This window comes from Mustela putorius, unplaced genomic scaffold (assembly GCF_011764305.1).
Source record: "Mustela putorius furo isolate JIRA1106 unplaced genomic scaffold, ASM1176430v1.1 tig00000831_pilon_pilon_pilon, whole genome shotgun sequence".
Taxonomy (NCBI): domain Eukaryota; kingdom Metazoa; phylum Chordata; class Mammalia; order Carnivora; family Mustelidae; genus Mustela; species Mustela putorius.
Window position 1 is genome coordinate 1,998,979 of NW_025421490.1, and position 102,145 is coordinate 2,101,123.

The 102,145-nt window shown below is 41.1% G+C and overlaps 2 protein-coding genes, 2 long non-coding RNA genes and 1 pseudogene across 7 annotated transcripts; 3 read left to right on the forward strand and 2 right to left on the reverse strand.

Annotated features, from left to right (window-relative positions):
* Positions 1–1,143: 1,143 nt before the first annotated feature.
* On the forward strand, positions 1,144–10,844 carry FAM8A1 (family with sequence similarity 8 member A1). Its single transcript, XM_045085065.1, has 5 exons — positions 1,144–1,999; positions 3,182–3,302; positions 4,883–5,006; positions 5,744–5,883; positions 7,375–10,844. The coding sequence occupies exons 1-5, from the start codon at positions 1,282–1,284 to the stop codon at positions 7,517–7,519; spliced, it is 1,248 nt and encodes a 415-aa protein (XP_044941000.1). The 5' UTR covers positions 1,144–1,281; the 3' UTR covers positions 7,520–10,844.
* Positions 10,845–13,036: 2,192 nt separating this feature from the next.
* Positions 13,037–88,423, reverse strand: NUP153 (nucleoporin 153). 4 transcript variants are annotated; one of them, XM_045085062.1, is made up of 23 exons: positions 88,352–88,423; positions 87,517–87,561; positions 71,375–71,600; positions 60,759–61,007; positions 60,502–60,641; positions 60,290–60,418; positions 54,277–54,393; positions 54,138–54,182; positions 53,973–54,029; positions 51,922–52,065; positions 48,462–48,514; positions 48,082–48,208; positions 40,713–40,850; positions 39,665–39,763; positions 38,555–38,645; positions 33,164–33,289; positions 30,451–31,074; positions 27,249–27,443; positions 23,391–24,275; positions 20,639–20,995; positions 19,712–19,984; positions 14,576–14,753; positions 13,037–14,380 (listed from the first exon to the last, which is right to left on the reverse strand). In XM_045085062.1, the coding sequence occupies exons 1-23, from the start codon at positions 88,406–88,408 to the stop codon at positions 14,296–14,298; spliced, it is 4,440 nt and encodes a 1,479-aa protein (XP_044940997.1). In that variant the 5' UTR covers positions 88,409–88,423; the 3' UTR covers positions 13,037–14,295. The 4 variants fall into 4 exon arrangements, with proteins under 4 accessions (XP_044940997.1, XP_044940996.1, XP_044940999.1 ...); XM_045085061.1 differs by lacking the exons at positions 87,517–87,561; positions 88,352–88,423 and adding an exon at positions 86,601–87,106; XM_045085064.1 differs by lacking the exons at positions 87,517–87,561; positions 88,352–88,423 and adding an exon at positions 86,208–86,349.
* LOC106006665 lies at positions 72,011–72,393 on the forward strand (annotated as a pseudogene).
* On the forward strand, positions 87,363–96,815 carry LOC123393362. Its single transcript, XR_006608121.1, has 3 exons — positions 87,363–87,934; positions 93,074–93,278; positions 96,046–96,815. It is a non-coding gene; the product is annotated as an uncharacterized LOC123393362 (long non-coding RNA).
* LOC106006666 lies at positions 93,249–101,735 on the reverse strand. Its single transcript, XR_006608122.1, has 3 exons — positions 101,482–101,735; positions 96,022–96,094; positions 93,249–94,236 (listed from the first exon to the last, which is right to left on the reverse strand). It is a non-coding gene; the product is annotated as an uncharacterized LOC106006666 (long non-coding RNA).
* Positions 101,736–102,145: the final 410 nt, after the last annotated feature.

The window sequence follows — 102,145 nt, forward strand, 5'->3', positions numbered from 1 at the left end:
AGTAGGAATGCTTATTTGCGTAAATGCTCCAACTTCCTCACAATTCTTAAAACCAAACATGTTAAGAGTAACCTTGCTAGCCATAGACCACCATGATCCCTCCCTTACTTTGGATTCTTATACTTATACTGTCTTAAATAGGTCTTCGAGTGTTTCATGAAAGGTCCTTCCCTTTAATCATATGAGCTACTGAACCTTTTAAGGGCAAAAGTCAACCCTTTTACTATTCTAGTTCCCGGGGCAGTCAAGAATGTTTCTGGACATCACTAGCAACAAGTGTGACCACAGTACTTAGCCCCTAAAGGTCTTCGGAATGGTACCGCGATACAAACACATACTCTTATCACTTAATCAACTTCATGACATTTGGAAGTATATTAAAATATAAAAATATAAGGTGCTATATACAGTTCAGAGGAAGGGGAAATCATGCCTGGGCCCCAGTATTCAGAGAAGGCTCCAAAGCCCTGGGATACGAACGGGTCTCGCCGTAACAGAGTATAAAGGAATAGATACACTAAAGGCCGAGACGAAGGCTTGAGGAAAGGCAGTGTTGCTAGTGTACAGCCGTGGAAAGTAAGATTTTAGCGACACAGGTTAGCTCCGGCATAAGGACGAGTTTCGATCTTAAATCAACATAATCCCTATAATCCCACTTCCCGTCCTTTGCACTGAAAATCCCTGCAGCCGAGCCATCCTGTAGTTTGGGGATTCATTTCTTAACCCTTAACCCCGGGGACAGGTCTTGCGTCACCGTCTTGCGTCCACACGGCCAGGGCTGATTACTAGAAAGAACGCAGGCGGAGTAAGCAACAAGCCCCGTGCCTGGAGACCCGCGGTCGCGGCTCGTCACCGAAACCGGGACCCCGGACCTCCCTCGGAAATCCTCCTCCTCCCTCCGCAGTTTCTCCTGGGACAGCCTGAGCCCACCTCCCAGGGGATGATGTGGGGAAGCCACGGGCCTTAGACTTCGTGAAGACCGTGAGAGTTGGCGAGGGAGCGGGCAACCTGGTCCGAACACCCGAGGAGCCACCAGCTCGGGTCAGCTGAGACGCCCGACGCCGGACGCCCGCGCCGCTGCACGCTGCCCCTCCTCCACGCCCTCCCTCCCCGGCTCCGCCCAGCGGCCTGCGACGCCGAGGAGAGGCGGGGTTTCCGCTTCCGGTGGCGGATTGTTGACGCCTGCGGCTGCTGCGGTGGCGACCCGGCCGTTGGGGAGGGGCTAGTGGGGGAGGGAGACGGCGCAGTGACAGGACCGCCGAGGGTGCTGCTGAGGCGACGATGGCAGAGGGGCCGGAGGAAGCCCGAGGCCGCCCTCCTGGGCAGGACGACGGCGGAGGAGACGCCGAGCCCGTCCCTTCCCTGAGAGGCTCTCCTGCCGCCGCCGCCCCACGGCCCCGGGACGGGCCGCAGGCCGAACCCCAGGCCCCGGGCAGGCCCCCCGTCCCGGGCCTCGCGCCCGCCGCGGGCACCACCGAGGAGTCGGAGCCGCTGCGCGAGCCCGGGAAGTGCGGAGAGGCGGCCCCGGGCCCTCGCGCGGGGCTGCAGGAGCCGGCAGGCCGCGAGGCGCCCGAGGCCGCCGCGCCGCGAGAGAGGCCGGCGCGGCTGAGCGCCCGCGAGTATTCCCGGCAGGTGCACGAGTGGCTGTGGCAGTCCTACTGCGGCTACCTCACCTGGCACAGCGGCCTGGCCGCCTTCCCCGCCTACTGCAGCCCCCAGCCGCCCCCGCCGAGCTACCCCTCGGGCGGTGGCGCCGCCGCCCCCCAGGCCGCGGCGCTGCCGCCCCTCCAGCTGGGCTATTACAACCCCTTCTACTTCCTGAGCGCCGCGGCCGCCGGGCCCGACCCGAGAGCGGCTACCGGCATCACCGCCGCTGCTCCGGTCGCGGGCCTGGGAGCCCGGGCTCCGCACGGGCAGGGGCCCGTCCGGACAGCCCCAGTGACCAGAGTGGGACCCGGCGCCCCTTCGCGAAGCCCGAGCGAGACCGGGCGGCAGGCAGGTGAGCAGCGCGACGGAGAGGCGGGGCGGGGCGGAGCGGGAGGGTCTTAGGGGCGCTCTGCGGGGGGTAGAGCGGCCGCGCTTGCGACTTCCGGAGCCGCTGCCGCCGCGCGGGTTGTGTTTCTCGGCGTTCCGCGGCGGTCGTTCGCCCAGGCTGGAAGTTCCTGAAGTGTGCGGCGAGGCTGTACGGGTTCCTTTTCCTTTAGACCCGGTCCTCCGACCTGATTCCCTTATTCCTGGGACTAGTCGTCTCCACGTGAAAGGAGATGTTTGCTCAGGAGACTGGCCGCTTGATCTCTGTGCTGTGGAGACCGAGCTCAGAGCTTCGTTCTCGGGTGGCAAACCCACTCTGAGGGCAGGGTCGGGGTCGGGGTCGGGGTCGGGGGTGCGGGTCGTGCTGGGAATAATCCAGACGTGGGCTTATTATGTATGATGCGGTCTATGATGATAAATGGTAGTATCGGTATCCTTGATGGGGGAATTGGTGAAGCTGACGGATATGAACGGAGATTGACATGAATGCAGACGTTGTTACGAACCTTGGAGCCCTGCCTGATGTTCTTTGTAATATTGTCTGTTTACTTCTGTATGGGAATTGGAACACTAGTTACACTTTTTAGTTTATTAGTTAGATTTTCTGTTTACTTTGTTCAGCCATATAGGAGACAAGATCTAGTTTTCCTGAATTTGATCCCACTCAGAACTTGCGGTGTCAGATTGATAATCATTGGATTTATTACACAGAGAAGCAAGACAATCTTAATGAAGAGGGGGTAGTATGAGGAACGCAGGCGTTTACTTTGTAATTATCTATACTTGACCTGGGTTCTTACTAAAAAATGTTTTATTTTGTGTCACAGGCTTGGTGATCACCAGGGTATGCTTTGGAGTCCCTAGTGAAATGTATTGAGTGCCTTAAATAACTTAGTATCTGTGAAATCGTTTTTAAACCGTAAGGTGGTGAAAGCAAACTTTAAGCTGTTCAGTAAATAGTGGAATAAATAGCATGTGGTACTGATAGAGATAGTCAATACCATGAACTGTTGTGAGGTTTTAACTTGTTTTTTTATTAGCTGGTTATACCTTGACTTTGTGTTCTCCATTTATTACCTAGCTTGGGTTCTAAGGCCTTTGTGAAATAATTAGTTTTCCTTTTCTTTTTTTTTTTTTTTTTAATTTACAGGCAGAGAGTATGTTATTCCATCCTTGGCCCACAGATTTATGGCAGAGATGGTGGATTTCTTTATTCTCTTCTTTATAAAAGCAACCATTGTCTTAAGCATTATGCACCTCAGTGGAATAAAGTAAGTTAAGGTTATTTGCAGAAAGGTTTTAATGTCTACTGCATAGAAGTCTTGTTTTCTGTAGTTCTGGTCATGGCCGCAGGTGACTGTGTGGACAGTCAGTGTGCCAGTGTCATGATTTCTCCTACAGGGAGCTCCTCCAAGGAGCTTGGTCATATTTGTTTTCTTGCTTTTAAGAAATAAGTACAAAAAAGAAAGAACAATGAGTTCTGAAAGATCTGTGGGAATCTCACTTATCAAAAGAGGGTAAACATTTGATTTTTATTCAACCATTTTATTAGACTAGGCATTAATTTCCCTCTTACTATCCCATTCAGAGTAAAAACATAAAGAGCTTTGGGTAGCTGAAGTGTTGGTAATCAGTTAGACGGCTTTTCCAAATGGGATAGCTGATAGCTTATATATCGGGGGAAGTCCCAAGAGAACTGCAAAGTGAGCCGTGTGTCTGAATGATCCTCCTTTCACATTAGTAATCACAGAACAGTGACCGCTTGCTCAGCCCTTTCTATATATGCTAAGCGCTGAGCTCATTTCATACGAAGTCTTCAGTTGTATCACCAACATGAGATGCAGAGCTTCATACTTCCTTTTTGTAGACTGAAGTTTGGGTTTACTTCAAGAAGTGAAGCCCGGAACTTACAAATCCAAAGGTAGTAAGTGTGTCAAGATACAAACCCTTTGGTGAAATTTCAGGGTCCTTGCCAGGAACCTGAGTGTTACTTGGATTCCGCTGACTCTGCTCTCCCACCTCCCACACAGCCAACCAGGTACCAGCTCCTTTCTTTTCAGGCTCCCATTCCGCAGCCTCTGGCTCAGACCATTGTCCCTGTACTGTTTCATTGTCACTGCTTCTCCCCAGTCCAGTGGTTGTCATCTCTTATCTGGATCATAGCAAAAACCTCCTGACTGGTATCTCGGTCTGCCATCTCCTGCTCTATCTCAGTCCAGTCTCTGATAGTAAAACCAAGGAGATCATAAATTCGGATTCTGCCCCTCTCCCACCTTAAAACTCTTCAGCGATTTCTTACTGCCATTAGGATAAAGGCTTGTCTTCCTATCACTTAACAGATGCTCTTATTTCTGACCTGCTGTACTTAATATTTGAGCCACACCGTCCTGCTTACAGCCTCCATCACAGCCTAGTCTCTCTCTCCTGAAACTCCCCCCGCCCCCTTCTTCTGTCTGGCTAACTTCTCTTCCTACGCAAGATCTCAGCTCAAACTCAAACGTCCTTTCTGGGAAGCCTTCACTCCCTAAGTGAAATGTACCTGGAACATGTCTCCCTACTACCCTGGGGTTCTCCGTCATCACCCCCATCCCACTTCATTGGTACTTTGTTGTGCTTTGTCTGGTAGGTAAGAGTCTCTGTGAGAGCAGAGATCAGGTTGAGTCCCTGAGGCTAGTTCGATGCTGCTTGTTTGTTGAACAAGCTAATGAATGTTCTGTGAAGCTAAAATGTGTGGAAACCTAAAGATTAATTTAGAATTTCAGTTTTAGTTTGTGACACTGCTGGAAAAAATACCAATGCAAATTGCTCTGGTAAATAATTCTTTATAACCCCAAACTATTGTTTTGTATAGGGATATCTCTAAGTTTGCTATGCATTATATAATAGAAGAAATAGATGAAGACACATCAATGGAAGACTTGCAGAAAATGATGATTGTGGCTCTTATATACAGATTGTTAGTTTGTTTCTATGAGGTAAGCTACTGACTCAGCAAATATTCACATTGAACAAGTTATTTTATTTATTTTTTAACAATCTAATTTTAGATGATCAGCCCAACATAAAAAGTAATGGAAATTTATAATTATGCATGTTTCTGTCAAATATCTCTTTAACTTTTTCCACATGTTCTTTAACGTAGTATTCTTCAAGTCAAAAAGCAGAACTTTTGAGTGGAGACAATTTCTTTATAACATATTTGAGCCTTGTGGTCCAAAAATATACTTGTAAGTTGGTTGTGGAACTTGAAATGTATTTTCCATAGAAACAAATTGCTAAACAAAAAAAGAAAATGGGTCACAGAGAAATCTTACAGTAGACCTCTTGTGGTACTGAGGGTATAAAAGACTTGCAGAGAAGCCTTACAGCGTTGACCTCCCAATATTCTGAGATTCTTTCAACTTAAAATTTTAAAACATGAATAACATGGCAAAAAAACTTATCTTTAAAATTGGTAGAGTTGAGCTAGTAAATTATTTTTAAACTCTCCTTCTCTCGGGGTACTTGGGGGTCTCAGCGGGTTAAGCCTCTGCCATAGGCTCAGGTCATCATCCCAGGGTCCTGGGATCAAGCCCCGCATCTGCATTGGGCTCTCTGCTCATCGGGGAGCCTGCTTCCCCCCCCGCAACCGCCCGTCTGCCTCCCTGCCTACTTCTGACTTCTCCCTCTGTCAAATAAATAAATAATCTTTAAACTCTCCTTCTTTCCTTAGATAATTTGCATTTGGGGAGCAGGTGGAGCTACCCCAGGGAAGTTCCTGCTCGGCCTTCGCGTGGTGACATGTGACACATCAGTGCTTATTGCACCGAGTCGGGTTTTAGTGATTCCTTCCTCAAATGTTAGCATTACAACGTAAGTTCTTTTCTTGGCTTAATTTCCTACATACATACGAAAATAATTAAGTGTAGAATTCAATGTTAGTCCTAAGTTATACCATTTGTTAAGTATTTTTAGGATGTTGGTATTTTTTTCCCATGGCATGTAATGGTATTAACCTGTGTTAAGTTTAAAACGGAAAAGGTGGAGGTTTTCAACTGTTGTGGAATTGTAGACCCCTCTTCAGTGTACAATTTCAAGATAATCATTTTATGGAATAAAAGTTGCGAGGGGGTTTGGGTGGTGGCGGTGTCTGATCAGTGCTCCGTACCTAGTTCGGTTTTTCTCTAAATCAGTGGCTGTTGGGCCAGTTACTAATCTGCCTCGCGCCTCCAGTTTCCACGTGGTAGTAATCCGTGTCATCCCATCGTGAATGGGCAGCAAGGGTTCGGGCGGAAACGCCTGCACTCACCCAGCTCCGGCTCTCAAACCACACGAGCGCGCTTGTCCCGCTGGCAGGACACAGGGCTGGCTGGCGGCGTCTGGCTCTGTGGGGAGAGGTACACATTGTGCTCATGGGAGTTGTAGAGACTTAAGTAGGTGGCAGTCAGCTGAGCAAAAAACAAGATACAGGCTGGAATTGCTGCCAGAATGATTCAGAGCTGGGGTGTTATGTAAAGGAACAGGAGAGACTCTGGAAGCCTCCATTTTGCAGATATCCTCAAGTTTCCTTACAGTTTTGTGATTATTATAATCCTGGTTGCTACTTTTAATGAGAATCAGTAATGGCTGTTTATTGAGCACCTCTTACGTAACGGGCCTTGTTTAAAACAATACGCATTAATAAGCCAGGTACCATCCGTAGCGTTATCCCCTTTTTACAGATGTGGAGCGCGAGTGAGTGGTTGAAAATGGATCTGACAGCAGCCAGTCTGCGTTCAGAGCCGCACTCAGCCACGCACTTTCTCTATAGCCTTGCCGTGCACGGAGAGGCAGAAATCTAACACGGATAGGAGAATTCTCCACTCTGAGCCACACTTGGAAGCTTTGTAAAGCTTTCTTTAATCACAGCATCCCCCAAAGAAAGAATACACAGTAATTTAAGCTGTCAGAGCCTCACAGAAGGTAGAAGAGGGGACTGCAGGAGGCATGAGTGTAGAAGGTACTAAACCCACACGAGTGAATATTCAAAAGGTAAGTAAAGGGAACAGCTATTCTTCTAGCCAAATATCCAAGAAAATACTCTAAACCTTTAGTTCGCATTCTGAGAGTACTCCTCAGTGCTCTTCATGTGGAAGTTCTGAAGTCTTAGTCTTACTCTTCTGTTGATGTTGTCTTTAGAGCCCAGGTGGTTTGATCAGAATATAATGCAATTATTTCAAAGTAACTCCGATATCTAAGGTAAAAACGCTCAATACTTTGAATGTATATTTTAAATATATATATTTTAAACTTGGTGTAGGATAGTATTAACCTCTAAGTGGTTGGTATGTAATTTATCTGGTATTTTTTACCTTAATTTTTTAGGTCTACTATACGAGCTTTGATCAAGAATTTTTCTATTGCTTCTTTTTTTCCTGCTTTCATCACACTGCTGTTTTTTCAGCATAATCGAACAGCCTATGACATTGTGGCAGGAACCATTGTGGTAAAAAGAAATGGGGTCAGATGATGCCTCCAAAAGCTCTGAATTCCATACTCTCTGGAGTAACAAGACTAAATTATGTGTCAAGGCCATCGGTATCCCTGAGTTACACTAATTGATGATTTAGAAATTAAAGCAGTCGCTCCAGTGTGATGCAGGTGACTATTCTGAAAGTATTGATTTTACTTGAATGCCAAAGAACTTTTCCAGAAGAAAAACCTGTTAAATTCAAGTGTTAAAAATTTTCAGATCGAAAAGACGGCAAGTGGTTTTATAATCGACAATGGACAACATATACTTTCTTAAGATCTAAGGCTTAGAATTTGCTGAAAGCATTTTCAGCTGTGAAATCGCCAGATGAAACTTTCAAAAATTTATTTTGGTTTATCCCAAAATGATGGAAAAAGTCCAGTTGTGTTTTGTAAACACATTAACTCATCTTTAGTTAACACTTCTTGGGGTAATTGTGTTTGCTTTTGGGGAGACGGAGTGGAGACACAAATCTGGTAATGCACTTGGCCCCCGGCCTAGGAGGAAGTGAGTTAGCTGCAAGACAAAGGGGCGGACGGGGCAGGCCTAGCAGTTCCCGCACCTGAAGTTTGCAGATCTGGACTACAGTGTATTGTGGGAATGATGTCACTGTACAAGTACTGTTCCTGTTCAACACGTGTTTGGGGCAAGTTTTGCATGACGATGAAAAGTATTCAGCCCTACTGCTCTATTATCATTGATTATTTTTAAAGAAAAGGTAAGTTAGTGATTGCTTTTAAAGGGGGAGGGGAGGGTCACCTAAATTTTCACCGTAAATTTAAGTTGAAATTCATGTGCAAGTGTTTTTAGTGCCCTAAATCAAACGAGAAGTATGTGGGGGGAAGGACTTCATCAAATTGTTGCATATTTACTGTAAAACAATATTCCCAGTATGTGAGTGGCATGAAGCATGAAGTGTTAGTGCTGTTCAGTGTCCTGAATGTACCTTCTATTTCTACACCAGGTAGTCACATACTAGCTAGTTTCTTTTTATTATATTTTATATAGTTCCATGACTTTTGAAACATCAAGGAGTTAAATATTAATCTTAGTATTTCATGATAAAATACTAGTAGCCTGTGAAATATTAGCAGTTTTCCCATTATGAACTGTTCTTTCTACAACAAAGACACTTACCATTTCCATACATTTTTCTAAGTTTTGGGGGCCTGCCAGGGATGATGTTTTGAGGGAATTGTTAAGTAACACTTTGTGTATTACATTTTAATTTATTCTTCTACTGAAGCAAAGCTTAGTGTTTTAAATGTGTGTGCATGCTTTTGTTAAATGGCCCAGTTAACAGTGTTGAGATTTATCGGAGAAATTTCTTTGGCATTTTTTCCAATCCTGACATTGTTTTCCCCAAAAACACTAGCCTGTCTTGGATACTTCATAATTAGATTGCTTAAAAGATCAATCTGGACTTTATTTTTGGTCTCAAATAGCAAACACATGACATGTGGGTTTTTTCTTTGACTTTAAAACTGAAAATATTCACATTTGATGTCTATAGAAACCTGAACAGCACCCTTATTAATCTTTATTGTAAAATTTCATAAACCATGTTTTTCAAAATTTTTTATTAAATCAACATCACAGAAAGCCTATTAAGTGTGTCAAAGTACTCAACAGATCACTCACTTGTAGCCCCTGAGAAGATGTTTAAAGTGTTTGGCCCTTCACAGTAGAAAGACACAGTAGGAAAAGTTACGTAAACTCACTCAGTAGTGTATACGTTAGCATCAGTGGATACTGCTCTCTTGGCCACTGATGGAGAATTCAACTTGAAGTGTCCTTCAGCCATGTAGCTCTGGAATAGATCTTTAATGTAGAATTTCCTCTCAGATAATTAGAAGGTTCACCATCTAGGCTATTTTTATTTCTATTGCCAAACAAAAGCAAGTAGCCCAGTTTAATTCTTACAATATTGCACATTTGCTATATATGAGTTATTTAGAATCCTAGCTGGATGTAGATTCATTTAGATCCATCTTGGGATCCAAGTTATATACCCTGATAAAATAAATACAAGTTCTGTTACTGCTGTTCTACCTTTCTAACAAAATGAAGTGTGTTTGTATTTTGAATTCGGCACACAGGAAAAGAGATTTTGATTTCCAAATCATTGGGGGGAAAATGACAAAATAGTGGGGAAGAAGGGGGAGTCACTTCTTTTCTCTTAGGGTTGTGAGGGGTTGAGCCTCCGTCTTTTCAAAAACACTTTATTTTTTTCATTTCTAGAAATGCTGATTTTCTGTGTCCAAGTATAATTCTCATGCTGAAACTCTAGCCTAAAAAGGCAAAAAGAGTTGTTTTCATAGTACAAACATTATTCATCACTTTTACAAGATAAGTCATAAGGGAACAAATATTAGAAGTCAAGCCAAGTAAGACCACTTGCAGTGAATATGGCCTGAATAAAACCGCAGAACAGGCAGTTAACGTGGGCATCTAGAAAATCTCCATACCCAGGCCTCCGGACGGCTGGTGCACCTTGAGAAAAGTCTGACGCACTAAGTCCATGCTGGGTTTAGGGAAGTAAATGGGAGGATAGTAAGCCTTGATTTTTAGACCAAGCTACAACTATAAAAATAAAGCCAACAACTTTTTGGACAGTAACGCGTTATAAAGTATTACCCAGCTGCTGCTTGTATCGCACTGGTGCAGAAGTCACTTGTTTCCACCTAAACACTTACTTTCCAGTTTTCCCCCACTATTTAGGACTGGGAAAAAAATACATATTTGAGGGCCCTCTTATTTAAATAACACTACTAGGTCTTTAGTGATTATTGCTTTACATGACAAGTATAAGTTGTTTTAACTCTGCTTTAAAAGGACTTGTTCCCTTAAGTGACTTGTGTGGGGGTTTTACTCATGCATCAGTATTTCCAGCAACAGGAAGGGAGAAAGGAGTTGAAAATACTTGCGAGCACTGGGCTTTGTGAGAGAGACAGGGATATTAAATATTTTCAGTCCACACTTAGCCCTATTAAAACAGCCTATTAAAACAGGCTGTTGTTTCTTTTGAAAAGTATGCCCAAATAATACCAGTATTCCTAAAATCTGACAAGTACCGTTTCAGGTACTTGCCATTCCCGTCCCCTGTACCAAAGGCCAAAATCTTCACACTATGTGCTTGCCTGGGTGAAGTTCCTCATTCCAAACTATGTTATTATATGTATATCCTCACAGTTCATTAGAGTAGGGCTTGACCCACAAACAGTATCTGATGGCCTGCCTATAAAAAAAATTCAGCATTCTATTTTTAATACTTTGTATGCCACCTTTGTATTCTTTATCTCAATAAATACTTGATCACCAATGCTTTTGTTTTCTGACTGTTAATTGAAGTTTGCTCTAGAATCTCCTGCTTAAGGGAACCCTTGCTTCCAAATACAAATTTCTAGCATTCTCGGCCTTTAGGAGAATGGCAGTCAGCTAGAGTGCTTTCAGAAATAAGAGGTCTACCCCCCCCCCCAAAAAAAAGAGTGTACCTTTTGGGGTATATTCTTTAGGCAAGTCACTCAGAAGTTACCCACAGATGACTATGCTTAATGTTCAACTAATTCTGTCCTTAAAATGGTTAACCCCCCCCAACTACTAAGCAAGATACTAAGGACCCATGTTACACATGGGGAACCGGAAGTTCAAAGGCTCATAGCTGGTAAATGACTGAGCTGGACAGTTTAAACCTCATTCTGATCTTACAAGCACTTCCTATTCTAACACATCTAGAGGAGGAGGACAGGATACAAAACAGGTTCCTCAAGAAGAACGCAGATCAACTCAATGTAGCTAAACAATGGCCGGGTCTGAGTTCTACAGACAATGTGCTGTTCGGAGCTGAGGCACAACCTACATTTCTGGAACTACGAACGACAGTGGACGTCGAGGTAAGCTTGTAAGAGTTGCCCCACAGCGCTAGTCCATTCAGTTGCCATGTGTCACTAGACCCAATACACGTATTTTCCCAGTTTTACCACATCAAGTGTCAGTTTCCATTCAACACGCAGGCTAACCTTTGTAAACCTTTTCATTGAGTTTCAAACTTTAAATAGACCCAGGAAACAAATGAAGTCATGGAGACGAAAGGAAGCACAGGAAGGAGTCACTAACCCTATAATCACGTGTGGTGACCACACTTACGGTGGTGAGCACTGAGGAACGTACAGAACTGCCGAATCCCGCTGTACGCCTGAAACGACTGTAACAGGAGTTACATGAATAATGAGTACTTGAATAATAAAAATTTTAAAATTTGGATTTTATTATTTGAAATTAAAGTGGTGGACTAATTTATAGCCTGGTTACAAACTTAAAATTAGTCTACCACTTTAATTTCAAATAAAATCCCAAATACACGAACAATTTCGGGAGAGAATTTGTTAACTATTAATAAGCAGCTAGCTTGAAGACATTTTTCAATGGTCTAAATTACACTTCTTCTTAATGCCCCAAATCATAAATTACTTGAAACAACCTGGTACCTGAAGTGCCATCCTCAGGCCTGGACCTCAGGCATTCGAAGTCTTCCAGCACTAGAAGTAGCTTCTTTCCATGGTATTTCCCCCCTTCTTCTATGAACTGCCCTCAGTTTTCACTTGTGTAGGGAAGGTAGGACCGAGGCCTGTCCAAGACCGCTGTTAGAGTCACAGAGAGTGGCTGCGAAGTACGTCTGCCGGCGGAGCCAGTCCAGGAAGGAGATTCCCTCTGCTGGACCGAGTCGAGTCGGGAGGGGCAGGGTTGCCGCTGGAGCTGCGTTCACGAATGTCGTCTGGAGCCACAGGCGCAGCCTGGGAATAACGACAATGGAGACAGAAAATCCAAGTCCCAAGCCCTGATTACAGCTCTGTAGACTACAGCTTTGGTGCCAGATTTCATTTTTAAGCCACCTTGATTTTCAGTCAACTTGTTTTAAAGAATACTAAATAACTATTTCTAGCACATTTCTTATGAAAATTTTTCCCAGAGCAGAAAGCCTAATACTCCCACTCATTATGGGCCCAGAGGATGACAGATAATGAACAAACCTGCCACTTAGTTAGGCATTAACATCTCCACATTAAAACCAGGTTTCCGGTATTCACCATCATTTGCCCCCAAACAGGCCTGTGTCAAATGTATATTATTAATAAAGTGAGAATTATAAAATGTCTCTCCCCAAACCAGCACCAGATAATGACCTAAGATGTTTTCAAAACAAAAAATATCTTTGCAAAATTGGAAAAACACATAAACATTTTAAAGTTCTGAATTTGGATTTCAACCAGAAGTTAAGCAAAATAAAAGTCCATACAAAATCACCATGTGCTCAAATTAACTCTAAAACCAAGCAAATGCTGTCCCAACAGGTCTTTTATGGACCATGGACGAGATCCAGTTGGGGGGGAAAATTAGTAAAAGAATCTGTAAGAAGGACCACGTAATTTCTTAGGCTGCTTTCGGCATGTGTCTCCAAGGCCTGATCAGTAAACACTGTCTAGTCGCCTCTCAAGGAAGATACAGATACAAGCAAATGGTTACGTGTGTTTATTTTCAACTTTTAAAAAGATATGTCATTTTATATGCAAAGTAGGCGTGATTCCTAGCACCAGAAGAAAAGCAGGGTACCTTCTCTATGTTTCACCTCCAGACACTTCCCCTTCACGTAGGAGTTGTCCAAATCACTTAAATGTATTTTTTGGAATTTCTCTGACCATGGCGAACCTTTACAAAAAAAGGTTCCCTTCCATTAACACTGGTACCTTCATTATAAGTTAACACTAGAACAAAACATATTTCATAATTTTTTATTGATGGCATTTATCCCATGGTTTAACATGTTAATTATACTGTAATAAACATGGCTTTAATATTAAACTTTTCCTTATTATCCAAAGTCACCACAGTCCATTTCAGTAAATATAAAAATATATGCTTAATACTTTGTACAATACTGGTTTTTGGTCCAAACAAAACTGGATCAGAAAAGCCAATAAATTCACTTTAAGAATCCCCAATTTTTTTTTTTAAAGATTTCTAAATGGATTTAGGCAACTTTGAATAATGGGATTTACATAATAAAATCTGAGACAAGACTAAACAAAGAACAAACAAATTTTCTAACACAAAATTAAAATTTCAAGTTCACAGATTTATGTTATGCCAAAAAAGTACAGAAACAAAATTGTATTTACACCAGTTTCATAATAAAATAATGAAAAAGGCAAGACAGGTGATAGGAGAATGAAAATATAGAAATAGCATATAATTATTAAATGGAGAACGCACTAGATCTAATAAGTCCTTAGCATGGACCATTCTTTAATCAGGCTTCCTCTATCAGAAAATTTTAGTGCACAATACACCCAACTCACTCACTTCACACATACACCAGCACAAACTCAGCATAGAAATCATTCACTTCCACATTCTCTAATCTATACAGAATTCCTCCCATATAATTACAACGTCGACGCGTCCCCCGGCGAGCGCAGCACGGCGCGCACGGAGGCTCCCTACAAAGCCACCCGCCCCGGCGGCGCGGCGCGCGCGGCCGCGGGGCCCAATCAGGGGTCATGTGCTGGATCCTATTTCTGGGGCAGAAGCAGCCGCCGATCTAGCGATTATTGTTTCTCGAACGGGGGAGGAGGAGGGGAGGGCGGGGCTGGGGGGGCGAACTCAGGAACTCGTCAGGCAGGTCTGGCCACAGCCAGCCCCACGCACAGTACGGCCGGGATCTGAGAAGCAGGGCACCAGCAGTTGCCAACGTGGTGTGGGACACACCGCGACCTTTATTTCCTGCGCCTGACAGCAGTCTTTATCTTGCGACCAGGAACCGAAGTTCCGGAAGAAGAGAACATATTTTTCCCGTTTGACCTGTGAAAAAGAGGGACTGCGTTACGTCACCCGGTGCTCCGGGGCACTTCAGCATCCAAACAAGGCGACAGCGCCCCCCCCCGGGGGGCCGCGCCGAGCACCCCAGCCCCGCTCCGCGCAGGCGCGCGCCCGCCCCGCCGCAGCCCCGCCCCGCCCCCGCCGCAGCCCCGCCCCGCCCCCGCCGCGCGGCCTTACCCCACAGTGAACGCGGCCGAAGACTGGCCGAAGGCGAAGGCCGCGGAGCCGGAGGGCTGCGCCGAGGCGGCGGGGGTGCCGGGGGTCGCCCCGAACGTGAACACGCCCGACGGGTTGTTGTTCGCGAAGTTGAAATTGGTGGTGGTGCTGCTGCTGCCGAACTGGAAAACTGAAGAACCTGCGGCGGTTAAAGCAGAAACACTTCACTAAGGTCAAAATGCTGGTTTTCTGGTAAGGACTCGGGGAAGGACTAAGCGGTCTTACCGTCACCCAACAGAAAGTTAAAGTGAGCCGTTCGCTCCACCGACACACCGAACACACTCCGACACCCTCGGACGAGGGACCCAACTTAGCCGTGACCAAGGAGAACAGGGTAGAAGAGACTTCGGGTGAAGGACAGCCGAATCCACACCCACATTTAGCCCTAACTTCTTCAAAAATTATGTTAAAATAAGAGTAAAGGTTGTTTTACGAAGATGGGGGACAGAGAGGAGACAACAGCGACAAAATGGAGACGCCGGAGGGCTGACTGGAGCCAAGTACTAAGCTGGCAGCCGGGAAAGCACAGGCGTAGACAAACCCAAAGGCTTGGGTGCCAGGGGCCTCTGCAAGGGAGAATGAGGTGTGACTATAAAACAAGAAAAAGGAGGAGGAGGAGGAGGATGGGAGAGTATCTGTGTGAGAAGCAGGAACCCAGGTCACTCCTCCCCAATACCAAACGAGACTTTTCTCCTCTACCCCAACAGGACAGAACTTCAGTCTCTGGACTAGGTGGCCACACACAAAGGCCCGAACATCCTACTGAACACAGAAGATCAAAAGTAAGCTGACGTTAGGACTACGGAGAGCTGCAGCCTTCCTCCCTGACTCGGCTCCCAGAGCACAGGCCATAGGGAGTTTGCACACTGGCAGGACACTGGGAGTAACCTCCGGGGAGTCTGACCTTCTGAAGGAAAGACCTACTGATACCAAGATCCAGGTCTTCCTAAGGAAGCAGGCCCATCAGATGAACCTACAGTGAGATTCAAGATATATGAGCTTCTCCATGCATGAAGAATTATCAAGTGGTACTGAGGTATCCCACACTCCTAAAATTAAGAGTTGGACAGGAAAAGATGTTTGCAAACCATGTATCTGATGAAGAGCTGATATCCAAAATACATAACTTCTACAACTTGGTAGTCAAAAAGCCCAAATAACCGGATTTAAAAAATGGACCAAGGACATGAGCAGACATTTCTCCAAAGAGGACACAAACAGCCAAGAGACACGTGCAAAGACGCTCAACATCACTCATCGTCAGGGACGTGCGCATCAGAACCACAGCGAAGTGCCACCTCACACCTGTCAGAAGGGCTAAAATCAGCAACACAAGAAACAACAGGTGCTTGGTGAGCGCGTGAAGGAAAACAACCCCTGGTGGGGATGCAAACTGGGGCAGCCACCGTGGAGAACAGTGCGGAGGCGCCTCAGAAAATAACTAAAAACAGAAATTACCCTATGATCCAGCAACCCTGTTCTGGGTATTTCTCCCAAACATTTAAAATCAGGGCCTCAAGGAGACATCCAAACTCCCGAGTTCACCGCACCATTATTTACTAGAGCCAAGATGTGGACGCAACCTAAATGTCCGGCGACCGAGGAGATGAAACAGGCGGTTCGTACGCAGGAACACTGTTCAGCCTTTAAACAATATGCAAGCGCCTGGCTGAAGCGGGAGGACGTCCTGCTAAGTGGAATAAGCCGGACCCACGACGGGTACTGCATGACTTCTCTTACATGAGGAATCCAAACTGCCAAACCACAGAAGCAGAGAGAAGGGTGGTTGCGGGGTGGGGGGTGGGGGGGTGGGTTTGGGGTGTGTGTGAGAGAGAGAAGAGAGAGAGGAACTGAAGGAATGGAGAGGGGCTCGCCAACAGGTACGGAGCGCAGTTACACCAGAGGCGGGGTGCAGCCGTTAGCAGTACAACAGGGGCCTGTAGTCAACAACACTGCATCGTGCACTTAATTTGCTGAAACGATGGATCTCATGTTAATTATTCCTACTACCATTTAAAAAAACAACTGTTGAGTGGATAGCCAAGAAGCCCCAGACAGTTGAGGAAAGTATTTCCTAAGAAACACCAAGAGCCAAAGAATAAGAGAAAAACAATTTGTAGAAAATGGATTGAACCACAATGTAAAGGGGAGAAAAGAAAACCCCACATCTCATCATCCATATCCTAAAGATATAACAGGTAACAATTCTGAAATAAGAACATTAAGAATATAAAAAGGACACCCCCACGGAACAAAAAAGAGCATCTGAAATTAGCAAAAGTAAAAAAGTAAAATCCTGACCAAAGGGGAAATAAAAGATAAATGGAAGAAATCTTTCCAGAAAGGACAAAAAGGAAAAAAGAGCAGAAGTAAAAGAATGAGGCACAAAAATCTTCAAAGAAGTAATTCCAGAAAGTTCCCAACAATGGACATTCACAAAAAGACAAACTAAATTCTTCACACAGTCAATGGATAAAAATGGATCCAGATTAAGGAACATCCTCCTAGTTAAGTCAGAACACCGGAGCCAAAGAAAAGATCCAGTGAGATTCAGAAAGAAGAAATGGGTCCAAAAGCAAAGATCAAGTGCTTACTTCAGCAGCACACATACAAAAGCAAACATCAAGAAAGACTTCCAGAGCAACTCTGAGATCCAGAAAGTCCAGCATGGAGAAATCCTTTCACGGCTATGAAAATTATCTCCAAATGAAACCTTCATTCAACCAAAATCTTACCAAACACAGGCACAGAATAAAGATACTTCCAGAAATGTAAGGTCTCAAAATTCTCTTCCCTGAGGACTTAAGAAATCACTGGAAGATCTGCTCTCTCAAAACAGAGGAATAAGAAAGAACAAGACACTGGCATCCTCCAGCAAAGAGAGGAAGTGAAGGGCCATCTCCAGAATGGTGAAGAGAGACACCAAGACCACAGTTCAACAGCAAGCCTAGAAAGCCTGGTAGAAGGAACGGGTGAAAAGATTCTGTGAAAAATTTCCTTCCAATACTTTAGTATTGTTATTTATAACAAGCAGCCAACGTATAAGGAAAGATTGAGAAGCAATCTGTATGACTGGGAGAAGAGCTAAAGTTATAACTAATGACAGGTACAAAGAAATTCCTAACACAGACCGGCATCACTGGTGCTGGAAAAAACAAAATTCTGTATAGAAAAGCAAAGCGCACTGTACCATACGGCACCTGCATACTCAGAACTGATCTAAGCACACAGCGGTCCCTGGCGGAGGAGGACTGCGGGGAGGGGCGCCCCTTCCGAAGGGAGTCCGAAGGGAGGCTGCACTGCGCCACCCCATGTGCTGAGAAGAACCCATACGTCCTGATTAAAATGGCTAACACAGGTCCCAGTGGAAATTCTGCTACCTGTACTAACTGGCCAAGTACTAATATCCAAGATACATAAAAAAGTCCTGCAAATCACTAAGCAAAAGTAAAACCTCCCACCCTCCAAAAAAAAAAAGGCCAAAAAAATCCTTAAAAAACAATTCACAGAGGCACATGGGTGGCTCAGAGGGTTAAGCCTCTGCCTTCGGCTCGGGTCACGGTCTCAGGGTCCTGGGATCGAGCCCCGCATGGGGATCTCTGCTCAGCAGGGAGCCTGCTTCCCCCTTTCTCTCTGCCTACTTGCGGTTTTTCTGTCAAATAAATAAACAAAATCTTAAAAAAAATAAATTCACAGAAAATGAAATCCAGTAGACTCAAAATATGAGAATCTTCATACAATGTAGTAGGATGCGAACAGGCACACTCCGTCAGGATATGCCTGCATTATTTTCTGAAGTCTAAGATATGCCCTTTTAGTTTGGCAATCCCTCTCCCAGGTATGTACCCTCGAAAAGTATGCACGTGTGCCTCCAGGCACATATACATTTGAGCAGAGGTGCATTTCCCGACTGGTAATAGAAACAACTCGGACACAGTCAGCAGCAGCGTATGGATGAACTGACGGACAGTGTGGCAGTGACTGAGCACAGCACATGCGCCAGCACGGGTGAGCTCTGCCAGAGTGAAAGCCACGCGAATCCAGAGACTGAACACAGTGTGGATTCCATTTACACAGAGTTAAAAATAAGGCAAAATGATGTTCTGTAGAGCTTCACAGGTCAGCAGTTAGCTTTAAATAAAACCCCAGGAAAGGGATCGCCACGAAAGCCCAGACACGTCAGAGCAAAGGAAAGAGGCGCGTGAAGGAGCAGGGAGCCGGGGGCGGGGGCGGGGGCTGCTGGTGGAGGGCGAGCTACTCGTTTCTGCTCATTTCTGTCCCAGGCTTTTCTGTATGAAGTCGTATTCCACGGTCAGAAAACCACACATCCTACAGTTTTGAGGAAATATATCCTCAGAGTACAATGTGATTAGCCGTATTAAGTAGATGTGTGCATGCACGTGCGCGCGCACACACACACACGCACACACACGGGAGTGTTCGTTTAAATATGCAAGTCAAGGATCATCAAGCAGTGTCCTGGGCACCTGGGGGGGTTCTGTTCCAGGAGACCACTGCAGCGGCGGGGAGGACCTCCCGAAGGAAATCCAATCACAACGAGGACTAGAAAATGCGGCTGAAATCTAGGCTGGGGTGCCCCTAAGCTCAGATGGGAGAAATGGGACAGAACCGATACCGCACCTCAAAGAATAAGAAATAACTACATTATAACTGCATGGTTAATGCCTTAAAGTGCTTCACTGTATGAAAGTTGGGAATGTTGTTTCTAGGGAAGTCCCAACACATACTTTTCTATTCTGCCAAGTACAAGAGACATTTAAAGAAATACGACAGGGGTGCCTGGTAGCTCAGTCGCTGAAGTGTCTGCCCTCAGCCTGGGCCACGATCCGAGTCCTGAGATGGAGCCGTGTACTGGGCTCCCTCTGCTCCCCGCTCTCCCTGCCCCTCCCCCCGCTTATGCACATTATCTCGCTCTCAACTAAAATCCTTAAAAAAGAAAAAGACATAAAAATAAAAATAAAAAAAGAAAGAAAGAAGACACAGGCACAGTTTCAGAATTGAGAAACCATTCTGTCTGAAGACACGCAGAGCCCAGGGGCAGAGCAGACACAGGCCCCATGAGCGGGGCGCACTCACCGGAACTTGGAGCTGCTGCGGAGCCAAAGGCGGACTGACCCGGCTGCTGTCCGAACACCGGAGGCTGGCTGCTGCTGGACACGGTCCCGAAAGTAGGCGGTGTGGGCTGAGGGGCAGCAGAAAACAACGCCGCCGACGAGGACAGAGCTCCAAAGCCTGGGGGAGTGGGCTGGCTGGCACCTTGACTCTGTCCGAACGTCGGGGTTTGGTTAACACCAAATGCTGGACTGGCAGATGGCGCCGAAGGCCCCGTGCCAAATACAAAGGAGGATCCTAGAAGCCCAGAGAAACACCAATGTCACCTGAGAGCCACCACGAGATAATCCTCAAGAAACTGCTAGCAAGTCAGCAGCAAACCTGAAGCTTCCTTTCAGACACTTGTCTTGGAGCCAACCCCAGCAAGGCCAGTTTCGATAATCACGAGGAGCACAGTCCTCGCCCATTACTCAGTGAGACCATACAGAATTCGCCATCAGCAAAGTGGCTGACGAGCCAGTGTCCCCACCTACGCAGCCACATTTTTTGTCAGGCAGAGAGAGCGATCGAGGACAAGCGATCTCTCGCCCGACTACCTAACCCGCAGCAGAGGCCACCAGCGCTGTCCCACGTACGTGCTACCAACCGCGGGCTCACGCCGAATGAGAGAGTCCCCAGTTTCTGGTTACTCAACCACCCAACGTTTCAAAAAGAACACCTGGAAAATCTAAAGCGGACACTCACACTAGAAAGCTCCCCGCCACGAGTTCATGATATTAAACCGAACCACCAAATGGACGTGATTCCAGGCAGCGAACGTGTGACAGCACGCTGGGGGCAGCCGGCCTAGCGGCACCTGTCACTTCTCAGGTCCCCGCTAGTTACCTGCCGGGAGAGGACAGTCCCAGCCCGTCCGGCTGCAACACATCCACTTTCCTCGCGTCACCGTACCTGCAGAGCTGGATGTGGTCGTGGCTCCGAAACTGAAGCCGGAGCTGGCGGTGCTGTGGCTGCTGGCTCCCGGCCCAAAGACGAACGGGGTGACGGCCGCGGCCGCGCTCGACGTGGTTGCTGGTTTGCTCTCTTGAGAAAACAGCAGCGACTGAGATGCGCCCGACTCGGCCGAGCTCCCGAAGGCAGGGCCGCTCCCAGGGTTGCCGGCCTGTCCGAATACAAAGGCAGTCCCGGGCGCGCTGGAGGCGGCGGCGGAGCTCCCGAACATGCCCCCCGCGGCGGCCGGGGCCGGCGCGCTGGACGTGGGGGCGCTGCTGTTCAAGAAGGTGAACGCCGGCTTCGCGGCCCCCGGATCTGCAGACACGGGTGACGGGACACACAAAACTCTGAGGACACGGAACCACAGAAAGGCACTTCTTCCTACCGTGCAGTCTAGCCAGTCATTGGAACACAGAACCACTAAAGTTTTTTTTATATAAATTCATCAAATGGACGTGTTATATTGAATTTTGATGTAAGCAAGTATGTCCATCTTTTCTTTTATGGCTTTTGGACTGAGTCTCAGATCAGATAACTTTCAGCATTCAGATTAGTAAGAATAAAAAATATCCCTTCAATCCCACACCCCAAACTGGAGGCTACATCTGGACACCTGTTCAGACGGCGGGAGACGGCTCTCCTCTTGATTTTGCAAGAAATGTTAGCAAGACCCTCATCTGTCCCACTGCCTCACTTACTGACCAGGCCGTCCTCACTCCCACTGCGTCACTTACTGACCAGGCCGTCCTCACTCCCTCGTTTATAACTCCCCCCTTAGGACACACTGAATTTCCAAGTACGTGTGCATTTATTCCCTCTGCAGTTACCTCTCCTAGACTGTTTTAATTCCTGTGGCTTCACGGTATGGTCTGATACGAGCGGAGCAAACCTGTCTGCATGCCTGCCCTTTTCTCCAAAATCTCTCGTGCATTCTCCGTTCCAGGTGAATTTTAAAATGAGCTTAGCTTGTCACTCTCCATCGAAATTCCTCTCAGAACTGAAACGAAGGCTTCCAGCTCTGGAAGGAATCCGTCACAGCTGACACGGCCCAGCACCAGAAGACAGTCTACAGTGCTGTCCCGGCACTGTGTGGGGACAGATGGCACGGCGCTGGGCACGGACTACCACACGCAGCCGCCCGATCGCTATGCTGCACACCTGAAACTCAGGTGACAGGTGTGTCAACCACAGTCAATTACACACAGAGCGAGAAGACACGGAGGACACTGGGAGGGACAGTGCTCTCACTCGGGAACAGGTCTGAAATAGGTCATTTGTGCAGCTATTTCTTGCTGATTTAGAGGAAAGCTACTGGTTGTATATGAGCCTGAAATCACCCACCTTCCTGAAGATTTTTTTTTTTTTTTTTAACTCTCCCAATGAGGTCTCAGTTCCAATACTGTCTCTGTACAGGCCAGCCGCGATATGGTATGGGTGTTAGTATAATTTACAGAAAGTGGAGCATGCTGGCTCACTTTCAAGTTCATTAATGGGAGACTGAGAGTCTGTTTCAGTGGAAAAAGTACAGTGATACCACGATTACATCTAATTAGACCTAATCGTGTTTTTACTCCTTTCCAAATTGTATATAATGGAGTATTTACTTTCTTTTTCTTTTTTGGAGGGTGTTTTGAATGTCCAGACAATGGACTTAAAAAAAAAAAAAATCCACTAATTTCCTTTTTTTTTTCCAAAGTAAATTTTTCATTCGTGTTTCCAGTGTATGTTCAGAAGTGTTCACAGGCATTCTATTTTTTTGCCTGTCTGAAAACATCTCTATTTTGCCCTTCAGCTAGATATAAAATTGTAAGATCAAGACCATTTTCACTTTTAGGACGCTGCTCTACTGTTTCAAGCACATGGTCTTACAAATTCAAAGTCTGATGGCAAAGAGCTTTCCTCTCTCTGAAAGCATTCAAAATTTTGGCTTTAGTGTCCTACAACCTCACTGGTCCTGGCTAATGAGTGGGCCGTTTTCATTTTTAAGGAGAGGTTTTCTCTGCACAAAGGAAATGTTCTTCTGTCACTGCTTTCATACTTCTTCCGTCCTGTTCTCATCTGCTAAGCACCCCTTCTGCAACGGCACTTGTGGGCTGGCTGGACCCAGTCTCTCTGCACATCTGTGAAACTGAGTTCTGTGAAATCCTAGTTCACTAATCCATCATCTAAGGTTTTTCTGCTGCTCAGCCCACAGAAGGATTTCATTTCACCAAGCACGTTTTCTGAAAGTTTTTAAAATACTCTTTCATTTTTCCTTCAGGATACTAGTTTTCATAATCCCCTGTTTAGAGACAAATTATATTTGTTGTCTATGCTCCTTAAATGCCTGATGACAACTCGTTAACTGTATTTGTGAATGAAGGCCTGTACATAAAGAGTGAGTTAGAAATATTTCATGAGCTTACGAAGGCAGGCCTAGGCTCCTGAATAGGAAGCCAGTCCCAACTGTCAAAGCTCAAACAGAAGGGAGGAGCGTGGACAGACGTGCAACCCTGCGGGCTTACCATCACAGCTGTAGATAACCTCTTCACCTCTTGGGGTATGGAGCAGTGAAAACTGAAAATCCTATGCTCCTTTCCAGAGAGCTGTTCCTGGTCTCGCTCAGCTCTGTTCAGTGTAAACCACTCCCTGACCTGCTGCATTTGTCCAGAGATCAGAGACGCCTTGTTATTTAAAAAAAAAAAAAAAAAAAAACAAGTTTAATACTTACCAGCCGTAGTATTGGTTGGCGTTCCAAATGTGAAAGCGGCCTTTGTTGGCTGTTCCGATTCCTTCTCAGCTGGTTTCGCCACGCTGAAACTAAAGGTGGACTTTGAAGAACTCTCCTCTTTGGTCTGCTCTGAATTTCCAAAGGAAAACACTGATGGACACTTTGGCTCTTCACTGTCAGCTTTCTTCCCAAACACCAGAGAAGTGGAAGTGACCTGTTCCTGCTGCTTCTCTTCTGTCCTTCCCGGCGCGAACAACGAGGCAGACGGCGGAGGGGCGGGCTCTATGCTGCCAAACGTGAACCCTCCTTTGGCGGCAGGCGTTTCTTCTTTTTTGGCTTCTGACGTCTTACACGTGAAAGGAGCCACGGAAACACTCTTGGTTTCTAGGGTTCCAAAGCTGAAGCTGCTCTTGCTCTCAGCGGCCACTGCGGTGTTGGCAGCAGCAGGGGTGGGGTTAATAACACCGGGACCAAAGCTGAAGCCCGCAGACGAAGACTTAGGTAGTTCCTCTTTCTTCTCCTGCGGCCCGAGATTAGACGCGCCGAACTGAAATGGAGCTAACGAAGCCGTGGTACTTGCGCCCGAAGGAAGTCCAAACTTAAAATCGTTCTCACTCTTACTGTCTTTTTTAGCTTCCTCAGGTTTAGTTTCAGACGAAACTCCAAATTTAAAATCTCCTAATGGCTTAGGAAATTTAAAGCCTTCACTCACGGAGTTTGGAGACTCAGAATCTGAGGACACTCCGATTTTGAAGCCTCCCTGATCTCCAAACTTAAAATTTCCAGTGCTTGTTAAGGTCTGAGAAGGTCCAGAAGAGGATGATGGGATACCAAATTTGAAGGATGAGGCTGCTGGGTTTGAAGATGAGGAAGATGTGCCAAAGCCTTCAAAATATAAAACACAAGTCACTGAGTTAACGCTATCCTCGCAAACAAAATGTCCCCCTGAAAAACAAACGAATACCTCCGGAGGAGCACCGGGGTGGCTTCAGTTGGTTAAGCGTCTGCCTTCAGCTCAGGTCATGATCCCAGGGTCCTGAGATCGAGCCCTGCATTGGGCTCCCTCCTCAGAGGGGGTTTGTCTCTCCTTCTCCCTCTGCTCGTGCGTGCCCACTATCTAATACAGAAATAAAATCTTTAAAAAAAAAAAAAGGACTAACTCTGGAAAGGCCTCCTTTGAAGAGTGAAAGGCAGTGAACACGACGCAGCAGCCCCATGTTCGGCAAGAGAATTCCATCTCGCTCCTCCCAAGTACACGGACACGCCACCTTTCATCCGTGACACCGGCAGGGATCCAACAAACCTGGTAAGGCAGTGTTGGTGAGGAGTCGAGGAGGAACAGACACTTTCTACAGGACAGGTGGATGGGTAAATTAGCACACAATCCATGGAAGGCAACTGTATTTACTAGAAATTACAAACACATGTATCCTTTGACCCAACGATTCTACAGCTAAGTATTTATTTATTCTGTAAAGAAAGGCAGATTGATGCATGCAGCACGTCACTTGGATACATCTGGAGTCTTGAAGCTTCACTACCCTACACGCTCCTAAGAATGGACCTTGAGAGCTTGCCTGGAGGTTCTAGCAGGGGAGCGCAGCTGCTCTACATACACGCTTGAGTTGAGAAGGGCCCTCCTCTATCTGGGAAGGTCGTCCTCTGACCAGAGCACGCAACTTTGGGACGGAGGTACGTGGAGCCGTAGGGAGGAAGGGAGCCCCAGCCAGCCAGATCAGGGGAAGCCACCCCGGTGATCAATGGGGTGACAGCACAGCCAGATCACCTTCACATCCTAGCTCTTTATTTTATTCCCCCTAAGTCTTTATTTTTAAAGATAAACTCACAGACATGCAAAATATCATATGCAATCCCAGGCAGTTGTGAACGAAGAGCAAAGATGTGTCCAAGCTAATCCAGGATAAAATCAAGGGGGCAGAAAGACAGTATGGTACACAACATTTTCTAACAAAATAGAGGAAATAAGAACACACAGAATAAGAGTATATTTGCTTATCATGTGTTATGAAGAAACTCTGGAAGAATTCTGAGGACCTAACCACCAGTTATTCCCTCTGGTGGGTGAGAAGGATGGAAAATGAACCAACGGGGACAAAAGACAGACTTTTCACTAGGAATCCTGTTATAGCCAGAGTTTGACATCTTGTGAATAAATTCGTTATCAATCAAACATTAAAAAGAAGTTCAACCTCAGAACACCAGAAGACCTGCATAAGCAGAAGCAAACTATTTGTTTGCTTACCATGTTGACAAGACCAAAGTCTTGGTTTCATAATGCTTTTCTGTAGCTTAGAAACTAGAAATGAACAGGAATCACTGGCGTGCCAAGATATTTATCCATCAACCCGGCTTACCCACGTATAGAGACAAAGCCCTCTTATCTTCAAATCTCCCTTTAATGATGACCCATTTCTTTCTTTCGCTAAGAAACTTACCTTAAAAATTATCAAAATCTGAGAAGCAAGCAGCATTCCACATGGTCTGTAAATACCTCAAGTGATATTAGACGGAAAGCTAAAACTTGAGGTGCTAAAGACAATAATTAACTCGTTCTCACTTCTGCCTCAAAGGCACAGACTTGAAGGTTTGATGATTATAGCACAACAGGGAGAGGGCACGGAAAGAGGACCACGAGGTTCACAGCTATACAACAACCTCAAGTGGACTGGAAAATAGTGACCTAAAACACCCAAATGCAGAGTCTGGGGTTTTATTTATTTGATCTATTTGAGAGATAGCGAGTAGGGGTGGGGCAGACAAAGAGAAAGAAAGAAAGAGGGAGAGACACTCAGTTTCAAGCAAACTCCACACTGACTGTGGAGCCCAACACTGGGCTCGATCTCACGACCCTGAGCGAAACCAAGAGTCAGATCAACTGAGCCACCCAGGCGCCCCCCAAAGGCAGTGTTTTTCAAACCAGCTGCGTCGCTTTAGCCATGTAATTAATTTGGTGGGTTGCAACCAGCATTTTTCTTCTAAAATGAAAAAGAATGGAAATAGGGTAACTTAAACAAACTAAAGAGTAAGTATTGGTTTGTGACACTTTTCAATCAATCATACAAATATGCTATACATGTGGTGGGTCACAATGTAAAAGCGTCCTGCTTGGTTTCCAGTCAAGAGTCTGGAAGTCATTAGTCCAAGATACGGGTACAAGCTGATTAAACTTGGCATTCTTTCTTTAATGCCCTCATGTTCTCGCCTTTGAGGCCCTCTCCCTTACTGGTAACAATCTTTCTCAACTCTTCCTGACTGCTATTTCAGATCTAAAATTTCTGCTCTTTCCCAGCTTTATCAACCTTTTTACTGAAATGTATCTCATATGAAATATTAAGTCACAAAGGATAATAAAGACTTGAAAATGTGGCCTTCGGCGGCAGTTCAGCATAAATTGTTTTTAGAGGCTCTTCCTTTGTATTTACAAAACAAAATTATTAAGAGACTCCTTTCTCTGGAACATTCTCTGGGAAACCAAAGCCCAAGTCCAGATTACTTGGTTCTCAGGGTGTAAATCCCCAGAATCAGTAAACTCATCTAAATCCCAAAGGGCTGTTAACAGTTAGAAACAAGTATCTGCAATTCTCAGTTAGAAACAAGTATCTGCAATTCTCTCAGACTCAACACAAGATAGAATAGTCAGTCCCTTAACAGTTGCAGGGAATAAATAAATAAATAAATAAAGCAAAACAAACAAACAAACAAACAAACCAAAACAAACCCTCACTGCTGACCAGGCAGTCACCCAGCTTTACAGTAACTCAGATGTGAGACTGAAGTTATCTGCAAATATTTCACTTTAAAATGGCAGTACAAGGAGGCACTGCACCGATGCCTTACCTTTAAACTCAGATTTTGTGCCTGGCTTTGCACTTTCGCACGCCACACATTTAGTAGCATCTGCTTTATTCTGTACCAGGCACACTTCACAGTCCCAGCTGCCCTCGGGTTTCTTGAACTTGTCTAACCCCAAGCAGCTTCCAGAAGACAGAGAGGTGGGGACAGTGCTGCTACTTGAAGCAGGTACCGAACTTCCTAAAAAACAGTAAGGAAACAAATTCTAATTCACATTATGTCAATATCTTAAGATACCACTAAGTCTAAATGTTCAATTAGTGTAAAGTGCCAGAAATATAGACTTTACACTGTTAAAAACAATATAGACATATCAGAATTCTTTTAATCTTACAAACAAGCAGCTCACACTCACCTTGCCCAGTGATGAGCTCTCTTAACCCGAGTTTTGAATAATCATGGTTTAAAAAAAAAAAAAAATAACACGTGCTCAGTAATCAGAGACTGAAAGACTAAAATGTCCTTAAGAATCTTTATCAAATCTCTTCGAACAGCATAGCATTTTGAAATCTTAGATATAAATTCTAGGCAATAGTCTAACACATAAAATACATAGCCACAGACCGCATCAACTGCACGATTTCAAAACCCAGGTCTCTGCCTTTGAAATTTTTACACAGAAGTTCATGCATTGGTTAGAACCTAGCTATTTAACATTTATTAAGTACCATAATATACCACAGTTCTAAGGACATGGGGATGAATGAAATGCCGCTTAACTTCTCAAAGTGCTAACGGTCTACAAGGGGAAAAGTACAACATAATGCGTAGTAGCACCATCACCAAGATGGAAAGTGATGAGTGAAGAAAGAGCTGACTAAGGAGCAGGAGAAGAACGGATTCGCAGAGGGGTCATTTAAATCTTCAGCAGAACTGGCAAGTCCGTGGGGAGCAGAGGGGGCACGGGAAGGATGGCCCCGCGAAGCCGTCGTGAAGCAAGTGTGTGATGAGGGGAGTCACTGACTCCTGCGTCTCCACCTGCTGTCCTGTCACCTCTCCCAGGCACCTGGCGTCTGTTCTACCATTAGGTTCTCCTCCATCTTGCCACGAAAACTGCTCCCCGAGGTTGCATCGTCGGTCCACCGTCCTCAAAAGTCTCATGAGCAACGAAGCAGTACCTGCAGTCGCAGCTCTGTGGTCTCCTTCCCGGGGGCAGTGCCCCCGGCCAGCTGGGCAGCACGGCTAGAAGCGTCTTCCTGTTTCTCCTGTTTCCTTCACCTTTTCTGAGCCTCCTACTGCTCCCCCGAGTCAAGCAGCCCTCAGCTCTTGCTTGAGTAACGGTCTTCTTACTGCAACCTCTGCTCTTGTTCCCCAAGGTTCATTCTTCTAAGAAGCAACCAGTGCCATGTAGTTTTGGGATTTCCTCCTCTCTGGTTCCTCCTCTAGAAGATTAACTGTTCCAGGGGCACCTGAGTAGCTCAGTGGGTTAAGCCTCTGCCTTCAGCTCAGGTCATGATCCCAGGGTCCTGGGATCGAGCCCCGCATCGGGCTCTCTGCTTGGCAGGGAGCCAGAACCCCCACCCCCTGCCCCGCCTGCCTCTCTGCCTACTTCTGCTCTCTGTGTCAAATAAATAAAATCTTAATAAATAAATAAAGATTAACTGTTCCAAAATTTCGTTCCTGCCACCCCCTTAAGTTAAGAGTTCCGTTTCGAGCCATCTTCTCTATTCCCACCAACCCCTCAGTTTATGTAGCCTCTACTCCCATGCCTTCTTGGAAAACTATAACCTAATGACTCCCAAATCTGTATTTCCAGCCTGGAGCGCCCATTCTAGGATATCCAAAGTCCTCACATTATTTGTCAACTTCACAGCTTCAACTTCACAACTTCAAAACCCACAGGGCTTCAACTGTACATTATCTGACATCCTGGTTTGACTCCATTAGTATCCGTCGCCGTTACCTTTGCCCACACGTACTACTGATACAACAATCTCATCTGTCCTCCGGTATCCCTCCAACTTTTGTTGTCTTCAGATCTACCCTCCAAAAAGCCACCAAGAAATCTGTCAAACACACAACTTTAACTGTATCACTCCTCTGCTTAAAATGATGGCTCATCATTTACAGGATGAAGCTGGGATTTCTTTAATAAATGTACGAGCTTCCTTTATCCATAGCTGACATTACTTTTACTTCCTAACATTACTTTTACTTCCTAACTCAGTTTTATTCTCCTAATCAACTCAGAATTAATTCTGGTTTCTTGTTTGATCAAAGACTTGCCCTTTTTCTCTTTTTCCCCTTTAGGGGAGGAGGAGGAATGACAGATGGAAAAGAAAAGTTATTTCAGAATGAAGACTCTGAAATCTTATTCTTGTGGAGATGTGCAGTGAGAATGAGAATTATGGCTCACTCCTTATGTTCAGACATAGGGTAGAGGCTAACAAATAAAGAACTTCCCGTTGCAGACCTAAAACTTCATATCCATGAATAATGCAATAAAAAGGAAAGCATAATTCCCAGGGCATCCATAAAAGGTTTTACTTAGTATCCAGGTTGCCATATACCTAGACCAAACAATTCTATAACATTATTACAAAAACAGCAAGAAGTCATTTCCAGTTGTGAATCTCAGTAACTTCTTCAAATTTGAACAGAGACACGGGAAAAACTCAGACCTGACTCCTTTTTTCTCACTGCCAGGTTAGAATTTTTTTCATTCATGATTCAGTAATTTGCTCTCACTGCAATCTCTCTGGCAGAGAACAGAGGTACAGGTATCACCATTAACAGCCAGCCTCTCATAAAGTGATACTGACTACCTTCTGTGAAAACTTCTCTGGAAATGACCAATTGCCATCCTCACTTCTAAGAGGGAAAGAGATGAAGTGCTATTTCGTTCTGGAGAACAGTCTGAGAAAGGCTGAAGGCTGCCCCTTCTAAGATCTTTCAGCATCTGTACTAGTCAACTTCGAAAATGACCGTGACGAGCAGGAAGGTTCTGATACAAACGGATGCAAAGAAAGCGTCTAAGCACGTACTGGGCTGGTTAACACACCGCCCCGGAAAGACGCAGATCCAGCCCCAGGCAAGTCACTGTACCTCAGGACGGCTCAGAGAAATGAAGGTGGACGAGGAAAGGCTCAACCAGCCGCATTACACGGAGGTGGCTGTTAGCACACAATGAATTTAAATGTCCTACTCAAACAATGAATAAAATTTTCCCAAAGAGCCACACACGTACCTGGTTTCTCAGACACACAGGACACACATTTACTGTCTTCGCCATTATTAAAAACACAGCATACTGGACACTCCCAAGAGCCCACGGGCCTTTTAAACTGCTCAGCAAACCCTAGGGGGGCAGTGGTCACAGTGCACGTGGCAGAGGCGGCAGCCGTAGTCGCAGTCACCGCGCTCTCCGGAGCCGTGGGCAGCGTAAGGACTCGCTTCACACCGGTCCCGGGCTTCGGGGTTTCACAGGCCACGCATTTTATCGCCTCAGGTTTATTCTGCACTAGGCAGGTATCACAATCCCAAGTGCCTGCTGCCGGTTTAAATTTGTCTCCGAACCCCGTCCCTGAGGAGGGAAGAGCTGATCTGTCACTTTTATTCGGTGTTCCAATTCCAGTTTGTTTCGCAGTCTCTTTGGGCGGCAGCTTTGCAGCCTGACAGGCGATGCACTTGCTGTCTGTAAGTTTGTTCTGGAGTAGACAAGTATCGCACTGCCACGACGGTCCAGCTTTTAAATTTTCCCCAAACCCGATGCCACTAGAAGAAAAGCTACTTATTGCTGGTCTTGTATAAACAACTGGGCTTGTGGTAGGAGGCTGAGCAGCAAGAGAATCTGTCTTCGGTGATGCGAAACCTATAATGAGGGAAAGAGGAAAGTGTAAGCAAAAAAAAAAACCAAAACAAAACCAATGAACAAAAAACCAAACCATCTGGTAAGGTCTAGAACTACAGAAAGGAAGACCCAGTCTACCCTCGTGGAGGATGAGCTCATGCTACTCAAAGACGCCCGTGGAACGTTACCAAATCCTAATTCAAATAAATTGCCTCACATAGTTCTCCAATATAATCACAGAACCTTTCCCATTGTAAGTATACCTTTTCCGTAACCAATGAATGAACTCAGACAATTAAGTTATTCACACAGAACCATGGAGTAACAGGAGTTGAGAAAGTCTTGGTACTACCAAAACTGCTGTCATCGAATTGAATCGATTCATTCCAGCTTTACTCATGGGAATGACCTTCCAATCCTTTACTTTGGACCCATTACCCTTTGTTGTACATGTACCAACAAACCCAGTGACCTGTTTTTCCAGCTTTTAACACAAAAGGAAAATAAAATTGGAGGGTAAGAGGATACAGAAGACTGTTTAGAGATTTTCTAAGGCTACGATTAATCCAACCTCGAGCTAGTTTTAGCAAAAAGGCAAACATACTTTAGTTACTCCCAGTGGTCTAAAATGTACCATCTTGTTAATGATTAATCTGAGTCACTAAGTTTGGTGCGATTTTAACAGTAACCATCTTAAGGTGTTATAGATTTCCTTTCCTTCCTCTTTCTCAGGTTTTCCTAATTTCCCTCACAGAACATAGGACTCCTCCAAATCTTGCTAAAGAAAACTGAAAGGGAGGAGGGCTGGGCACCCTGAATGCAGAGCAGAAGCTACATGAGGACGGACTGTAGGAATGCGCCGCCGCTCTACCACCCCTCAGCTGCTGCTAGCCCAGGCGCTCTGCAGCTCTCCCCAACTGTGCCACATCGTCTAAGTCACCAGGACTCCTGAAGGCAGTACCCTCATCTCTAAAAATGACAAAGCCAGACCAAAAAAACCTAATCCTCCTAAATCTTGCTGTGGAAGCCAACCTTATCTGCAAATTCTTATTCAATTAGACATGTTTATCTGCTCAGTAAATCCAAATTCTCTCTGAGCAACCACATCATGTTATAAACATGTTTACATCTCTATAGCAGACATCATAATCGCAGTCGTAGCTGTCCTGATTCCCAAACTGAAAACTTACTGAGGATTTCTAGTCACTGCCTTCAAGTTATTTCTATGAGCTCTCGAATTTCTTTTCAAGTGAGCACAGTCCCTTACATATACCTATGTTGGGATCAGCAAATGTTTTCTTTCTTTCATTGCCCAGAAAGAACTAGGCAATGATCTGAGAACGAGGCAATTCAACATTACCATCAGAGAAAGATATGCCCAGGTGTATAATCAGGTTTATTTACTTTTTCCCCTCATATTGATCTATCGCTACTAAAAGGCAATTCATTTTCTCCTTCTACACTTCCCTCTTCTTCTCCTGCTATACTTGCCTCCTAAGAGATCTGAATTCTAGGGCGCCTGGGTATCTCAGTGGGTTAAAGCCTCTGCCTTCGGCTCAGGTCATGATCCCAGGTCCCTGGGATCGAGCTCCGAATCAGGTTCTCTGCTCAGCAGAGAGCCTGCTTCCTCCTCTCTCTCTGCCTGCCTCTCTGCCTACTTGTGATCTCTCTCTCTGTCAAATAAATAAATAAAATTAAAAAAAAAAAAAAGAGAGAGAGATCTGAATTCTAAAGGAGAGTTTCTAAGATACTTACTTTAAAAGACTTACATCTGGGGCGCCTGGGTGGCTCAGTTGGTTAAGCAACTGCCTTCAGCTCAGGTCATGATCCCAAAGTACCGGGATCAAGTCCTGCATTGGGTTCCCAGCTTCTCCCTCTGACTTCTCCCCTCTCATGCTCTGTCTCCCTCTCTCAAATAAATAAATAAATCTTTTAAAAAAATAAATAAATAAAAGACTTACATCTGACTATGACTACTTTCAAGTCAATCTCCTATCAAACTAGCCATAATTTTTTAAACACCTAAAGCATACCCTAGACGGCATTAAAATAAGACCACAAATTTGTACTTAAGATTTTAGAGTATTTTCAAAGGCAGCTGTTAACTTACCGGGGCTTTTGAGAACATCTAGGACACTTCCCTCTTTCAGGGTTTTTGCAGGTCTAAAAGGGCCCTCACAATCTTCATCTGGCTTCTTCTTACAGCTTGTACTATTCACTGCACCGATATCTTGAGCTGCAATTTTTTTAAATGTAAAAGACATTATGCTAAGAAAAAGCACTGGATTGAGTTAAATGTATTAAAAAGATCCTTCAAAGCCAATTTGGACCAACTGCTAAAGTATCATGAAAAAGTCACTGCAATGAATAAATTTACTTAAAATTTAAGGGTTAACCATTATAAGACAGTAGAGACAGTATATCCCATTCTATACTCTGGGTATTTTTCTCCCCCAAAAGGGCAGAAAGTATAAACTGTACATAAGATCATCCCTCACCCAGGGAACTAAAAGGTAATCAAGAAAACCGCACTGACACGCTGAAAAAGAGACGGCAGCGGGAGCAAGCTCAGAAACTGCATGAAATGTGTTTCTGATTACACAACAATTTACAAGATTAATCAAAAAACCTTAACAATAAATTCCCAAACTGAGCCAGTTCTTTCATCTCTAGAAATTCATCCTATGATTCAAAGTATCCTTCAGTTTTCCGGCGCCCGGGGGGCTCAGTCAGTTAAGCATCTGCCTTCAGCTCAGGTCATGATCTCAGGGTCCCAGGATCCAGTCCTATACTGGCCTCCCCATTCAACAGGGAGTCTGCTTCTCCCTCTGCTCCTGCTCACTCTCGCAAATAAATAAATAAATAAAATCTTTAAAAAGAAAAAAAGAAAGGATCCTTCAGTTTTCATATTGAAAACCTGGATAACAGATGCTAACTGTCTGAGAACATCAATCACAGAACAGTGATCACAGAGCAGCAGGGTGCCATGCTGTGTGGCCACAAAAATCATTCTTAAATGCAGTTATAGGTAAAGACTATAAAGTCCAAAAGACTTTGAATGATACATCAAAAGACTAATAGTGGCTGATAGTGATGACTGACTTTTATTGCTGATTCTTTTTAGGTTTCCTAAACTTTCCAAAATAAACATATTCTTATACTTAAAATAAGAAATCTGTGACGATACTGGCTTTGTGGTTCTATTTCTAAGGAAGAAAGTTTTACAAATGAAGTATGTGTGGGATTGTTTCAGTACAACTAATAGGTGTGTTTCCAGGCAGGACAGGGAGGAATGAGAGAAAAGAGAAACAAGACGGTTATAAAATGCTAGGTGCCAAAGCTGGGTAAAGAGTACATGGGAATTCAGTCTACTACTTCTGAAAATGTTTGAAATTTTTCATAAAAAAATATAAATAACCAGGTTTCTCATAAGCATTTGCCAATTTAAAAGGAGTGGATCAAGTAGTTTCAAAAAATCCTACCACATGTCATAAAACAAAAATTAACCCAAAATGGAATCAATGATCTAAATGTGAGAACTAAAACAATAAAACTCTTAAGATGAAAACCAAGAAGGTATTTTCAGGACAATGGATTTGGCAATGAATTCTTAGATGCGCCATAAAAAGCATAAGCAAAGAAAAAAACTGACCACCACCACATTAAAACCTTTGTGGAGGACATTATCAAAAAAGTGAAAAGACAATCTACTTAATGGGATAAGTTATTTGCAAATCATGTATCTGATAAGGATCCAATATCCAGACTATATAAAAATGGTTACATCTTAGCAACAGAAAGGTAAACCAACTTAGAAATGGGGAAAGGACTTGAATAGACATTTCTCCCAAGAGGATAAAGGACCAAGAAAAGCACATGAAAATATGCTTGACACCATTAGTCATTAGAGAAATGCAAATCAAAACCACAACGGAAGTATCACTTCAAATTGGCTAAGGATGGGTATGAACAAATGAAAAAGCAGCACAGTGAGAATGTGGAGAAATCCGAAGCCTCATACACTGCTAGGAGGAGTGTAAAAGGAGTCAGAGGCTGAGAAAAACAGCATCGTGGTTCCTCAAAAAATTACACATAGAACTACCATTTGGGTATATATCCCAGAGCACGAAAACCAGCATTCAAACATACAAGTGCGTACGAATATTCACACTAGCGCTATGTACAACAGCCAAAAGCTGCAAATAGCCCAAATATCCATCAATGGATGAAGAGAAAACTATAGTATATCCAGACAACGAATATAGTTCAGCCACAAAAGGAGTGAAGTACTGGGGCGCCTGGCTGGCTCAGTCAGGAGAGCATGTGACTCAAACTCAGTATCATGAGTTTAAGCCCCACACTGGGTATGGAACCCACTTAAAGAAGCAAATAAATAAATAATAAATTCTAAAAACACATAAAAAAGGAAAAAAAAAGGAGCGAAGTCCTGATACATACTGTCATACACATAAACCCTGAAAACAGTAAGTAAAAGAAGCTAGACACAAAAAGTCGTATTATAGGACTCCAGAATGGGCACATACAACGAAACAAAACAGCGACTGGCAGTGGAGAGATCGGAAGGGCTGTTTAGCAGGTACAGGTCTCTTCTGTGGGAGCAGGGATAAAACTATTTGGAACGAGACAGACTGCAGTGACTCGCTGCACACAGCCAGTGTACTAAACACAACTGAGTCTGTTCCCTTTAAAAGGATTCATTTTACCTTATCTCAATTTCACCTCAGGAACAAAAAAAATATACAACAAAACATTGTGCCTACCTCATAACTGTGTCAAAACAAAACATATGCAGGCACCTGAGTGAAAGCAGTAAGCCGCTGCCTTCAGCTCAAGTTATGATCCCAGGGTCCTGGGATTGAGCCCCGCATTGGGCTCCCTGCTCAGCGGGAAGCCTGCTTCTCCCTCTCCACCCTGCTTGTAGTCTCTGCTGCTCTCTCTCTAATAAATAAAATATTAAAAAAAAAAAAAAAAAAAGGCAGGGGAGGGTTAAACAAAACATATGCTTGTAGCACTTAGTCACAGTCTATCCTCCTTTAGAATCAAAACTGACATGCTGGGGCGCCTGGGTGGCTCAGTGGGTTAAGCCACTGCCTTTGGCTCAGGTCATGATCTCAGGGTCCTGGGATCGAGTCCCGAATCAGGCTCTCTGCTCGGCAGGGAGCCTGCTTCCCTCTCTCTCTCTCTCTCTCTGCCTGCCTCTCCATCTACTTGTGATTTCTCTCTGTCAATAAATAAATCCTTAAAAAAAAAAAAAAAACTGACATGCTTTTAGTAACTTAAGGCAATTTTAAAGATACCCTGCAGTGTACTCAAATTGATTGGAAAAATCAGCTCCTGCCACAAAGTAATTAATCATGACTTACACATTTTCAATCAGCTTCTTAATGAGAGAAGTGGTGAGAATCACTCTCAATTCTAGGATGCCACTCCTAAAAAATGCCCTAAAAATCTGGATAACTCCCCCAAATGTAATGACACGAAAGTTGTTTTAACAAATTCCTGCTCATCCAGTTACCATTAGTATCGCATTAATAAAAACTGGCATAAAAAATTAACCAGGCAGGATAATGGTAATTTGCAAAAGTTTATTCCTCAATGAATTCTTAGTAACATTAAAGAAAAAAATCTTGTGGTAGAAAGTACACCTGAAATGTGCTTGTTACTTCTTTCTCTTACACAAGGCTGTTTTAATCAATAAAACACAGGACTGCAACATACAAATCCCTATGCTGTGCCACTCTCACTATCTTTACTCTTATCTTCCAGCTCCACCAAAGCTAGAACATCCAGCTTCTATGTCCTAGCTCTTTCGCTTTGTTGATTTTTTTACTCTATCCTTTGAGGGAGGATCTAGTTTGTTTTAATTCTAAAACTATGAGATTAAAAAAAAAACAAAAACAAAAAACAAAAAACAACTGAGAGAGTCAAATAAACACTTCTGGATAGGGCAAAAGAACTTAACTGGTATTTCAGCCTATAAAACCCCACTCCCAACCATGCCCCCCCTGCAATGGGCACTGCTGTCAGTCCATGACACCCAGCTCACCCCATTCATTTATTTATTTATTTTTTAAAAGATTTTATTTATTTACTTGACAGAGATCATAAGTAGGCACAGAGCTGAAACAGAGAGGAAGAAGCAGGCTCCCCGCCGAGCAGAGAGCCCGATGCAGGACTCGATCCCAGGACCTTGGGATCATGACCTGAGCTGAAGGCAGAGGCCCAACCCACTGAGCCACCCAGGTGCCCTGAGCTCACCCCATTTAAAATCACTCAATGTCTTCCTACTACATTCAGATTAAATTCCAATTCCTTAGTGTAAATTCAAGAATTTTTATAGTTTAAAGCTATTTTTTAACTGCATGACAAATTACCTACAGATTTCAAAGACCATCATGCTTTTTTCTCTAATTCCTACACCCACGCATTTGCTGTCATCTCTTGAGTAAAATGCCCTTGCTTAAAAATTCTTGACCTGAGTATCTTTAGCCCAGATGATTCCCCACTTCCTAAACAGCAAACACTTGCAAGGAAAACCACCACTACCGCAACAAAAGGCTAGGATTTAATTTTCTGATGACTCATTTCTTTCCCTCAATTACACCCATTCCTTGAAATTATGAATCACTATCGGCACAGGCCGGCATAACCCTTAACACATTAAAAATGTTTGTGAACTGAACACTAAACCTAGAGATAGAATCTACTGCCAATTATACTTCACCTCAATAACAATGCAGACAACTCTTCAATTTCTTAATACTTCATTTATACTAAACTATCACCTTATTTTAATTAAACAAAGACAATGAATATATGTGCTGACATAAAAATCCCTGTAACATTTCCATTTAGTGAGCTAAGTATTTCTGAAAATAGAGACTAAAAATATTGTCAAGGTTTGGTATTAGCTCCTGTTTGCTTTTTACAGCTAACTTCATTCAAATTAAACCATTTATAAGAATTGCTAAAGATTGGGGCGCCTGGGTGGCTCAGTGGGTTAAGCCGCTGCCTTCGGCTCAGGTCATGATCTCAGGGTCCTGAGATTGAGTCCCGCATCGGGCTCTGCTCAGCGGGGAGCCTGCTTCCTTCTCTCTCTCTCTGCCTGCCTCTCAGTGTACTTGTAATTTCTCTCTGTCAAATAAATAAATAAAATCTTAAAAAAAAAAAAAAAAAAAAAAAAGAATTGCTAAAGATGAAGCGCCTGGGTGGCTCAGTGGTTAAGGCCTCTGCCTTCAGCTCAGGTCATGATCCCAGGGTCCAGGGATCGAGCCTCACATCGGGCTCTCTGCTCAGCAGGGAGCCTGCCTCCTCCTCTCTCTCTGCCTGCCTCTCTGCCTACCTCTCTGCCTACTTGTGATCTGTCAAATAAATAAAAATCTAAAAAAAAAAAAAAATTGCTAAAGATTAAAGAATTTAAAATACTAATGTAATGTAATGCAACTATTTTTACATAAAAACTTAAGAAATTCTTACTTACCTGAACTACTACTTGTAATTGATTCTGAAATACTACTAGAGCCAGAAAGTTCTGTTGTTTTTGCAACAGGCACACTGAATATAAATCCAAACTGTAAAGAAGAAAACATATCCTTTAAGAGTCTATTTAGTTTTAAATGAATATCAAGTAGCTTCTTCTTATCCCAAGTCAAAACAACAACAACAACACTGAATTTCATGTATTCCAGGTTTTCATATTTTACAATCTCTAAAATTGAGATGCTTCTTAGGATGAATGGTATGTTCTATCAAACAGCATTTTTCATTTCTTAGGCATTTTTTTTTCCTTCAAAGCAGTACATAAAATAATTATGTGCTCCTAAAGCTCATTTCTGGATTTCTAAATACCATTTTCTAATAAAAAGCAGGAGACTTTATGGACAATGGAACAGGTCACAGGCATGCGACAGGCAAATTTACACAATGATCTGGAACATCCAGCTGTGACAGAAAATGAGAGCATAGTGAAAAAGAGAAGGCAACATGTAAAAATGATATGCATGCCAAAGATGTATGAGGCAACTCAAACATTAAACTTATTATCTCCCCAAAATATTTAACTACAAAGAAACAAACAAATATATACTCTGAGGCACAAAAACCCAAAACTTCTCCAGATTAAAGGCAATTCAAGAAACAGGTTTACCAAATGCAATCGCAATTTAGTTGATTAGGTCCTGATCTTAATTGGATGTAGGCCCAAGAGAAACAAAATAGTAATTAAAGGACAGTATAGGACAATGGGGGAAAATCTGAATATGGCCTACGTTGTTGTTATTCTATCATCTTAACTGTAATGGATATGATAACTGTACTGCAGGTATGCAGAGGAATGTCCTTTTTCTTAGGGGACATATGGAAGAGCTGTAAGGGTGTCAAGAGGTTTGTATCTTAACCTTCAAATGGTCATGAGAAAACATATATGCTGATGTGTATATATAGGTAGTGGAAAATAAATAGGTGTTCATTCAAGTTCTCTGTACCCTGATTTTTTTTTTAAGTTTAAAGAAAAACGGTGTTATTTCTTACCCCAATGGCATCTCGGTTTTGATAAAAAATAAATATGAAACATTCCTTGCTTGCTACTTACAGATGATGGAGGTAGTAGATCTGCCTCAGTAGATTTTACAATTGGAGATGAAAATCGAAACAAGGGGCTGCCAGTGCTGTTTGGAGAGGTCATTTGTACCTGGTTTTCCAAATTATTAAAATACAAAAAGCTTTTTATTTTTTAGAGAAATTGACAACAAAATAACTGTAAATTAATTATTTTAAAGAACCCCAAAACAACTTCCTTTTAGATTTAAAAATCACTTGTTAAGGGGTGCCTGGCTGGCTCAGTCAGTAGAGCAAGCAAATCTTGATCTTGGGGTTCTGAGTTCTAGCCCTATGTTGGCCATAGAGATTACTTTAAAATAAAATCTTCTAAAAAAATGAATAAAAATAAAAATTAATTGTTGGGGCGCCTGGGTGGCTCAGTGGGTTAAGCTGCTGCCTTCGGCTCAGGTCATGATCTCAGGGTCCTGGGATCGAGTCCCACATCGGGCTCTCTGCTTAGCAGGGAGCCTGCTTCCCTCTCTTTCTCTCTGCCTGCCTCTCCATCTACTTGCGATTTCTGTCAAATAAATAAATAAAATCTTAAAAAAAAAAAATCAATTGTTAAAATTTCTGAAAAATAAACTGTAACTGCTAGAAAATCTGGCTTCTCCTTGGGAAAGGAATATACTCTATCTCAGAAATGAGTACCTGCCTAAGGAAAAAAAAACATCTATAAGAATACTTTCAGAAAAAAAAGCCAAGGCAAAAGCATGAAACATTTCAGGAGCAGTTAATCCTACCAGAGAAATAAAAACAATAACCTCATTCTTACCCCCCAAAATAGCATCTTAATTGAAAACAGTGTTTGGAAACAAACTTAAAATCATCAGTCTCTAAGGCATGAAATCAGAATTAAAAAACACTCCATTATAATGTATCCTTTTATAACATACATTTAAAAAAGCAAAGCATCGTTTCCATTTTTCTCTTCTTAGTCTGAGTTATTAATTTCCAGAGTGGGAACTTAACATTGCTTTTAACAGAATATTAAATTTTTTTAAAGAACAAAAATCACCTCTACTTGTATAATGGTTCTGTACCTTGTTTGTTAATGATTGTGAAGGACTAATGGGTGATGGAGAGGACGTTGTGATCACAGAGGAACTAAAATTGAAGGTAGGCAGTGAAGAACTGGTGATGGGTAGAGAGATTTTCGGCAATACTGGTACTTCCATTTCCTAAAATACAACAGATTTCATAATGATAGATTTCAACTTTCATGTCAGTGTTCTATCCCTACTTATTTTCAGGAAGAACTGCTATAGTTACAGGTAAACTGGGAATGGGGTGAAGGTAGAACCATATATGGTTACCAGTGTGGGCTCCTGAATCAAAAGAATTGAAAAGATCTGAATCCCAGCTGTGCTACCAGATATGGTGGCTTTGTAAACCTAACTGCCCTCAGTACCAATTTCCTGATGGCTCAAACTGAGAAAAAAAGCAAAACAAAAACCACACACATACACAAAAAACCACATAGTTGTAGTATTAATTTAAAACATAAAGTTATATATGGGCTCAGGAGAGAGAATAAACATTTAATAAACATCAGTACTGGTGAGTTTGGTGAAATGCCTTGGGTTTTTTACTCCAATACAATAAAGACCACCCCAAATCTCAAACAACCCAGGTTAAGGGCAAACAAAGAGAGCTCTGCTTTTGCTAATGGTGGAATAGTTTGTTATCTGACCAATGACCTGACATTTTAAATGACCTGACAATTTTTGAATCTGAACAGAATAAAAAGAAACAACCATGTGGAAACACTGGAGGGCAACCAGAAGCAGCAGGAACTATAGAGATAAAAAAAACACTTGGAAGAAGAGGGGGGCACTGAGTGAGTTTCCTGCACTGTGAATTGGTGCCACTGCATAGTTGAAATTCTGAGAGAAAAGCAAATCTGTTCATGGAGGAATTAGAGGACGGAGTAAGTGACCATAGATAGAGAAAATGAGGGAGAAATGCAGCAATGAGGAGCAGATAAATCTGCATGTAAATTGTCCAAATTTCTAGCAGACGTGTAAGTTGCTCGCATGTAAGGCACACACCAAGCAGCCAACTGAGACTGAAGAGTTCCAGCTGCCACCCATCACAACTGGGAGAGAGTGTGACTTGAAGAAAGTTCCTGCTGGCTAAAACTATCTGAATATTTCAAATGGATGTCTTTTACAGTACATCAATCACACCTCTGTAAAGTCAAGCCCTCCTCTCCCCAAAGGAATAATAAAGATGCCTTCAGATAAAAGAAAACTAAGATAATCTATTGCCATAAAACCTGTTCTACAAGTTCTCCAGGGTGAAGGGATAGGATACCAAATAGATCTCAAGTTTCTGGAAGAAATGAACGGTATGTGAGCAAACACAAAAAACTTGTATTCCTCTTAATCTCTTGAAAATACATATAACCAAAGAAAGTGAAAATTAGATGCTGTGAGTTTATAGCCTATCTAATTTTAATACAGATGACAACAAGTATAATCTAAAATACCAAAGAAGAGGGGAGGCAAATCAAACTATGTAAAGTTGCAAGATTCCTAAATATGAAAGGAAGTGGTACAGTATGAACACAAAGCAGAATGTGAAAGTTAAGGACATAATATAATCTCAAAAGGAACCACTACGTAACATGAAGAGGTAAAGATCAAAGTAACTAAAATATAATTCTAACAAATAGTCAACTAACCAAAAGGACAGCTTTCAAAAGGAACAAAAGACAAATGGGAAAACCAGAGAAAAATGGGAGACATAATCCAACCATATAAATAATGACATTATAAATATTCCAAGGTGCCTGGGTGGCTCAGTGGGTTGGGGCCTCTGCTTTCGGCTCGGGTTGTGATCCCGGGCTCCTGGGATCAAGCCCCACATCGGGCTCTCTGCTCAGCAGGGAGCCTGCTCCCCGCACCCCCCGCCCCCTCTCTCCCTCTGCCTCTCTGCCTACTTATGATCTCTGTTTAAAACAAAAAAAAAGGCAAAAAAAATACATAAAAGGCAAGATACCCATATATCATTTTCAAGAAACTCACTTAAAAAGATATAGGTTAAAAGCAAATGGATGGAAAAAGATAACAACCTACAATTCATAAGCTTAAGAAGTCTTATTCTACTAACAGAGTGGCTGGCTATAGTAATACCAGATATAGGAGATTTTCTAGACAAAGAATACTTGCACAGTCTTTTCTTTCTTTTTTTAAGAACATTTAGTAATATTAAGAGGAAACTGAGGAACCACAACACGTAAGGCACACACTTTAACGAGGGCTTCAAAACATGTAAAGTAAAAATGGACATAACAGGAAAAGACAAGTTCACCAAATGGAAGTGGACAATTTTAACTCCTATCTCAACAACTTGATAGACTAAAACAACACACCCCACACGCTGAAAAAACCTTCAGCAAAGACAAAGAAGATCTAAGAAATACCATCAGTCATCGGACACCTTATAAAACACTGTACCCGAAAACCTAAAATACAGGCTTCAAGGTTCATCAAGCAGACCATATGCTGGGCTACAAAACAAGTGTCAATACATTTGAAAACATTAATATCACAGCTAAACCCAGTTCTAAATAACCCACAGATCATATAATAAATCAAAAAGGAAATCAGAAAGATGCATAAAAACACTACTATAAGTCCTTTAGAAGAAAACATAGAATTACTTTGCGGCCTGGAGATAGACAAAGGTTTCTTAGGACAGAAAGAACAGTAAAAATAAGGCGGCACGTGGCTGGCTCAGCGGGAGAACATGGAACTCTTAATCTCAGGGTTGTGAGTTTGAGCCCCACATTGGAGGTAGAGATAACTTAAAAATAAAATCTTTAAAAAATGATTTTTTTTAAAAAGGATAAATTCAGAACACCTGCTAATCAAAAGATACTGTTAAAAAAGTGAATATGCAAGCCAGACTGAGAGAAAATATAAGACATGTATCTGACAAAGTATTTGGATCCAAATTTATAAAGAACTCCCACAACTCAGTAAGAAAACCCAATTTTTAAAAGGGCAAAAGACCTGAAGACACCTAATAAAGGAATGGTAATAAGCATACAGCCCATAAGCACATAAACTAGAATACAACATTATTGCATCAGGGAAATGCAAATTAAAATTACAACGAAACAGCACCATATACAAAGCAAAATGGATAATATTAAAAAGATGACAACTTAATAAGGATGACAAGTGAAAGAAATGTTCACACATTGTTGGGGAGAGTGTAAAATATTATTCATCTTGGAAAATAGTCGGGCAGTTTCAAGTTAAACACATATTGGGGGGAGCTGGCTGGCTCAGCTGAAAAAGGATGCAACTCTTGATCTTGGGGTTCTGAGTTCAAGCTCCACGTTGGGCTTGGGGATTACTTAAACAAATAAACCTTTTTATAAAAAAGTGAAACACGTATCATACAACCTAGCACCTCCACTTTTAGGTTATTTACCCCAAGAAAAATACACACAGGTCTAAAAAACCCTATAAGAATGTTCACAGCAGCTTTATTCATAACAGCCAGGCACAAAAGCACACACACACTGGACAACTGTATTGATACGAAGTTCCAGAACAAGCAACACCAACACAGGACAGAAAAAATGAGAGGAGTGATTGCCTCTGGAGTAGGAGATGAGTACTGACTGGGAAGGAGCACGAGTCAAGTGTGACACTTTGAAAAGGGTTAGGGTTAATGAATTGTAAAAATTCATTAAATGGTATACCTACGAATTTAACATTTTACTACATAGAAATTTTTGCTAAATTACAAAACAACAGATATTTGACTGTAGTCTGTGCTGAAGTATTTGGGGTATATATCAAAATCGGGAGAGGGGAGCAGAAGCAAACAAAGACACATTTGGCTCTTTCCATAGGGAAGTTTCATCTGATCTTCCTTTTAGAGCCATACAACACCTGGGCACATCAACTGAATAGCCTGTGTCTTACTTATGCCAACTCATCACGTCACAGACTTGGCTATACTGGTTCTTGATATCATCGACCTAGAACAAATTCTAAATTTGATTCCTATTCACCAACATTTTGACTCAGTTGATCAGAAGTGGGGCCCCCAAGTCTACAAGACAGTTAAAAATTATAATTAGATGCTTCCAGGTACTTCAAGTTGAACACAACAATCACCAAATATGTGACTTACTATGTATTACCTTTGTAGTATCTTTACACGGGTTATCTCCCATAAGGAAGTTTCTACTGGGAGATGTATGGTCTAAGCTCATATAGCATTAAATGGCACACATCCCATAGACACAAACTCAATCTACTTATTTTTCTTATCCCCATTTTACAGATAAGCTGATGTACAAAAGAATTAATCTGACCAACATCATTCACAGTCAGTCAGTAGCAGGCCTGTACCTGACATGACGATATTAAGCAATTAAATCTCCGCAGCTCAGCAGTATTACATACTCATTGCTCTGTATCAATAAGCTTTTTCATTATAAAAATCAAACCGGTATCACAGTAGAGGCAAAATGCCAAAATGTTCAGTGACTAACACACAACCCTTACACATTTTGAGATCTAACAAGAAATGAGAGCAAAACCGTACTTCTACTATCTCATAATGCAAAATGGGTTATTTACAATATAAAGTTCTGTTTAACCTGGTTGTTGAAGTGAATCAAAATGTACCAGCACTCTGTTACATACCAAACTAAAATTAGCATAGTTTGTTTACACTCCACTAAAAATAAAATTTCTTTCATTTGACCTATCCCAAAAGCCCATTAAAATAGTCATAAAAAATGAGTGTTCCATCCTTAATCAAAAGTTCCTATTAACTCTGAATTAAGAACAACTAGTGGTCTAAACATATTCGTTATCTGAAACAAAACCAGCACTGAAAACAAAGTAAAAAGCATCCACCCCAAACCCCTTCTACCTAGATTAAAAAAACACAGGGTGGGCAGAAATTTGGGGCAGCCACCCATTGGTACCTCTTTCCTCAGAAACGTGGAGACTAACTCCAATGTAGAACAGATCCAGAACTAGGGACAGGAGTTGGGTGAGGCATCCTGGGATGCAAAGTTGGCAGTTGGCAGTTGGCCGGAATGGAGAGGGGGCAGAGAAGGGGGAGGTGATAAAGGTCTGCAGGGTTAGACTTTCATAAAGCTCCTCACAGTATACCAAGTAACAAGAGTAAAAGTAAATCAATAAATTTTCATCCCCCTCCCAACATCTTGATATAGCAAAGTCACATAAACACACACCTGTAAGACAGCCAAAACCGAACTACAGATAGCTACCTGAACTTCAGCTAAAGATCGTGGGAATATATTCTTAAAAAGTTGAAACTGAACAGAAATAAGCAAAATTCACAAATCTGTTATCTGGCAAACACCAAACCAAGATGTTTTCCTCATCAAGGATAAACTTTAGAAAGCTAGAAACACAAATTCTACTGAGAAATATAAAAGCTCATGTAAAGAACAGGATATATAATGAGCTATATTATCCTCGGATACTAATTTCCTTATGTACATAAAGCAAGACAACCCATTTCTTAAAGGTAAGTTTACATAAAGAGCTTCAATTAAAAGAAAATCAGTTAAGAAAGCTACAAATTTTGTTATACTGTGTCATTAATGGCCTTCAATACTTTTGCTCTCAAAATAAGAGAATACATTAATACATTCCTTCCCTTCACAACACTCCAGCAGGAGAGCAACACGTAGAACCCCTAGACCAGTCCAGGAGCCGAGCCCCCAGCATAATGCCATATACCGTGAGACAGCCCGGGGGCAGAAAGTCCAAGTGACCAAAGCAGTCACGGTTCTGGTACCTTCAGAGAGGCACAACTACCAAACTGCCCACTGGGAAAAGGGATGATGAAGGAAATGAAAACAAAATAGACTGCCTACTCTAAATAACCTTGGAAAACACACCAAGAGACAAGAAGGAAAGCAATACTTTAGAAAGCTAGAAACACAAATTCTACTGTACAGCTTCAACCAAAACATGACTTTAGAGTCAACAGAAACTGTTATAGAAGATCTCCTGTTTAAAAATTCCTTAAAAACTCATGAGTCAATGAAGAGGTTACAAATGAAATTTTAATTAGAAACAAACAAAAAATAAAGCATTATGTATCAAAACTTAAATGATCCAGTTAGGCTGAAATTCACTTGTAAAAAGATTGAAAGAAGGCCTGCATTCAACTCCAAGTAGTTAGAAAATATAGCCTGTAGAAAGATTAATTTACCCAATCTTCAACTAGTCCTTATCTTTTTCTAACTTTCTTTTTTTTTTTTTTAAAGATTTTTTATTTATTTATTTGAGAGAGAGTGGGTGACAGAGAGCATGAGCAGTAGGGAGGGGAGCAGCAGAGGCAGAGGAGGAAGCAGGCTCCCTGCCGAGCAAGGAGCCCAATGTGGGACTCGATTCCGGAACCCTGGGATCATGACCTGAGCCGAAGACAGCTGCTTAACCAACTGAGCCACCCAGGCGTCCCTCTTTTTCTAACTTTCATTTGCAGAATATATACAGAAATCTTTCCCAAAAAATCTTCCCAATAAATAATAAATAAATAAATAATCCAATAAAAAGTGAATAAAGAGAAACCCCAAATGACCAAGAGACTCACAAGAGGGTTCCCTCCCTTGTAAACAGGAAATGCAAAATGAAAGTCCAATGGCATAACACTTCAAACCCATCACCTTGGCAAAGACTTTGGAAAAAAAAAAAAAAAGTACCCATAAGATAGAAGAAAAAGCATATCCACCAACTGTCATGTGCAAGAAGTATTTAAACTACCTTCAGGAGCAACAGGGCAACATCTAACACGTGTGAAGATGTGTATCATCTCCTAGAACCCAACGAGGCCAATCTAGAAAAAGCCTAGAGAATACACTACACGCGCTGAAGCAGAAGTGCATACACATTCACCTCAGCACATATCAGGAATCAACCCACAGGCACCCTGGGGAACAGGGTGGGGTAAATTTTCAGATTGGATAAACCTGTAACAATGAAATTACACAACTTGAATTACCTTTCACAACACTTATCTGATAAGCTTCACAAATAATATGAAGAAAATGCCAAGGGAGCAGAGCACAGTTAATCCATTTATGAAACAGGCAAAACCTACCTAATGATACAATAATATTCCCAAGGTCAAATAATTTCAATTGTAATTCTCTTATATGGCTTTTTAGCGGCATCCATGGAGTTTAAGGTCCTAGGTTAGGTTTTCTGTGTCGTCACAGTAAAAGGGGTACTGAACACACGTACGTGCATGCACACTCACACTGGCAAGGGACTGCTCCAATGGCAGAGTAGTCGTTCTTGTGCTGGGTCTCCCCCAAGCCCCACCCCTTAGGGTCTCCCCACACCACCACACCAGAGTTTCCCATATACTTCAAGAATATGAAGGACAGAACCTTACCTCCTCCTCCGGAGGCTTAGATGCAACAAAGCGCGTTCTCTCTCGTCTCATCTTGCCGCCTCCACTACCTACTCCAGAAGATAAACCATTGGCTGCAGACATACTGAAATTTGGATAAGAAAAGCCACTAGGCAAAGAAAAAGAAAATTAAAACAAATGATATATTACTCTGGTTCATAACTTATTAACTAATTGTATACCTAAAAATTAGAACTGCTAACAAGAAAAGAAATATACAGCTGAATGTGATTTTAGAAGGTGACAGATTTCTGTGCATGAAGTTTGTTTTTTAACCTTCTTAAATGTCAAAAAAGAAAAACACATAAAAACAGGCCTTACAAGTGAAATATAAAGAAGCTTTAGCTAAAAGACGACATTACCTTTCTCGCTGTTCTCTAGTTTGTCGTGGCGTCACAGGTCTTTCACACCCGGTCTAGAACAAAATGAGCACACCAAATTTATATGCCTGCTTCTTCATTTTAATTTTATGAATACTTCCCTTTTGTCCGTCCATTTTAATATTTGCAATCAGGAATTTGATGGGTTTTTAGTTAGTGAATCCTAAAACTTGTGACCTATACTCTGCTTTCTGAATGGTAACTGAATTACAACAGGATTACACACATAAAAGGTCACTGCCCTTTCACCAAAAAGGTAGTAAGTGTACAAAGTAAATATACTTAGAAATCACAGAAATACTTTTGCCCCCCATCTCTCATGATGGCCTATTAAAGGTATAAGCAAGTTTATAAGGATATTCTCTATGAAATGATTCTCTACAATTTAAGTTCCTCCACTGAAAGGATATCATGGCTCTTTGGAGAAACAGCAAAATACAAGGCAGGGACCTGAAACTTGTAAGATGAATTTGAATTTTTTCTTCAACATTTTTTATTTGAGAGCAAGAGAGAGAGAGAGAGGAGGGGGAGGGGTAGAGGAAAAGAACCTCAGGCAGACCCCCTGCTGATTGCAGAGCCCCACTATTGGCTCAATCCCACAAGGCCGAGGATCACGACTTGAGCCAAAACCAAGAGTTGGATACTTAATTGACGGAACCACTCAGATACCTGGAGCCTTGATTCTTTTATATCAAAAGCAACTAAGTGTTCAAAAACTTAAGGGAAATACAAAAAGGACAGAGGAGCCAGTTCAAAGGCCAAATGGCACAATATGAACATCATAATAATACCAATAAAGAACTATAATCTATAGAATGTGAGAAATAAAGCTGACTTAAACACATACACAGATAGGCACATAAATGAGAAAAAAGAAAAACTTCTCCTCCAGGAGGATGTCAACTAATAAATGTAGAAAGAATGGGGGAGTTAGAAAACCACCCTTCGGCAATCTATAAACAATAGATTTAGGCAAAAATCACCAATAATATTAACTACTTAAAGGATATTTATCCTTTCAAAGTTATCTACCCACAATATACCTATTAATTACAAAAGATAAAAAAAAAAGAGTAACTCTACACTGGAGAAATCCTACTACCACCACCTTAATAACACTACTGCTGGTACTGAGATCAACTGGTAGCATGTGCTTTTTGAGAGGACAGGCTGAGAAGAGCTCAGCATCTGTTCTTTGATATTATTACCAAAGTACATAACTGGGGGACCGCTGGGCGGCTCAACTTGTTAAGCACCTGACTCTTGGTTTCAGCTCATGTCATGATCTCAGGGTCATTGAGATCAATCCCCACGTCAAGCTCCGCACTCCGTGCGTAGTCTGCTTGAGATTCTCTCCCTCTCCCTCGGCCCCTCCCCATGCTTGCACACCCTCTAAAATAAAAAATAAAATAAAAAGGATGTAACTGGAATCTAATTATGAGGAAACATTACACATTTTGCAGGACATTCTACACAGTAACTTATTTGTACTTTAGAAATACCAACGTTACAAAATACAAAAAACAAACTAAAAACCCTAAGGAACTATTTTAGACTAAAGGAGATGAAGAGATATGAAAACTAAATGCAGGGGTACCTCGGGGGCTCAGTGGGTTATGCATCTGCCTTTATCTCAGGTCATGATCCCAGAGTCCTGGGATCAAGCCCCACGACAGGCTCCCTGCTCATCTCCGAGTCTGCTTGTCCCTCTCCCTCTGCCCTGCTCGTGCTCTCTCTCTCACTCTGTCTCTCAAATTAGAAAAAAAAAAAAGTTTATTTTCTAAGAAATGAAAGACGGAAGGAAAGAAAAAGAAAAAAGAAAGGAAGAAAGAAAACTAAATGCATACATAATCTTGAATTTTTTTCCTCTGGGACACTAGCAACATCTAAATAAAATCTGTACATTAGATAATAGTATCGTAAAATATTAAGTTCCTGGTTTTGATAATTATTCTGTATTTATTACATTAAGGGAATTTCCTATCTATAAGAAATACACAGTAAAGGAAGAACAAATATAGTAAACCGTGAAGCCTTATAATTGTTCTTACAGAGTCTGTAAGTTCAAAATTATATTCAAAACATTTTTAAAATTTTAATACAGCAAATATGACAAAGTGTTAATGACTGGTGAATGCAGGAGTAATCGGTAAACACTGTACTATTCTCTCAACTTCAGTTTGAAAATTTTTAATAAATTAGGTTATGAAGACCCAATGAAACTAAAGTAAAGGCATAAACATAAGATACCATATAAATACAATAAATATAAAAAATACACTCTAGCTAAACAGCCCAAGAAAACAAACCCAAACACAGGACATTTTAGGTAACTGTCCTGGTCTCTTCAAAAACCAATTTTGCCTAGCAATTCCACTCTTAGGTATGAACCCCAGAAAAATGACAACATAGAACTACAGAATACCTGTAGACAAACATTCACAGCAGTATTATTCATTACAATCAAAAAATAAAAAGAACCCAAGGTCCCTCAACTGAAGTAAGGATAAACAAAATCTAGTCTATCCAAACAAGGAAGTATTATTCAGCCACATAAAAAGGAATAAAGTTCTGATGACATGGATGAACCTTTGAAACATTATGCTGAGTGCAATCCGTCAGTCACAAAGGACCACATATTTTAAAACTCCACTTATACGAAATGTCCGGAAGAAGCAAATCCAGAGAGACACATCACTGGTTGCGTGGGGCTGGCGAGGAGGGGGTGGGGAGTGACTACAAACAGGGGTGGATCTGGAGGGGGGAGGGGGAGCAGGGAGGACAAGGGACTAAAATCGACTGTGCTGATGACAGAACAACTCTGAATATGCTAAAAACCACTGCACCACAGTACTCTTCCAACAGGTGAAGGGTACAGTATGTGAATCGCATCTAAATAAAGCAGTTATTTTAAAACAAAAACAATGTGGTGAAGGGTCGAGGCCTGAGATCTAGAAAGACAAAACCAGAGCAATGTGTGAAATCTGCTTAGCTTCTGATTCAAAAAACTACAAACAACACTGGAGTGTGGTCTACATATTATATAATATTAGGAAGGAACAGACATCAATTTCTTCAGATATGATAAATACAGAAAAAAGTACTTGGGAAATGCACATCAAAGTACTTTTAGGGATGAACAGATATATGACATTTTATTTTCAAACAGTTCAACAATAATCCAAACAAAACACACAGATAAAGCAATTCTGAGCAAAATTATTTAATCTAAATCATAAGTACATAAAATGGTGTTACTAGTAAATATGAACTTCGGATTTGATCAAGGTGCTAGCCATCTGAAAGGCATACCAATTTGTAATCACTAACACAGACTTTATGCATTATCTAGTTGTTACACTGCAATGGTAGAGTACTTGTATCTTATTCTTACTCATTTTAATCAATATTCAAAGACGAGTGAAAATAAACACATACTCACACTGTGCTTTTTATCTATTCTTTGATTAGTCTTCCTTAATTCACCAGACGGAGTCAGAGATGGTTTAAAATAAACAGTTCGATTTGCTATGGAAACTGGCTTTGGGGTCAAGAGTCTTTGAACAGGAGGATACGGAGAGTCCACCTAATAGGTAATCAGAAATCAAAGACAAACCTTTACTTTCAAATATGTATCCGCACATATCTAAAACTTATCTGGCAATAGCTTATGTCACCTAGAGACTACGAGCACTTCTTAGAGAAATACCCAGAGAATGCAAACAAACACTAAAAGGAAAAACTGACAGTAACAGAACCAAAGGTATATATATTTATAAACCTATATAAAAAATTCCAAATGGGTTTCACAGACCATTTTTTTCTAGACTGAATGACTTTTCATATGTATGTGCACATTCACAAAATGGAAACTATATTCAAAACTATTCTACAAATCTAAGCTTTTACAAGTTGAATTTTGAATACAGAAACTAAAACTGATTTTGCCATGTTTTCCCCAAATTACTTTTTAGATATCCTTCAACTGGAAATAAGATTATTTTTAAACTAGCTATGAAAATAGTTGCCCAAAAAATGAGAAACCTCTCTCCAAGTTTATTTTCCTCTATTATTATCAAAAAACTAAAGCAAACAGAGTATAAAACTTTGTTAAGAATTTCAAGTCCTAAAATAAACTGGCATTATTATCTAAGCACACAAGTGTTTTGTCAACAGTCCTTTGCAAAAAGGAAACACAGTAAAAGTCCTATTGGTGTAAGATGACTATAAAGCCAAGAACTTCTACTCTGTCCAAACACTGTGATGCTATGAATACAGTCCTTTCACTCTGAAGCAGCTGTGAGCAACATTGGTTTCCAAGGCAAAGCCTCTGTATTCTAGCTCTTCCCTAAATCCTCATCACAACTGTGATCTTACAACTCAATGAGAGAGTCTATTCTGCAGACTGCTCTGATCACATCTGTGAAACATGAACTACGATATTATATTCTGGCCTTTATATATCCTAACACCCATTAATAAAATTCTATTGCTACTATACTCAACCTTTAATATAACTTTAATCAATGAGAACTTGTATTACAGCACAGTTTTTTGACATTTACTTATTTTTAGACAATCTGATATAAACCAGGAGTTTGAGAAAAGCAGCTAATACCATAAATTAATCCTATCACAACGGCTAATAATGGATTCCCTCTTGCTTGATTACAGACATCTAAAACCTGTAAAGCAACACTATTCGCCCAATACCCCTCAATTTTACCCCTTCTCTGCAAAGTTTCAGTGAAAATAATTATAATTTACCAATATCTTATACACAGTTCCCACAGTTAAGTCAGAAAACTATGATTCTTGCTATCAGTTACTTCTGGGGGAAACTGGTGTTGCAATATATGCTTTCACAAATAAGATCTGGGAATCTGCTTTCTTGAAGGATACTTAACTAGCCACAAGTATAACTAACAAAAAATACACCTCTTTAACTCTATTAAGCATTTCATTTTCCCCCAGAGTAACCTCCAAAGCTAATTTTTACCAAATAGAACACAAGAAGTGTTATCAAGATACTAACTTACAGTTTGTAGTAGTTCCCATACCTTGAAACAGTATTTTGGGCTGACTAATGAAAGATCTAGCAGTCTGAAATTCTATTACACACCACAAATTTGATTTGTTTGTTAATGAGGAAAGTTTACAACACTAACTATGCTCAATGTGGGTTTTAGTTCACTGAACTTCTATGATTACTAAACACTTCATGCACTGTTTACTCCTACTTTTATTTATCGGAAGGTAGACTACCAAGATGCTGAAAAGGGAAATGCCAATTAACCAAAAAGTTATGACTGAGCATTTACTGCACTTACAGATCTGTACTAAGGCAGGCCCTCATAAGAAGCTACAAGGTCCAAGCAAAACAGTCTTATCTTTCAAACATGTTCCCTAATGACTATCAAATTCAATTTGGATATTTCTAACTTAAATATAACAAAACTGCTGAAACTTTAATAAATGCAGAAGAAGGTTTACCCTTTCCCTTTTGGCCTGAAAGTCTGCAGTGGTATCTATTCCACTCCTATCCAGAGGCTGAAAAAATAAAAATACTATTAGAATAAATTGGAAATTTGAAAAGTATGACTTTCATCACCAATATATAAAAATGTATCTCTAAAAGAGGTTTAAAAGTCAACTTACAGAATTCAGGGGAGAAGAAACAACAGATGGAATTCTTTTTGCATCCTGTTAATATTGAAACAGTAACAAAATTTAAGATTTTTCACGAAACTATCCAATTGTCACACACCCGCGTTTAATTGTGATTCTAAAAATTTACCGCTAGAGGGCTTGACATCTTCTCTAAAGACTGCAATATTCGCCGAGCTGTTGAACTGGTCACACCATAGGATTGTGCATTGAGCTGCTTAGCTTTCATCTGTCTTCTGACTGGTGCCTATAAAGTGAACACTGTATTATTTTTCTGGACCCTTAACTCTAAAGCCCATATTTCAGGAGATGAAAATATTTACAAAACAGAATAGATATTCAAAGAGAAACCGAATTAATGTGGTAAAAACAATTTATCTCTGGGTGGTGTCATCAAGCATGAAGTTCAACTTTTTTTCTTTATACCTTTACTGAAAAGCCAATTACTTTTACAATCAGAAACAAATAAGCACGCACCACACCTACAGATCTGCAGCTATGTTAATTTAAGTAGGAAAAGTGAGATCATTGTTATAAAGTTTTACCGTTACCTTGAGCCATTTATCCCTGATATTTACATCAAAGAACACTTCCTGTTCAATCACTATGCCATCACTATGCTGTACACCTAAAACTAACATAACATTGTGGCAACTGTAATTCAATAAAAAATACATAAATAAGTGAAAGAGAGAACTAAATTAATGAGAACTATATTGAAATATTACTCTAGGTATTAGTTAATTAAATTCCAAGATAACTAAACGAGGCTACGGTAGCTATTGTAAAGGAAATTTAAATTTTTTAAACTAACTTTTTCAAATTTTGACATAAGAAAAATTTTAAACACTCGGGCTATTTCTTCATGATCTTTAACCTTCTTAAAATTGGAGTTAAAGGGAAGCCTGGGTGGCTCAGTGGGTTAAGCCTCTGCTTTTGCTCAGGTCATGATCTCAGCTCTCTGCTCAGCGGGGAGCCTGCTTCCCTCTCTCTCTCTCTGCTTGCCTGTCTGCCTGCTTGTGATCTCTCTCTCTATCAAATAAATAATTAAAATCTTGAAAAAAAAATTGGAGTTAAGGAAAACCCCTTATAAAGAATAGATAAGTATCCTTTAATGTACAAGCAATGTTTTCAAATTCCAATTAAAACAGTTTCTTTGCTCAAGAATCCATTACAACAATCCAATAACCAAGTGATTGCCACAAAACAATTTGGCAATGCTTGATATAAAGATATTATCACAATCGAAACATAACGCAGTTTCTACAAATAGCTATTATAACATCCGAAAAATTGAGTCATAATAATTATTTATAAATAAGGTTTCTCTGATACCAAACATTTAATGACATTTTCAGAGTAGCCTCAAGAATTCTTTAACAGTTTTATTAAGAACTGGATGCCCATTAAAGACTGCTGTTCAGGGGCGCCTGGGTGGCTCAGTGGGTTAAAGCCTCTGCCTTCGGCTCAGGTCATGATCTCAGGGTCCTGGGATCGAGTCCCACATCGGGCTCTCTGCTCGGCGGGGAGCCTGCTTCCTCCTCTCTCTCTGCCTGCCTCTCTGCCTACTTCTGATCTCTCTCTGTCAAATAAATAAATAAAATCTTTAAAAAAAAAAAAAAAAAAAAAAAAAAAAAAAAAAAAAAAAAACTGCTGTTCAGGCCAAAATCTTTGGCAAACACGAGGTCAACATTAAAATCCTCTAGGAAATTATGATAGTCTGTCCTGTCACTGGATTCTACTTGCCACAGGTCACTCAAGGCCTCGATTCGCTAAACAACAGAACAGAACTGAGTTAGAGAATCTTTAATGTATCTCCCAGCTCTAACACTCTAGGGAAAGGAGTAATAGACTCATCCCAAATATCAATGATAGAACATTTGGAAGCCTGTGCTGAGAAGGATTTTAAAGGTACATCACAACTTAGCATTAGAAAGTGTTAAGATTCAATGTAAGAAAGGAAGAAATAGCAAGAGGACACTCTCACTTGGACTATTCTATGAATCATAGGCTTGCATCATCCTATCTTCTAAGATGCTTAATTATTCTTTTAACTTAAAAAAAAAATGTTTAAAGGAATACTATCTATGATCCAGTTAAGCTCTAGAAAAAGCTCCCCATGTAACTCTAACATTCAGTTAACACTTCCTAAAATAACAAAATATTGCCCTTCATGAACACTTCCAGATATAAAACTCCTAATTACTGTTAACTATATACATGAAATCATCCTCCAATTAGGAAAGCAAGAAACTAAAGACAAAAAAAAATCTTGAAGGGCATGTTATTGCGTGGAGCACTGCGTGTTGTGCATAAACAATGAATCTTGGAACACTGAAAAAATTAAATTAAATTTAAAAAATATATTTATATATGTATATATATACTTGTTTCTACCCCATTGCAGTATTTGTTATGGACTTTCATCTTCACATAGACTCCCTTCTCGAAAAGCCTACACACTGCAAGTATAATTATTTCTCCATCTTTAAAATGTCAAAATCTGTAAAAGCAAGCACAGTAATATACACAACAAAACCATTTTTATGAGCTTCAAAAAACTCTTAAGGGCAACACAGAATCATGGAATTCACCTTGAATTTATTTTTTTTAAAGTTATCAATTTCCACTTGTTCTTTGTTAATACTTATGTAAATACAAGTGATTTTGTATATTGACCTTGTCTTCTGTGATCTTGCTAAACTCAATTATAAGTTCTGATAATTGTTTTTTTATCTCTTGGGCTTGTCTATGTAGATAAGCACAATGTCTATGCCTTGCATTTCTTCTTCCTGCGTTGGCTAGACCTGCAGCGTGGCATTAAATATCCTCGTTCTCTTCCTGACCTGATGAGAAGAGTACTCAGTCTTTCACCACTAGTATGATGCGAACTGAAGATTTTCTATAGATAACACCCTTTAACAGGTTGAGGAGATCTCCATTTACTCCCCAGGCTACAGAAAATTTTTATCATGTCTGGACACTGAATTTTGTGGAGATGTTTATGGTTTTTATTCTTCAGTTTGTTTCAGTATCAGAGTAATGCTGCTCTCACAAATACGATGGGAAGGGTGCCCTATCATATGAAAAAGTTTGTGTAGAATTGGTATTCTTTCTTTTTTTTTTTTAAGATTTTATTTATTTATTTGACAGAGAGAAATCACAAGTAGTCGGAGAGGCAGGCAGAGAGAGAGAGAGGAGGAAGCAGGCTCCCTGCTGAGCAGAGAGCCCCACGCGGGACTCGATCCCAGGACCCTGAGATCATGACCTGAGCCGAAGGCAGCGGCTTAACCCACTGAGCCACCCAGGCGCCCAGTATTCTTTCTTTCTTGAAATATTTGGTAGAATTCACCAAGGTAGTTATCTGAGCCTGAAGTTTTCTTTGCTGGAAGATATCTTTACATATTCAATTTACTAAATAGACTATTTGGGCTATTATATCTCAACTAGTATCAAACAACATGAAAACTTAAGTATTAATCTAACAAAATATGTGCAAGTTCTGTATGATGAATACTATAAAACACTGATCAAAGAAATTTCAAAAAGACAAGTAAATAGAGAGCCATGTTATGTTCAAGGATTGGGAGATTCAAGTTTATTAAGATGTATATTCTCCCCTAAATTCACCTTTAGATTCAATAAAATCCTAATCAATATTCCAGTAGATTGCAGAAACTAGTAATGTGATTCTAAAATTACGAAAAAGCAAAAGATCTAGGAAACCCCAAAAAACTTGTAAAAGAATAAAGCTGGAGGACTCACATTAGTGATTTCAAGATTACTGTAAGGCTACAGTAGTCAAGAGAATTTCGAGTTGGCCAAAGGATACATGAAATGAAAATAATAGAAAGTCAAGAAACAGAGCCACATATATGGTTAACTGATTTTCAAATAAAGAGGCAAGCCAAGGGAAGCCTGGGTGGCGCAGTTGTTAAGCGTCTGCCTTCGGCTCAGGTTGTGATCCTGGGATCGAGTCCCACATCAGGTTCCCTGCTTATTGGGAAGCCTGCTTCTCCCTCTCCCACTCCCACTCCCCCTGCTTCTGTCTCTCTTCTTCCCTCTCTCGCTGTGTCTCTCTCTGCCAAATAAATTAAAAATTAAAAAAAAAAAAAAAAAAAGAGGCCAAGGCAAAGCAATGTAGACTGTATAAACTGTATAAACTTTTTAGCAAAAGTGAAACTGGACAGCCCTTATGTCAAAAAAAAAAATCTTGATCCCTGACATGATACATACCACAGAAAAAAATTAACTCAAAACAGATCAGAAGTCTAAATTAAAACCTCAAACTATAGGGACGCCTGGGTGGCTCAGTTGGTTGGGCAGCTGCCTTCAGCTCGGGTCACGATCCCAGTGTCCTGGAATCGAGTCCCGCATCGGGCTCCTTGCTCGGCAGGGAGCCTGCTTCTCCCTCTGCCTGCCATTCTGTCCACCTGTACTCGCTTTCTTTCCCTCTCTCTCTGACAAATAAATAAATAAAATCTTTAAAAAAAAAAAAAAACCTCAAACTATAAAGCCTATGTCTTACATACTACACCAAAAGCATGAACCATATAAGAAAATTAAAAAAAAAAAACAATATACTAAATGCCATCAAAAGTAAAAACCTTCTCTTCAAAAGACTTAAGCCAGGTTTCCACAACATATATCTTTTTTTTTTTAAATATTTTATTTATTTATTTGAGAGAGAGACAGTGAGAGAGAGCATGAGCGAGGAGAAGGTCAGAGCTGGGAGCCCTATGCGGGACTCGATCCCAGGAATCCAGGATCATGACCTGAGCCGAAGGCAGTCGTCCAACCAACTGAGCCACCCAGGCGTCCCCCACAACATATATCTAACAAAGGACTTAATAAAGGAACAACATACTCTCAAAACTCATTAATAAGAAAACAACCCTATTAAATAACAGGCAAGGGGAGCATGGGTTATTCAGCTGGTTGAATGTCTGACTCTTGATGTTGGCTCAGGACATGATCTCCGGGTCATGAGATGGAAGCCCACTTGGGCTCCCAGCTCAGCTGGCAGTCTGCTTGAGAATCCCTCTCCCTGCCCCTCCCCCATTTCACATGTGTGCACACACACTCTAAAAATAAATAAATAAATCTTTAAAACAAAAAACGGGCAAAAGATCTGAACAGATGTTTCACCAAAGATGATACATTTATGGCAATTAAACACACAAAACAATGCTCAGTTTCATAAATAAAAACCAGAGCAATGTGGAGTTACCACCACATGCCTATCAGAATGACTAAAATTAAAAAAAAAAAAAGAAAAGGAAAGAAAAGAAAAACCAAAGAAACTAGATGAACTGAATGCAAAGTGGTGCCAGTCATTCTGGAAAACAGTCTGGCAATTTATTATAAAGTTTAATGTATACTTAACATAAGACCCAGCAGCCAACTTCTAGGTATTTACTCAAGAGAAATGAAAATTAATGTTCACACAAAATGTTCATAACCACTTTAATCAGAAATGCCCCAAATCAGAAGCAACCCAAGTGTCCTTTCACTAGGGAACAGATAAACAAATTACACCTCAGCAATAAAAGAACTACTGATACAGGCAAAAATATATATTAATCTCAGATGCATTACACTGAGTAGAATGAGCCATATTCAAAAGGCTAGAAATTATACTGATCAAATTTAAATGACATTCTGGAAATATCAAAACTACAGGGAAAGAAAACAGATCAGTGGTTGCCAAAGGGTGGAAAGCAGAAAGAGGGGTCAACTATAGACAGGCATAAGGTAACATTTGGGGTGATGGAAGTATTTATTCAATACTTTGCAGAGTGGGCACACGACTGTAAATATTCTGTTAAAATTCAATTACTCTAATAAGGGTAAGTTTCACTAAACATAATTTACACCTCAATTTTTTTTAAGAGGAATATGAACTCCCAAATTAATTTCTAAAGCACAGATGCATAGAACACACTCACAAATGTAATGAATAAATATTCACTTGGGTCAAAATAATGTTCAGATAGTCCCTAAATAAAAAGAATGTTTCTAACCCACAGCTCTATTACTTTACCAAAACAAATGGCCAAACCACAACTCCACTTGAGGTCCATGAGTTACTTGTCAATTATTATTACTATTTTTAAGTTCTCAGTCCTTCTATTCAAACCAACCTGATACGCTGTGTTTCGTAGTTTAGGCTGTCTTACAGCAGCTGCTGCCCCACCATACACTGTTTTTCCAGGATAAAACGGAGAATCTCCAAGTTGACTTGTTTTAAGGACTGAAGAATTCCCAAGTGACTGCACAGAAACACAACAATAAATTATGAGCAATGAACACTCAAAACTAATGTGATTAAATCAAATCCTATTAGTACACTCACAGGGGAAAGTGTTCCAAAGGCAGCCAAGTTGAATGCTGGTTTTTTCGAGCTGGTGGCAGTGTGCTGTGAGAGAGAAGGAGTACGTTCAGCCTCTGGGGACCACAGAGGTGGCACTGAAGTGTTCTTCGTAACAGCTATATCTGAAACAAAAATATGCACTGCATAGTAAGAGCACTAATTACAAGAAAATGGAAATTACAAGTCAGAAGAAAACCTATCCCACGAAATTTAACTTTACTACCAAATGCCAAGAATACCTTTATCAGAAGCTCTTGAAGAAAAACCACTGGTAGTAGAGATGTTATCATCATCATGCTGAGAGGTAGAATCTTTAATTTCCTTTACAAGGGAAAATCCAGAACTGCCAATTGGGAATGCCGAGGATGTGGAGGGCTGACAGTGTAACGTAGGAGATTCCAACATGGAGAAATTCATATGGCTCCGATGAAGAGAAGGCCTTGTTAATACATCTGGGTAATTTGAAGAAGTACTAGTTGTTGAGGGTTCTTTAAAAAAATATATAATATATTATGAATACACAGCTTAGAAAAAGCAATACAGTATCACAACAAATAGAGCCTAAAAAGAAAAAAAAATACTATATAATAAATATATGTTCAATGCAAGTCACTGAAGCCTCCCATGATAAGCCCAATTTAGGCAATTCTTTAGCTAAACAAGATTTCATCTCACTGCAATGAATTTACTTAACTGAGTATCAAACCACGTTTAAGGGTTCACATACAACTTCTAAAAGTGCATGGTCCTTTTCTTTTCCTAGAATTGCTATTGTAAAACTTGCTTGTAAAAAACAAAATCAAAGAAGCTATTAAGAAAGCCATGAAACAAGTTTATAGCAGCAATGTCCACAATAGCCAAACTATGGAAAGAACCTAGATGTCCATCAACAGATGAATGGATCAAGAAGATGTGGTATATATACACAATGGAATACTATGCAGCCATCAAAAGAAACGAAATCTTGCCATTTGCGACAACATGGATAGAACTAGAGCGTATCATGCTTAGCGAAATAAGTCAAGCAGAGAAAGACAACTATCATATGATCTCCCTGATATGAGGAAGTGGTGATGCAACATGGGGGCTTAAGTGGGTAGAAGAAGAATCAATGAAACAAGATGGAATTGGGAAAGAGACAAACTATAAGTGACTCTTAATCTCACAACAAACTGAGGGTTGCTGGGGGGAGGGGGGTTGGGAGAAGGGGGTAGGATTATGGACATTGGGGAGGGTATGTGCTTTGGTGAGTGCTGTGAAGTGTGTAAACCTGGTGATTCACAGACCTGTACCCCTGAGGATAAAAATATATGTTTATAAAAAATTAAAAAATTTAAAAAAACAACAACAAAAAAGAAAGCCATGAAACAAAAAGAATGTCTTCCTCCGGGCACAACCACTATTAAATTTGTGTATCCCTCCCAGATATTTTATATGCACACATAAATGCTGTCCCTAATTACATGATCACACGATGCATCCAGTTCTAGGACTTGTTTTTCTGTTTACCAATATAACTATCTCTATATACAAAGCATTCGCTTTAAAGACCACGTTGTATTTTATCACAGGCATTGATTATATTTATGTGATTATTTCCCCAATGCTCCATCAAACATATGCACTGATACCTGCGTACTTTTCAGAATATTCTTTTGGATTAATCCACAGTTCTCTAAAACTATAACAAAAACATGAAATTATTAAACAAATACTCTTAAGCTACTCAAAAGAAATATCTGATTCTGTAAGCCTGGGTTGAGCCCCTAGAGCTGCCTGAGGAACCAAGGTATGACATTCCATGGGATAAACAGTTACATTGGTACTGCTCTGGGGACTGATCAGAGTGTGAGCTCGTTTCTGCTTATGAGACATACTGTGATCTTGTCAAGCTAAACTCCCACAAAGAGCAAATGACAAAGTACATTTCCGCCATCCTAACCCTGGGTATTAACCTTTTTTGATTTCTGTCAATCTACTATGTCAAATGGCATCATTATCTTACTTACATTTACTTAAATGAGAAGGCTACTGAGCATCCTTCTCTATATTCATTGGTCATTTACATTTCTTCTATTAATTGCTTACTGATATAGTCCCTCTTACTAATAAAATAAGCTAAAATCTAATTTTTGATCAGTAAGATCCTGTGATACGATCTGAAATAATTTTTCACCATTGGTTGAACCTATTCATTTTGTTGATGGGTGTCTTTTACAGTACAGAAAATAACCTGCACCTTATTTACAAAGACTTTTACCATTCCAAAACTGTAAGAAATTAAAATTTTTACTCATTTTTTTGGGGGGGTACTGCACTGTCACTTTTATTTCAATATAATCTTTAATCTTGAGTCCATCTGGAATCAGTTATGATGCAGTAGTGAAAGAATGATTCAGGCTTCATTGTTTTCCAAACGGTTAGCCTGTTCATATTCTAAAATAACCTTCTTAAACAAGCTATCTCTTAATCACTGATTGAAAAGCCACCACTACCACAATACTAAGTTCCAAAAGGCTTTTCACTCCTTTCCCCAGTGATGTATCTGTACTAGCAGGATAATGTTTTACTTACTCTAACTTTAGAACACATTTAGTAACTGTAGAAGTTACTCCAACCTACCCCCCACATTCCCCTTATTCTTTTTCAGAATCTCTCTATTCATCTTCAGGTATATTTTCAAGAACTTTAAAATCACTTTTCAAGGGGCGCCTGGGTGGCTCAGTGGGTTAAAGCCTCTGCCTTCGGCTCAGGTCATGATCCCGGATCGAGCCCCACATCAGGCTCTCTGCTCAGCGGGGAGCCTGCTTTCTCCTCTCTCTGCCTGCCTCTCTGCCTACTTGTGATCTCTGTCAAATAAATAAATAAAATCTTTTAAAAAATTTTTTAAAAAAATCGTTTTTCAAGTTTACAAAAAGACAGGCTAGAATAACTAGGCCTCCAGACTAGCTCTTCTATGTATTTTAAATAATAATTAAACTAGACAAAATGGACGTCTTTCGGACAATAAAAAACATCACTCATAAATAGAAAAACTCAAAATAAATAGAAAACTCAAAAAGTGAGCCCTATCGCTATCCCGCTCTCTACCTAGGCACATTTCTGGACCTGGAAGAGAAAACTGGAGTCCAAGCAGAACATGCAGGCAGAAACCAGAATTAAGGGCACTTGACAGTAAGTAAGTAAGTAAGTAAGAGTTATTGGGGTTTTTTCCTGTATTAATTTTGTGATTAATTTCTCTTCTACAATTCTCTTAGTCTAACAAGTTTTGTTTTGTTTTGTTTTGTTTTGTTTAATCAACTGGCTTAGGTTTTCTGGCTATTACTGGCAGGCAAGGATCATTTTGCCTCCTTCTTCCCAATACTTACACATGTACCCTCTATAATTATAGCTTTAATATCTAGAAGTAGTAACAATGGGCTTCCATTTTATATCTGATTTTAATGGGAATGTTTCTAATGTTTAACATTACATCTGATTGTGGCCTTTGGACGACTGACTAACATGTTTTAGAAGTGGTGGAATCCAACTTCTAAATGAAATAAAGAAGAATGGATTTTAAGTTTTAGTAAATGCCTATTAAATATCTACCAGAAAGAAAAAAATTGTAAGATCACTTCACCTATAAATATGCTGATTATAGGGGCACCTGGGTGGCTCAGTGGGTTAAGCCGCTGCCTTCGGCTCGGGTCATGATCTCAGGGTCCTGGGATCGAGTCCCGCATCGGGCTCTCTGCTCAGCGGGGAGCCTGCTTCCTCCTCTCTCTCTGCCTGCCTCTCTGCCTACTTGTGATCTGTCTGTCAAATAAATAAATAAAATCTTAAAAAAAAAAAATTAAATATGCTGATTATATTAAAACCCTCACGATGAATGATTCCTAACATCCCAAGATTAATTCTTCCCAGTAAGAAGATTCTACTATTCTTTAATGTACTGCTGAACCGTATTTGCTATGCTGTAATTTTCTTCCCAAAGTAGGTCTTCAAATAACTTAACAGCATAGGCAATACAAAACAATTCTGGATTAGTTTCAGAATACTATTATGCAAAAAATAAGATGCAGATAAAAACACTTAACTAGGACTAGAAAGAAACATCAACTTAATAAAAGCCATATATGAAAAACTCACAGCTAATATCAAACCCAGTGGTAAAAGAGATTTTCCTCTAAAATCAGGAACAAGACAAGGACACCTGCTCTACCGACTTCTATTGAACCAGTACTTGAAGCTCTGGACAGAGTTGTAAGGCAAGCAGAAGAAAGATATCCAAATTGGAAAAGAAGTAGTAAAATATCTCTATTCACAAATGATACAGCTTATATGCAGAAACTCCTAAATATTGCACACATACATAAACACACACACACACACCCCCTGCTGGAATAAACAAATTCAGCAAAATAGCAGATTACACAAAAGTGACCTGTTTCTACACAGTAACAATGCACATTCTGAAAAGAAAATAAGAAAACAATTCCAGAGGTGCCTGGGTGGCCCAGTAGGTTAAGCGTCTGCCCTTGGCTCAGGTCATGATCCCGGAGACCCAGAATCAAGCCCTGCATTAAACTCCCTGCTCAGTGGGGAGGGAGTCTGCTTCTCCCTCACCCCGACTCTCCTGCTCTCTCTCAAATAAATAACTAAAATAAAAAAAAAAAAAAAGGAAAAAGAAAGAAGAAAAGTAAAGAAAACAAAAAACTCCATTAACAATGGCATCAGAAAGAATAAAACACTTAGAATTTAACCAAAAGAGGGACGTCTGGGTGGCTCAGTCAGTTAAGCATTTGCCTTCGGCTCTGGTCATGATCCCAGGGTCCTAGGATCGAAACCCATGTTGGGCTCCTTGCTCAAAGGAAAGCCTGCTTTTCCCTCTCCCTCCACTGCTCCCCCTGCTTGTGCTGTCTCACTCGCTCTCTTTCTCTGTCAAATAAATAAATAAAATCTTTTTTAAAAATCACTATTCACAAAAAGCCATATTTTAAAAATCCAATAGAACATTTAAATTGTTTTATGTAATAATTTCTTATCAAGTTCACTCAAGATAGATACTGGCTCAAGTCTGAAAATCTACTGGTACTGACAGTTAAACCTTTTGGCATTTACACATTATTTCAATTTTTCTGCAGTCAGGATGCACATACATAAAGGCTGAAATGTTTCTTGGGGTATTTAGTATTCTCATTTTGTAGTATACTATACCATGAAACTGTTTTTTTACTTATCTCATTCTCTCATCCTTGCAGCAGTTTATCCTATAGGAGAAAAGCAAGGGGACGATTTTCTAGCTATGGGCAGACATCTGCTAAATCTAGTCTACACAGACATTATAAAGAAAAAAGAAATCTACTATGACCTGTGTCTCCTTGAAGGCATGATGCTAAAAGCAGTGTTACTTTTTAATACCTACAGGACTACTTTACCCCCAAAACCAAGCCCAAAGACAGTTTGGGATAATGTGAGTAAAGAAGGCAATGTCATCTATAGATTTCTATCAGCCACAAATGCTCAGTTTCTAAGAATATACCTATAATCACATGGTATCAATTAGACAAAGCAGTCCACAACTTCAATCTACTGCTGACTAGTGTACTAGATATGCCATTGTGGAGTCTTTCGGAGGCCTGAACTCATAACTAACTCAATGAAACCTGTACATTATTTCAGATTCCACTAACCTAGCAGAAGAAATCCAGACACCCAAAGGCTCACCATCATTAAGATAGTCAACACAACAGAGTACACAGGCAGAAAGCTGCAGAGAACAGATTTTAAATGGGCCACAGATTCTATAACTGTTCGTACTGCCCTGTACTATTTGAAGAATGCACAATCCCCTCCAGCTCCAGTTACTATTAATACAAAAGTTACACTGGCAAAATTAATATTGAGTAAACAACATTCAGGACTGCTTTAAGCTTTCCATTATTTTAAGCTTCGAATAATCTGACACCACTTTAAGAGCAGAGAGGTCTAAGTTGTTTGTTGAGAATGCACTGTCAAATTTAAATGTAGTGTTTCAGAGTAAACAGTTCTTTCTCTAGTAAGAGCTATATTCATCACACTGGGGAGTTATCAATGGTATTTTAAATTACATATTATGTGATTACAACTACTGAATAATCCAATACCCAGAAAAGAACTATCTGGGACTAAAAGTTTTTTTTTCTTTAAAGATTTTATTCATTTATTTGACAGACAGAAATCACAAGTAGGCAGAGAGGCAGGCTGAAAGAGTGAGAAGAAGAAGCAGGCTCCCTGCGAGCAAAGAGCTCGATGGGGGACTCGATCCCAGGACCCTGGGATCATGACCTGAGCGGAAGGCAGAGGCTTAACCCACTGAGCCACCCAGGCGTCCCTGGGACTAAAAGTTTAAGATAAGAGCAGGATTGGGGCAGATGGGTGGCTCCGTTGGTTAAGCGTCTGCGTTTGGCTCAGGTCATGATCCAACAACCTCTCATTGGGCTCCCTGCTCAGTGGGGAGACTGCTTTCCCCTCACCCTCTGCCCCTCCCAACACTCATGCTCACTCTCAAATAAATACATAAAATCTTAAAAAAAAAAAAAGAAAGAAAAGAAAAGAAAGAAAAAGATAGGAGCAGGATTCAGATTTAAGGTAATAATGAGGTGGGAAATGCTATCAAGTTCCTGAAATTACTATAAAGCAGCAGCTCACAATTTGCTTCTACATAATTAGCGAAGTGAGGGTGAGGAAACAAGATCAGCCGTCAGTGGGTTGTGTCTGAAGCCGGGTAACGGGTACGTGGGAGCCTCACTGCGCTATCCTCCTTAGCTGCGCAGTGTGAAACCTTCCATGGTAATTTCAGACACTAAATCACAAAGGTATGCATACTATACATGTAACAGAAAAGCTATGATATAACCTTAGTGACATAATGCATAAAATCCAAGTTGGAAATGACCTCGGCAAACCACCGAATTAATTCCATTATTTTACTGAAAATACAAACAAAAAACACACACAAAAAAGAACTTTACAGATGTGAAATAAGAAACATTCCATTTATGTCACCCCTGAACTAAATTAAATCTTCAAGATAGTTAATCCTCAAAAGCATGCTCATTAAGATGGAAAATAGTGTCAGTCACTGTGGATATTGGCCGGGGAACACTGGAAGTCTCTCACGGAAAGGAGAAGCCAGGGTCCCCCTTAAGTGCCCAGGAAAAAAAATGACATGAAGTCAGTCAGCATAGACCTACTAGATAAAGCCTCAAGGCGGTTGTTGGTAATGTATCTGAAAGAAATCTGTCCAAAGTATAGATAATAGAACTTCCCAAGTTATTCTAACAAAAAATAAGCAAACATTTAAAGACTAAGCCAAACTGAGAATTACTAAGAACACTTAGGGAAGCCATTTGTCCACACTGGGAATCACTTTTTCAGGCCCACTTCATTCTCACTGGGTTTCATGACAAGCAAATCAGGCAAGAAAAGATGTTACTATAGCCAACAAAATTAACAGGCCATACACCCACCTCAATTATTTAGGCAAGACAAGACTTCAACACATAGTCAGAAAACTTTTATAAGCTAAAACATAGTGAAAGAAAATAAATATAAGGAAACATATGGAGAGATAAACAGGACTTCATCAAAATTAAAAACTTTTAGGGCATGTGCATGGCTTGGTGGGTTAAGCCTTTGCCTTTGGCTCAGGTCATGGTCTTAGCGTCCTGGGACTGAGTCCTGCATTGCATCCGGCTCTCTGCTCAGCGGGGGGCCTGCTCCCCTCCCTACCTGCTTCTCTGCCTACTTGCGGATCTCTCTCTCTGTCAAATAAATAAATAAAATCTTTTAAAAAAATTTAAGAACTTTTGTGCTTCAAAGAACACTATCAAGAAAGTAAAAAAGACAATCCATAGAAGAGGGAAAATATTTGTAAATCCTACACTGATAAGGGACTTACATCCAGAATATACAAAGACCTCATCCAATTCAACAACAGAAAGACAAATAATCCAATTAAAAATGGAAAAAGGAGATGCGAATAGTTATTTCTCCAAAGATATACAAACAGCCAATAAGCATATGGTAAGATGCTCAGTATTACTCGTCATCATGGAAATGCAAATCAAAACCACAAGATGCCACTTCGACCCACTAAAAGAGCTATAAAAAAAAAATTAAAGGGATGCCTGGCTGGGTCAGCCCGGGCTCTTGATCTCACGGTCATGAGTTCAAGCTCCATGCTGGGTGTAGAGATTACAAAAAAAAAAAAAAAAAAACACACAAAAAATTAACTTTAAAAAAAACATTTAGAGATGGAAAAGGCTAGTGAGGATTAAAGAAATTGTAATCTTCATACATTGTGGGTGAGAAGGCAAGATGATATATCCACTTTGGAAAACATCTATTTCTCAAAATGTCAGAATTACTATGTGCTCTAGCAATTCTACTCCTAGGTATACACACAAGAAAAAACATAGCCACACAAAACTTTGCACACATGAATATTCAGGGCAGCAGTATTCATAATGTTCAAGAGGTGGAAAAACCCAAATGTCTAGTAACTAATGAATGGATAAACAGAATGGGAGTTTTATCCCTACCATGGAATATTGCCTGGCAATAAAAAGAAGTTCTGATGCATGCCACGACCTGGATGAACCTTGAAAACATGCTAAGTGAAGTAAGCCAGTCAACAAAGGACCATATATTCTGTGACTCCATTTATATGAAATGTCCAGTCTAGGAAAATCTACAGAGAGACAAAGACAAATCAGTGGTTGCCTGGGATGGGGAATGACTACTAATGGGTCTAGGGTTTGGGGGTGGTGACAGGGATGGTAATGAAAATGCTCTAAAACGAACTGTGGTGACAGTTTAACAACGCTGTGAATATATTTAAAACCACTGAATTGGACACTTTATCTTTTTAAATTTGGGAGTACAGGTTCACACACAACATGACATTAGTTTCAGGTGTACAACATATGATTCAACAAGTTTATACATAAAGGGATGCTCTCAAGTGCGGCTTCCATCTGTTGCCACACGACACTACGACAACCAACACTGTCTCTATGCTGTGCCTTTCACGCCTGTGACTTCTTTTCTCCCTAAATTAGAAGCCTGTATCTCCGGCCCACCTCCACCTATTTGCCCACCTCCATACACCCTCCCCTCTGGCAACCATCAGTTTGTTCACTCTAGTTATCATTCTGACTCTGCTTTCTGTTTATTTATTCATCTGGTTTTTTTAGATTCCACATGACTGAAATCATATGGCTTTGTCTTCACTTCTCTGACTTATTTAGCTTAGCACAACACCCTCTAGGTCCATGCATGTTGTCGCAAATGGCACGATCTCATCTTTTCTTATGGTCACATACTATTCCTGTGTGTGTGTGTGTGTGTGTGTGTGTGTTCGTTCCACATCTTCCGCACCCATTCTCTATCAATGGACAATTGTATTGCTTCCGTAACCTGGCTGTTATAAACAGTGCTATAATAAACACAGCAGTGCATTTATCTTTTTAGATTAGTGTTTTCTTTTTCTTTAAATACCCAGTAGTGGACCTGCTGGATCCTGTGGTAATTCTACTTTTAATTTTCTAAGGAACTTCCACCCCCACAATGTTTTCCACAGTGGCTGTACCAATTTACACTCCCACCAACAGTATACAAGAATTCCTTTATCTCCAAATTCTTGCCAACACTTATTATTTGTCTTTTTGATTTTAGTCATTCTGACAGGTGTGAGGTGATACCTCATAGTGGTTTTGATTTTCATTTTTCTGGTGATGATTGATAATGAGAATCTTTTCATATGTCTGTTGGCTACCTTTACATCTTCTTTGGAAAAGTGTCTACTCAGGTCCTACGTCCATATTTTAGGCGGAATGTTTGTGGAGTTTTTTGGTGTTGAGTTGCTAAAGTTTTTTACATATTTTGGACATTAACCCCTTATTGGATATATCATTTGCAAATACCTTCTCCCATTCAAGTAGGTTACCTTTTTTTTTTGTTAAGCTTTCCTTGGCTGTGCAAAGGCTTTTTATTTTGATGTAGCCCTAACAGCTTATTTTTGCTTTTGTTTCCCCTGCCTAAGGGGACATAGCTAGAAAAATGTAGCTATGGCCAATGTCAGAGAAATTATTGCCTATGCTCTCTTCTATGATTTTTATGGTTGTAAATCTCACATCTCAATCTTTAATCGACTTTGAGTTTATTTTTGTGTATGGTGTAAGTGGTCTGGTTTCATTCTTTTGCGTTGAACTGTACACTTTAAATGGGTATGTGAAACAGTATATATCTCAATAAAGCTGTAAAAACTATATACAGTGAAATAACAGAAAAATATTTCCAAATATGCCATGTTCATGGATTATCTGAAGCTACTGAACGTTTCCAAAAACGTTCAAGCCATTAAAATGCAGGCTCACTTAATTCTAAGACTAATGAAATGACCCAGCTGAGCGTGCTGCGGAAAGGACAGGCGCCAACTGCGGTTATACTACACCTAAATTCTAGTATTGGGGGAGGCATTATCACAGTTTCACTCTAAGAGTTCACACTTATATAGTGTTGCTTTAGTGCCACGGCCTATACAAAACAATTATGAGGATACTGAGGGTGAAACACAATCTCCTGTCAAAAAAGCCACATGACAGTTGATGGTCTAAAAATTCAAAACCCAAGTCTAATCCCAGAGCTTGCATTCCTAACTGATATATCAACTTACTAAACAAAAAGCTGATAAAGAACTCATTTGAACCTGATCACCCTCCTCCTATACAGCTTATGTACTACCCAATGAGATTTAACTACAGCAAGGGAATGTGAAAAGATTTATGAAAACCTATCACACCTAACAAAATATTCACATTCTACATACCTTCTGTATTACTGACTGTTGGCTCAGGAGTGATTCTCCCATCATGAATATTAGAGTTCTCCTCATCAGCATAGACCAGATGATCATCTTCTCTATTTTCTGGCCATTGTGGAACCTCTCTTGTGTCTGATGAGCAGCCACATACATCTTCATTCTTGTTAAAGTATCTTTGTAACCATCCTGGCACAATATTCTTAACAGATTCTGTAACTCTGCTAAGAATGCCCTATTGGAGGAAGAAACACATAAGACAGTTTTAGAAATTTATCTCTTTAAATATGTACCTAATTACAGAAATCGTATCAAGCAAATCATGACTACTTGCAACAAAGTTTCCTAAAGTTCAATTATTTGAGTTAATGCTGACATGCTGGTATTTTACAAATTCTGTAGACATTATGAAATAACTACTTTCTTTCTTCCATATGCATACATCCATGAGTCAGTAATTGCCCCAAATGGCCTATGTTCTAACCCTTAAAAACTCCAACAGACCATCCAATAAGCCATATACTTTTTTGATTGAATAATAAAATAATGCACTAAAATACTATAGTATCAAAGAAAAGGAGTCTCTATTTTGATTCTAGAATATTAAAAGAAGCAACATTTTCTTTCCAACCAGGACCCAGCAGAATGGCTCCTACAAAGAAGGGTGGCAAGAAGAAGGGCCTTTCTGCCATCAACGAGACAGTGACTGGAGAATACGTTACCCACATTCACAAGCCCAACCATGGAGTGGGTTTCAGGAAGCATGTGTGCCCCTCAGGCACTCCAAGAGATCCAGAAATTTCCCATAAAGGAGATGGGAACTCCAGATGTACACACTGACACCAGGCTCAAAAAAGCTGTCTGGACCAAAGGAATAAGGAATGTTCCGTTCCATACCCATGCACCATTGCCCAGAAAGCTGTAATGGGGATGAAGATTCACCAGACGTGCTCTACACTTGGGTTCCCTATGTACCCGTCGCCACTTTCAAAAAAATCTACTTAATATGGATGAGAACCAATCGCTGATTGTCAAATAAAGGCATAGAACTGCCAAAAAAAAAAAAAAATGCAATATAAATAATACCTTCAACAGCTTCCTTAAACAATTATTTTACTGCACACTAATAAAGAAAAAACCTGGACAATTAAAAATGAGGTTTTTAAAGACAGATAACAATCCAACATAATAAACTCAATAAATAACCTAAGTTTTTTTGATGGGAAAATTTTGTTACATCACATGTTGTCTGAAAATCCAAGGAATTAATTTTATTATGACAACTGTTAAGGGGAGGAAAAAAAATGTGTTACAACTATCAGTGCTCTTAACATTTATTGTAGCTTTGCTATGTGCCAGGCACTGTTCTAAGTAGTTTATACATATTAAATTGAATCCTCACAATAATTTTAATGAAATTGATATTAATAATGTCACTTTATGGATGAAGAGAGACAGTGAAGTTTTAAGTAATTTGTCTAAGGTACAAACACAACTACTGTGGTTTACCTAGGGACAGAGTTAAGGGAAGGGCTTTGGGATTGGTAGGATCTAGGAAAAGTTTGAGTACCTCCCTGTACTTTGATTTACTCCAGGTAAAACAGTAACATCCACTCCAACCTGAGAGAACCATAATGAAGACCAAATGAAATAAGGTGAAAGCACCTCACAATTTCCAAAATATAACAGAACCATACCGATAATTGTATTACTAATGAGGAGAAAAAAAATTAGCAGAAACAAGCTGGGGTGAGATAACCAAGTTTAGGGAATGATTTCCTTCATAAAATAGCATTAGTAATATTTCAAAGAAAGAATCACAGGAGGAAAAACATGAATTGACAGGTACAAAAAACAACAGATAAAAATCAAGACACTGGGGCGCCTGGGTGGCTCAGTCGGTTAAGCGTCTGCCTTCGCATCAGGTCATGATCCCAGGGTCCTGGGATGGAGCCCCACATCGGGCTCCCTGCTCAGCAAGAAGCCTGCTTTCCCCTCTCCCACGCCCCCTGCTTGTGTTCCCCTCTTTCAATATCTCTCTTTGTCAAATAAACAGACAGAATATTAAAAAAAAAAAAATCAAGGCAGAATATATAAATCTACTCCAAAAGCTAACCCAAGACAAAGAGGCCCTTGAAATACCCTGTCAACAGAAAAGATAGAACACACTTCTGATACTGGCACTTGAATAGTATTTTTCTCCACTATTTGAAAGGTGTAGGTATCAATTGGGAAATATGTAGTTATTTTTCCACCTATTCTCCAAACAGAAACTTTGAACCAAACTATAACAATGTGCGCTCTCCAGCAACACAGGAAGCCAGCAGGCCTATAAAAAAGACTCCCTACTGAAAAGCACAAATTCACTGTTCCCCTCCTCAATGCTAATGTTACACAGTATTAGTTCCTCTGGAAAGAAAGATTATATAACTATATCCATAATTTGGTATTTATAAAATATAATATTCATTACTTTTACTTATTATTTATACTTAAAGATTTATTTACCCCTTCCTATATATTTCAAAAAAGATTGGAAAGTGCTTATAAGATATAACATTATTTAAATAAGACTTGAAAAAAAGTAACTTGCTAGGAAGCAATAAGTTAGCTAAAGCACGACAGCAAGAATTTAAGGTAAAATAAATTCTTTGGTGAAGTTCTAAGGTGTTAGGCTATGAAAAGTATCAGAGATTCCCTGTGATCCCTACTCACTTAAGGGGGGAAGTCCAGGGCACCTGGGTGGCTCAGATCATGATCCCAGGGTTCTGGGATTGAGCCCCACAGGGGGTAGGGGGGCTGCTCAGCAGAGAGTCTGCTTCTCCCTCTCTGTTTGCCTCTTCCCCTTGCTTTCACTTGCTTGCTCTCTCTCAAACAAATAAATAAAAAATCTCTAGGGACGCCTAGGTAGCTCAGTCAGTTAAGCGTCTGCCTTTGGCTCAAGTCATGATCCCAGGACCCTGGAATTGAACCCTGCACCGGGCTCCCTGCTCAGAGGGGAGCCAGCTTCTCCCTCGGCTCCCCTCATGGCTTATACTTTCTCTCTCTAATAAATAAATCTTAAAAAAAAAAAAAAAAAAAAAAACTTAAAAAAAAAAAAAAAGGAGAGGTCTGGGGGAAATTGGAGGGGGAGACGAACCATGAAAGAGTATGGACTCTGAAAAACAATCTGAGGGTTTTGGAGAAGCGGGGGTGGTGGGGGAGGTTGGGTGAGCCTGGTGGTGGGTATTAGGGAGGGCACATATTGCATGGAGCACTGGGTGTGGTACATAAACAATGAATTCTGGAATACTGAAAGAAATTTAAAAAATAAATAAAAATTATTAAAAAAAAAAAAGGAGGAGGCAAGTACAGAACAACTTAAAAGTAATACCATACTTCACCAAAAGTCACTTATGGGGAAGCATTAGGAATTATGGAGAATAATCAGTGAACAAAACTGAAGAGTCGGGGCGCCTGGGTGGCTCAGCAGGTTAGGCCCCTGCCCTCAGCTCGGGTCATAATCCCAGGGTCCTGGGATCGAGTCCTGCATCGGGCTCTCTGCTCAGCAGGGGGCCTGCATTTCTCCCCCCCACCCCGGGTCTGCCTGCCTCTCTGCCTACTTGTGATCTCTCTCTGTCAAATAAATAAATAAAATCTTAAAAACAAAAACAAAAACAAAAAAACCTGAAGAGTCAAAATGGGTAAAATAAAGCTCACTCTAGTTCTAAAGTTCATGAACTTTGCTTGGATCCTTCTCTTTTCTCCACTAAAATTTAACCAATGTACCTGATCATGGCCCACAGCTGCTCTAGCACAAGAAAAGGACAGCGAGAGAGGAGTTGCTGGGGGCACTGGAAGGGCAGCATGAAGATCTTGACAGTAAAAAGAAACACGGGGGTTTAAACTGACCTGTAACCATTATAAAAAACCAACATCCCTAACGTCAGGATACCTCTGGAGAGTAAATGATCCTACGGCAACCACGAAAATTAAGCTCAGTGGACTCTCATGTAATAGTTCCCAAAGTGTGATCCCTTTACTGGTAATGTCAGCTTCCCCTCAAGCCCTCTCGCAGCCCTACTAGACTCAGAAAAACAGGGCTCACCTGTTTTAACAAACCTCATGTGAGTCCTATGTAAGCTAAAGTTTGAGAACGACCATTCTAGTAAAAGATATTAGGAAATTAGATACATTTCAGGAAATTACAATACATTTCAGGGAAAAGGTCCCTCTGAAACAGGCAAATACAAATTATACTTAAGTTCTAAGAGTTTTCTGGAAAACATATGTATGTGGAACATTAGTCAGACAGTAATTAAAATATATGTAAGATACTCTACAATTAATCAGAAAAACAAATCTTACAGTGGACTGTGCTGAATATAATACAGCTTACAGAAATATCTTCCCATGATCCCACACTTTAGCCATGGTTTTTACCTGTACTATTATTAATGGTTTTCTTTTATTCATTTCTCTCAATGAATTTAGCTCTTCCTACAGAATGAAATCTACGAAATCACAGATTTGATGCCGTCTTGGTCTTCACTTGCTCTTCCCTCATTCCATCCTTGACAGGCCATCCCACCAAACTGGATTCTTACCAGAAGGTAGGACTGGCCCATAAGATACCAGGGGATACTAGAGATCATGGAAGGGAGGAAAGAGAAGTTGTTCTTGGGCTTCCTCTCTGATCAAGGATCCCACCTCTAAAACCCTGCTCCAGCCAGGCGGCCATTCCTCCACTCCAGCTAGACCATTTCTTCCTTATCCTTCCAGTCCTAGAAGAATAGCAGCTTCCCACTACTACTAATTTCTGGGCATCCAGTATTTACTATCCAGTATTTACTCCTTTAACCACCAGCATATTTCTATGTAGACTCTTTCTTATAGATAATTTCAGATGAACCATCTCAAGTGAACGCGTATCTTGCAGGGTCCCTAGCTGATAAAGCAGTGCTGCATGTTAGTTTTTTTTTCTAATGAACATGAAAATTAAAGAGCCAGTCCGTAGCTTTATCAACAAAGGAAAACACATACAACAGGTGGGGAAGCACTCATGTTACTCAGAAGCTACATTCAATCTTTATCTCTGTAAAATATTTTAGAATCTTGTCTAACTTATAAAGGTAAACACAGACAGGACACCTGGGTGGCTCAGTGGGTTAAGCCGCTGCCTTCGGCTCGGGTCACCATCTCAGGGTCCTGGGATCGAGTCCCGCATCAGGCTCTCTGCTCAGCGGGGGGCCTGCTTCCTCCTCTCTCTCTGCCTGCCTTTCTGCCTACTTGTAATCTCTGTCAAATAAATAAATAAAATCTTTAAAAAAAAAAATGGTAAACACAGACATTATTTTGTCCATTCAAGTCATTCAATCAACACTTACTGATCACACACATGTCAGGCAAGGAACAGTAGGAGACAGCAGAAACAAGTTCCTGCTCTCTGGGAGCAAACACACCAGTAAATATAATAGGAACACATAATATGGTGATTCAATGCTATGAACAAAAATAAAGCAGCAGAGCAAAATGGGATAGTTATTTTATATAAGCAAAGACCTAGCCATGCAAATTTCTACTGAACTATTATAGACTGAAGGAACAAAAAGTGCAAAGTCTTAAATATAGGACTGTCCTTGGCACATGCTGTCTAAGGTTCTGTAACCTAATTAATAAATACAAAATCTAATAAGCTTTAAATAACTACTTATAGCTTTCAAAATTCCTCTTTAATCATGTGATCATGTGTGTGCATGTGTGTGAATCTGTGTGTAATCTTTTGTTTTATACCTATCTCATCACTATTATGGGACTAAACCGGTGATCTCAAAATTAAAGTCTTCAAATCAGCAGCATTGATGTCACCTTTGAGCAAGTGAGAAATGCAAATTTGTTTTAACAAGAGCTCATGAGGTGATTCTCATGCAAATTAAAGTTTGAGAACCAGTGCACTAAAATCATCTAAAACTCAAGAGACCCATTTCCCAATTAAGGCCATGGTAAACGTTAACTGTCGTACAAGTTTAACTACAATATAAACTTTTGCCTAAAAAACTACCCTATTTCCATGATTATCTTATTATCGAATACATCATACCATTTTATCAATTTCGTAAATACCTACTTTATAATATCAACTCTGAAAATGAAACCAGCAGTAAACATAAAAGCCTACTTTTGAACCTATTTCCAGTGTAAAAAGACTTAGTTAACACACTTCATTACAGTAAATAACTACCAGATGTTAGAGGTTTTTTTTTTTTTTAACTTATTTATTAGACAGAGATCACAAGTAGGCAGAGAGGCAGGCAGAGAGAGGAAGGGAAGCAGGCTTCTTGCTGAGCAGAGAGCCCGATAACAGGGCTCAATCCCAGGACCCTGGGATCATGACCCGAGCCGAAGGCCCAGGCGCCCCAGATGTTAGAATTTTTAAAAATTGCTAGGGAAAATAGAAATCTGATCATGCACAGAACTGGGCAGACTATAACCAGGGAAGGGACTCTATCTATCTAGAATACTTGGGAGAGTTACTTGTTACCAAAGGATACTTCAGCCACTAAATGGAAAAGTGAGAGTGAGGAAACTAAACTAGAAAAGGGGAAAAGCAGTTTTCTTACGAAAGAGAAAGCTCTTCTGACGCTAATACTAAAGAAGGTCTACGTTTTCAGTTCTTTAGAGACAATGTTTCAGGTCTTTATGGGAATGAGACAAACCAGCCTCCTATATGGACCTGAAGGAAAACCACTTTATGATATTAAGTGAGGGTGGGGGGGAATACCTCTAACAGGGAAAGAGAGGTACATGGAGTAAAGGTCTACTACTTTACACAAGATTAACTTCTCTACTTTCAGAGGCTTCTGTGGTAAGCCAAACTGCCACCACTGTAACTTGATGTCAGTTTTCCACAGAAGACATTCTCATCCTCCAGTCTGGAACAGGCACCCCCTGTACTTCCCACACGATGGCACACTGTCAAGCAGGATGACAGGCAACCTGTCCATCAGCTCCACTAGGGCATCACCTCTGTGAGGACAGGCACCGAACTGCACTGTGCACAGATAAGTAGACGCACTCTTTTAATTTATCTACAACTGCAATAAAAGAAAAAAAATGTATCCACAACAGCACTGCTCAACCAATCTCTTATGTCCACATAAAAATATTCTTTGACTAACTGCTAAAAAGGACTTCGGCAAATCTAGAATTCGAAAATAAACCATGTATTTTCTTGATGTAATACTTTCACCTTAAGAAAAAATAATTTTTGTTGTCACACTAATACCCCTTCCTCCAAAAAAACAACTTGTGAAAGCAGTCCAAGAATATGGGAAAACAGAACCATCCTCTGGAATGACAAATATAGCCAAGTAAATGAAGAAAGGTGGCCAAAGAAAGCAAATTAATGAAGGGCTTAGAAAAATCAACAAAACAAATTCGGCATTAAAATTTTTTAACCCTAAAGCAAAATCTACACTAGGTAATCATAAACAACGATGTTGATTTTAAGGATTAAGAGTGAATCTTTAAATGTGGATGAGTTAAACTGTGTCTTTTCTTTCTTTCCAAGAACTCAGGGTTCTTCATTTGGCCAAACATGGCAAAGTATCAGAAATACCACTGATATTTACAATAAATAATCTGGGACCAGAAGTAAATGCAATTCAACACTAAATAGATATTAAGCACAATCAGTGTGTAAGACACTGTGACTATATTAGCTTTTCAAATTACTTTTAATCAGAATTCAATGATTAAGAAAAGAGGGTGGAGGAGGGGCAAGGCTTTTCCCCAATCCTAACTCAGAACTCTTTTGTAATGAAAAAGACATTCTTTTCTTGTGTATCTTTTCACCAAGTCGTAATCTCAGAATTACCAGACATCTCTCCCACATGGCCAACACCTTACCAAGGGTATATGGTCTTCCCTCTCCTTATGTAACTATTTCTATTAGTTTTTAGTTTTCTTGACTTCTGTTCAACTCTCTTTTCTCCACATTATCCTCTATTAAATAGTAGTATTCAGATTATAAAATCTCCTCTCTCAAATAACTTCACTGGATCTCTAACTATAAATATCAAATATAATCCGTCTTCAGTTCTTTTTTTAAAGATTTTTTTTTTTTTATTTAAGAGAGAGCGAGTGAGTGCACGCAGCAGCCAGAGAGCACAAGTGAAAAAAAAGGGGCAGAGGGAGAGGGAGAAGCGGTCTCCACACTGGGCAGGGAGCCCGAAAGGGGGCTTGATCCCAGGACCCTGAAATCATGACCTGAATCAAAGGCAGATGCTTAACTGACTGAGCCACCCAGGCATCCCAATTCATCTTCTGTTTTGACTTCTATCTGCTCTTTGGATGCCTTTATTTTGTTGAGACCTGTCACTTCCTTTTCTTCCAATGTTCTGTGCAACACTCTCCTTAGCCACTGAACTCCTGTGTTGCTAGGTTCTCCTTTCCAAACTTTTTTTGAAAGTCTTTTTTTTTTTTTTTAAGATTTTTATTTATTTATTTGACAGACAGAGATCACGAGTAGGCAGAGAGGCAGGCAGAGAGAGAGGAGGAAGCAGGCTCCCTGCCAAGCAGTGAGCCTGATGTGGGGCTCAATCCCAGGACTCTGAGATCATGACCTGAGCCGAAGGCAGAGGCTTAACCCACTGAACCACCCAGGTGCCCCTTTTTTTGAAAGTCTTACTTCCGAGTTTCCCTCATGAGTTTTCCTCCTGGCTCCCTCCAAGCCCAAGCGAAGAATAAGGGCTAAGAACCCAAGACTTCACATGAGACTTAAAGAATATCCAATTATAAAAAATCTTAAATGCTAAATAATAAAAATCAAGATGCCATCATAACCTTTCAGTTATTTCCAGTTTTAAAATATATCTATTCTACCATCGATTTTAATAGTGCATCTCTATTATAACTTTAACTCACAGCTATTTCCATGAGCGAAAAAAGTAATGAAGTATTCAAATTCTAATGTGGTCATACTGAATCTGTTTTCAATCATCTAAATTTAACTTCCAAACCGAAGCTACTTTGTCTTATTTTACAACCTACCAATAGTCATTCAGCAGCCAAGGTTCCCCTATCCACATTCCAAATCCTGCTAGCCACTTAAAATCCGTAATTTTTATTGCTCTGCTCCACCTCAAGAGATGAAGAAAAAAAAAAAAAAAACAAAACCTCATACAAATTATGCTGGCTAAAAAAATTTTAAACTACAACTGGCCACAAATTTCAACATCCCTCAAAACTCTGCCCTAATGCAATAAGGAGAAACATGACCTGACTTAGTCTCTTATTTTTAGTTATCTGTATTATAGAGCCAGTGTTAACAGACAATTAGAAGTAATCAAACAAGGACAAGAAATCCCTAAATCCTTTCAAACTAGCCATAGGAACCAAATAAAGCCGAAAGCAGTTTTTAACCGACTAAAAGTTACCTGCAAGATATTGTCACTTTTCTTAAATAATCTATTTGAAACTGGATTTAAGAGTTTATTTTTCAAATCACACTATGAAGAAAAGCAGCAAAATCAAGCAAACTGAAAAATGTATACACAGGAAAGGCATTCTACCATCCTGTTTCTGATAGCAAACAAAGTAAATTGTATCTTGTGGCAAGATTTTATATCAGGGTTCCTAACATGAAGAATCTTAAAAATAAATATATTACATCAAGTAATATATTTATTACTTGATATTACATCAAGTAGCTACAAAACATTTCTAAAAACACGAGGTCATTACATCGTCCTAATAATATTCTGTGCCTATAGAAAACGATTTTATTTTATTTATTTTTTTTTTTTAAAGATTTTATTTATTTATCAGAGAGAGAGAGGGAAGAGAGCGATCACAGGCAGACAGAACAGCAGGCAGAGGCAGAGGGAGAAGCAGGCTCCCTGCTGAGCAAGGAGCCCGATGTGGGACTCGATCCCAGGACGCTGGGATCATGGCCTGAGCCGAAGGCAGCTGCTCAACCAGCTGAGCTACCCAGGTGTCCCAAGAAAACGATTTTAATTAATGACCTCAGACCAAAGTCTTGATTTTATTTCAAACTAATATATACTGGCCTCACCAGGGGACTTTCTGGGATATGGAGACAATCCCTGGGCTTTGTTGTCATTTATTTTATTAAAAACATTGATAAGGGAATTGCTAAAATATCACACACAAGGGCCTCTCATCACAAACAAAAAAAAAACTACTATGCACTGAACTTAAAATTTGATTTATTTTTCCTCGATACACTCAATAACTGACATTTCTATGAAGACAATGTATTTGAAAATAAGTACTTAAGAGGGTAACAGTTTAAAGTCCCACCTCATCACCCAGTTAAACAAGTCCCTAAATCCAATACAGGCCTATAAAAGACTGAGCTTGAGTACATAAAGGGAAAGAAATCTCTAAGAGGCAGCAAAATTCAGAGACAAACATGTAAATCAAAAGGCTGTATTTAGGGCACCTGGGTAGTTCAGATAGTTAAGCAACTGCCTTCCACTCAGATTGTGATCCCAACATCCTCGGATCGAGTCCCACATTGGACTCCCCCTGCTCTGCAGGAAGCCTGCTTCTCCCTCTCCCTCAGCATGCTGCTCTCCCCTGCTTGTCCGTGTTCTCTCTCTCTCTCTCTTTCAAATAAATAAATAAATAAATAAATAAATAAATAAATAACATCTTGGAACACCTGGATGGCTCAGTGGGTTAAAGCCTATGCCTTCAGCTCAGGTCATGATCCCAGGGTCCTGGGATGGAGCCCCGCATCGGGCTCTCTGCTCAGCAAGAAGCCTGCTTCCCTTCCTATCTCTGCCTGCCTCTCTGCCTACTTGTGATCTCAGTCAAATAAATAAATAAAATCTTTTTAAAAAATTTTTTTAAATAAATAAATAAAATCTTTAAAAACAAACAGGGGTGCCTGGGTGGCTCAGTCAGTTAAGCCTCTGCTTAGGCTCAGGTCATGATTCCAGGGTCCTGGCATGGAGCCCTGCACAGGGGCAAGAAGCCTACTTCTCCCTTCTCCCTCTCCCACTCCCTTTGCTTGTTCTCCCCCTCTGTCAAATAAATAAAATCTTTTTAAAAAATTCAAAAAAATAAAAAATAAAAATAAATAAAAACAAACAAAAGGTTGTATTTAATCCAACAATTTCAAATGAGTTCTTACTATACATATGCCAGGTCCTGTTGTAAGAGATTTACTCATCTCATTTAACCCTCCCAACCATTCCCATTTCACAGATGCATAAATTAAGCAGAGAGAATTTAAACAGCTTCCCTAAGTGCTGGTAGAACAGGATTCAAACCTGGATGCTCTAACTGCATTATAGTCCATTTTTTCCCTACCAACTATTTCCAGTTCTGTTTCCACTGATAGTATTTAACATCTAAAATAAAACAAATAGCGACCCTGCATGGCTCAGTCGATTGAGTACCTGACTTTTGGTTTCAGCTCAGGTCCTGATCTCAGGGTCAGCAGATCAAGCCACAAGTTGGGCTCCTTGCACAGCACAGAACCTGCTTGACATTCGCTCTCTCCCTCTCCATGTGTCCCTCCTGCCCGTGCTCACTTGCTCTCTAAAATAAATAAACCTTTTAAAAATAATAAAATAAGATAAAATAAAGCAAAAAAAAAAAAGGTAAAAATAAAGACAAAACTACTTAGTGACCTCTGGAATGAGTTAAATATTCCATGTCTGAATATCATTACTTTACAAAACTGAGAATAGTTTTTCCCCATCAGATCCCGAGTGGGGCATATTGGGAGACAGTATCATATAGAAACTACCAAAGGGAAAAAAAAAAAAAAAATCCTAAACTAACATATAAACCAGGGTTAAGCAAACCATGGCCTATGGGCCAATTTTAGCCCTCAGCCTGTTTTTATAAAAGCCTCAGGCTAAAAATGATTTTTACATTTTTTAAAGGGTTGTAAAAACAAAACAACAAACTTGCAGCAACAAAGCCTAAAATATTTCTTATCCGGCCATCTACAAAAAAAAGTGTGCTGATTCCTGATCTAATATGGCTACTCAAAAAAGGGGTTCCCTCCTTTTTCTAAAATAGCTAAATGCAAAAACTGACCTGGTGTAAGATAAACCACAACCAGGCAGATAAAATGAGTGGATTCCCTCAGCTCCAAGCCAGAAGACAAAAACCTCTTAAACACACACCCCCAAAAAAGGGCAAAAATGAGTAATTCCCTTTCACCAGGAGGTGGCAGTAGACTCTTTCCCAGGCAAGGTTTTGGTTTCCCCACGGACTCAAGTTTTTTGTGGTGACTATTAAGAAAAGCTTAAGAGCCAGAGCTGACTTCCTGGACCTGACAATCTGCGTAAGAAATGGGAAAGGAAACTGAAACAGTGAAAAAAACCACATCTTCTTTAGTGTCCTGTTCACTACCAGCTAGGAAAACGATACCATTCCCTAAAGGCATCTGGGCTGAGTTAGGGGGTAGTACAGAAGGCAAGGGAAAATGATCAACTTACATTATTCAGGGCTGTTCTTCATTTTTGCTTCTACAATTCTTTAAGTTACTACCCCCTTCAGTTAGTTGAATAAGACAATGGATTGGTCTCCAAACTTCCAAGCAAGATGAAATTTTAAAGATCAGAAGTTAAAAGAAAAAATGTAATCTTTAGATGTATCTCAGCAGAGCTAAACCAGAAGTCAAAACAGGAAATTACAAGTCAGAGGAACACATGCAAAAATTGCAGGTACTGCATGACTGCCCAAGCTAACTGGCCTGACAGGCAATGGCAAATACCCATGAACAGTGCCAGACCGCTCATTCTTATTCCAACCCTCTAACCACACAACCAAAAAACTTCATTTTTGCCCAGAAACCCTTGGAAACTTAATCAAATAACATTAGTCTAAAACATGCTATGTCATGAAGCTCCTTGCTATTCATGATGACTCAGCAGCTGCTGCAAAACATAGAGGTGACAGCATAAGACAGTAGACAGCAAGCAGGTAGTCTACAAGTCCACAAAAGTTCCAGCCAGGACTAAAGACAGTCTTTATTTTAAGATTTTAAAAATTGAACATTTTTTTGGTATACTCCTGGACACTTTAGTAGCTTCTGCCAATATTAAGTAACACTGGCAGTGTTGATCAAGAAACCCTAAACCCCTTTAATCACAGTCCAAAAGCTAAAATGTATTTTCTTCTTCAGTTAAATGCCTAGGACAAGAAGCTAAAACTATTTTAAATAGGGAGAAATGATAAATTATCAAACTCTAAAACAAAACTAAACAGCCCAAAATCTTATCAGCTCTAAGACAACTTGATCGTAGGTACTATGATGTTAAAGCATCATCTCCCTAAAATTAGATTTTTAGGTAAGTACATTTAAAAATAAGCTGTGATTGTACCTTTTGTCACCTGGAATATATTAGGTGTTTTCTAAACTCTGTCCAGACCATCCAATACATGTATTTAAAACATTTCACTTTTTATATAGTAACTTCCTTTTAAAATCTAAGAAAGCACTCAAAGACATTTATTCTTCAGGGGAAACAGAAAGCATGTGTGTCTAACTTCCCCTCTACAAAAGGATTAGGTTAAATGGCCAGGCGTGTGACCTGAATTCTAATCTTAAACTAGCCTGCAAGTACCCCTGGGTCCTCACAAAGAAACCTGAAAAACAATCATTTTCTGTTTATATCTGGGGGAAAACTAGGGAGAGGTGAAAGTAATGTCAAGACTTCCAACCATTAGCAGAGAGCTACTTAATACTGTAAATCACCATTTTTACTATTAAAAAAAAATCCCCCCAAATTTTCACTTTAGAAGTTTTGTTTTTAATGATACAATTTAACACCATCACCAAACATGTTATTCAAAAACCATCACCATCCAGAATAAAGTAATCTAGGAATTCTACCTTTAACAGGATGCAACAAGTTATCAGACCCTTTTGCTATACTTTTGTTTTTTTAACAAGTTTAAGACACATACATATCTGCACCTTAGTCTCACTGAGAAGTTTTGTAAGTCACTTTATTAAAATAAATTTTTAACAGTTTCCTACTCAATTCCCATAACAAAAAAGGTTTTTTTTAAATCGGATTTTCTCAAAATGTCTCATTTACAGTCAGGATAAACTCCTTTTCATAATTTTAAACACCCCTAAGTACGCAAGGTGGTTCATTATTTAAGACCTCCTCTCCAGGGGCGCCTGGGTGGCTCAGTGGGTTGGGGCCTCTGCCTTCGGCTCAGGTCATGATCTCAGGGTCCTGGGATGGAGCCTCGCATCGCATCGGGCTCTCTGCTCAGCGGGGAGCCTGCTTCCCTTGCTCTCTCTCTCTCTGCCTGCCTCTCTGCCTGCTTGTGATCTCCGTCTGTCAAATAAATAAATAAAATCTTTAAAAAAAAAAAAAAAAGACCTCCTCTCCAACATTCCTGGGTGTCAAAAGTACCTAAACGTCTAGCATACGTCCCGTAAAATTAAAATATTTCGTGCATGAGATCAGGACTGGAGTCCCGGTCAACTGTACTGAATAGCCAATTCTAGCCTCTAAAATAACATGGGGGTGGGGGGAGGATAGAGGAAGGGAGGAAAGAGTCTCGCAGCGGAGAAAAGACGTAAGGGTGGAGAGGGACTTTCAAAATGCCCCAGGGCCTAGGTAACTACAACCAGGTTACGGGGGTTTCGGGGGAAAAAAAAAAATCAAAGCAGATGCTCTCAGATCGAAAGACACCGGCGGGGGAGACTCGGAACGAACAGGATGAAAACAGAGTTATTCCACTTTCTGTTTAACAGCGCCCCATCCCCACCCCCGGCGCCTCGGCAGCAGACTGCCTAGGACAGCCCCCTCCCCACACAAACTGAAACGCGGGAGTAGAAAACAGCGAGCGTACGAACCTCCAGCCACATCGTCTCCTTTCTCCCTCGAGAGGGGGCTGAGTAATACGCTCAAACCTCCCAGTCCCCGCCAAAAACGAAAGAAATACGCATCGTAGGCCTAGAATTTCCGTTCCCGCCCTACGCCAGCCTGGGGAAGCCCCTGGCCCGGAGGCGGGGGGGGGGGCTGGCGGGGAGGGAGGCGGCCTGAACCACACGTGTGTGCCGCAAAGATGGGCCTGTCTCAGCCCACTTCCCGTCGCCACCCCAGCGGCCTGAGATCCCGCCGCCTGGCTCGGGCCTTTCCTCAGGCCCCACCGTCCGCTCCACGTGGGGCGCCAGGGCCCCTCACCGCCTGTTCCCTCCCGCTGAGTTCCCGACCCGCTGAGACGCCACCGCGTCGGGGTCCCATACCTGGTGCTGCTGTCGCCCCTGCTGGTAAGGCTTAATTGGCCCCTGGTGGCAACGCCGCGTCCGGATCTTGCCGCCACCGCCCCCTCCTATTCCTCCGGCTCCCGAGGCCATGGCGGAGCCTCCGCGGCTTCCCGCTTCGGGGCGGGTAAGGGGGCGGGAGAGGCAGAGGTGGAGGCCTTAGAGCCCCCCCCCCGCCCGGCCCCGGCCCAAAAGTCCGCCTTCGCTGCCCACACACGGGAGCACGGCCACACCAGGAGGCGCGAGGTTTCGAGCAGGCGTGAAGAGAAAATGCGCGCTGGCACCAGGGACGGCGGTGGCGGCGACAGAGGCCGAGGAGCTGGCTCCGGTCCGGCAGCCTCCCGCGGACCCCCGCCTCTGTGTATGTCACGGTCTCTATGGAGATCCCCCGCAGAGGACAGAGCGAGCCGCTCCAGGCGCTGCTTAGGCCTAACCCGACCGCCGGCTGATGGGGATTCTTCCGTCGCCCTAGCCGTAGCTGCCGCAGTTGAAGCCGCCGGCGCCGCCCGCCTACCCCTCCCCTCTGCGCACAGCGCCCGCCCCGCCGTCGTCGTCGTCCCTGCAGTCGCCGCCGCTATTGCGCCTATTGCCGCTGCTAAGGCCGCCGCCGCGGTCGCGAGCCAGAACGCCGTCACTCGTCAGCGCCCGACGCGCTTGCGTCATCATACTGCGACCGAGTGATAGGCCAAGAGGAAGGGAGGGCCGGTCGAGCCCGCGCTCTCGGCGCGCGGCACGCTGGGAAGAGTAGTTCGGCGGAAGAAGGCGAGTTCTCGGAAAGGAGGACGCGGAAGGAGATCCACGCGCCCGCGCAGAGGCACAAAGCCAGGAGCTCCATTCTTTCCGCGGCGCTTAGCGGTAAACTTAGACTTTGAAAGAGGCGTTCAACGTGAACACTAACCTCCGTTCGCTCTGCTTCGCCATCGGTTGGTAAAACGGATAGATACTGAAATGAAAAACAGAAGCTAATATAGAACCGTTTGGGGTTTTTTTTTTAATGGTTAAAAAACAACGTCCGAGATCTTGAAGCCCAAAGCGGAATTAGAAAATGCATCCAGTTTCATTAACGTCCCACTAACATGTAAGGGCTTTGCTGTCCCAACACGAGGGGATGGGGTTCTGGTTCCACCCCTCTCTAGCTTGACCTTGGACAAGTCCAAACTTTCTGAGCCTTGGCTTCTTCCTCTCTCAGATGGGAACCAGAAGATCCGTGGGACAGAGCTGTTGTGCTCATTTCGGTAGAGTACTTAGTGCATTTCTTGTCTACCGGGACAGGTACTAAGTGGCTACAATTATTACGCAGTCAGCTCCCATTAGAGGTAAGTGGTAGGTTGCCAGTCATTCAAGTGTAAATATATTTGCTCCGAATAGAAAACATTATATTTAGGAAATTAAGTAAGCTGGGATCAAACACTGAGCCCACAAAGTACAGAGGTTGTAGGCATTGACCCGTTAGAAAGGGCTTGGTGGTCTCACGGTCCTGCCTTTCCATTCAACGGACCGGAGAGGGGTTCAGAGAATTCAGGTGGCGCCTTCACGCCAGGCAGTCAAAGCCACGGCTACAACCCAGTTTTTCTTTAACAGTAGAAACAAGTGCCCAAATGAGTAGCGGGGGGGAAGCCTGCTGGAAAAAAACAAAAAACAAACACTACACATGGGCTAGTGTTCCATTTGAGACAATTGGTTTTAAAGCTTAATAGTATCTTTGCACTCAGACTTAATTTCAGATCACTTACTAGCTGTGTGGCCTTGGGGAAGTTACTGATCCTCTTTCTAAGCTTCAGCTTCCTCATCTGCAAATAGAATGAATATTTACCTCAACAGAGTGTTGGTTCCAACCAAAGCATGAATAAATGTATAGCTCATAAGAACTGTTCAGAGGGGAAGCATGTAATATCCAGCTATCAGATACAAATGGACTCTTAAGACATTCATACTGTCTCTGCCACCAAACTGCACCATTCTAAGCAAACCAAACGTACAGTACCTGGGATTTTGTAATGCTTTTCAGCACCTAAAGAAACCTGCTGTATCAAGCATTGGTTTACAGAGCAAAGGGCTTTCCGTGGTGCCTCTGACAATAACCACCAAGATTATAAGGAGTTGCCAACTATGACAGACAAAATTAAACTACTTCCTCCTCTGTTTTCCTGGTCTTCTACCCCCATGCCTAGGCTCTACCAGCAATGCCCCACTAGACCGCTCAGGTGTACATACTTTCCCTCATCCTTTTTAAATACAACTGTTTCTCTTTCACAGCTCTTAGCTAGGTTTTTGACAAGCAGGGCAAAGTAGTTCCTAATAAGCTAACACATGGGGAAGATCTGTACCTGAATCTTTCATTGGGCTGCATATATGGAAGCTGGAACTGTAGCCCTATCTCATTTTCCCTTTTCACCCTACCAGATTCAGAATTTCCGGCACAGGAGAGGGAACTGGCTGGGACTCAAAAAAGTCATCCCTTTCTTGGTGATTTATTATTTGATGTGTATGGAGGACAACCTTCATATCCAGGCTTTGAAATGAACATGTTAAAAAAAAAAAAAGAACTGTTTGAAATGAACATGTAAAAAAGAGCTAAGCCAGCCTAAGACAAAATTTCAGAACAGAAAACTGTTAAGAACTGGGGCACCTGGGTGGCTCAGCCAGTTAAGCATCTGCATTTGGCTCAGGTCATGATCCCAGGGTCCTGGGATGGAGCCCCATGTCAGGCTCTCTGCCTGCATCTGCATCCCTGAGTCTTCGTCTCCCTCTGACACTCGCTCGTGCTATTGCTCTCTCGCTCTCAAATAAATAAAATCTTTTTTTAAAAAAAAAGTGGTAGGAATTGAGGAAGTATGAAAAAATCCACATCCCCCTTTAGCCTTGATCTCAATTATTTACCCCTTTTTACAGCTATTTCTTTGAAGTGAAACAGTATTTGCGAGAAGAATAATACATTAGTCCCACATTCATGTTACTGAGTTATTGGAAATGTTACCAGGCTTAACAGCAGAGAAGAAATAAAAGGCAAGAAAAAATTCGCATTCAAAACTTCCTACAGCCTAATTTTACCCTGAAATAGTATCAGCCTTACTGTGGGATGAAATTACTTCTTGTGCATAGTTTGGGATTCAAAAATAACATTGTTTCTATGCTGAAATTCAGTTTGGAGTTACAAATCACCAAACCTAGAGTTCCTCATACATTTTTGGTACAGGACTCGTTCTTCAGTTAGGAATTACTAGTAATAGAATGAATTTTAACCAAGTTATTCTGATTATAAAATTTAAAGAATCTGCCTACATTCGAACACAATGAACATTTCTCTAACAGATACCATATATAAATTAGAAAAAAAAGTATCAAATGACATGGAGCGATAATAGGGATTCTTGAAATCATCCCCGCCGTATTAGGAATTAACAGGTTCTTGAGGAAGGGAATAATTATTATTTAGTGCTTATAATTAGCCAATTCCTATAGATGATTAATTTAATCCCTTAAAAACTAGTAAGATTCTGTAGTTCACAGAATTGGAGGATATCCCTTAGAAATTTAGTGTTATGAACTAGCTATCTTTTTTATTCATTCTTTTCCTTATTATTAATTTCTCTTCCCATCAATCTTTAGACCTCTAAGAAGTTATCTTAAGTTTTGGGTTGTTTCATTGAGTGTATTTTAATAGAAACTCATTTCTCCCTTACTCCATGAAGACAGGATTTTCCCCCCTCACTTCCATATCCTGAACACACAGAAAAGCGTTACATAGCAATCACTTTGTATATACTACAGCTAATCACTACCAATTTTGGCTGTTTCTATTTTATTATAATAAGTAATACACTCATGAATATAGCTAAACTGCTTTATATAAGCTTTCTGAGTCTGCGCATTTGTTTTCTATATTGTGTAACAAGTTATTTCTCAAATTCATTTATTTATTCGATGATGAAGCATTCCGGAGTACCATGAACAAATCCCTATGATAATATACTAGAGAGACTCTTGTGTAATCCTAACAATCCTTAGAGAAACTATCATCATTTTACAAATAAGGAAACTGGGTATTAAGGGGATAAAAAAATCTTTAAAAAATATTTTTAGGGGCGCCTGGGTGGCTCAGTGGGTTAAAGGCTCTGCCTTCGGCTTAGGTCATGATCCCAGGGTCCTGGGATGGAGCCCCACATCGGGCTCTATGCTCAGCAGGGAGCCTGCTTCCTCCTCTCTCTCTGCCTGCCTCTCTGCCTCCTTGTGATCTCTGTCAAATAAATTAATTAAAAATCTTTAAAAAAAATTTTTTTTAAATAATGGCAGAGCCAATATTTGAGTGATTTCTCCTCCTCCTAACTGCAAAGCCCATGCTGTTGCCCTCACTTTGTCATTTTTTTAGCCAATTTAGAGACCCATCTACCATTTAAAACATTTTTCTTTGAAAAGATGATTTTCCACTTTAATGGAGACTAGCATACCTTAGAAACCTCTCCCTTTCTCTTGCTCTCTCTCTCTCTCTGTCCAATGGCCTCTACACCAACTAAAATGTTTAGATATTTGTTCTGTCTTACCGCGTAGGGAGAATGGATGTTTGCCAACTTTAAGGTATGATAGCACTGGAAAGACCAGACTCAAATATCTGGCTTAGGATCACATGGGAATGCACTGATCCTCACCATGGCATGGGGACATGAGGATATGGAGTAGGATGGAAGCATATTATATCAGCTGGGCCATTTGGGTGGAAGGGATGTCATATATCAGGCTTCCAAATTCAGAGAGAAGCCACATAAACAAGATCAACAGAATTCAAAATATATTATAAAAACAAAAGATTATCGTGAAGGATGAGTAGAAAAACTAAAAGTTATTTATATTCAGACCAAATAGCAGAACCTCAGAAAAAACACAGGAATTCCTTCCCAATAACCAAGTTTCCAACAAAGATTAGCCCAACTAAACTTTTCTTAAAACTGGACCCAGTTTTATCAGCCAGAATGGTTGGTTATATTGGGAGAGATGGCAATTTATGAAAAGCCTGTTCCTACCAGGGCCCCTGCCCCACCCCCAAAAAAACTTATCTCCCCCCCCCCCATATGATATGGTAACTGTCTGCCCATTACAAGAACACACAGGGAGGCTGCTGACCCTGCTCTAAGAGATAAGAAATACCCACTCATTTCAAATGAAATACAATTTAGTCTAAGCCCAATCTGGATTGAAAACAGTCTTTGTATATTCTTCAAAAGGTAGTCAATTCTGGCCAAGGGAGTATTTAGAGATGACAATTATAGGAAGTTAGAAAACTATGTGTTTATTTTATCTTAACATAAAATGAAGTATCCACTGTGATGTCTATTGAAACAAATTATTATTTTTTGAGAATTTTGGATAGATCTCCACAAACATTTTCATGTGCTAATTATTATCAAGCATTTCATTGTGTAGGAAAATAAGGTGAAATTCATTTCTTTTGTTTAATTCATTATACACTTCAGTCTTAACTGGAGAAAATCCAACGTGGGGCTGAGATTCTAGAAAGTTAACTGGGTTTTTTTTGTTGTTGTTTATATTTAAGGAAGAAGGGCAGTAACATTGGGAGACTATTTCAAGATGCATCTCATTATTGCTCTCATTAACTTACTGTGTTCTCTCTCTTTGGGGAATAAAGTTATACTTAAGACTAAATGAACCAAAAAAAAAAAAAAAAGACTAAATGAACCAACTAATATCAAATTTTGATTAACTACATATATCACTTAATTCTAACATCTCATATAAAATTTTTTCCTCTTCCTACTTATGTCAATGTAGTCTAGCCTTTGGCATATATGTGTTTACATATATCCTTTTACAGTTTAAGGCATGTTTTAAACTTAGCAATTCTAAATAGAAGTTCAGTTCTATTGGATGGAATAAGAACCAAATTCAGGAAGACTAGTTCCATCCTAACAAGACAGTTAATGAATCAACTAGGATTAAACATTTTTGTCTAATATTCAAATATACACTCGTATTAAGTATAAACAATTGAGACCCTGGCTAAAGGAAGATGTGGATAGCTATAAGCCATTTATAAACATAATCTAAATATTAAAAAACATTTATTGAGGACATACTATATGGTAGTTTCTAGTAGATGTCAGTATGCCAAATAACAAAACAACCTCTGTTCATAGAGGGCATTACACTTGACTATTTCCCTGAGTTCTCTTAAAGTTTAGTGCATTATGATCTATTAACCACTAGAACTTCACACTAATAACTCACCCCCAAAATTCTACATTCTAAATTCTAAACACATGCTACTAAATTCATTTACTGAATATAAATCTACTGGCTTAGTTTCATTTTTAAAATATAGTTAACCAGTTACATTAAAAAAACTAAACTCATCATTAAGGTTGCAAGCTGTGTACAACTATAATGTCTGCAAAACTCAATTTGCTTGGACTAAACTTTTTCATTTTTTGTCTTTTTTAAAGCATTTGTAGAGAATTCTTGGATTTATCAGATCCTGATTCATGATGATGTTTCTTTTCAAGAGCATTCTGTGAATTGACATGTTAACAGCTCTAATGTGCACATCATCTCACCACCACCACAAGAAAGGCATAACCTACCGGGTTGAAATGTGTCTTTGGGCCCCCTTGCTACTCATGGACTAGCAGCACTAGCCCCTGGAAGCTGGTAAAGTATTTCTGCCCATCCCAGGCCTACTCAGTCAGAATCTGCATTTTAACAAGGTACCAGGTGACTTGTACGTACATCCCATTTGAGAATTAACTATGCACTAGAATTTATAAAGCACATCTGAAATGTTAAGTGTCTGAAACTAAACCTTAGTTAGGAAATATACTTGTGCATAGATATTTAAAGAACATTTTGCTAATTCCCAAATATCCTTATCTGTACAAGTTTTCTTTCTAGAGTTAACTCATGAGAAACAAGGAATGTGGATGTAGAATAAATCCACTCATAATCCAAGAAGCTAGGAGCCAAGAAAGAAATGCCAGACTACTTCCCTTAGAGTTGCTGACTTTCCTCTTCCCAAAGCACTCACAAAATCACTGTTAAGGTAGAAAAGCAAGCAGGAATAAACCCTAAGAGCAAAGATTCACAGTACTGCATTGGCATCCAGTATCTAAAATGCAGGCAAAGATGTCAGGCAACTTGGAGTCAAATGTATAGCTTTCACCTTTCCTAAACTGTAACAGAAATAACAGCTTTCCACTTGACCAATCACAAAAACAATTCAGTAGATTACCTACTTCTAATAGCTCGAGCCCTTATGTAAGTGCTATGAAATCAATACAACATTCAGATGCAGGAATTTCTCCAAAAATTACTTCTGGAAAAAAATTAATCATAATGGATCCTTTAGTCTAAAGATTTTCTGCAGCTGGTCATCAAAAATTCTCTCCTCCTCCCCCACACCTAGAGTTATTTCGTCCTACAATAAGGAAGGCATAAAACATGAAATACAAGAAATAAATCATTTTTAAAAGACTCACATACACCTTCCGTCCTGGAAGCCAAACATGAACACATTTGCTCCTTTGAACATTTATGGATCAAGGCATCAAGGCAATGAGCTATCCAAGGTTTCTTTAAGGAGCAGGCTTAGGAATTCCCCTTCGTCGTTAGTCTACAACAACCAACAATTTTAAGAGTTGATGAACCAGCAGCTTATAGAGCATGTAGATCTTTCCCCCCCTTATTTAATATTTGGTACGTTTCACCTTACTCCACAGCAAAACAGAATTACACATTTTTTTTTCTTTTTATTTTCATTGGCTTCTTTTTCCAAAGGAATCTAGATGCTACCTGAAATGATGTTCTAGATTTAATGCATCCTTATTCTCCAGTATCCTGGGTAGCCAAGTTGATCTAACAGACAGAATGCTTGGTTAATGGGGCACCTGGGTGGCTCAGTGGGTTAAGCCGCTGCCTTCGGCTCAGGTCATGATCCCAGGGTCCTGGGATCGAGCCCCACATCGGGCTTTCTGCTCTGCAGGTAGCCTGCTTCCTCCTCTCTCTCTGCCTGCCTCTCTGCCTACTTGTCATCTCTGTCAGATAAATAAAGAAAAAATCTTCAAAAAAAAAAAAAAAAAAAGAATGCTTGGTTAACAAGATGAATGGGAAGCTGGTATGTGTAACCCATGGCCTCTGTCCTCAACGTATCTCACCTTGTCTGGATCCATTACAGAGACCATAGAATATCGTGGGCTACCAAACATACAGTCCTTCAAATCCAAAAGCCAAAAAAGAACTTTTCAAATATTCTCCAGTGCAAATGCAAGTGACGTTCACCATGCTACTACATTCAATACTAAGTAGGCAGTATTATCATACAAACAAAAACCAACCCCGCAGACATGGAGCAAAGTCTGCTTAAACACGCCACCCCCGGGGAAGGAAAACCACCTCACACCGGAAGGTTTAAGTTCAGCACGTATACCGCGCACAGAATTAAAACATCAAAGCAGAACCTAGGTCTCCACACGGCCCGGAACCAAGCAACAAACAGCTTCTGCCAGCCACAATTAAATACAAGCCCTAACTTAGATGCTTTAAATTAGTAACAGTTAAACCAGCTCTCTTTCACTTGTTTGCTCATAAAATCTTGCCCCCGCTGTGAGTCAGCGGTGACTCATAAGCACTTCCTACAAGAAGCACCTGTTTTTAGGCCCATCCCTTGCAACCGAAGTGCTGAGATCTTAGCTTAATGCTTGCTAACAAGGGAGTATAATCCCTCGTCTCTCTGCAACCAGACCTGGCCAGGCAGAGCTGCAGGTACTGCAACAGGTAAGGTCTGCAGCTGGGTGGTAAGGAGACGAATCTATAAAGGGGCACTGGGAGTTGATGAGATCGGGAAGGAAAAGCCGTTTTTCTGCTTTTACTCTTGGCCATTATGAGTATGCCTCTCCCTTAATTCCTCATCCCACGGGCTGACCCTTCTGGAGCTAGGCATCCTTGGGGACCAGCATCTTCCTTCTCTTAAGGACTGGGTTGGGTTTACAAACAAAAGGGAGCAGACTTCTCCCCTTCGTTTGTTCCATCACTAACTTTAGAACTGGATCCTTTGAAAAGTATTAAAAACGGAGATGGAAAAAGGAAATCCAATAGTTCTTAGAAGCTCTCTGTCCTCTTTTCAAGCGAAGGAAAAGAAACGCCCCGTGGCCATTTCCATGTCGTCTGAACAAGACAGGTCAGATCGTTTGTTTGGATTTTTCAGCAACCTTTACTAAACACTTCTATCCACGTGAGCAATAAGAAAAAGGGGAGCTGTTTAATGAGTGTGTAAGAGAGAAGGGGGCGCTGAGAGGAGGAAGGGGAGAGAAAGTGCTCAATTCTGACAAATAGTCACAACTAGCCATTTCGGAGAACTCGGTCGAAATTTCCGCCGGGTCCACAGCTGACCTGGACTCACCTTTGGTGTGTTCACTCTCCATAGGTCAGTCCTCTCAGTCCAGATTGGCTCCTCGTTGACTGAACTTAAAAAGCTGTGAAAATACACGAAGGGAAGATGACGGATACCTTGCAGGAATCGTGGTGCAGAAGGGACCAGTATCACTTACTAATGCCCTAAATAATGAATGACGGATGAATAATACATTCGAAAGAAAAGACCCTCCTTAGGGCCCCTTCACGGTATCCTAACCTCTCCTATCCGGGCACAAATTGGAGAAGTGTTTTACGGATTGGATGAGGGCATACTCATAGGTTTTGCATTTTGTTATTCCTCTCAACAACTTTTATGTTATGGAATTTTTTTTTTCTGTGTGTATCAAAAATACTTTAAAATGAATATATATATTTTTAAATACTCTTATATGGTTAAACCACCTTTAATCTCCCTCTTTCCTTTTACATAAAACCCACCACAGACCGTGGACTACTTAAAGTGTCGGAGGGAAACAGAAAAAAATCGCATTTCCACAATTTCCACAATCTGATGCAAATGGTGTCTCCCCTGAGGGGTTATACCAAAACAGGAAGTGTGAACCAAAGGGACAAAGATATATACCCTAAACTTCGGGATGCTCTTCGACACATATTTATTTTATCCTGGGGCACACATTCGGCAGGTAGGAACGTGGTGATGATTTATGTCCGGCCATTAGGGATGACAGCTGTACTGTTACTTATTTTTTAAGTATTTTGAATATGTACTGATGCGGATAAATTTCCTTTGGAAAATGTACACTACCTAAATCGTTTTAAGTTTGTGTTCTACATTTTTTTTTATGTTTTGTTGTACTTTTATTTTTTTAATTTTATTCTTTTTTCAGTGTTCCAAGATTTCCTTGTTGATGCACCACACCCAGGGCTCCTGAATACCCACCACCAGGCTCCCCCAACCCCCCACCCCCCTCCCCTCCAAAACCCTCAGTTTGTTTCTCGGAGTCCACTCTCTCATGGTTTGTCTCCCCCTCCGATTTTAAACACCTTGCCAGGCAGATGAAAATTGAACATTGACCAGCCTTGTCCCCCAACCCTGGCTCAGTGGAAAATGATCAGGACATTCAACCAGGGGACTGGAATACAACTTGAGGGTGTCATTGCTTTCTTTAGATGTAAATAAATTCTAAAAAGTTTAAATGAAGGTACTGTAGGGGCACCTGGCTGGCTCAGTTAAAGCATGTATGTGACTCTTGATCTTAGGCATGTGAGTTCAAGCCCCACATTGGGTGTAGAGATTACTTAAAGTCTTAAAAAAAAATGTATACTCTAGGGACGTCTGGGTGGTTCCTTCAGTTAAGCGTCTGCCTCTGGCTCAGGTCATGATCCCAGGGTCCTGGGATCAAGTCGTGTATTGGGCTCCTGACACAGCGGGAAGCCTGCTTCTCCCTCTGCCTGCCACTCCGCCGTTAGTGCACACACTCTCTGTCAAAATAGATGGGTAAGGGTGCCTTGGTGGCTCAATGGGTTAAAGCCTCTGCCTTCAGCTCAGGTCATGATCTCAGGGTCCTGAGATCGAGCCCCACATCAGGCTCTCTGCTTGGCAGGGAGCCTGCTTCCCCCCGCCCTCTCTGCCTGCTGCTCTGCCTACCTGTGATCTCTGTCAAATAAATAAATAAAATTTTTAAAAAATATTTTAAAAATTAAAAAAAATAAAAGAATAGATGAGTAAAATCTCTAAAAAAATAAACAAAATTAAAATTTTTAAATAGGGGCGCCTGGGTGGCTCAGTGGGTTAAAGCCTCTGCCTTCAGCTCAGGTCATGATCCCAGGGTCCTGGGATCGAGCCCTGCGTCGGGCTCTCTGGTCCATGAGGAGCCTGCTTCCTCCTCTCTCTCTGCCTGCCTCTCTGCCTCCTTGTGATCTCTGTCAAATAAATAAATATTTTTAATTTAAAATTAAATTATTTTAATTAAATTATTATTAATTAAATAAGTTAAATAATTATTTAAAATTAAAAATTTTTTAAATTTAAAATTTAAAAATGAATGGCTCAGTGGGTTAAGCCTCTGCCTTCAGCTCAGGTCATAATCTCAGAGTCCTGGGATCGAGCCCTACATCGGGCTCTCTGCTTGGCAGGGAGCCTGCTTCCCCCTCTCTCTGCCTGCTGCTCTGCCTACTTGTGATCTCTCTCTCTTTCTGTCAAATGAATAAATAAAATCTTAAAAAAAATTTTTTAAATGTATACTTTAGACAGAGATACAGAGACTGAAGTTTGCTATAGGACCAACAGTGTCCCCAAGTAACCGCAGTATCAACGTGGGGCCTTCTGGAAGCAAGGAAGACCGCAAGGAAGAGGATTTCAAGTGTCCTACACTCGTATTTATGACTCAGTGCATGAAATGATAGCGCTCTGGAGTACCCACGGCCCTCGCAGGCCGCATTCCCATTCATCCTCATAAGTCTTCTAGGGGAGTAGTCTGAAAGAGAAAGGTTAAGTGATTCCGTCAAAGTCATGCACCAGGGACAAGATCTGAACACAGGTCCTACTGATTTCCAAACCTGTGCCTTTTTCATTAAGCTAAGAGGCGTTCTAGAACTTCCCACAGGCAGGGCAAACGGAAGGAGTGGGGCGCGAGATGTTTCCGGAAGCTACTGAGCCCACTGACATCCTGTCTCTTCTCACAAAGCTATGTCCAGCTGCTTCTCAGCAAGGCCTTGGCAAGATTTCCGTGGTAGCCTGGGATTCTGCTAACCAGATCGGGGGACTTGGGCCGATGTCTTAGTGGGCCCCGGACTCCAGGCAGTGAATTCCCTTCTTGGCAGCGTTGCTGGAGAACATATAAGATACCCAGTTCAATTTGGATTTCAGATAAACAATGAATGATTTTTTAATACAAGTATGTCCCCAATGCTGCAAATATTGCATGGGACAACTAATTTGCTAAATCTGGTCACCCTATTTCTTTGCCCTATTTTGAGATGTCTTAAATTAGAACCAGAGATAGTACGTGTATCCTGGAGTGACTTACAACTCTACACAAGATCTTCAGCCGGGAATGAAGATACCCTGGCCGTTGGCTGCATCTCAGAACCTCAGCTGCGAGCACGTCACACCTCCCCCCTCCAGGACACACACCTACTCCAAGGTGTTAAATGGTTTATCATGGGATACTCCCATAATTCCCTTGATGAGTAACATCTAGGGCAGCCGACTTGAATCTTGTGCCCACACCTCAGGGATACAAAGAAATGTAAATTTATACTTAATTCAACAGAATTCGTTTCAAAATCACATTCTTCAGAGAGAGCAAAAACAAACCCAGTCAAGTCAGGTCTTACCATGCCCCCCACCCTTTCCCCAGAGCTGTTTCTAGGGCTCCATGATGCTGTGGGGAGTGGTGGGGGCAACTATTTCTTGTTGTTGTCCACCCACGCAAGTTCTGGCCCCTCCGATTCATGTGCTTTCTTCCCTGTTCTCCTCAGGTGCAGCGTCTGTATCATCCTAAGGCTTCAGACACTTTCTGCAGCCCTCGAAGGCCTCGCCTGCCTTGGTACCCAGTGTAGCCTTTCCTCTCTGTGTCCTTCTACACCGCTGGACTTCTGACTTTGGAGAGTGAAACGCGATACACTTTGCCATTGAATCTTATGGACTGGCTCCTGCTTTGCTGTCTCCCCAGGGCCCCTCCCCCTAGGGGATGCAAAGGCACCTGTGTCCTCTGGTCTCTGTGCCCCATATCCTCTCTGCCTAGATAGTCTTTCTCAATTTTTTTCTAGGGAAGGTTCCACCCTCCTCAACAGCCCCATCTTCCAGCTCTCCAACCTTTCTCCTGTGCGTCTAATCATTCCCTTAAGGATTTTAGGTTTTTGGAAGATTCTGGAAGGTTGCTTCCTTTTCACCCCGGCTTATTTTTCCCCCGAGGCAATGAATACAAGAGATTAGGTGCTTGAAGAGGAGAGAGGGTAGGAGAACATAGATTAATTAATTTAATTAATTTAAAACATCCCTGGGACTTTTTTTTTTTTCCTCCAAAGCCAGGCTAACAAATTGGATCCTGATTTGTTCAGATGTAAGCTTTGCCTTGCCACAGTAGTCCACAAATTCTGACCATCAGCGTCAGATGGGAAACATGTAAAACAAGGATTGTCAAGGCCCTACCCCAGACCTACAGAATCTCTGGGGTGGAACTAGGAACACGTATTTGAACAAACTCTTGTCACTTTTCTTACATACTCAGTCGCGCTGGTTCTCTGAGCGCTTCTTTCCTACACCTTCTGCCTTCTTTCTTTTTCGTCCTTACCCCTAGAATGCGATAGCTCGTTAAAGATTCCCTGCACAGGGACGCCTGGGTGGCTCCGTTGGTTGGACGACTGCCTTCGGCTCAGGTCATGATCCTGGAGTCCCGGGATCGAGTCCCGCATTGGGCTCCCAGCTCCACGGGGAGTCTGCTCCTCTCTCTGACCTTCTCCTCGCTCATGCTCTCTCTCACTGTCTCTCTCTCAAATAAATAAATAAAATCTTAAAAAAAAAAAAAAAAAAAGATTCCCTGCACAGAACCAAAATCTAGTGCAGGGTTCTGGATCTATCTTTCAAAGGGGAAGTCACTTGGGGGCCAAGAGGATGCTCATGTGTCCTGTCATCTCTCCTCGAGCCTTTATCTTACTTTTCTCTCTGACATTGGTGTCAAGTCCAGGTTCCAAGAAAACCTGAGTCTAACACACCAAATGGGCCGGTGCCAAAAGTGTATCTCCATCCTGTGTCAAATGCAAAGTTGTTTCCTGAGACCTCAATGCTGCTTGGCTCTTATAAAGATCATCTAGTTTTTCATAGCTTGGGGATATTTCCAGAAGAATTACCCAAGTGATTAAGATAATAGTCCCAGGGGCGCCTGGGTGGCTCAGTGGGTTAAAGCCTCTGCCTTCGGCTCGGGTCATGGTCCCAGGGTCCTGGGATCGAGCCCCACATCGGGCTGTCCGCTCTGCGGGGAGCCTGCTTCCTCCTCTCTCTCTCTCTGCCTGCCTCTCTGCCTACTTGTGATCTCTGTCTGTCAAATAAATAAATCAAAAATCAAAAAAAAAAAGATAATAGTCCCAAAGCAGATATATTATGAAGATTTTTTTTTTTTTTATTAAGTCATCTCTATCCCCAGCGTGGAGCTCAAACTCACAGCCCCGTGACCGAGAGTCACACGCTCTACGGACTGAGCCCATGAAGTAGGATTTTTAAAATTGCTTGCATTGATTTGTTTAAACACCTTAATTTCTTTGAGAGAACAGTTCACTTTTTCTTTTTTTTTTTTTTTTTTTTTTTTTTTTAGAAAAAAAAGTGACTATGGCTAGGTAGGTAGGAGATAGGAGACATTAGTCTGGCAATATCATTGGCCTATTTTACTCCAAAATGAGGTTAGGAGTGCTGAGCTAAATTGGCTTTCTTAAAGGATTATGTCCTAGGGAGTGATAACAGACACACCAGCAGAAAATCACTCACAAGTGATGGCAGGAAAGACCCTCTGGGATGGTTGGATGATAATTTATAAAAGTCAGCTAGGCTTACTGACTTGTCTCAACAAAAAGTCATGTGTGTTATTATGACATCAGAATACTACTCCACATCAAATAACAGAGCAAAGGGCCTGAAGAATGAGGGAGGGGAGTATCCTGGACAGGAGGCAGAGAAGGGAGTGTAGCCCAAGCTACTCCCGATAATTTTTTTTTTTTTTTTGGTCAAGAAAGTAAACTTACACTTACTATCTCACTCCAGATTTCCATCCTGGAGAAATACACTTTTCGTTTTAAAGATGGTTAAGCAGGGACATCTGGGTGGTTCAAAGTTGGTTGAGTGTCTGCCTTTGGCTTGGGTCACGATCCCGGGGTCCTGGGATCGAGTCCCACATCAGGGGGAGCCGGCTTCTCCCTCTCCCTCTGCTGCTCCTCCTGCTTGTAAGCTCTCTTTCTCCCTGACAAATAAATAAATAAAATTTTTTTAAAAAGATAGTTAAGCAGAAGTATCTCTTCTAAGTTGATCGATCAGGAAATATTGTAACATGTCAAGTGCCCATAGAGCACTTGCCCAGCTACTGTAAATGAAGGGACCCACCGGCGCCTGGCTGGCTCAGTCAGTGGAGCGCGGCTCTTGATCTCGGGGTTGTGAG

Excerpts from the sequence above, each read along its gene's own strand:
- FAM8A1 (XM_045085065.1), top strand. The coding sequence starts at position 1,282 with ATGGCAGAGGGGCCGGAGGAAGCCCGAGGCCGCCCTCCTGGGCAGGAC. Across the intron at positions 3,303-4,882 it reads ATGCACCTCAGTGGAATAAA|GGATATCTCTAAGTTTGCTA; the intron begins GTAAGTTAAGGT and ends TGTTTTGTATAG. Across the intron at positions 5,884-7,374 it reads TCAAATGTTAGCATTACAAC|GTCTACTATACGAGCTTTGA; the intron begins GTAAGTTCTTTT and ends TTAATTTTTTAG.
- NUP153 (XM_045085061.1), bottom strand. The coding sequence starts at position 86,711 with ATGGCCTCGGGAGCCGGAGGAATAGGAGGGGGCGGTGGCGGCAAGATC. Across the intron at positions 54,394-60,289 it reads TACGAAACACAGCGTATCAG|GCACCAGTCAGAAGACAGAT; the intron begins GTTGGTTTGAAT and ends TTCACTTTATAG. Across the intron at positions 14,754-19,711 it reads CGCAGCAGCTCCAAGTTCCG|GTTCTTCAGTTTTCCAGTTC; the intron begins GTGAGTGCGCCC and ends TAACCGCCGCAG.